Genomic DNA, 136,948 nt, shown 5'->3' with positions numbered 1-136,948 from the left:
ATCTCTCTTTCTAGTTTCTGTCAGCACTCTTACTTACATTTGAAACCAGCTGGATGATTGTTGTTGGGACCTCACAGTAATAAGAAATTACAATAATCCAGCCTGGAGGAAATGTGGGTTTTTCAGCATCACTCTGAGACAGGATGCTCATAACTTTGACAATATTGTACAGAAGAAAGAAGACAGTCCCAGTACACCACCACCACCGTCTGCTGCCTCATAATAAACGCCAAGAAGAATTATCAGCTTTTCAACATTTTGTTTGAAAACTGAAAATAGAGAACATATAAATAGAATTAATAGCAGAAATGCTGCATTAGATTTCAGTGCCCGGTGAATATACGTGATGCGACACAACTCACATGCTAATAATCAACATTTTGATTTTGACTGTGTGGAAATGATGTGAGAATTATCATTATCTTCAATTTATTTAAAATAAATTTATATCACAATAAAGTGCAAAAAGCAAATGTTTCTCATAACCTTCTGAAGTATGTCAGTGGTCCAAAGCTTACGGAATAAAATTCTTACATGACAGAAGTTCAGGTCATAACAACTTGAGATGCTTTCTTAGCAATTGAGACTGAGGATCAGTCACAGAAGACAAAAGTACCATGAAATAAAGCACAGATGTGTTTGATAAAGACATCATCATCACCATCAGTAAACCCTTTGATATTACATCAGAAAATGTGACACACAAGGAGAACTTAAATGAAATATCAATGACACTAACAGTAAATCTATATAAAAAAAAGAACAAGAAGAATCAGCAGAACTAAAAAGACATCTGGAAATGTACGTTTCTTTTGAAAGGTTTTAAAAGTTTTCCCTGGTAGTTTGTTTTGACATGAATATGACCCGATCAGCAAGTTCTTTAAAATCATCTTTCCAACCAATCGCCGTTTGTCAACAAGTTGCTTCTTGTTGCATTTTTTTCCCCTTCATTTCAACTTAATCATCATCCAAATGTTACACATCTGTTCCAAAGTTTACACAGCAATTTCCTCCCCTCCCCACCAACCAGTCCTGCAGGTGGCTGCCCTTCCCTGAGCCTGGTTCTGCTTTTTCTTCTCACAGTCACCAAGTACTTGCTCAGAGGGGGTCGTCTGATTGTTGGGGTTTTCTCTCTGTTATTGTAGGGTCTTTACCTTACTGTATAAAGCACCTCGAGGCGGCTGTTGTTGTGTTTTGGCGCTATATAAGTAAAACTGAATTGAATTGAACTGATTACATTTGGCCATACTCAAATCAGCACTTGAGATGAATATGGAAATTATATTAAAATTACTTTTTGGACAGTGACTATGCGAGATGACTGCAGTCATGGGAATGGATGAGAAGTGTGTAAGAGTGCTGCACCCTAGTGTCTGCAAAGAGCTCATACAGCTGAAGAGGTTAAAAAGGAAGCCTCTCTTATTAGTCAGTAGATGGCACTCCTATGCCAATTATACCATAAAATGGCCCTGCTCTGTTCAGCATACTTTATCACTACTACACTGTTTTCATGTACTTAATGGCTCTTTTGCTGCTCTATTGGGATTTCTTTCGCTGACAGGTTTGATTGCACTGACGTAAACTACAGCAAATAAATTCCTCATAGTGGTCGTTACAGCTTTAACACTTTAGTGTTCAGGAAAAACATGAATACTTCTTTCATTCTCAGCATATAAACTGATGCCACACGTGCCATAAAATGTCCAGCTTCACTGCTCCCCCTTTGTTTAATTGGAATCCTCCCTGTTTGCATTTCCTCCCAAATCCACATTCATTCGAGAGTCGTTACCAATCATAATGTAGTTAGCATTTTCAATATGAATGTTTGGCTGTGGGTGCCACGCAGCCGTCGGGGGCCCTGGTCGAAGGTTTGGTTCTACCGAGATTGTCAGATTGCTTATTTTATTTAAATGCTTCATTGTCTGTTTCTGAGCTTTCTCCTGTTTCCAGATCCATCTCTGTTTTTTAATTTTTGCAGGCAACAATGACTTTTGGATCTTTTTCTCAAAGTTCTTTCTCTCTTCAAGTGGATTCACTCCCTGCAGCACCATAGGCATATCCTGTTTGGGCATGCAGTTCTCTCGTGGCAGCAGAGGGATCACAGTGTTGCACTTATGTGCCTTGTTTATAGAGTTGACGAGGGCAGCGTTCGCCTTTAGATCCAGCATGGAAGTGTTGAAGTTGCGGGTAAGCAGCAGCAGGGTGAAGGCTGAGTTGTTGATGGCGTCCTCCATGCTCTTTATAGTGGTCTTTCCGGCGATGGAAAAGTCAGAGAAAGTCGCACCTTCAAATTCACCACCAATGACTGCTTCTATTTTCTCCTTTATGCTTTCGGCCATATCTGAATCTTCCGGTGCATGCAAGATAACAAATGCATAAAATATTTCTTCTTCCTCTTCTTCCACAGCTTTGCTTTCATGTATTTCTCCAGGAACACTCGTCTTCGGTAGTTTAGGACTTGGCGTTTTTGTTTGATTGTCTGATTTCGTGTCACTCTCATTGCTCACTAGTGATGCTGCTGCTGCTGCGCCATACTTACTTGAGTCTTGTTTTGGGTCAAATGGAGGAGATCCAGTGGTCTTAGGCTGAGCTTCAGATGACTGAGGTGGCTCGGTCACATTTTGTGCTCTGTTTTCTTTAACGCTGAGGACGGGAGGATTCGATTTGGGGTTTCCTGGGTTCCCTGGAGAGGTTCTGTGTGCTTGAAACAAGATTGTTGAGGGCATACTTATCTCCAGATGAGTAGGGTAAGAGGGCATTGAGGGGAGATTTGCACTGAGGGGGCTGGGAAGAGATGAAGCTGATGAAACCTGAGATTTTTCCACGCTACTGAGAAGATTGGAGTCAGGCTCTGCCTTCTGATCACTGGAGGGGGACATCCACTCTGCACACTCAGGCCCACAGACATTTTTAGCTTCCTCCAGGAATTTATAGTTGTATAGTTCCAGGTCATTACCATTTCTTGTTTTTACGCAGTCACTAGAAAGAGCTCGCTTGTATGCCAGATTTCTCAGCAGTGGATCACACAGCCTCTGCTCTGTCAAAACTTTAAAAACATGAGCCAGCTCTGCCAACGATTCTCCCGTTAAAGCTTCAAAGAGACCGCAATGAGATCCAAAATCTTCTAAATTGCCTCCTCTCATCTGACACTTCTCGGCCACATGCTTAGCGAGGGAGCTGTCCGTCAACATCTGGAGTTTGTCGAGAGCTTCCACCTCCTTGTGGAGGACGATGAGACACAAGGCGTGTATGATTTTATCTTCAGGAGAGTCACCCAACTGGAATGTCAGACTAAGGAGTCGTTCTGAAGGTGTCTTAACAAGAAGGTCAAAGACATCCCTCAGTCCTGTCCCATGGTTGGCTCGGCTCTCGAGACTCATTTTCAACTTCACCTGTGAGCCAGCGTGTAACAAAGTCGATAGGATCACATGTGACTGTCGAGCATAACCATTCTCAGTTCTTCAGGGACTTGAGTTGCTGAAGAAGTACCGTTTCCTGTATGTTCCTCTTTCTTTAGGCATAAAAAAAGAAAACCTGTCAGAAATCACAGAGCTAACACGTGGTCACAACATGTTGTGCTTCAACTGTATTCAAAAAGTAACTTCAATGAATTTTAATACATCAAGCTTAGCATTTTGTCTCCCTCTTGTGATCTTTCATTATTCGTCTTTGGATTATGTTCTGTAGAGGTAAAATAAACTTTCATCTGATCATTTTGGACTAAAACAACGGAAATCAGGACCAGCATCATGTTCCAAAAGCTATGACTGAGCTATGTGTGTGTTTCTAGCTCAGAATAAGGAAGTCCCAAAGAGTGCTTTTCTGCTTCAGTTAAGTTTTCAGATAGAAACTTTTTTATCTTAAAATCCAAAAACAAGGCTCCGAGAGACCGATGATTCCTCAGAATAACCCTAGCCTCAATAAGTCTCATCAAACTTCTACACTAAACTTTTCCAGTGAACGTACCTGCTGAAGTTGTAGGCCTCTGCCAGCCTGAAGTAATTTTGGAGGACATACTGATGATGTCACAGCTTGCGAAGTACAGGAGCTCAAGAGGGACAAAAGACTGAAGCAGGAAGAAGCCTCAATCCCAACTGAGACTACGGCTCTCCCGTGGGTTCTCCATATTACAGAGCTGTACCATCCTTAAGAGACTCTATTTATAATGTAAACATTTAACACTTTAACATGTATTTTCATATAGTATGGTAACTTTTTCATACAGTTTGAATCTGCCAAGAAGACAAAGAAAAAAAGATCTCTTCTTGCGGGGAAGTGTGGAAGTCTTGAGCACAATGGGCGTGCAAGAGAGGAGGAATTCTGGCATTTTCCCCTCTCGGCTGAGAGGCAAGTGTATTTTTATCCTCAGAGGAAACCTCCAACCCTGTATTTACCAGGGGTGGGGTCACACCAGGCACACTGAAAACCAAGATCAAGTCCTTCAATGCAGCGCAGACACAGAGCCTCTCTGTTCTGAGTGCAGAGAGCGGTATGTGATATGTTTACTGCACGTAACCATTTCTGAAGGATTAATGTGACTCTATAGGAAGTGTGGTTTTTATGCCTTCCTTAAATATCTCAAGACTGGAATTTCAGTTTCTTTATGGAATAAGACACATAGCACACACACGCACACGCACGCGCACGCACACGCGCGCACACACACACACACACACACACACACACCCTCCTCTGTAACTGACAGCAAGCCAAGAAAACCAAAATCAAGAAACCATATGAATGATACATTTAATCTACACTCACTGGCCACTTTATTAGGTACACTTTGCTAGTACTGGGTTGGGCCCTCTTTTGCCTTAAGAACAACCTTTATTCTTCATGATACAGGTTCAACAATGTCCTCGAAATAGTCCTCAGAGATCCACCGCAGGACTGAAGTGTGGTTACTGTGGAGGCCTTTTGAGTACAGTGAACTCGCTGAAACCAGTTTGAGAAGAAGCCATCGGAAAATGGGTACACTGCAGTCATAAAAGGATGGCCATGGTTAGCAAGAACAGTCAGACTGTGGTGTTTAAAAGATGCTCCCACACCATTACACCGTCACCACATTAATCAAGACAGGATGGATCCATGTTTTCATGTTGTTTACAGCAAGTTCAGAACCTACCATCTAAATGTTGAAGTCGAGACCCATCAGACCAGGAAATGGTTTTCCAGTTTTCTAGTGTCCAACTTTGCTGAGCCCATGTGAAGCGTGACCTCAGTTTCCTGTTCTCAGTGTGGTCTCCTGCTGCTGTGGCCCAGTCTGCTTCAAGGTTTCACCTGTTGTGTGTTCATCTGCATACCTTGGCTGTAACAAATTTGCGTTCCTGCTGCTTTCCTCTCAGCTTAAAATAGTTTTTCCTTTCTCCTGTGATCTTTGCCATCAACAAGACATTTTCACACAGAGAATTTCACTGGATATCTTCTCTTGTTTGGACCATTCTCTGCAAACCATAGAGATGGTTGTGTGGGACAGTCTCATTACATCAGTGATTTCAGAAATACTCACAGCAGCCAATCTAGTACCAATATCCATGCTACTGTCAAAGTCACTCAAATCACATCTCTGCCTCATTCTGATGCTCACTTTGAACTTTACAACGTTGTCTTGAACATGTCTACATGAAAAAGCCCAAAGATACTAATAAATGACAAAAGAATCAGTGAGACTCAGTTGTATTGATTATGTAACACAAGATGGGTTCTGTAACATTTTCCTGATTCTGAATCATGTTTAGAATCAAAACTGAGCCATTTTAAAGTTTTAATCAGGCTACATTTAATCAGAGCTTTATAAAGAAAATGCCCCAAAGTTCTTACTTAAACATGAAGGAGAGCAGATAAACATTTAAGCAACCCGCGTATTGTGCGTACCGTGATGCAAATACAGCATCAGAAAGTGGTTTAGTTGACTAATGTCAATCCGTCAGACTTGTTAACAGCTTTGTTGCTTCTGTGTACATTACCAGCTTTGCCATGAAGAGACAAAAGAGACTCTGTAATAGAGTTAATAAATGAAAGATTCAGTGAGGGATTTGTTGTCCACAGAGCTCATGAATATGATGATTTTAGCTGGAAGTGCGCACAACTGAGACTGCCTTTCAGAACCTATCTTTATACGTCAGAGACAAGTCAGTGTACACTGTACGTGCTAGAAAATCATCTAGTGTATAGTTAGCAGCATACGTGACTCTTGGAGTTGTGACTTGATTTAAGGTTAACAATAACAATTAACAAATATGTGTTCTTTATGCTGAAATTTAGAAAAGGTGAAATATGGAACATTTTGTGACACTTAAACAAACCTTTTCTGGTTTCAGGTGCAATTGAGGTTTTAACTGAGGTATGTAATTAATAGAAAATGTAAAACCTTGAATTAAATACTGTTAATTCACATTTTTTAGGATACTGAGGGGAAAAAAGGTAGCCATAGTGTTTTTAATGTCACAGAAAGAATCTGAAGAAAGTATTAAAAAAAGCTGGACGCCCTTAGGATCCTTTTCACACATATGTTATATATATATTTTCTTATGAACTCTCACACACCATTAAATGCCCTTGTATAAGATTTGCACGCAAGGTTTGCTCCACACACACACACACACACACACACACACACACACACACACACACACACACACACACACACAGCCTCGGGATCATCCTCAGTCTGTTACGTAACACACTGCCAAACGTCCATCTTTATTGAGGACAATTCTTCTAACGAGAGACACGCTCTCCCAGCAGCTGTGTTAGTCAGCCTGCCAGTAAATTTGCCTTCACCTGCAGGCAAAATCATGTAGTAAGAGGCTGTGTCAGTTCTGCAAATCCCGACATCGCACAGGAAACATGACGTGGTTTGCCACACATGCAACTCTCCCTTTATCAAAGCTGAAATGCAAACATGTGTATGTCTACGTGTTTGTGAGCGTGTTTTCTGGCCGTGGGAGAGAGAGAGGCCCCGGGGGACACACAGAGGGGTCACATATAAGAGGCTTTAGGGCAGACAAGTGAAAAGGGGGCCCTTCCTTGGACAGAGACTAAAGATTAGGATGAAAGACATATGAGTGTGTATGGAGCAAGTTGGAGGGGTTGGTGGGGGTGCCTCTATTTTTTATGTCTCACCCACTGCTGCATCTCTCACACGGGCCATTCAAAATGAGCAGGAAGTAGACGACAGATAAGATAGCGAGATAGGTGCCTCGCGAAAGACAAAGTGAGACCCTGACTGATCGATAGGCTCTTTAGAATTCAGTTTGTGAGAGACAGAGGAGAGGCCGCGCAATGCACGGCTCTTTTTCCCAGCCACCTGATTCGTCACACATGCTAAGAGAATTTAACACACTTGCTCCTGGCGAGCAAATATATTCTCCGCACACATGTACATCAGAAGACGTGCGCATACAAAGCCATGCACTCATTCAAACAAGCACCCCACAACTGCCCACCCACTGTTTTTGGCCTCCACTGGAACACTGAAAGAAACACCTGCGTTACGGCCAGTGCTCCACTCTGAGGGAAAGTTTTGCATTTTTCTGCAATTTTTGTTTAAAGCAGCATACAGCTTTAAAAGCTTACGCAACAGTTTATTTTGTTCAGATTAAGATAAAGGTTATGGATGGATGGGTGCAGCTTTAGGTAGCCTACACACATTCAGGCGTGTTCTGTGTATCAAGGCAAAAATAAACTATCACATACTGAGGCTAGTTTATGCTGTTGACAAAGCGAGCCAACAGATCTGAGCTAATGTGACAGTTAACTAGTATTAATTCAGGAGCAAAAGTAAATGAAGCGGGCCTGCGGACACGACAAGGGAGTGCAGCGGGGATGGGAAGATGTGTGTACTGTACCACACTGGACCATGCTTGGATGAGCATGTAGGCCATGCCAACAACAATGCATAATACAGCCTCTGGTGATGGGGGGATGGATACGAACACACAGAGCTCCCACCTTACCTCATGCGCACACAACACGCAGACATTCACTCGTGCAAGCGCACGCGCACAAACTCACACGCATGCACAGACATTGACGGTGATGCGGCATGGAGCAGTTTATGCTCATATCAAAAGAAAGTCTTTGATCAGTGTGACAGGAAGGGCACTCGCCCCAAAGGAATTAGCTAACTCTCCTGCCTTGCACAAAAAAAAGCACATCCACAATAAATCAGGCGTGCTTGCATTTGCAACAGAGGGGAGAGAACGTTTGATATTTAGCTTCATTAATATGCTAAATGTATGAATATGATTTGTTCCAGTTCACTGTCCAGACTAGCATGTCCATAGTGCCATGATAACCATAAAGAGCAGAATGTGCAGAAATTCAGGTTGCATGTATAATCCGCTCAGTTTAACAGCCTGTTACTCTGCACAAGCAATTTACATACAGCTTTTAAATTAGTACCACTTTTATTTCTCCTAAAAAAAAAAAGTCCTGACACGGAGAATACTTTTAAAAGAACCCCCGATTTTGTTTATTTTTGCTTGCTGGAGCGTTTCACCGATATAAGATACGGTTAAGGTGATGTAATATTTCCTCTTAGTATATAAAATTGAAGATAATTAATTAGGAACAGTTTGATACTTAGGTTTTATTGCTTAATGTTAATAGAAGATTAGAACATTCATGTTTGTCACTTAGATTTGAGGCCACAAACTGGAGCTGTTTAGCTTTGCTTAAGTTAGCAGATAACTTAACCCTTTAAGACCTACCATAGAACCAAGTCCACGGGAGCTTATCTTTATATTTTTACATGCTGTAGTGCCATTTTTGGGAGCATTTCAAGTTGTTATACATCAATACAACCGTTATAGCCCAAATGTTAATAATATGTATGAATTAAGTGCATAATAACTACATAAATTGCAAAAAAGTGCAATAAACTGTTGTTTTTTTTATATAAATTTCTAGTTAGAGAAATTTCAGAAGTTTATCCCTCAAAACTGTAAATACAAAAAAGTTGCACAAAATAGTTTCCCAACAACAGGAAATGTATTTTGAGTGTCTTCATAGTTTTATTTTTGCGATACACCAATTTTTATATACTGCAGGAAAAACAAAAATAAATATTGTAATGCAAATTTGAAAAGAAACTATTTCCAGCAGTGCAATTTGAGTTCTAAGCATCCCAGAAACTATTCAGAAAAGCATGAAGTCAAACATGACTTTTAAAAACACCAGTATAGGCTTATAAGGCCCCAAAGGTAAAAAACGATATTCTCCGCGAAATGACGTCACTTCCAGGTTTTAGGCAGGTAATGGCGGACATGCCATAGTTTGCGCTGAGGTCTGTTCCAACATAGGAAGTGTTATGGACAGCTGATCGGATCGGCAAAGCCTGGAATATTATGTTTTTGTTGCTGCAAGTGCTTTTTATGCAGTTTTTGCAAAGCCATATGTGGAAGGAAACCGTGACTTAGGATAAGCTGATGGCATAAGATGTAAGTACAACTCCTCCGCTTTCATATGCAAAAGAAATTATTGCACTAGTGTACATGGTCCCGGTGTTCTGGGAATCCATCCTATCTGAAAAAAAACATCCTACCCAATGGTTCTGCGCAGACTCGGTGCATGCGCACAACACCAACCACAAATTAACTTCTTTTTCTCTCACCTATCCGGAATATTTCTTAAGGTTATGGTTATGGTTAGGGGCAGGGTTAGGTTTAGTCGCAATTAACTGTCAAATTATAATAGGGGTAGGACGTTTTGTCAGAGTAGGGTGGTTTCTCAGAACACCGGTTCTACAGGGATTTAAAAATAGTTAGGCAAAACAGAGCGTGCTGCTCCAACAGGTTTTAAAGGGTTAAAGAAAGAAAATGATAGAACAACCTAATAACCATAACTTTTTGTTTTTTTCAGTTCATAAGTTATATATAAAATAAACAAGCATATATATTTATTTATGAATTACACACCTATGAGAATGAGCAAGTCTAAATATTTTCTCTACTCTCAGCTAAGCTAAGCTAGCTTCTGCCTGACTATAGCTTAGCTGTTTTCAATCTCTTAATCTAGTTATAGTAAACAAAGTAAATATATAATAATGTTATTATATGATAATGCAGCGGTAGAATCAGTCCATATTGTAATTCTACTGCTGTTCCTCAATAATTTTTAACTTTTTATAACTTAAAATTTCAAGATAACTACTGGAGTTATGTATCTAGCTTACATAATTTCAAACAAAAAAAAAAAAAACACAAAAAACAAAAAATAAAAAAAATTACATGTTGTTTCTAAATGAGTAAGACTTAGAGATACTAACTTGAAAATTTGATTTTTGTGGCGGGAACAAGCTTCCAAACTATACACCAAGAGGGCTGGCAGTCAGCCTTTTATTGATAAGTAGCTAACCTAGTGAGATTTAAACACTTACTTTTATATATAAATAAATAAACCAAAGCAAAAAACAAGAAAATGTTGCATTTTATTTTTTGCAATATAGTATTGTATTATACTTTTTTAATACAATTGGATTTCTAACAGGAAACATGTTAACACCTGGCTATTGTTTGGTTATGGATCTATGACAGGATGCTAACTACAGCAGATGATAATAGCATAGTTAAAACAAAAACTTTAAATAAACTTACAGAAATTTACACCAGAAGGTTGTGGTGGTTGGCAGTGACAATTAGCTACAAAGTAGCCGCTGCTTCAAATTCTCTGTTACTTCTTATTGGTGTAGGAAGTCAACATTTTTGTTTAATTGTACCACATGATTCATTAATACTTTCATGTTTGCGTTAAAAGAAATTTAAAAAGAACTAGCTATGAGCTCTAATTGGGGGATAAAGTAGGATTTGGCAGCTAGGATAACCCTGAAGGCCTTTACACAAAAAGCATGCTGTGAAAAAGCAACATGAAATCTGAACTTCCTGTGTAATGAAATGTGAAAAAACGAACTTAACATCAAATCATGACGAGCTAGTTTCTAAACAAGAAAAATACAAAACAGATTCATATAATTCAAAATAGAAGGCAGTTTCGTACATATTTTAGGATGTCAGTCCAGCAGTTTGAGCGCTTGTTGGCAGAGTTGGGACCACATCTGAGGAGGCAGAGAAATAATTTCAGACAGCCGATTGACACCAAGCAGTGTCTAGCTGTATGTCAGAGGTAAGTATCATTGTATATTCAGTACCAGTGTATGTTTTGCACTAGTAGGTCACTTGCTGCCAAATACAGTGATCTGACAGGTCAGCTCTATTTATTTGGATCCGATAAATCGAGCTAAATGCCACAAAAAAATCATCCAGCAAAATCAGGCTGTATTATGAATAGGTGAGTCCAAAACACATTTTTATGCATCAGTTGTGTAAAGGCCTTATGACAGGGTCACTTAGAAATATGTCACAATAATTTTTTATATTGAGCTGCAGTGAAGTTACATTTCTATTCAAGCTGTGCGAAATTATATTACATCCTTATATGTGACCTGTGCTGCTGCAGCTGCTCTGAGAGTCACTGTTGTTTAACCAAAGAAATTCAACCCGATATAAGCAGAGGTTACATAATCATGCTGGTTTTCCAACCCTGTACAGTTTAAAGCTTGTACAAAGGATGAATTCGGTGAGTGAATCTAATCAGCATCATCATCTTAAATTTAAATTGCTGTCTGCTGCCCTTGATTTAATCTAGTATTGAGCATGAACAACACAATCTGCTCTGCACCAGTTCAACACAGTACATTACCATAAATGTAACCAGTTTAGCCTGCACTAACTACCTCATATTTTCATGTAACCTTTGAGCAACACAAAATTAGTATGGTTCAGTTTGTTTTGCAAGATATTCACAGAATGGACCCCCCCCCCCCGACCTATAGCAACACATTCAACAGCCAATTAAAACTGTAAAGAAATATAGAATTAAACCAGAATTAGTTTACCACACGTCAGTGCTTACCTTTGGAAATCATTTGTTCTGTCTTCTTTCTTAGTCTGGCACATAGTCCATTTAGCTAGCAGACTCACTGTGCTCTGAACAGAAACAGGATGCAGTATGTGTTTGTTAAGCTGTTCGAAAAGTCGCATCTAAAGAAATTGCTCTTAAAAAAACTATAGATGCTGAAGTACAGCATGTGGGAACTTAATGACAGCTGTACTGTCAGAAGAAGGAACGGGTGGAGGGATCCAGATTCATATTCAGATGACTTTATTAATCCCAAAAAAGGGAAATTTGTACCTGCTCACATAGTCAAACTCACACAACCCCGAGAGTGTGTGAGGTCGTTACATTCTTATTACAGAACAAGTATCTCCATGCCGTCAGCTGAAAGCATCACCAAGCTGCAGCGCACGAAAATGTGCTCACTCCACAGTATTAAGTATTAATCTGCCTTTCTGCTTTAAATGCTCATTAGCCGAAGATGCCAGCACATTCGGGACTATTTTAGCCCCTAAATTTAACCCCTTCTATTCTTTTCTACTTCGCTATAACCTCTAAATGAAACAGGAAGCTCCGCTGAGGGGATTCCCCCATTTATATAATCTGTGATATAGCCTATATGAGAGCTAATTTCTTCCCTCCTCTATTTCTCCTCTTTCCCCCCCTTCGTTCAGCCTCTTTTTAGTGTGAGAATCCCCCCGTCCCCCAGTTTATAGTGATGGTCAAATTGATGGCTCTAATTCTATCCAATGAAAAAAGGTTGTTAAATGTTATTAAAGTCACCCACCCAAAGCAGGGGAGAAAGGAAGTGAAAGAATAAGAACATGGTGAAGAGGAGAGGAATTAAAACTTGCTTTGTATCGGCAATGAAGAAAACTAAAAGAATAAATGGACCCAATCTGGCTGCACTTGGTGCTAGAATGGCTGCCCATCCAAAAGCCCATGCCCAATCCACCATGTCACTTTTGTCCGTCTCCAAACCCTGCGGATGCTCTGCTTTTATAGCAGATGCACAGAACCAAAGGATGTGAGGCGTGAAAGCAATGGGAAATTCATTACATATTCCTACCCCCCTCCGTTCACCATAATCACCACAATTAGCAGACATCTGCAGTGACTCCAAAGCTGGGAGTGTATTCAGGCAATCAGAGCAGCTTCACCGACAGCACTGACTGCAGCCCCCTCTGTGATGGGCCTCATCCTGAAGGGAAGCATTCCATTAGAAACTCAGTGATTAATTGAGACGCCGAATTCGCTTCTGGCATCGAGCACGAATGAAACCCAACAGGAGGCATCCATGATGGCAGAGCCGCGCACGGGATTGCGGTCCAGAGTTGGCGGGGACTTTAACATAGTGTCGATGGTGTTAGATGAGGCGCTCACGCTGTTGGTTCGCAATTATCAGTATGAGAAGAGTTACTAGAAAACAGCTATGTGAAGATTTTCTGACCCATCAAGTAAACAAAACCTGTGTGTGTCTAACGATAACCGGATTTTATAGGTACTTACGGATATTGGTATTATCCCCCGTGCTCTGAGAAACCTGGAATCCAGATTCCTGAAATCCACTAAAGCCTTTTATGTTGTTTAGCTGTAGATGTATCTTGTATGTAAAGGACATTTTAAAGGAACTGTTTAACTTAAATGTGAAGCACCGGCTGTCAGACATTTGCTTAGCATAAGATAAAAGCAGGAATCTAAAATAACTTTTCCAACCAAATGATGCTGATCTGTACTACTGTGTGTTATTTCTACCCTTCACTTGTAAATCTCTAGAGATGTTGGTACATTTAGACTCCCTGTGTTTATACTTCTTGACCTAAGCAAAGTTAACACTCTCAGTTTACAGATATGAAGCGTCAAGCTTTTCAAATCTCTGCGAGAAAACGGGCACATTCTTCAAAATGTCAAACTATTCCTTTAAGACGTCTCTGATTGGATGATTATCAAAAGTGTTGGGTGGCCCACTGTATGTTCTCCATCTGTAGTGGATGACAGCATGTTAGACAGCTCATTACTGAAGCAGTTGGAGATGTCACTCTTACTAGGCACAGTATGGAACATCCACGGCTTTAAGCCTCAGCTTGTCATGAAAATTAACAGTAACACATTGGACTCTTATCATCTTGCCTTGAGTCCGGCGCCGGCTCGTTTCCCGGATTGCGCGGCACGTGGAAGTAAGTGTAAATACGTACATCAGTCGAGCTTACGCGGACGCAGCTGCAATTGAGCCTCATTGTCCTCGGAAAAAAGGGGGGAAAAAGCCAGCTTTTTATAAACTCAGCAGACAGGCATGTTGTCACACAGACGAAAACACATTTGGAGTTTATTAGATTCATCTGCAGGAGATGAAATCATCCAGAACAGTTGAATGATTATGTGTATCACTTTATAAATGGTTTTTAGTAACGACTGATGCATTATTTAGAGAAACACCACACTATAACAAATACTCCAAACAATCCAAAGGAATCCTTTTAATTTTCCGGTTTTATTTCTTTACAGTGAGTGTTTTTCTCCAAATGCACAGAGTACACGCTTGATATTTGCCAAACTTAGCTTTTCCTCCTCATATGCAAAGCTGACGTACTTTGTATTCTGCAGATTTTAAAATGTGCATTATTTACATCAGATGTGATTATGCGTCCGCAATGGATTTCAGTGCTTCTTGGCACATCACTACGTATCAGTAGAATAACATGAAAGCCAGCCACCGCAAAATGTACGGCAGTCGTCCCGCTGCTTGCGTGTATGTGTCCTAATGAGATGCAAACAAAACATAAGACCACTCATCAAAGCACCGTTCAGTGAACTCATGCTCAAAATATCCACATGGTGACGTAAAATTATAGGATTTTGTACAGCATCGAGCGTTGTTTTGTTTGAGGAAGTTGGAGCTAACCTATAACACAGAGTGGTGCAGTGGTTAGCGCCGTCATCTCACAGCAATGAGATGACAGGTTTGAATCCACCAGCTCGTTGGGGTTTTTCTGTGAGCTTACTTTACTCTGGCCTTCCTCTCCCTCCACAGTTAGAAGACACGTTCGTAGTTATGTTGTGATTCTAAATTAGTCATCTAGATTTGTCAACCTAGGCTAGCTTTTAAGAAACTTAAATGTGCTTAACTAGAACTACAAAGCAGAATAAAATGGAAGGGCTCAATGAAAGTACAAATACCTTAAAAAATCGACTGATTTTAAAACTGCTCTCGCATTAGTGTGCACTTTCTACCAGTGTAAAAACACAAGCAAACGAAGAAGCCTTAAGTTTGGAGTTATTATGTGATGTATGTAATGAGTAAATGTGGGGTGTTTTTTCTTCTTTTAAATGAGGCTTTAAATTTGTATCTGTAGTTATAAATGTTAACACGCTATTAAGAACATTTCAACCCAGTGGAGAGCTCTGTGATAAACGGATCGTTTTGTTCCAGGAGTGGTTCATCGAATTAAGCGCCGACAAAAAGGATCTTTTCAGTTTGTCTTTTACAGCAAGGCCGTTTTCAGCTACTATCACTGTGCAAGTTTATCATGTTACACCTGCATTTATTAATCACCGAAAAGACTCTTTCCTGGTGAAGTCAGCAGAACTGAAAAGGACTTTCATGCAAAAAAAAAACTAACCCACCCCGAAACCCCGGGATTTCACACATATACTACCCCTCTCACAGAACAGAGCTGACCCTAACCAAAGCAGAAAGACAAGTGGGGGGCCCCAGTGCAAAACTGATGAAGAGGACAAGCACATCAGATGCCGCACAGGTCTTCAGGGGGAAGTTTCATTAAATAGCAGTGCTGTTGTATGATATCTTGTCTTGTTTGGTGTTGTGTTTGGTTTAGCTCACACAATGTGTTTGTAGAACACAGGAGTGGTGTTCGCTAAAAATGGACCACTGAAACAATCGTAAACAACTAATGACATGTAATTCTGTGAATTCAGTGTCTTTTGCATTTCTGATGAATTCCATGTCATATCAGATCAAATACAAAAGGAAGGTCAGCTAAAAGGTAACCCTGAACTTTAGATTTCACTATACCTTGTCAAAAAGGGGCACCCAGATTCTTTAAAGTCACCGAGAACCATGTGATGCTTTGGTTTAAAAGGAAAGATGAATTGCACCGACTAAGGAATTATAAGGTTTTCACACCATAGCAGCCGCACGCATAAACACCCACGTGGTTAGATTTGTGAAAGAGCTGTGATTGAAGCTGGGGCTAAATTAAGAGGAAAGACAGATTAGAAGCTTAACGGAAATCAAGCCAAGGCTGTTGCTCTCATTTGGATGTTGGAAATTAGACCGAATAGTGAATAAATCTAGGTGCTTTACTTTCGAGAGCACCGTTCCCACCAGTTATGCAAATTAGCCTTCAAAATGCACACAATAATCGAATGATGTGGCGCTTTGTTTGGAGCTTTGAGCGTGCTTATTTTATAGGTTTAACAGGGACGAGAGCGGCGCCTCCTCGTTTTGCGGCTTCTTCGTGGCTGTCGTAAAATCGTAGAGCTACAATGAAACGGGGTGTGATCCTCAACTTGGTGTTTCCTTCCTTCTAGCATGGGTTTGGGCCTTATAAAGGCCTGTGTGGTGTGCCACAGACACGCCGCCTTTCTGCTGTGTGGAGAAATGTGTTCAATCACCATGGCTACTGGACAGACCCCTGCTGTGGTTATTAGGATTTCTCTGTCTGCTCGCACAGGTTAACCACTCACTGTCTGTGTTACGGATGCGAATGTGAGTGAGTGTGTTCAGGAGGGTTACAGGTCAAGAGGTGATTTAATATTATAATTATAGAGCCAGAGTGGTGGGTTTTTTTAAAAGCAGGATCTCACCTAGAATGGATCAGCTCGGACCGCGCTGCCTCTCAACAGTATGTGAGAAGGGGGAACATGAGAAAGCTTTAAGCTGTATTGATTCAGCCGACTACTCTCGGAGTGAGTACCAGAGGATCTGAAGACAGAATTATCCATGCACCATTTCCTCCCCTGCTCCTGTGTGGAAAATTCTGCAGTTCCAGCTTTGTCGTAGCCTACATACAGCAGAAACACACACACTCAGGGCCCCATAAACATTGTGCTTAGGGACACACACAGCAAGAGAGAGAGAGACACACACACAGCGTTGAGGTTTGATGTTGCAGAATAATAGTTGTTTGATTTATTTATAGTCATTCCCTTCCATCTGAATGGCTCTGCATATTTTTTTGTTAAATTAATCTTAAAATAGGACAAGCAGACGGATTAAAAAAAACCCTGCAGAAGCACGCTGCTGTAATGCTGTAAAATTTAGGATTTTCTCTATAGGCTGCTACATCATTTTTCCCATATTAAGTTATGCCGTAATGTGGGTTATTATAGCGGTCTCTGAGCCTACATAAAGTGCGCTGAGGTCTTTATAAACACTAATAACACGCACTTGGGTGTTCCAGTTTCACTCTGAGTCCATATGAAGAGATTATGGGAAGCCATAAAACTGTGGAGGATAAGTCCCACCAATGAAATATGAATTTCTGAGACACGGGGCATTGTCTGCATATGCCTCTTTGCCCTGAGTATCCTCCTCCTCTACTCCCCACCCGGTTTCTCCTGAATAATGCACGATGGACACCCCCTCCCGCGCTTCCTCCCTTCAGCCCCCTCCTCCGCGCCGGCCCTGTGTCCAATAGCCGACGCGCATTTTATCAAGCTATCTCCTCTGAGCCAATCCCAGTCCACTCAGTGATCCCTGTAAACCGGATGCCCTCCCTTCTGCCCCTCAAACAGACGTAATCTGTGGATCAGAGAGGCAGGCGCCCAGTCAGTGCGTGGACTTGGTGTCGGATGAAGAAGATGGGAGTAAAAATAAAAATTAAAAAAATTAAAAAAGAAAAGAAATACTCCCCGCTGCAGAATCAGAAGAAACTGCGATCAGCGCCCCCGCGACAGGAGAATGAGTCCTGCTGCTTCACCAGCAGGGTGAAGGGAAATCTTGTGAGTATGCCATCATGTCAAATGCATAACCTAAAACGGGGATGTGGTGTTTTTTTGGTTAATCCGGTGCAGTCGGCGCAAAACCGGCGGTTTAGTTAAAAAGAGATGATGCATCTTTTTTTTATATATGTGCGTTTTTGTAATAAAGTATGAATGAGCTGATTAATACGTGGCTGGATGTGAAACTCTGTGGCGGTGTGTGATGTACTCCAGGTTGTCGCTCGGTACTATCGAGGCGGTTTTAGCTCTCAATGCCACTCATTTCTTCTTCTGGGCATCCGTGTGACTAAAGGAAGAGAAGGGGGAAAAGGGCGATTTCCGATTGCTTTGGCATGTATGAATCCTTTAAAAGCGCACTTCAGTTTAAAAAAAAAACGCTCTCGCAGACGCGTCGATTGCACACGGTGGGCAGACAAACGCTGCCCTCCCTTCTCGGAAAGTTTTAACGGTGTGTTTAAAAGAGCTCAAAAGAATCACGCCGAGAGGCTTCAGTGCAGCATAACTTTGACTGCTTTCACTCAGCAGACAGTCTTTCGTTCACACTGAGGCCTGAAAGTCGGCTGATAAATGGTGTCTATTATTTTTCCCAGCCGAACAATGCGTACCGGCTTTGTTTGGACCATCTGTCATTGTATCGACATTACAGCCAGCCCTCCTGCCCCACAAAGAATCCCGAGTGGGAGACACCTGAAGCGCAGACAGCAGACAGCGATCGTTCAGAGCCGCCACCCGTCTCTCGCCAAGCCGTGACTCATGGTGTGGTCCGTCTGAGTGGATGGGTGCGTAACGCGGCCACAAAATAAACAGGCGCTGGAACAAAGTGTTGCAACTGAAACATGATTTGTTTTTGGGGAAGGGATTCCACATAATGCACGCGTGTCTGCTGATGTGTTGTTTATCCTCAGATGTACGCTGGGACTGGAATGGTGCAAGTAGAGAAAAGCGTTTGCTCTATTTGCGCATCCTGAATTCTCGGAAACAGCTTGTTGCGCATCTGACTTCCTCCCGGAATTTTTGGGCCTTCGGCACATGGCGAAAAAAACAAAACAGCCAGACTGCCATTTTCAGGGTGGGCACACACACACACAGATACAAATAAACACACTCCATCACAAGCACTGCACACTCAGTTTGGGGCATAGAGGCCTGATAAGCAGCACAGCTTTGACCCTCCAGTTAGTTGAATGCAGCTGAGGCCAGGAGACTTCAGAAACTGCACTGCTTAGCTTATAGACACGTGGTACCAAGCACTAATATGCCTTAAGGTTAATGAGGCAGTCTCCATAAATTCTTTTGCCATCTGGATATAGTAGGTCTAGACGCTTAGTGCAGCACTACATTTTACCCACTATAGATTACTCACAGAGTGATTTGATGAAAAAAAAAAAAATCAATGGAATTGAAGAAAAAACATTTACCTACTGCCGAGAGCCATTTAACTGCGTGTACTTTAATTTCTTTTACATAAATTAGTGGGAAAATCTGCCTCAGTAAGCCGTGTGGTGGAAGAACACTCCTGATAGGCACTGATGTGATCAGCTGTGATGGCCTCGCTTCCATCCCTGTCAGGACTGAGTTACATTTAATTCACTTTAGCCGTGTCCCCTGTGAAGTAGAAAAAGCTGCTCCCTCACATTACAGAGCAACCAATGTCCGGGTGCATAGCTGTTTAATTCGGTTTCAGAGAGTTATCGGGGTGGGATAAGTGAACGGAGCAAAGCCAGCGTCTTCTTGCCGCTGTAATGTGGACGCAGGGGCGGTTTGGATGTTGGCTTATCTTATCTCCTGCTTGGATCTATGATCATCATTCCTGCATAGCTCATTATCACATATGATGAGTTTCATCAGCTGCACCCTGCAATTATGTCGAGAAGCAACCTGCTATCACAGCGGAGAGGCTCTCAGCCGCAGATCACTGTTGTTCCTCCATTACACGGCATCTATTTCTCAACAGAGTCCGCAGAACAGTTCCAATTAAACATTATTGTTGCTTTAGTTTGTCTCTGTCGGTGGAAATGCAGCGATGGCACAGGGGATCATCATCAGCAACAGCAGCTGGGGTTCGCCGATTCGTTCATTCTGGTTCAAATTCAACTCCTGGATGACGAAAATGTTGAGGATAGCACAGCTCAGTTCAGCTGCACTCATTCAGCACGACTGCCTTTTTTTAAATAGCAAAAAACTAGTTACATCTTGTATATTTTTATAAATCCGTCTCTGTCTAAGGATCCAAAACAGCCAATACAATACAATCTCACAACTCCTGTGAAGAAACCTTGCGGTATGTCCATGCATCTCAGCTAAATGGAAGTTTAGGCCTGAATGCGTTCATATCAACAGGATCCTGTGTGTGTTTGTTCTTCCCCTGTGTGTGTGTGTCTGATTGGGTAATGGGTAAATGGAAAGGCTAGGTAATGGAGACCCCTGCACCCTGCCTTAGGCATTGTGACATACTGCGTGTCTAGATGAGTGTATGACCTCTAACCTCTTGTCTAGCCAACGGCTCAGGTCCGCTTGGGTCAAGCCAGGTGGCTTTCAAAAGCCTACTGGCCCGTTCACAAGCAGATGACATTTAAACTCTTTGCACGTCGGCTGATCAGCAGCAACATTAAAGCCACCTACCATAACATTGTGAACGCCCACCTTGTCTTGCACCAATATTGCACCTCTTGATGGGTGGGCCTCCAGGATTGTTGGACCTTTGTCGTGTTTCTCAAGCTGTTCCTGAGGAGTTTTTGCCGCATTGTGGTGGACGCCGCTGCTTTCAGGGAATACCCTCGCTGTGGTAGGTACACTTGATCTACGACCATATTCGGAGGGGTTTGATATGCAGATCAACGCACATCTCAGAGGAACGAAACAGTCCAAAATAAGATCTACTTAATTCAGCCTTTTCCTTACTTCTTAAATTCAGCTCCCGAGAAATGGCCTTTCTCTCGCAGCAGCTCAAAATCCCAAATTAAGATCTTAAAATGCTCTTTTTCTTCTCTCTGCGCTGGCTGTTTGTTTATTTGAAATGACTAACCCAAGAAAAGAGTAAGAAACAATCACATATATATGATTGGACTGCACAATATCAGAAATCAGTCTCAGTGATCGAAATCATGCCTTTGAGTCTCTGTGCATTTTATCTCCTGCTTTTCTTGTGTTTCTCCTGCTATTATCCAACTGGGCAGAATAATTGGTCTTAGCTTGATTTATTATTTTGCTCTTCTTATGGTTCTGAGAGGAGACAAAGACGAGAGGAGACAAAGAAAATGGTTGTCTGGCTTTGTGTTACAGGTAAATTTATAGAGTGGTAGTCGTGGGAAATGCTGATTATGGGGCTAAGAAAACAAGTTAAACATCTCTGGAATAATCAGATTTTACCCATCCCTCTCATGCCTACATATTTTTTTCCCCCCAAACAGCCTGATTCTTCTTCTGCTTTTATCTTAAAGGGTCAAAGTGTAGTTGACCAATAAAGATATGAGAAACAACAGATTTAAAAATCCAGACGCAGATCGGCTAATCTGCTCGTTTTTCCCACGTTGTGGTTGCGGTGTTTAATCTCAAACTACCGTAAGACACAAACTAGCCTTGAACCTGTCGCTGCTGAGAGAAACAGCCCGTCTCCATTCTGTCACTACATGCTCTCTATTGTATCTCTGCACAAGAAACTCCCCATTGGAAATTTTGGAATCTTTCCCATTGTTCCTAAAGGAAAGGGGGCTTTCATATGGAAGTGGGGAATGCCAGGAAATGACTGGCATTCTTTGTGGACAATTTGAAAATAAACTTGTGGGTCCTCACTTCTCTCTCAACAGCCAAGCACAAAACTAGAAATTAGAAGTGAGGGTCATGGTGTTAACAATTCCCTCTTTCTTGTGTTTCCTGCTGTAATTTGTCCCCAAATGTATATTTTCTTGTACTGGAGACGCGCCACCGCAGTTTCCGCTTTTTGTCGAGAGTTTTGCACTCTCTTCTCGACAGTTTCTTGAATGGATGCATTCTCTCTGTCTTTTTTTACTTTTCCTTTTCCCTCAGTATTTGTCCTTATTTTGCCTTATATTCCCCCCGCCTGTCTTTAAACACAACCCCGCTGCTTGGGCTCTGCTTTATGAGGTGTGACAGTTGAAGTCTGGTTGCCGAGGCAGGCCGCGTGGACTGGAACGTAAAGCTTTGCATTCAGCCGGCTGCAGCCGGGTTTGTGGAGGACTTAAACTCACTTCACCCCTATACAGTACCTCGTATGCAGGAACTGCCTTCATTATGCTGAGCTGGCATGAAAGTGCAGAACTGGAAGGAGGGGAGAGCGGGGAGAGGGAAAAAATAACACTTTAACCTCGGAGCTCGTAGTTGAACACATGCAGTTGCTACCTTTGAAGGGAAAAACTGAAAGAAGATTAAAAGCAGATGTTAATTGAATTAATTCATCACTTCAGCTGCACAAAGTTTAGCCTCTTTTTTTTCTTGTGTATTTTGGCTAAAAGTGTTCATAGCTCTCTCTCACTGCTTTGATTTAATACTAAACAGGCTGTTTTTCCCAGACGATCAGCCTCTCCACCCCACAGATTGACACTCACACCTTACCCTCCTCCTCAAACTCCTCTTGTTGTTTTTCCCACCGGGCCAGGGGTAGTTCCCAGGTATTTGACCAGTCTAGCGTAGCAGGGAGGCTGGTTGTTGTGTCCTCTGTGAGACAAAGGCAGCGTGCCTCAAGTATAGGGATGAAAGGAAACGGGGCTGTGCAGCCACTCATTTTTACAATGGGAAACCTCCTTAGCGAGGCTGTAGGGCAAATGACCACCTTCTCTCTTCCTTTTCTTTAACAAGCACCGAGGCTGAGAGCGTGTCTCTATCTTTTTTCTTTTTGTAGTAGGAGGAGCAGCGCCGCGTATATACCTATAGATGTGAGTTTGTGTGCGCGTGTAAAGGAGGAAGGGATATCCTTTGTCTCTGCACAGACTGCTTTTTGAGCTTTCGCTTCCTTACACCTGCTCAGCTGACAGATGGTGCTTCGCTGTTAAAAGATGAACCAGCAACCGAGGTTGAAATTGGTAAAAGATGGGTGGGGGAAATTTAAGGGAGATATCAGAAAAATAAATACGTATGCCATTTAAAAATGTTGCTGGATCCTCTCTTCAGTAAAAGGGGACACGGACATTGGGTGTTTTGCTTTCTTCAAAATTGAAGGAATTACCTTCAATTACCAGTAAGAAAAAAAAGAAAGAAATAAAAGCCACTTTTAAGATATTAAAAGCAACAAAATCTGTTCAACTTCACAGTGTTACATTTAAGGCTCGATAAGTGCTGTAGGACATTTTGGCGTCGGTGAGTCTAAAAACCTAAAAACATACAATATGATGTGAAAATGGCTTTAATTTTATGAGCAAATGATATATTTTTTCATTAAATCTTCTATATTGGTCCTCAGTGTAGTGTTTTCAGGAGGGGCAGGGGGTGGGAGCGGAAGCCGCAGGAGTCTTTTATGGCTCCAGGTCCAGAGACAACCTGTTCTCAGGCACTTCTCTCCTGGCACTTTTTTATGACATCATAAATTCCTCCATTTCCTCTGACCAGCCCTAGGTGGGTATAAAGGACGTACCTGGCCAGTAATTGTCTGTCTGGCCCTCTCATCTGTCGGATTCCTAATGCTGCTGGTGACCTCCTCCAGAGCCAGACTCTCAGACTGCCTCAGGATACAGAGATCTCTTAGATCTGCACCGTGGACCAATAAAAACTGTAGTTTATTTGTTGAGTGATCAAAAAAAAAGAGTGAAAGAGAAGAAGAAACAAAAAAGCTTGTTTCTAGTTCATTTAGATTAGCAACGAGAGTCAGCCTGGCACCCACATTATAGAGGCCTCTCTGCGTGCATGTGCTCTTCAGACCGTCAACATCAACCCACTCCCACTCTCAGACCTGTTGATACCTTTTGTTTGTTGAAATCTGAGGACGAACAGCAGAAAAGAAGGGATTAGGGGAAGAAAGACAAAGTTTTTTTTTTTCTTTTTTTTGGAGGGAAGGGGGCCCAGAAACACTCAGCGCTCACATTAATCTGACGCTCAACTCGGCTGGCCTCAGGGAGGCTCGAACAATACACACACCAGCATGACAACATTCCTGGAGGTTAAAAAGGTCAGGGGTCACCCAGTGACCCCACCCTGCCAATCAGTTCCAGGGCACTAACTCGGGGCCTTTGTTTTTGCTTTATGTCTTCGCACTTGTTGAACAGACTCTGAGCCTTATGTTACAATGTGCCCTTTGCTCTCTAATAGACTGGATTGGCACGGAGCACTTTTACGTTTGTTAAGTCAGTTTTGGCTTAGATAATAATCGTTTTTTTAAAAACAGGGAGGGGGCTGCGAAGAAGGAGAGCGTAGCAGTGTTTCATTGCTGCAGCTTCGGGGTTCAGAGGCTTAAATGCAAAACAGAACATGGAGAAAGAAAACACATTAGCCCGAGGCTGCAAAATGTGCACATTGACTTTAAAAAGCTTTGGCCAGGTTTGCTTGGCAGTATACTTTTTAATATTATGTCTGTAGCCTATGGTGCATACTATAACCCAGCCAGATGTTTGGCAAGCCCACATCTATATATGGGAGCAAAAGGAACCACGGCAGAGCAGCCAAGCTGTAATTATTGTCCATATTTTCAATTGATTTATGCCCATTTTATATAATCAGCCCACCCGGGTCACTTATTAGTCCAACATAGGCAACGTCGATGCTCAAAGTTGTATTTTTCCTTCCTCATGGAAAATCCAGCTTCGTTTTTTTTCTTCTTCTTCTTCTTCTTCTTTTTTTTTTGCAAACAGCACGGCAGACTTCAAATAAAGTCTGCGAGCCGTCATTAAAGTGGAGCGTATGCATGTGTAGGCATGGAGTGGCATGTGAGGCCCCTACGGGGAGACTGCAGGTCTGTTAGTCATTATGACTGAATGTACAGTATACACTGGAGTGGACACGCAGCTACATTAAAGCCTCACCCACGGCCACATTGGACCACCCCAGAGACACACCGCTGGCACTTCCTCTGCCCGCTTCCATCGCTCAGCCTCAAGGGAAGTGCGTTTAGGGATTTCCTGAGCAAACTCGGGGCAATTAATCGTGGGTTGATTAGGAAACTTTCTAGTGAAAATCCAATTAATTGTAAGAAAACATTGTATTCTTTTCCTTCTTTTTTTGTGTTTGTTGTTCTGTGCATTGAAATAAACACCCTCCTGTGTTTTCTTGTCTTCTAGGTTTTCCCACCCGGCTCCGTGAAGATGATTTCAGTCAGGTATACTTCACCACAGCATTCAAATACTCACTTTCTTGCAAAAATATTCACAGTGCGTCACAGAAAGATGGCTATAAACCTCTTGAATTTTATCCTGCATGCCAAATCCGCTTATACAGTGGAGGAAGGAGACACCGCTCTCTATTAGTCTGCAGTTAGAAATGAAAGCCTATCTTGGCTGCAGCTGTGGAGGAGCTCCAAAGATGGGGACGTTTATTGTCAGGAACAAATAGAGGCCTTTTTATTTTGTCTAGCAGCTGACGCCTCTCCCCACCCACTCCTCCATAACCGCTTTTGTCAGTAATGTAGAGTGGCCTGCTCGGGCAAGAGCGAGAGACCATGAGAGTTTCAGAGTGGAAAGGGAAAAAAAAGAAAAAGAAGTGGAGTTAGCTGTTGATAGGCTCGGGGAGGAAAGGCACGGCTGTTTGCCATATGGCGCAATTATCAGCTATTTGAAATGATTATCACTCTCCATCAATACAGTGTTTAAATGTATATATCTGAGTGTGTGTGTGTGTGTGTGTGTGAGATTTGATCTCTGGTTTGTGCCCCCGGTGTAATGTTGAGATTCTGTGACCTGCAGCTTGGCCCCCCATTTAAGCTGGGATAGCTATGATCTACCCACCTCTAACCCCAATCCCTCCTCCCTCTGTCACCCCCTCCTTCCCTAACACACACACACACACACACGCAAAGTCTACCAGCACAAAAGAAATATTCAGCTGTAGAGAGGGGGTCTCTCAGAGGGCGCGACATTGAACTGGGGGTGGGTGGGGGGGGGGGGGATTAAGTAGAAATGGCTGGCTGACACTGGGGTTGCCATGGCAAAGCCCCCTTTTTCTCCTCTCCCTTCGACCCTCCGCCTATTTTTCATTTTAGGTCTCATTGTGGGGGCGAGGTGTAAGTGTGTGTGTGACTGTGATGGAATAGGGACGATCTAATTCGACATATGAATTTAGGCTCTTATCAGAAGCTGCCCTGCTTCACCCCGGGAGAAAAAGAGACCTCTGCTTCAGTCAGAAAGAAGAGAAACATCCGAACACGTGATTTTATTTATTTATTTTACAGGCGGGCAGGTTACATATTTGTTACAGACCTGCTATCTGCTGAGTATCATTAAATATTATGGTGCATTTTATTTAGCAGTTAATGTATTCCTGTCATTTAAAAAAATAAAAATAAAAAATGACTTGAACATCTTTGCATGTACACAGAGGAAAGCATGCCACGCCAGAATGCAGAGGCAGTAATTCAAAGACGCGGCGTACGCACGGGACAAAAAACCAAAAAACAAATTGTCTGTTTTATGACTGAATTACAGCGGCAGTAATATGGCGCATTACTCATCCGCTGCAGCCGGGGCGTTATCACGCTAGCCTCATGCTGGCCTCCCAGCAGCCCCAGCAGAGTAATGGATGCAGGTCGAGCTCGCGCGATGACATCAGCACCCTAAGCCGATGAAATGGGGCGATGAATGACCATAGATCAGCGTTTACCACCCTGACGTCAGCCCCTGCTCTGTGCAGCAGTGCACTGACACCGCCGGCAGTTGTTCCCCCAGATACTGGTCCGCTTCGGACAAAGGGAGCTCACAGCAGGACGTCAGTATTGTTCTCCGGACTCGGTGTCCATAAGACCTGTGCCAGGATTGAAGATGGTTAAGCAGAACTGCTCACAGGGTCTTTAAAGAGTAGAAATACAAGCATATGCTTATTATATTTTAGTAGAATTCAGCCAAATTACAGAAATCCATTTTCTCCCCAGTGCCCAGATATTTGTCTCTGAGATTTTATTTTATGCTTCCACCACAAAAAGACTGAAGATGAATGGAAGCACTACTTTGTAGTGAAGAAATGGCTCTAATGAACACCGCTGACAGAATGATATGTGGGTTATTTATAGAAGCTGGGACTTTGTTTCTGGAAAGATGGTTTCGGTATGATAACGTTTTAAATGTTTTTTTTCTCAATGCTGTGATCAAGAAAAACAAAAAAAGAAAACGGCATAAATCAAAGAGCTCAGACAGATCTCACAAAATCTACGCAAAAGAAGCCAAATTTATCCTCATGGCTACACACCACAGGAGGAAATGGAGAAAATGTTTGTCTAGTGTGTGTGTTTTTCTTCTTCTTTTTTCATGTGTGTGAAATCAGTCTTTAAAGAGAAGACAGTGGGATATCAGCGCTAACAACTTTTTCTTCATCTGTGTTTCAGATGCTGTTACGAGCAATTTTCATCTGAAGATGAAAGACTTCGTGTTCCTCTGATTAATGAGGTGGTAGTAAAGCTCTAAAGCAGAGCCTCTCAGCTTATGCTCGAGCTTAAGTATGCTTCGTGATGCTTTTGTGTGTGTGTGTGTGTGCGGGGAACATAACCAGAACTGTCATTGCCCTGAGGACAGCGGACTCATTCTGCCACTGTCTTGTGTCGTTATGTCCTCTCGTTACGCAACCTGACCTCTGTGGTTCTGAGCATCGTCCCCGTCCCCCTGTCCCATGCCTGTCTGACTGGCTCTCCTCCCTCCTCTTCCTCCACACCCTGCCTCCCGTGTCAGCTCGGCTCACGGTCACAGCTGCCGTCCTTCCTCGCCTTGCTTGCCTCGGTGAACATTCAACGCTGTCGGTGAGTTTGGTATGGACACAAAAAACCATCGACCGTTGACTGTGCCCCGTGGTTTGCTCCGACGACGTCAGGAACGAGCGAAGGAAGAAGAAAAAAAAACGAACAAAGGGGCAAAGTGGCTGCATGCAAATCCGGTGACGAGAACAGACGCACACAGCCGCGCCGCACACAAAAGTGACACTCTGTTTCCACTGTACCCGAAGACCTAAGGTCACAATCAACATTCATTGCTGTCGCTGGGTTGGACTGTGTAGAAAAGCTCACTGAACAATGAGTGCAACTGTGGCCCAGATCTGCCTGACTCGCGTCTCAGCCAATCAGTCGGCCGGATGTGAGGCACTCTGATTATTTTATTTATATACTTCTTGTTTTTCACTTCTATTTTCTCCCTCCTTCCTCCCTCCCTGGTGCTGGGAGTCTTAAGGGGAAAGAGAAAGAGAGATAGAGACACAAATAGACTCCTGGCTGCTTGCTTGTCCTCATCCTCCTCTCCTCTAATTGATGGTTATGTGTGCAGCAAGGGGGAAGGAAGCGGAGTGAATGTGTAATCATTTGGAGTCTCTTCTCCTTTAGATGTTTCATCCCTCTCTTTTTTGTTTGTCTAATTATACACTGAGCTGAGTTAACTCTGCGTTAACTGTGCGCCTGTGTTGGCAAGAGAGACGGGCCGATGGAGAGGGAGGACAGGGAGAACAAAAACTCCAGAAAGCTTACAGCAGTAGATAAACGATTATCTAGTTTTCACTAGATTTTGCTCGATGTTCCCCCTCATGCAAACGTGCTGGGAGAAGGAAGGAAATTCCGGCTGTATAAAGTCGATTGTTTCCACCTTTCTCACCGAGGATGCCTCATTATCTGTGTTTGAGTTTCATGAGAGGTTTCCTGCCTGCCCCTGTTTGTTTGTGTGTGTGTGTGCGCTGGCTAAGATAGAGGACCTGTCTGGTGATCTCACGGTGCAATATGTCATTTTCCTTCTATGCTAAAGCCTGCTGTCTCATGGGGAGGAAAAAAAAGCAGTCTATAACCTTGTCTTCCTTCGCAGTCTGGGACCGGCCACACTGCTGCCATTTCTCATTGTAGCCGCCTGCAATGACTTCTGTAATTCAAGTAAGGTGAACCCAAAGCTTACACATGTGATGTATGGGTGTAAGAATATGTTTGTGTCACTGATTTGTCAATTAAACTAATAAAGTTGAATCAGTTCATTAGGCTGATGTGATTATTTACTCTTCGGATTAACTCGTGTTTCACGTAAGAACGATCTTTGTCATCTGTGTCATTTAGTCACCAAGTCCCATGTCCGTGTACCCCCGCCTCCCAAGTCTCTCTATATTATTCATAGAAAAGCACTCTGTGCAGTGGTGCAGAAGAGTGGAGGTGATGTAATAGTGGCCTTGAGCGTGGCTTCGGACTGTCATTTGGGATGGATTCATGCGACAGGAGAAAACGCTCGGTTTGTTCACCCTTGTTGGCGTCGCCAAAAGGCGCAGCTGATGGCAAGAGACGATAAATAAAAGTGTCATCACAGTTTTGTTGAAATTAAACTCGGAAAGTTTTCCAAACCATAAAATGTATAAAGGGAACAGTGTGAAAGCCCACATCGTGTGAACCAGTGTGTAAGAAGCTGGGATGCTGAGAGACACGAGAAGAAACCTCGGGAACAGACTTGAACTGGAAACAAATCCAAGTGTTATTGAAACGTTGTTTCACAGCACCTCAAAGTGACACTACCCCCATCTAGTGCTGAGCTGTACACACAGCCTCCCTCTGTAACGATGTGGAAATCATGTATCATTTATTTAGCATAGAGTAGCTGAGGGAAACGGACCAACCACAGCCGAGTATTTTGGTTGGCTTTAATTTTTAATTGATCTTGGGTTTTTTTTTTGTTTGTTTTTTACAGAAGTGCATTCCTTGTCATTAATCTTTAAAATTTTAAAATGCTTTGGAGCATTACAGAAAAAAACAACAACATTAGAGTGTTACAGTTAAATCATTTCCAACCCTGGCTTTGGTTTGGTGTAATTAAAAGTGCTACATAAATTGGGAATTATCAATTTGTTGAGATAAATAATTTCTACATCACATTAGTATTGAGAAATTAATAATGTGCTCAAAAGCAGACAGCATATGTGTAATTTCAGTGGGCTAAACAAGCATACTTTGGATTGATTGTCAGGTAAATATGTTGTTATTTTCATTCTTCTTCTTCTTCTTCTTCTTCTTATTATTATTGTCATTATTATAGTACTGTATAAAAGCCTTGAGCCAGCCGTCATGTTTTTACAGTTCTCTTTCATGGAGCTAGACTAAAGTGGTCTCGCACTGTAGTTTTTTTTCTTTGGACATCGGTTGCTTTTTCACTTCTGACCTTGTTCTATGAAGGATTCAAGCATAAAAAGGGCAGCGAACTCCAGGGATGAACCAATGTTGTGTCGACAAATAACGGACAACTTGTTAAAGAACAAATGTTAAAAATGATCTTTACCCACTTTGTTATAAGCTGCTTTCTTTAAAAGACTCTATGATAATGATGATAGTAAGTAGGGACGGGTACCGGTTCTGACATAAACGGTAGTAATCAGACCGAAAAGCAGCGCACATTTCGGTGCTTTTTTTCGGTGCTTTTTTTTCCTGAGATGTCACTTTGGATTCTATAGCCAATCATTTTACGTTCCCGAGGATAGTAGGCGGGCCCAGGTACGTACGTTCTTTTAGAGCAGAACTACAGATTAAAAACGCCCAAGGCGAAGCGGTCAAAGTCTGGCTGTACTTCACAGCAAAAGATGCAAACTCAGCAGCCTGCAACAAGTGCTTTAAGGTGATACTGTGATACTGTCAAAGGAGGTAACTCCTCGAATCTGATGAAACACCTGGTGACGTATAGCATTTTGTTATACGCCGAGAAATGCTGCGAGACCTCACACCGGGCACATCTACTGCGGGTGTGGTGCCTGTTATTGGACCCAGAGTTAGCAACATCCCCCAAAAACCCGAAGAGGAGAGTCCTGGCCCCTAGCCCTGCCAGTGTAGCAGAAATGATGACGGATGATGATGGCAGCAGCAGCCGTTCTTCTCTGGGTCAGTAGCTTAATGTTGTTCGTGTGTAATTTACATTGAGTACACTAACCACGTTATTACATTAATGCACGTAAGGTGAACTAGCAAACACCGTCGTAGTTACATGCAGCTGTCGTCTTGTTTGATGGCAGATACTCCCTTCACCCTGGCCAAGAAGGCTAAAATGACGAAAGAAAAAGAGGAAAACAGTTAAACATGAGAGGTTTTTGGATAAAGTTTGTGTTTTTTCCATTGTTTAAGCACTGCTTCCAGCCAAGAGTGATGCCATAAATCCCCTATAGCTGCAGAAAAGGCTAACATTGTTATCGTTTTACAAAAAACCAGCTGAACATGAGAGGTTTTTGGACCAATGTTGTGTTCTCCATTCTTTAAGCACCGGTTTGAGCACCGTTTAAGCACCGGCACCGTTTCAAAAGTACCGGTTTGGTACTGGTATCGGATAAAACCTAAACGATACCCATCCCTAATAGTAAGTGGTGTTGGGAATTATGATCACAGATAAGTACTGTCAGATTTTGGCCTCCTCAGAGCCCCGACCTCATCGTGATAGAGAACCGAATAAAAGACGGCCAACATCGAAAGAAGAGCTTTGAATGTCCTTCAAGCCTGGAGAATTATTCCTGCAGACTACTTAGAGATTAAGAGAAAGCTCCATGAAGAGAGTTCAGCCTGTGTTGAAGAATAATGCCGGTCACACCAAATACTGACTTTCAAGCTCTTTAGAATTGTACGTGTTGTAAAGACCCACCTTTTAGCACATCCCAGCACACCCACTCACTTCACCAGATACACCTTGTTTAGTTCTCTCACCTTTGATTGGGTGTGGTGCTTGTCCTTAATTGCACTCACCTGTCACACATAATATAAGGACTGCATTCACTTTTGGCTCACTCCTTCTTCACTCCCACACGGGGCGGCAGCAGAGGTGAGGTTCTGTTTGGGGTTTTTATTTTATGTATTGTTTAAGGTAATGAGTAACTTAAATCTGTTTTCTTTCAGCATTGGCAGTCCATGTGTGTCTTTCCTTCCTTCCTTGCTTTATTGATTTGAGAATAAAAGGAGCACCCTGTGAATGATTAGATGACTGCTTATTCTTATTCTAATCGGATGAGCCCATGATGCTGATTACTTAAACCCTGAGCCTTCCTTTCCTTCATAACAGTACATACTCTGTTTTTGATTTATATACTTTATATAGACTCTATTTCTATTTATGTCTGTACATGTTTCAATAAATCGTTGCATACATCTCTCACTTTTCTAGCTAATTTTAAAGAAATTAGGGTTGGCTCAAGACCTTTGCAGAGTATTGAAAATGTGTTCCTGACAGCACTTTGCAGCTGTACAGTCCTTTTGTATTTCTTATTTTGTCTACTTAAAAATCTTTCCCTCATTGCCATATTACATTATTACCATTAAAAAGATAAATTGCCGTTCTTTAATATTTACTCAATGTCTTGCCCACAGATGCTTACCACTGCAGCCAAGTTTATCGTAGTGAGTAAAACTTAACACTAAAACCAATCAAATTTTTAAAAAAAATCTAATTTTGATAACTCTGCTGCCTACAGGCTGTTTCTGAATGAGCCTCGGTTCCTTGCATACACAGAATCTAGCAAAATATAATTAAGATAAGACGAGAAATACTTTATTTATGCCAACAGCTGGGAAATGACTGTGTTTAAGCAGAAAATTAAATGGAAAATACAAAAAAATGAAGATCTTCATAAATCAGAATATAATACAATAAGATTAAATACAAAATGAATGCAGGTAATGTGTAACGAGGTATTATACTAAGTCAAAGGTCAAACTAGCTTAACCACAGAAAAGCTACAGATTAAAATCAGGGCAGATTGCTCATCTAACTGTCAACAAAGAAATACCTGCTCTGCAACGTTCTTTAAAGAAACAGGTCCCACATTGTCTTTCTGCTTATGTTACTGGAAATTCACCTATTAATGTTTAATGACTTCCTGGTTTTTTTTTTTTTTTTATCACGTGGCACAGAACTTCCAGAAAACTTCTCACAGTGAGAACTTTCAGAGCTGGAATCTTTCAGCGTGAGAAGATAAACAAAGAACTAAGATAAAAGGAGGCATGCAGTGTCACGTGTTAATGTGGACAAATTCAACAGCACACAAGCAGAAGTGGTTTTAGACCTGAACAGGTCCTCAATGTTTCTCTGAAACCACACAACCACTCATGGAACTGGCTACTCTTTCTCACCACAGCTTAATTCATGGACAACTCTTATATTTACAACGAATACAAACATTTAATATTACACAAGCTCTTAAAACTGAGTTGATATCTGCAGCATATTTGTCATTTGCAGCAGGCTCCATAAGACGCCGTTCACTATAAAACCGTGAGGAATCACAGGCTGCTGAGCTGGTGGATCCTCTGCGCTCTATTCCTAAAATGATGATAGATGGAGTTACTTCTCCTGCTGTTTATTAGAAAATCACAGTGTTTGCTATGTATTCTGTTTCTAAAAAATCTCACCTTATGCGATCGACACAGTTCATCACCCACTTCAGAGCTGGATTGGCGCATGCTTTCCCCTTCTTTATGTAGAAACTACATTAAAATAAAGCAATATGTTAATATTTGTACACCCACAGTAAACACTAGTTTCTTTCAAGCAGTTTGTTAAAGTAATTGTAATGATGCTCACATGATGGCATTGATGGGACACATCTCTGTGACAGTCTGGACTGAGTACCCCTTGATGGCTGAACATGGTAATCTGCCTGTCATGTACCTTCGACAGCAGTAACGATAAGCTGTGAAAGAAGGAAAGAAAATGTGTTAAATTAAAATATGTGTCTACCACATCCAGGTAGTGGAGATGCTTATGTGTAAATGTGATTAAACAGACAAAAAATCAAAGAAAATAAGGCAAGAAGGAAACAAATACGAACCTGCTGATGTGTTTGCAGTCAGACAAACAGTAAGTGCGATCACCACCACAGCTCGGATTGGCAGCATGTCTTCTTCGTTTGTGTTGGCAGCAGTGACTCTGATGATGAAACTGTCTCGCCTTTTCAGGTGGAGTCAGAGAGGCTGTGCTGGTAACCTGCTAATCACAGCAGCCTCATGTATACCTCAGCTCTAAACGCATCAAGACATGTGACATCATCACAAAAAGTCCCAGCATTTTCCCGAGTTCAAGATAAAAAAAGAGGAAGCGGTGGAACAGGTGGAGCGGGTGGGAGTGGCTATAAATACAAACTACACTGTGTTAGTGTCTGCATACCTTTGTATTGACTTTAGTAAACATGCAAATATGTGTGCACATGTTTATTTCACAGATGATATCAGTAAAAAACAAACATTCATGATGACATATTTCCAAGCAGGTGAGGAAAAGATGGTGTTCTTGTTCCAGCAAAATTATTAAATGTTAAAAATTTAATATCAGTGCAAAAAAAGTGTTCTGTCTAACGGTTCTATATGCATGTATATCTACGATCATTTTTAGTTTTTTTCATTTCTTCAAACGTCTGTCCAGAAAAAGAATCCAAACTTTAAAATGATGAATGAATAAACAAAGCAACATATTATAAAGCTTAACACGCAGTATTTGGGAGGATGATGACTGGCATACCACTGGGACCACTGTCACCTTCACCCTCCACATCCTCTCGAGCTCTTCTCTGAGCCCTTGGCATTTCTCCAGCTTCTCGTGTTCCTTCTTCCTGATATTGCTGTCATTCGGAACCGCTACATCGATCACCGATCACTACGGCCGACTTCTTCTGTTTGTCACCACCACTATGTCCGGTTGGTTAGCCACCACCATTTTGTCCGTCTGTATCTGGAAGTCCTGCAGGATCTTAGCTCGGTCATTGTCTACCACCCTTGGGGGCATCTCCCATTTTGACCTTGGGACTTCCAGGTTCTATCTATCTATCTATACATACACACAATTATAAATTTATATAAATTTTAAAGATATATATATATATGCATACAAATATTGGATCACATGTTAGGTTAACACTCCCTGACAAGACAAAAACTCCTGCAAAGCCAGCTCCTGCAACATGGGAAGTTTTATAAGGAGTGTCTTTGTGACTCAACAAGGCAGTTAAAACAATTAAAACATAAAAGATGCAAAAATAAAACTAATACAGTGTGAGACATTCAGAAGCACATGGGGATAAAGTGTTTAAAGAGGATAAATTATCAACTAATGCAAAATTACAAATAAAAATGAAAATCTGTGGATTTGGAGAGCTGGAATCAGAATCAGAATCAGAATACTTTATTGATCCCTGGGGGAAATTATTTTTTGTTACAGTGCTCCATTATAAACCAACATTAAGACAAGACAGACAATACGCTAACTAAGAATAGTACAATATATACATATATATACATACATACATAAGTCACTCATAAATAAATAGCTGGAAAAGAAACATGTGTAGTTGTAGCAGTAACCAGTGTGTTAAGTGGATGTCAAGGTCATGATGAACATGTAGCCAGTGTATCAGAGAAACTCAGGAGAGTTTTCGCCAAGCACAACATCCCAGTGTATTTCAGACCCAGCAACACACTCAGACAGAAACTGGTTCACCCGAAAGACAAAACTCCAAAACACAGACTTAACAATGTGGTGTATGCTGTACAGTGCAGCGAGGAATGCCCAGACCTCTACATTGGAGAGACCAAACAGCCACTTCACAAGCGCATGGCACAACATAGAAGAGCCACCTCCACAGGACAAGACTCAGCAGTCCATCTGCATCTTAAGGATAAAGGTACACTATTTCGAGGATGCCAATGTTCACATTTTGGACAGAGAGGACAGATGGTTTGAAAGAGGAGTGAAAGAAGCATCTATGTCCACTGTGAGCGACCATCTTTGAACAGAGGCGGGGGTTTACGACACCAACTGTCTGCCATCTATAATCCAGTTGTGAGATCCCTTCCCAGACGCCTTAACGCCCACTCACATCCTGGGCCATCTGACCTCAGGAAATCACATGATAGGGTGGGGTTAGGTTTCACAATGAGCTCACCCAAAACCCTGGCTGATTGTGACCCACACCCATTTTCACACCTTGGCTCATGTGATTAGTTAGAGGATAATCAGGGGGTCCCTTTGTCCCTGTTTGGGGGGAAACTCCCACTGGGTTTAAATCTGGGACTCTCCACCATTTGACCTTAGAACTGAAGAAGCTTCTCGGATGAGAGGTGAAACGTCTTCAAGCAACTCAAAGAAGTCCAGACGCTTTCTTTGCAAGCTCCTTAGACTAGAGGTAGTAAACTATATTGCAGTTAATATATCTGATCAAACAAATACATAAATACATACAATGAAAAACTACTAGGAAAAAAAAGATAAGCATTTAAAACTATTACAAAGAAGTATAAAGCTAGAAGGCAACAAACAAAATGCCAAAACAGTTAAAGGAATAAAGAGACATAGAAAAATCAAGGAGCCAAAGATTCAGGGACCACAATGAGATTTAAAAATAAAATTAATCAAGTCAATTATACACAAAATGACCAGAAAAGACAACAAACTGCCATAAGAAACCATAAATTGGGTGATAAGAAGCCAGAAAATTGGAATAATAATATAGAAACAACATTTCCCAATAAAGCAATTATGAAACTGTAAATAATGATCGAGCAAAATGTGAAGTGACCATAAGAGCATAAGACATGCTGAACAGCCACGGTGTGTAGTGCAGAGTACCCGCAGTGGGTGGCAGTGCACAGCAGCACATGAAGGACTCGCCACATGACCGCTGTGTATCCATGCCATCTAAAAATCACTTTCACTCGCGTACTGATGTGGCCTAAAGCTACATTTGATTATCAAAGTGTTGTATAGCTGCTCAGAAAGTATCTCAGATGTTTCCAGGTAACAGGCCACATATAATAATGTTTCCGCTGCAGATGTAAGGTAAGATTCATATTAGCATCATAATATGGTAATACTATCCTAATATGTTAAAACATTAACCCATATTACCTTATTGTTATGAGGTTACAACCACTTTAAAGTCAGTATATAAAAATTCAAATGCACAGTTCTTACAATTTTATTGCTAGCAGTTTATCATATTGTCCTCGATATACTGCTGTACTAACTGGCATTGTTTTATTGGCATATGTTGTTTCTACATTTCCCACTATTCCCATTTTCTGGCCTCTTATCACCCAATTAGTCTAATATTGGTTTTTGTCAAACAATTGTGATTCATGATATGACCTTGATATTACTTTAGTAATTAGTAATAACGTCCTCTTTCTGTGTTATTACTGGGCTCCTTCCACCTCATTACCCCCACTATTGCATCATTATTACCAGCCTGTAGTAAAAAGTGCAACTAAACACCATCATCAGAGCTGATGACATCTTGTCTGCACAGAAATACCTGTTCTGATACATGCTTTAAATAAACAGCCTGTGACTTCCTCCTGCTGATGTCACAGGACTTTCATCTGCTATTGTTTAACAATTAGATTGCAGCACAGAACTTCCAAGCTGGAATTTTTCACTGTTACAAACTAGGAAACAAAATAAAAGGAGGAATGCAGCGCCACGTGTTAAATGTGAAAAAAAACTCAACAGCACATAACTGGTAATAGTTTAGACCTGCAACAGGTACTCATTTTATTTAAATGTATGTATAAAATCACAAAAACATATTCATAAATTACGCTTTTTTTGCCACAACACTAGATGCAAAAACCAAAATCTGATATTTACAAAGTATAAATTAATATTATACAAGCTCTTAGTTTGTTTTCTGTAGCTGGCGTCAGTGGTCTGTTTAAAAACCTCAGATGATCTTCTATTTCTGCAGCTGTGAGCTGTGCTGGTGGATCCTCTGCGCTTTTTTCCTAAAATGATGATAAATGGAGTTACTTCTCTCGCTGTTTATTAGAAAATCAGAACATTTGCTCTTTATTCTGTTTCTAAAAATCTCACCTTATACGATTGATAGCGTCAATCACCCACTTCAGAGCTGGATTGGCGCATGCTTTCCCCTTCTTTGTGTGGAAACTACATTAAAATAAAGCAATATGTTGATATTTGCACACCCACAGTAAACACTAATTTCTTTCAAGCAGTTTGTTAAAGTAATTGTAATGATGCTCACATGATGGCATTGATGGGACACATCTCTGTATCAGTCTGGACTGAGTACCCCTTGATGGCTGAATATGGTAATTTGCCTGTAATGTACCCTCGACAGCAGTGAGGATAAGCTGTGAAAGAAGGAAAGACAATTTGTTCATATAACAGAGGACAAAAAATAATGCTTATGTGTAAATGTGATTAAACAGACAAAAAATTAAAGAAAATAAGACAAGAAGGAAAGAAATACAAACCTGCTGATGTGTTTGCAGTCAGACAAACAGTAAGTGCGATCACCACCACAGCTCGGATTGGCAGCATGTCTTCTTCGTTTGTGTTGGCAGCAGTGACTCTGATGATGAAACTGTCTCGCCTTTTCAGGTGGAGTCAGAGAGGCTGTGCTGGTGATGTGCTGATCACAGCAGCCTCATTTATACCTCAGCTCTTAGCGAACTAGAAAAATCCCAGCATTGAAAGTTAAAAATAAAAACAAAACAAAACAGGTGGAACATGTGGGAGGGACCTATAAATACACATGGATCTGCAGGCTTCTGAAATTGCACTGATCATGGAATGTTGTGATATTTATAGACCAAATATGTGCAGATGCTTACTATTTCACTGATAATATTAGTTTGAAAAAATCCCAGGTATGATTAAATGTCTGTTTCAAAACTATTTAAAGATAAAGTAGGCGAGATCACATTTTCCTTCTTATTCCAGGAAAATGACCGCAGATCCAGCAGCAACAAGCCATACAGCACCTGATGTAAAGTACTCAATAAAAGACAAGCTTATGAAAAACTCAAGTATGCCTGGGTAAATATACACTAATTTAAAGTTTTTGACATAAAAGTAACAAACTATATTAAACTCAGTATATCTGATTTCATTTTTAGTCTTGCTGAAAACTTTTTAGTTGCATTTTTAAGAATAACACTAAACTACTGAGTTTTAAATCAGCAAAGACAAAATTCTGATAAGTAAATGAGACTAAAGGACACAGTTTCTTAATAGTAAAAGTAATACTGACCCTCCAACCATCCAACCCATCATCAAACCAAACATCTAACAATCCAGCCAGCCAAGCATGTGATAATTCATTCATAGAATGATTGGGATGCATTTCCAGTTCACTTTTTACCTGCAAAGATTATGGCTTTAACCAAACTAGTGTGGTTTACCTATTCAGAAGAAACAGTGTTTCAGCTAACCTTCTGCTGTGTCCTCTTCATTTTATTTATTCTACATTAAACAAATGTAGTTTTATCAGCTAAATGTTTGTAAAGGAAGGGTCCATGTGTTGCCACGGTGCAGTGGTTAGTACAGCAGCCAAACAGATGAAAAGTACACGTTTATTTTCAACCACACAGGAATATTGGAATTAGATGAACAAGAAAGTCCAGGTTGCTAGAATTCTTGACTAAATGAGGAGCTCTTTTTAAAGTCAGCAACAAAAGTCAAAAGCTGAGAATTTCCAAAAAGGCATTGCATCATGTTGTTCTGATATATCTTAAGGTTTACCAATGTTTTCTTTTTTAGAGTGAAAAGCAAATCTTTTAATTTTGTGCATAAAGTTGACCTAGTAAATCTTTAGAAAAATGTTTGCACTGCCACAGTTTTTTCATTACTTTATTTTTGAGCCGGGTGTGTGTAATAGTGAACTTATAATGCATAGAAACCCTGCAGTGTGTCCCCTCAGTGTACCAGCAGCCCCGCTTGATCATATCCACGTCATTGTGTTGTGTTAAGTGAGTAATTGTTAAAAATTTAAACAGGATATCAGATGAAGCATGATTACCTTCTAAAAACGAATTTTATTCACATAATTTTGTGGTGTAATGTAAAAAAATATTATTAAAGTTTAAAGCAACAATGTTAAAGTACTTGAGGGAGGAAATTTGCCCAAATTGAAACCGAGCTCCCTCTGCACACAGCTGCAGCAGCTTTCCTTTCTCCAAGTTTCATGAGTACATAATGTAGCTAGTCTGTGTTTTTAAATATAATGCAAAAGTGAAATGTACAGGAATACAGCAAAGATGGTCACAGGAAGCTGAACCAGCCAAGCAGAGTGTGTAGGTGCAGCTCTGTTTGAGGACCTGGACTTCCCCTATTGTAGACTCCACCCTGTTCTCTGGCAGCTCTGTGGTTCTGGCAGGGCCGCCGGAAAATTTCACCTGTCTTTGCCCGCAGGTAGGACTGTGGAAATGTCTCAGCAACTTCCTTGTTGGTTATCTGCCATTAATCAGGTGTTGTTGTCAAGGTCATGTGAATATTTTAACATTTTCTGTTCGAAAGTACAGACAAGTTTTTTTTTAATGGTTTTTAATTGTAGAAAATTGACAGTCAATAAATCAGTGCATTCTTGAATGAGTGAGCAAAGAGTCTGTTACCATCAGCTCAACTGCCACCTGCTACCTGGCTAGACTTCCTTGGCTTCACTCCAGAATCATGTGACTGACAAAGACAAACTGAGGCGGATTATCACACCAGTTAATCATCACATTACTTCAAGTTTAAAGTTGAATGGGGTAAAGTTGAATGGCTTATATTGTTAAGCACTTTGTGCAGCATCGGCTGTTTGAAATGTGCTATATAAATAAATTTGACCTTGACCTTGACCTATTAACACTAAAGTGGATAGAAAACAGGCAGTTATGCATTTTGCAGCTCTTATTTAAGCCTTCTAAGCCTTCCACTTCATCATAGCTGATGAAATACCTGCTCTACTACATGCTTTACATAAACAGCTCCCACAACTTCCTCCTTTGAGAAGTTTCGTCAGTTATTGTTTAGCTGTTTTCTAGGTTTCATGTTATGACACAAATGTCTAGAGCTGGAACTCTGGAAAGATTAAAGGAGGAATGCAGTGTCACGTGTTTAGTGTGAAAAAATTCAACAGCGCATACGTGCTAATAGTTTTAGACCCACAAGAGGTACTCATTTTATTTCAATATGTATAAAACCACAAAAACAATTGCATAAATTACTCTTTTTTTAACACAACAGTACATGCACAAAACCAAAATATTACAATTACAAAGTATAAATTAATATTATAGACCTCTTAAAACTGAGCTAATATGTCCATTGTTTGACAACATCTTTCTTATTTACAGCAGGCTCCACATGATGGAGTTCACTGGACTATAAAACAGTTGCTGGATGCAAAGATCTCATAAAAAACTTGGTTTTCTGTAGCTGGCGTCAGTGATCTCTTTAAAAAGCTCCAATGATCTTCTATTTCTGCAGCTGTGAACTGCGCTGGTGGATCTTCTGCGCTTTTTTCCTAAAATGATGATAGATGGAGTTACTTCTCTTGCTGTTTATTAGAAAATCAAAACATTTGCTCTTTATTCTGTTTCTAAAAATCTCACCTTATGCGATCAATAGCGTCAATCACCCACTTCAGAGCTGGATTGGCGCATGCTTTCCCCTTCTTTGTGTGGAAACTACATTAAAATAAAGCAATATGTTGATATTTGCACACCCACAGTAAACACTAATTTCTTTCAAGCAGTTTGTTAAAGTAATTGTAATGATGCTCACATGATGGCATTGATGGGACACATCTCTGTGTCAGTCTGGACTGAGTACCCCTTGATGGCTGAATATGGTAATCTGCCTGTCATGTACCTTCGACAGCAGTCAGGATAAGCTGTGAAAGAAGGAAAGACAATTTGTGACTAAACAAGAAACAAATCATAGAAAGGCAAGAAAGGACAAGAAAGCAACAAATACGAACCTGCTGATGTGTTTGCAGTCAGACAAACAGTAAGTGCGATCACCACCACAGCTCGGATTGGCAGCATGTCTTCTTCGTTTGTGTTGGCAGCAGTGACTGTGATGATGAAACTGTCTCGCCTTTTCAGGTGGAGTCAGAGAGGCTGTGCTGGTAAAACTACTAATCAAAGCAGCCTCATTTATACCTCAGCTCTAAACGCATCAAGACATGTGACATCATCACAAAAAGTCCCAGCAGAGGCACAAGTAGGAGGGGCGTATGAATCCACATGGATCCACACAACGGCAGTGTTTGGAAACATTTGTTTTGATTATGGAAATTTATGGAACAACTTTTATTTAACACTTTTCCAGTCTTACAGTGTTTATGCACATGCACACACCTGTCACAAAAAGGTAGTGTGGTTACTCATTAACTGTGTAAAAACATGTAACTTTTGGGAGGAATTGATTTCAAACCAGCTCAGTAGGAAGCAAGGAATTATAATTATGGGCAATTTAAAAGAAAAACATTGCATCATACATGTTAATTGTTGCATTAACACACCCTGACCTGACAAAGACTCCTGTAGAGGCAGCAGTGCAATGTGGGAAATTTTATAAGGCGTTGCTCCTTTTTGTGACTCTCAGCATTGACATCACAAAAGCGTCATTCTTAAATTAGGGAAATGTCACTGGTTTAAACATAGCTACAACCATTGATTTTTACTGGTCATAATCCAAAAGGCTGAGACAAAAATTCAATTATAAACCTGTCACTATTTTATTACCCAAGTGTGATATTTTATATATGGTATTTGTATTCAAATACAAGGACACATAAGTGTCTGTTTTAATAAAACAAACAATGTGGTGTAAGATGTATCAGTGTTTCGCGTATTTGTTCATAAAAAGAACATCTTTGTTTCTCCTTTGTGGTGTTTCCATCTTTATCTTTTGTTAGGAAAAAGAAGAAGGAAGACGCTTGGGTTGCTCAGCCTCTGCTAAATACAACTGGAGAGCAAACAGAAGTATAGCCGAACTGTTTCATTCAAAGACACTGGAAGTATAAACTATTACACTACCCACTGTTGCATATGTATTTTATTTATTCCCACTTAGATGGGAATGTGATTTGTGAGCCTTAACTGTGTTTAATGTTAAATTAAACAGTTACATTGTGTGGGAGTATATGCTTAAGTTTCCTTTCAGCATATTTTTGAGCATTCAGTACCTTTGAGGTTTTACTGAAGAATATTCTGGACTTGACATTGTATTTTTCGCTGTTTTGGGTTGTTGCAAAAAAAATGTACATTGATCAAGTAAAAGGATGTAACTAATCATTAGTAAGTCATCAGTAACTCACCCCCGACCCAGAGTGGTAATTCCACCCTTTTCTGGCTGATGACTATGACCTCAGACTTGGAGGTGCTGATGAACCACATCATCTGCAAAAAGCAGATACGAGATTCTGAGAGCAAAGTGGAAGCCTTTTGCCACTTGACTACTGCTATAAATTCTGTCCATAAAATTTATGATCAGAATCAGCCCTGGTGGAGTCCAACACCCACCAGCAAACTTATTTGCCGGCTATGCAGACCAAGGTCTTGCAATAGAAGTATAAGGACTGATCGGCTCTTAGATGCCCCATACTCCCAGAGCAACTCCCACAGGACACTCTGTGGACACGGTCAAATGTGCTTTTGAGACTGAGATCACTACAATCACTCTAGATCTCTAATATTTATTCTATTCTTTATCATTGTATCATCATAAATACAAAAGATAACAAAAACTAAACTGAAACTAGCAAACCCACTCTGTCTGTGTGAGTGGGTTTGCTTCAGGCCTATCTTTTCCTGTGTTATGACAGATTTTTCTTACCATTGTGTAATTAACTGTTATTTCATATCTGCTACAGGTAGATTTTCTGAATGAGCCTTGCTTTCAAGGAAGGTAATATTTTTCATTGGTGGAGATTTGATAGACCAGTGTCCATAAAATTTTATGCTTTTTCCACATCAATGATGTCATCCTGGGCTATGGAACATATGTGTTTTCTATGTGCAGCCAAAAAAAAGAAGAAGAAGAAATAACTGTCTTATAGCAGCCGATTAAACAGAAAATACAAAAAGGTTTACACCGTAGTAATTCAAAATCTGGCACAACTAGGGGATTAAATATAAAATGAATGCCGGTATTGTAACCCACACGGGAACAAAAGTATAGATGCACGCCTATTAAATGTTTTGGTAGCCTACACCAGGGGTGTCCAACTCCAGGCCTCAAGAGCCGGTGTCCTGCAGGTTTCAGATGTGTCCTTGATCCAACACGGTAGATTTAAATGGCTAAATTACCTCCTCAACGTGTCTTGCAGTTCTCCAGCGGCCTGGTAATGAACTAATCCTTTGATTCTGGTGTGTTGACCCAGGGTAGTATCTAAAACCTGCAGGACACCAGCCCTTGAGGCCTGGAGTTGGACACCAATGGCCTACACTTGTAATCAAAAAATTTGTGGCAGAGTCAGTGCCAAGAAATTTCCAGCCAGAATGCCCGAAGCTCGTTAAAGGTGACCAAAAATGTCTGGTTAAGCTGCAGCTTACAGCAAGACTTATGCAAAGGCCGTATTTTTGATCCTGCATTGATTAGAAAAAATCCAAAATAATTTCAAACTTGGGAACCCAAGTCTTGTTTTTTAAAGTTAACAAAAATGTGTGCTGTACAATCCTTCCAGTAGAATTCAAATTGTGACTGTAATACCTGTTAAATAGAGAATTAAGAGTAAAGGAGGAATGATGCATCATTCAAACAGCACAACACAAAATGCATTTATAAAGATTTTCTCTTACACGCGCGCTGATACTGCATTGTTTACACCAGCAAACCAAAAGAGTCGCTGGCTGCTGGCGGCAAAGCTCACACAGAAAACAACATGACCCACAACACGATAACCAATATGTGTGCAACAGGTTGTATAAAAATGTAAGAGCACGTGTCAGCTGACATTCTAGAAACTAAACGATCATCTACAATTATTCCAACTCACTTGTCTTCATGGTGGGACTGTTTAACCTTTAAGAAAACATCATATCATGTTAACTGTAAACACAGAGAAAAATTTGCAAAGTAGAAAGTAATTTACGCTGTCACAATAAAAAAGTGTGGTTTAAAAAACCACAACGAAACCTCCACAGTGAAAACCCAGCAAAAAAAGCATTTCCTTCTGAATTATAATGGACTAAACTGCAGTAAAATACAGGAACTTTAAATGTGTACATGAGCTTAGTATTTGGGTATTTTTTTGAAAGAACTTTAAAAAGACACATGTTAGCACAAGGTTTTTAAGGTGTTGTTCCTCTTTGTGAATCTCAACATGCACTTAAAATGTAAGATACCTAAAAATAACTAATACAGTGTGTGACATTTAGAAGCATGTGGGGATAAGTGTTTGAAGAGGATCAGGCATTTCACCGAAGACCTTCATGCTCTTGCTGAATGTGGGCGCTACACGTGGGTTGCTTTGAGGTTATACGAAGGTTTTAGGTCAAAGGGGCTTATTTTATACCGAAGACCGATGCAACAAAGGAAAAGCTGTGCATTTGAACCACTGAAATAGGTCACGATCCACGGACTATAAATGCAATTGCTTACTATAAACTTTCCACCAAAACCATCTCATGTCTTGGTTACATATTTCTCATTTCTCATTTCTGGTTATTACACATAAACTACCACAAGTGGCAAGCGGCTCTAGCTTGATACAGAAGAGGAAGTCCACACAAGTGTATTAGGTGTTGACTGACAAAAGACAAAGACAGAAAAGTCAGTAAATCAGTGCATTTCTGCGTGAGTGAGCAAAGAGTCTGTATCCATCAGGTCAGGCGTCTACCCATTATAACAGCCAAGGCTGTCATGGTCCTCCCGTGCATCGCTGCCATTCTCTCTCTCCTTCTTTATCACTATGAGTGTGTGGATGTGTTTGTGCGTGTGTGCCTAACCATGCTTTGTCTTGCAAGGGTTTGATCCTTCCAGAATTCCCACCTTCCACTCGGGGACACCTGACACAATCAAGCTCACCTGTTTGTCATGTGCTGATCAACCTGCCACTACTTATACTGGGAGAGATCCTTTAGTCTGCGTCTGAGTGTTGAATTAACCATGTTATTGAAACCTTCTCGAGTCTGCAACTCTGCCGCTTGTGTTCCTCTACGATTATTCACCTGTCCCTCTCTTCTGTGGAGAAGTTACCCCGCTGAGAGAAATCTGTGCGAGAGCGAGGGGTGGAGAAAAATTTGTTCCTCTTCACGTGCGATTGGAGCTCAGACCTCATTAATGGATTTTCCTCTACAAAGGGCCTTGTAAATCGAGACTGTATGATTCGCGTTCATGAGCACTGCAAATAAACTCATTCAATTATGACAAAGTAATGTGATGGTTACACAAAGTAATACATTACTTGAGTTTGCTTTCATAGGTTATTAACATGGAGAGAAAACAGGGAGTTATGCATTCTGCAGCCCGGATTCCTGGTTATTGCATAGAAACTATCTCAGGTGTTTCCAGGTTTTAAAAGACAGCAATTGACAGAATATTTACACAGTTACCTTCAAAGACATGCTGGGGATGTAAGGTAAGTTTAATTTCATCGTCATAATATAATAAAACTTTTCTAATATATTAAAGCATCAACCAGTATTACCTTATTATTATGAGGTTACTACCACTTTAAAGTTAGTATATAAAAATGCACATGCATAGATATCACTATTTTATTCCTAGCAGTTATATATTCTTATTAATATATTACACTATATATTATAATATTTCTGATTTGCATTGCTTCACAGACATTATTACATCCAGTTTATGACCCCATATCACCCAATTAAATAAACTGCAATTTAATATTATGCAGTTCAAACCATTATTGCTGTATTACTTTATTATTACATGAATGTTACTTTAATAATTAAGTGGTAGCTAATGACACCATGTCAACAGAAATACCGGTTCCTTCTTCAGCTCCCATGACTTCCTCCTGCTCATGTCACAGGACTCTCACCTGTCATTGTTTAACTATTAGCAGCACAGAGCTTCCAAAGCTGGATGTTTTCACCACAGAAAACAACAGCACACAAGCAGATCTGGCACATGTGCTCATTTTATTTCAGCATTTATATGAAACTACAAAATCCTATCTTACATTTACAAAGAATATAAAATTAAAATATTATACAAGCTTTTAAAACTGAGCTGATATTGCTGTTGTTTAACAACATATTTGTCATTTGCAGCAGGTTCCACGAGACGGACGTCAGTGGAAGATAAAAGAGTGAAGTGTTTCTTTAGCTGGCATCCACCGTGTGCGTAAAAAGCTCAGATGGTCTTCTTTTTCCGCCCCTGTGAGCTGTGCTGGTGGATTTTCAGTGCTTTATTCCTAAAATGATGATAGATGGAGTTACTTCTCTTGCTGTTTATTAGAAAATCAGAACACTTGCTCTTTTATTCTGTTTCTAAAAATCTCACCTTATATGATCGACAGCATCAATCACCCACTTCAGAGCTGGATTGGCGCATGCTTTCCCCTTCTTTGTGTGGAAACTACATTAAAATAAAGCAATATGTAAATATTTTTACACCCACAGTAAACACTAATTTCGTCTCAAGTATTTTTTGATCTTTAAAGCAGTTTGTTAAAATAATTTTAAAGATGCTCACATGATGGCATTGATGGGACACATCTCTGTGTCAGTCTGGACTGAGTACCCCTTGATGATGGAGTCCTGTAACCTGCCTATCATGTACCTTCGACAGCAGTGACGATAAGCTGGGAAGAGTAAAATATAATATCTGTATCTGCCAGATCCCAGTAGTGGAAACGCTGATGTGTAAGCGTATGTGATTAAGAGAGAAAAGACAAAGAAACAAAAGAAACAAACACAAGTACATACCAGCAAATGTGCTTGCAGGCAGACAAACAGTAAGTGCGATCACCACCACAGCTTTAATTGGCAGCATGTCTTCTGTGTTTGTGGTGGCAGCAGTGATGATGAAGCTATCTCACTGTATCTGGTGGCTCTTCAGGTTGAGTCAGTGAGGCTGTGCTGGTAATGTGCTGATCAAGCAGCTTCATAAATACTTCAGCTCAGCCCAGAGCAGAAGAAGCTACATCATGAAAAAACCCTGCCACTTTCCCCAGTGAAACAAAGAGGAACTGCTTGGATCATTGTTGGATCAAAACAATGGTAGCGTTTGCAATCATTGGTATGATTATGGAATGACAGCATTGTTCAAATTTTACAGTAAAGTTCAGAAAATCTCCTGTGTAACTGTTTTTAACTGTTTTTCTATTTCTGTGTTCTGTATATCATCATATTGGTGTGTTTGTACTGTACAGCACTGATGTTATTATGTTTGAGCAATTCAGTTTAAGTGAATAGTCCATTTTTTTCAAGGCTATTTCTACTCAACGTTCATCCTATGAAGCATTCCTCATGTTCTAAAAGATCAAATCCAGAGTACTTGTTGGTCTGACCCGAGTCAAACTTAAGTTGGCATAAAAAAATCCTCTGTTTATGGCCTCTCTCGACATAAACAGATGTGTCCAAATTTTAATTATGGCTTCAAAACATGCCATGTTTCTGTGATAACAGGCCATCAGGAGACATAAAATGATAAAAAAAGAATGTGGGATTATAGATGTGAGCAGATTCTTCAGTGGGGAGAAAAGCAAAGCGGAGAAAATGAGAGATACCGATTTAATTGTACCGCTTCCTCTGACTGATAGGGGACTGCGGCAGGTGTTTTTAACGGGTCTTTTTGTTTTGATCTGTGATACTAACGACATTAACGGTGTCTGCTTTCGACTCAGTCTGCTCTTTTACTTGTTGGATGAATGTGTAAAACGCTTGACTATGGCATCATAAGACTTTAAAAAATACAGAAATAACAGAAATAACATTGTCTGCATATCAATAAGAGAGAGTTTGGGGTTTTGTTTGTTTGGGTTGGGGATTTTTTGGCACTTTGTTTCCATTTTTTGAGACTGTGCGACTGTCAGTCCATGTATTTCTTATTATATCTATCTTATTTTATCATGATAAATAGAGAGCATAATAAAATATATCATCTGTAATATGCCCTTATCTCATATCTGCTACATGTAGATTGCTTTTTTCTGAGTGAACCTTGCTTCCAAGCAAGGAAAGTTTTTTATTTTTATTTGGCGGAGACGTGATGGATGAATGCCCATCGAATTCTGTGCTTTTATATCGACTTAGACTATGGGAAATTTGTGTAAATTACTTTAAAAATGTCCATTTGTGGTGCCGTGTGGCCAAAAAAATGTGGATGCCTTGTTTAAACATTTAAATCACCGCATTTACAATAAGTTAGAATTCTGCATTCTCAGTTTGTGATAATGTAATTAGAATATGATGAGAAATACTTTCTTTATCACAAAAGTTGGGAAGCTACTGTGTTACAGCAGCTGATTAAATAGAAAAATACAAAAAAGTGATGCAATCAAAGTGTGATGGAAAAAGGAGATTGAATAAATATATATACATATAGTCAAAGTTAAAATTATTTCTGGTGTACACAGCCTAACGATAAAAAATTAAACAGCACACAAGAACAAGTTGTTTTAGACTTGGAACAGGTACTCATTTTATTTGAATGATCAGATGAAACTACAAAACCATTAATAAAACAAATGACTCTTTTTATAAATTATTTTATAAACATATAAAAGCAAAAAATAAGATTTACAAAGACGATAAAGACATAATATGATACAAGCTCTTACAACTGAGCTGAGATATGCATTGCTGAACACCACATTTGCCATTTACAGCAGGCTCTTCAAGCTGGAGTTAACTGGATTTAAAAACAGTGATGCATTGCTGGTTGCTGGCTGCAGGCTGCAGGCTGCAGAGCTCACATAGAAAACAGTCTGCTGTAGCTGGCATCCTTAAAAAGCTCAGACGATCCTCTATTTCTGCTACAGTGAGTTGTTCTGGTGGATCTTCTGCGCTTTATTCCTAAAATGATGATAGATCGAGTTACTTCTCTTGCTGTTTGTTTCAAATCAGAACATTTGTTCATTATTTTCTTTCTAAAAATCTCACCTTAAACGATCAACAGCGTCCATCACCCACTTCAGAGCTGGATTGGCGCATGCTTTCCCCTTCTTTGTGTGGAAACTGCATTAAAAGAAAGCAATATGTAAATATTTATACACCCACGGTAATCATTGAAGCTGTCTTTAACCTTTAAAATGATTTTAGTGACGCTCACATGATGGCATCAATGGAACACATCTCCTTAATAGTCTGGACTGAGTACCCCTTAATATCAACATCTCGTAATCGGCCTGTCATATATCTTCGACAGCAGTAACGATAGCCTGTGAAAAAGGAAAGAAAATATATAATAATAAATAATAGTAATAAATAATTAAAATTAAAGATGAAAAACAGAAAGGCAGCAAGTACATACCGTCAGAACTGTTCGCAGTCAGACAAATAGTGAGTGCGATCACCATCGCCATGGCTTTGATTGTCACCATGTCTTTGTTTCAGTTGACAACAGTGATTCTGATGATAAAGTTGTCTCGCCTATCTTCAAGTGGAGTGAAAGGGGGTGCACTGTTGAGGAGCTTCATTTATACCTCAGCTCTGACCACATCAGTGGTGCTAGACTGTCACGAAAACCCCCCTAATTTTTTTTATTCATAGAACCCAAAATTCTGTCCAACCAAGAGTGGAAACGTTTAAATGGTAAAACTTTACATAAAACCACTACAAGGAAAAAAAAAACCCTTCTAATTAAAAAGTACTTTCTATAAAATAAGTGATCAATTAAACTTGTTACAACTTTGCTTGTATTTAGGGTAGGGCACAATAATTATGCATCATATTATATATTGTATTTATACAAAGAAATTCGTAAAGTACAAAATTATTAAAACTGTCACATAAAAAAAGAGTGTGGTTAAAAAGTATTGCTCGCTGAACTGAATTGAAATAAAAGCAAAATACAGAAGCTTTTTGAAAAAGCTTTTTATATTATTCAGTGCTCATTGTGTCATATGTTGGCCAAATATAAACTAGAAGTTGTAATTATAGGAAAACTGAAAAGAGACATATTAGGTCACACATGTTAGACATGTGACCAGTGTGACCTGCATCAACACACCCTGATAAGACAGAGCCAGCCGTGTAACATGGGACGTTTTATAAAGCGTCATTCCTCTTTGTGACTCTTGACATAAACTTAAAAGAGACATAAAAATAATTATATATATATATTTATAGATAGATATAAAGTATGTGACATTTAGATACAAGTGGAGATAAGAGTTTAAAGAGGATGAAAGCTTCACTGAAGACCTCTGACTTCATGTGGGCCGCTACAAGTGGGTTGCTTTGAGGTTGGATGTTCTTTTCTAGGTCAGAGGAACTTATTTTATACCCAAGACCCATGCAACAACGGTAAAGCTGTGCATCTGGAGCACTGAAATAGGTCATGATGCACTTATTGTAAGTGTAATTGCTTATCATGAAGTTTCCAACAAAACCACATCACCGAGTTCCTGCAGTTCGCAATCTCATAGTCAAACATCATTGAAAACTATATACTGTATCTATCTTTCTAATGCTTTTACTTTACTTATAATATTCTCAATAATGATATCTTTAGATAAGATATATTCATCACCCCCAAAAGGGGAGATTACTGCGTTACTTACAGAAGCCAAAACATTAAAAATAATATTATTAAAATTCAATAAAATAAATGTGATATCACAATAGAAAATGGATGGGGAAACTGAAATAAAAATCAATAAAACAAACTCATTTAAACAGAAAATACAGAAAAGTGAATATATTTTTGATTTTTCAAGACCATCTTAATTCAACAAAATTCTGTGAGAGAGTTTGCTGTCAGTGTAAATGTCCCTCCTGTTCCCCAGATGAAAGAGTCCCTCAAATAAGATAAGATGAGCTGAGATGAGATAACATAAGATAAGAAGAGATGAGACTGAGATGAGAAGAGATAACATAACATAACATTACATAAGATAAGATAAGATACGACAAGATGACATAACATAACATAACATAACATAAGAAGAGATGAGACTGAGATGAGAAGAGATAACATAACATAACATTACATAAGATGAGATGAGATAAGATAAACTGTTTAATTAAACAGAAAATACAGAAATGTGACAGCCATACAAAATTATACAGAATGGGACTTTGCTTTGTTATTAAACTGTACAGCTAGCACTGTATCTTGTTGAATCCATTCCATGACAAATTAAGGCACTTCTGAATGCAAAAGCGGGTCCAAACCGGTACTACAAAAGAGAACAGTGCGATGTCTGTCACAGCAGGAGATGATCAAGTGTAACTAATGACATTGTTTGCTTTCTAACCATATTCGAGTAAGACATGGCAATACATCAACAGTAAAGACTTTGAAATTAGAAAACAAGCACTGAGAACTTTCAGTGAAGGTCAACAGCTAAGATGAAAACAGCTTGCGGTTATACTTACAGATAGAAGCCCATGTCTTGTGCACATGGGCTTCTGATGTTATCTGTCTAGCAGTAACATCAACAGGATGTTTAGTACATCATGTTCCATCTTCTCGATTAGATTTAACTTATTTACAGTGATGACCTAGCTGGATATTGTACAGTAGACTAGCAAAATTACTTTAGAAATATTATGACAGAACATCTTCTAAAATTTGCAGCATTATTATTATTTTTTTGGGTGGGGGGGGGGGGGGGGGGGGGGGTTGTATTGCATTGTTACATTACAAAGCCAACCGAATCACATCCTCTGCAAAAAAAAAAAAAAAGAGATCAGGAATGAGACCCACTTATTACCGGCAATGCGGTCCAAGCCTCTTCAACAGTTGCATAGGGAGCGAATGGTTTGTAGCAAAGGGCCACACACCACATACCACCGAAGCACACACAAACCGAACCACATGTAGACTGGTTGGACAAAACTCCCACGCACCCTCAAATATCTTTGGTAGGATAAAGAGTTAGTCCACTGTTGCACGACCAGGACGAAACCTGAATTGTTCCTCCTGTATCTGAGGTTCAACCACAGAGTCACTTTCTTTTTCAGTACCCTGGCATAGACCTTCCCAGGGAGACCGTGGAGTGTGACCCCTCTGTATTTTGAGCATACCTTCTAGTCCCCCTTCTTAAAGATGAGAACCAATCCAGTCTGCCAATCCAGAGGCACCGCCCCAGATCTCTATGCGATGTTGCAGAGGTGTATCAACTAACGGCCCTACAGTATCCAGAGCCTTCAGGAACTCAAGGCAAACCATGTCCACCCCAGGGGTCCTGCTACCAAAGAGTTGTCTAACTGCCTCAGTGGCCTCGCCAAACTCCAAGAAAATGGGGATGGAGGAGGGGACTTTTGTACCATGCAGTAGTGGAGTACAACATACAGTTCTGGCTACGTGATTAAATGTTTTAACACAAGTTGAATAACAAACATACAGGGCTGGACTGGGACAAAAAATCGGTATTATAGGAAAAACCATAAAGCCTTTGAATGAAAACAAACGCTGTTGTCACAGTGATGTACACTGTCTTGTTGGTATATATGCATCAGTCTAATAAACTTAAACCTACACCATCCTCCCTATTCTGGTATTCTAAAAAGTACCCGAAAGTAGACTGCTTGGTCGAGTTAACCTCCTGAACTATCTACAACACATGGTGAAAACCTGAAATTAAGACAGAGAAGACTAGAGGTGAGACATGATCATTACTGATTACTGATGACAGATTTAGATATATTTTCATAAACCATTCATTTGCCACATCAAAACAGCATGGCAGGGCAAAATATTTTTTCTAACATGGCAACCTTTAAAAAGTGAAAGGAGATAAAAAGACAGGTGAGAAAGAATAAAACTTAATTGACTTTTTGATGGCATTTTACACACAGTACTGGTACAGAATCTAGAAAATGTGGGAAAATACTGGCATCATATACAGTACTTAGCTACTTCTGAAGAAATTATGATGGGACCCTAAAAAAAAATGCTATGTACAATAATGGATTTCTATACATTTTACATCAGATGAAAACGTTTGTTGTAAGATTCAGATAATTATTTGGTAAGAGCGAGACATTTTAAATGAGAAAAAGAAAGAAAAGTATTTCCTTGTGCCCACCTCTCCCTGTTAATGCCCTACCTGGGCCCCTGGCAAAACTTTGCTAGATCCACCCCTGTACAGTTACCAGTTGTCAGCTACATAAAAAGATGATACAGCCATCATTGGATGCGTATCAGACGGGAATGATCAGGAATACAGAGGGGTCATCAGTGACTTTGTTGGCTGGTGTGAGACCAACGTACTCCAAATCAACGCCAGAAAGACAAAGGAGATGATCATAGACTTCAGGAGGAAGTCACCCCCTACAACACCGGTGAACATCCAAGGGAAAGACATTGAGATAGTGGACTCTTATAAGTACCTGGGTGTTCACCTCAACAATAAACTGAACTGGACTACAAATACAGACGTCCTGTATAGGAAGGGCCAGAGTCGACTCCACCTGCTGAGGAGACTGAGGTCCTTCGGAGTCTGCAGGACTCTGTTAAGGACATTCTATGACACTGTGGTAGCATCTGCCCTTTTCTATGCAGTGGCCTGCTGGGGGAGTGGATGCACGGACAGGGACAGGAGCAGGATTGACAAACTGGTGCGGAGGTCTAGCTCCGTGCTGGGATGTCCCCTGGAGTCTGTGGAAGTGGTTGGTGAGGGGAAGATGTTAGTAAAGCTGACATCCATCATGAACAACCCACATCACCCACTGCATGAGTATGTGAGTGGGCTGAGCAGCTCCTTTAGTCAGAGACTGAAACACCCTCGCTGCAGGAAGGAGCGCTTTCTCAGATCATTCATCCCAACAGCAGTTAGACTCTATAACTCCTCAATCACGATGTCATAAGTCACTGGACACTGTGACCATCCACGGTCACCACTTCATGCATAATGGACCTTCCATGTGTATGGACATGTGCAGGTATATATGTATGTATATGTATACATATGTATATTTAGTGTGTACATGTGTGTGTGTACATGTCTACAAATAGGAATAGTAGTGGTACAATAGCTATATCAAGCTATATAGTTTATGTCTTCCATATTTCCAACCATATCCATAATCGCATACTGTGTGTGCTACCATTGTATATAGTGTATTATCTTACTTTTTTTCATCGATTGTACTTATTTGTATTTTTGTATTTCCTTCTGATATCTGTACCTGAGCTGAGGTGACGCAAACATTTCCCCGTTGTGGGATCAATAAAGTCTTATCTTATCTTAGAAAAGGATCCTGGGGTTATTTGTCTCTCGGAAACAGTTCATAACTTCCCTTCAACTCATTCATGTCACCTAAAAGGTAAACCTGTTTCTCCATCACCTGTTCAGCTCTGATGATTCAGTAAGGACATCTCCTGGTTTCATCTTCATGTTTCCCTCTCACCAGATAACCAAACCAGCTTTTGCAGCTGTGGCTCCAGCAAACATCAGCTGATACTAGAAATTAATATTAAATAAATTCTAACAACAGCTGATCAAGCTTAAACGTGCTGCTGTTGTTTAGCGTCTGCTGGTTTCCTCTTTCTGGCGCAAAGTGGGCGATAAACAAACAAGAGAGAAAAGCCGATCAGCTGATCATTGATCAGTTTCATGATTGAAGTAGAAACAGGAGAGAGAGGGGGGAGAATGAGAGGAGAAGAGGCAGCTGTGCAGCAAAGACAGAATAAATCCAGCTTTGTGTCTTTTTCATTGTAGCTGAAGTCCGGGACAAACTGCGCTCCTTTTCAGCTCAACACCAAACGCGTAATATTTTCTCTGAATACCAGAGGATTCCGTTTTTTACGGGACGGTTGGCAACTCTAATAACTAACCTTTATAAATAAAATAAGATAAAACAAGTTCAACATCATTAACATCACAGCACCCGCCCAGCTGTATATAAACTCCGCCATGCTAGCTAGTAGGCAGTACTACTTATTGTAACTGACTGTAAAAAGTCAGCATAACGAAAATAAACTCCACCTAAACTTGGTTTATATCTGAGCCAGATAGACTGCAGTCATAACTTCTTACCTGAAGTTCAGTTCACCGCCTCGGGTCTCTGCTCCTCCTGCCTTTCCCTCATCCACCTGCCAGCGTGTTGCACCTGCTGGCCTCCACCACTTGCTAATGTTACTGAATCTGTGGAAGCTCCGCAATAGCCACCACCAAACAACTGAGTTATTTTTACACATCTCCCAGCATCTGGCCAATCCACCACCTTTCAGTGTTTATACCGTTACGGGAAAAAAACGAAAAAAACAAAACAAACCATTGGCCCATAAAAATGAAAAATCACCAGTCCAGCTATGCAAATATATGCTAATTATTATTACATGGCATCTTTTAAAAGATGTTACATGTTCATATTATTATTTTTAAACTTTTACTATCATGAAAGTAAACAATTTTGCATAATGTACACAGAGGAGGGGGTTTCGGTGGTTGAAAAAAAGACGAGTCACATTTCCCGTTTGACTCAGACAGGGTTTTCCACCTCCCTGACCTCTCGTGGGACATTTCCCTTCCATCTCACACAGTATTTAAACTTCTCTGCCACAGCCGGTTACAATCATTTCATCACTGACTCCCTGGGAATCCTGATCAGAAAACTGATTCACTGCTGATTTACTGAGGATGGCAAAGTTCGCCGTGCGTGTCTCCGTACTGCTGGTGTTGCTGCTGGTGGCACTGGCTGAAAGCAGTGAGTATGGCTTCAGCGATTATTCACTGAGACGTTATTATAATGTTTTTTGTCATATTGTCATGTAAAATGCTGTTTTCACTGATATGTCTCATTCTTTCCTTCAAAGGTTCCAATAAATATTGCTGCACACGGTACCAGCAAAAACCTGTCCAAGTAAAATGGCTGAAAAGCTACACAGTCCAAGATGACAACTGCAAACTCAGGGCAATAATGTAAGTGGGGAAAATATCGTAACTGCATCTAAAACACATAATCCACACTGACTGCCAGCTCTGCTGTGATACTAATGTCTGAACTTTTTTTAAACATCAGTTTCAAGACTGTGAAAAACAGACATATCTGTGCCAATCCTGAAGACGAGTGGGTGAAAATTGCTATTCAGTTACTGCCACGGTAAGATCAATTCCTTACCCTATCAGTAGCTATCAAACACCAGAAGAAGAAAAAAACACTGTTTCAAGATTATTCTTGTGTTTCTGATTTCTAATCCTTTCCTTTTTTTTCTTTTTAAACAGAAAACCCTGAGGACAACATTCACGGAGCTCACTTGAGTGCATCAGTTTACAGACTAGTTCTGTAAAAGTTAAATAGTATTGTATTTTATATTTTATGTTCTGTTTTTTATATTGTTTATACTTCATTTGTATAACATGATTCAAAGCTAATAAATACAGTATATTTTTTTAAAAATATATTAATAACTGCATCCGTTGCTTTTTATTGACCTCATGAAAAAAACATCACTATTCTGCATCACTATTTAGCAGTAAAGCTGACTGAGACAGCATGAGTACGCGTTTACAGAAAAGAAAAGAAATCCATTTTACAAACAGAAGGGAGTATCAGAAAACAGTAAAAGGTTAAAAGTGAGAAACTAACTTTTTAAAAAAGCACTTGAGTACAGTAATGGAGTAAACATAAACAAGAATTTCAATTTATGAGATAGAAGTAAGACAGAGACTTAAAACAATAAAAATGTGGAAGTAGGACGATACTAAAAGCAACAATAGATATAAATACAGCAAAAACTAATTACAAGAGACACAATAAAGATGCATAATACAACCAAAGTGTAAAGTACAAAAGGACCGCATTTCAAACAAATGTTAAAGAAAGCCAAAGGTTTGGTCACAAAGGGGTGCAGGATGACTAGTATAGACAAAAATGATGCCAGATGTCCTCATGAACTGTGTATGAAGGTAAAACAAAAATGTAAAATGACTAATGAGTGACGTGAGACAGACAGACAACCACAAGTAGATGTCTTTCTCCTTCCTAGGAGTGTGGCACGTCCTGCATGCCCACAGCCAGGCACTCAAACTAAAAAAAGAAATGAAGAAATTTATTACAGCACCCACACAGTCCACACACTGCAGATCCCCATCAGATTAAAAAAAAAGGCAAATTAATAACCTACAGATTTCTACAAAATTATCAATTTACACAGAGAAGGTGGTATTCTGCATTTACTACTTCTACATTTACAGTGAGGGAAATAATTATTTGAGCTCCTGCTGATTTTGTAAGTTTGAGCACTTACAGAAAACGAACAGTGTAATTTTAATGGTAGTTTCAGTTTAACAGAGTGCGACAGAATATCAACCAAAAATCGAAAAACAACCAAACAAATAAAAGTTATAAAAATATTTGTACGCTGCTGAGTCAAAGAAGTATTTGATCCCTAAGCAAAACACGATTTAGTATTTGGTGGAGAAACCCTTGTTGGCAAGACGTTTCTCTCGTAGTCAGTCACCAGGTTTGCACACATCTCAGGAGGGATTTTGGCTCACTCCTCCTTACATAAACCCTTTAGATTTCTTGGTTGTCTCACAAAACTTCAGCACCCTGCACAGATTTTCTGCAGGACTGAGATCTGGAGAGTTGCCAGCCCAGTCCATGACCTCCATGTGCTTTTTTCCTTTGTTTCCTTGGTGGTATGTTTGGGTTGCTGTCATGCTGGAATGACCCATCTTCAGTGTTGTGGCTGAGGAAAGGAGGTTTGAGACTGACTGAATGTCACATAGCACACAGTCAGTCACTGGGAGCCACAATTCTGGCTGCTTTGCAGAGAATAAACTATTATTTACATTATTTCCCTCAATGACAGCAAAAAATAATTATATATTTTTTTCTGTAATCACTTGGTAAAACCTTTACCTAATTCATAATGTATTTTAGTAAATCTCAACAAAAACATTCTACACTTTTAGATTTTCCCCCCCCCGCTTTAAGCTGGATGTATCCATGGAATCTGAAACACGGTGTTCCTGCAGTTCAGAGATCCCAGCAGTGGGCGGCAGTGCCCGCAGCACAGGAAGGATTCACTGCATCACCGGAAGACCCCGTGTCTGTTTTATTTTCACCATCACGCTATGTCTGCTGTCGATATAACTTTTACTCATCGCTAAATATGTCACACTGAGAGAAAACCGCTGTGGTTATGGATTTGAAACCACGATAAGATGAAGCGATATGGAGATGCTAGCGTACCTGCTGTGTGTGTCTGTGCTGTGCAAGCTAGCTCGAGCTAACGATGCTATTATACACAATGACAGCTACGTGGCGAAATGAGCTTAAAAGAGGAGCAAGGTAAGATAAATACACACATGCTGTTTCTGACATTATGTTTCCAACATCTCTTTGTATATTCATGTTAGTATGTCATTGGTATTGAGTGAGTGAAAGCTAAAACGTGAAGGTGAATATGCCGTAAAAGTCAGTGATGCTCTGTAACGGCAGCTTCCTCTCAGATCCGTGCAGACTTCACGAATGCATAATGTAGTTAAGGTGTAATGAAAGTGTTATATTTAGGTACATGCAGTGAAGGTGGCCTTTGGTCCAGCAGGAGCCATGAAAGAAGAGGGCAGGGACGAGTGCGGAGGTCCAGCTCTGTATGAGGACCCGGACTTCCGCTGTGTGGACGCCTCCCTGTTCTCTGGCAGCTCCACGCCTCTGGCCAGACTGCAGGGAGACATCACCTGGCTACGGCCCCAAGTAAGCCTGTCTAGTGGAAATGCCCAGAAAATTCCTTATTGGTTATCTTTCCATTGATCGGGTGTTGTTATTGTTAAGATCCTGCCACATAGGGCTTGACATTTGTGGCCTATTAGCTTGTGCCGCCTCACAAGATGAGGGGATTTCCCTTTTCTGGTGGTTGACCTGATTATGAAGGACTCTCAAAGTTACTGCTCTGTATCTCACAAAAATAAATATGTGCAATTAAATTAACCTGCTCTGCTGTTTCCAGCCATATCACTGTCTCAGTCCCAATTATTATTTCCATTTCACATGTCAAGGAGATCTGCCCGTCACCAGCTCTCTTCCCAAGCAAGATCAGCCTGGGGCATGCAAAGCAAGGCCTGTTAGGAGACTGCTGGTTCCTCTGTGCGTGCACCTTCCTGCTCAAGAACAAACAGCTTTTAAACAAGGTAACACAGGCTGGTTGTCTCATCAGTTTGATTTTGTGAGCCCCAGCACTGGTTTTGTTCTAAATGTGGAGAATGTTCATCGTGTGTTTCCTGTTGTCACTCGCATTGTCGTTGGATCCTGTGTAGGTTCTGCCTGAAGATCAGCCACAGTGGGGTGACAGCAGGTACAGAGGCTGCTTTCATTTTTGCTTTTGGCAGCAGGGACACTGGACAGAGGTGACCATTGACGACCGCCTGCCCTGCATTAATTCATCTCTTTGCTTCTCACGCTGCCACTCCCCCACTGCCTTTTGGGTTGCCCTGTTGGAGAAGGCCTATGCCAAGTCAGTTGATTCCTTGAGATTAACATGTATTTTTCAAACAAGACCTAATCATGAGGAAAAGTTTGAAACCCCCCTTTCCTTTCCCTTTCATCTTCTGCAGGCTTCGTGGTTCATACGAGCGACTGTGGGCAGGTCAGGTGTCCGAGGCCCTGGTGGACTTGACAGGTGGTCTAGCCGAGCGATGGAGCCTGGGTGACTTTGGCTCGGAGGAGGAGCAGCAAACAGCACAGGACAGTGACCAAGTCAGAAGGAGAAGGCTGGACCTGAACCTTCTGGACCCTGTGAAGGATGACTGCGCGCTCAGCTGCTCCACTCACAGCACGCCCGGAGGTCAGAAAAGTGTCTGCTCACAGATAATACAGTAAGTGATGCTGTGCCACATCACTTGCTGGCCTTCTCTGTTTCAGGACTCACTGAGCTGGATCAGTACCACGCTCTGACTGTCATGGAGTGGCTGGATGTGAAGAAGGTGTCAGGGGGTGAAGTACGGCTGCTAAGGATCAGAAATCCTTGGGGAAGACGCTACTGGGGAGGAGCCTGGGTATGGAGGTGTGTGTCAGACTTGTCTATTGTGGAGTATATCTGACACCCAGATGTGTGGAGTTGTTACAAATGTTCTTAAGATTAAAGCTTTTTGAGTGCTCAGAAAAGTACTATACAAGAACCAGTCCATTTACCTTTTATTTACCTAATATTCTCAATAGCAGTACCTTGGCCTCCAGTAACACTGTGATGAATCTCATGGTCATTTTTGATCAGGAAATGTCCTGTAGTGTCCATATTAAACAAATGAAGGAGCACTATCTTGAATTTGTGTGATATCTCTAGTTCACACATTCAGTACTTCTAGGCTGGACTACTGTAATTGATTATTGTCAGATTGTTCCAAAAACTGTGTATTTGGACATTGATTTAAATTTTTAAAGTTAAATCATTCACAAAAAAAAAGCAAAAAAGAAAGCAAAACAAGACAGCTGATCTGTTAGCTACTAGTTGATGCCATCACTCTACAGATCCACAGCCACACAGGAGCATATTCACATAGTTAGGTTCTGGTGACAGCTCTTAAAGGTAGAGTTCTGCTGATATTTGGTGATTTAAAAGTCAGATATTCCAATATATAAACCAATGTTTTTAGTTTAGTTAGTTTAGTTATTTCTTTACTCATTTATGTCCAACTCTGCTTGGATCAGCTGCTTTATTGTGTTTGGAGTGTTAGTGTTCCCAACAGGGAAGTTGCAGAGTGCCATCTGGTGGACAAACTGTGCAACATCAACACAGCAGCGCGTCTTCTATATCTTTTAGTTTTGGTTGATAGATTGGCAACTAGCTCATATCAACCTGTCAATAAATAAAATGGCCGGGCTCTACATAAAGGTTACTCAACTTTATAAAGTGATTCATTAGATTTGACAGCACTGGCTTTAAGATTTCAGACTTTAGTCGCAGCCATTAGGTATAACTGATGTCTGTCTGAAGTTGTGATTTTATCTCACTAAAGTCACAGTTATTATACGGAATTTGGAGTGCATTTCTGGAATTCACACCTACATCAACAAATTTGTAAATGTGGGAAAATCCAGATGATGTTTCTTTGCCTCTCTCTCTGCAGAGGTGCAGGTTGGGATTCTGTTGCCCCTGATTGTGCTTCGGAGCTACAAGCCAGGGTGGCAGAGGGTGAATTCTGGTTGGACGAGGCTGAATTTATGTCCCAGTTTGATGACGTCACAGTGGGCTATCCCATCAGTGAGGAAGGACACTTGAAGAGCATTTATACTGGTGTTGCCTTATTTTGTTAAAGAGGTTTTTGTTGTTTCAGATGTTACTTTCTTGGTGCCCTTGTTTTAACCTGATGCCTCTCTGCTCCGGCAGGAAACCTGCTGACACACAGTCATCAGCTGGCTGGTCGCTGGGCAAAAGGGCACTCTGCTGGCGGTAGCCGAAACTGCGGCAGCTACGGCAGCAACCCCAAGTTTTGGCTTAAAGTGTGCGAAAGAGGAGAGGTGGTGGTGTCTCTGTTGCAGTGCCGGAAATGGAGAAACACAGAGAAATATGCACAAACCCCAGTCGAGGACAGCAACAATACAAAGCACCAGCATTACCAGGCCATCGCGCTGCACTTGTGGAAGGTTTGTTCTCTCATTTAGTGTTGACATGCGCTCGTGTGGCTTTCCATCGCTTTACTGAAAGTATGTTTGCACTAGGTGGAAAAGAAGCGTTTCAATCTGAGCCGGATGTTGAACAGACCTCCTCGCGCTTCTACTCACTGCCATGCCTACGAGAGAGAGGTGGTTCTCCACGGGCAGCTGGAGCCCGGATTCTACCTTCTCATCCCCAGCACCTACCAGCCAGGAGCCGAGGCCCGCTTTCTCATCAGGGTCTTTTCCTCCTCTTCCATCTCCCTCAGGTAAAATTATTAAGTTTTTCACGAAGTTATTTAATGTTTCTGATTTTTATTTGCGCCATTAAAACAATTAATCTCATCCTCAGTGCCATGAAAAGCCCAGCACCCCCACTGCCTTTAACAGCAGACAGTGAGTGGGAGACCAGCTACTTCCACGGCTCGTGGGTTGAGGGAAAGACAGCCGGAGGAAGCAGGAACTTCCTGTCTCACTGGCAGAACCCCTGCTTCCCTTTTACAGTTTCTGATGATCCAGCAGTGACATCAGGAGTTAACGTCAGGGTTACCCTGCACCAGAGCCGGCCTGATACGGATCTGCACCCTATTGGCTTCCACATTTATAAGGTCAGTAAAATACAAAGTCAGAGCATTAGTGTTAGCTTAGATTATGTGACATCCGTCCTTCTGCAGTTCAGTCTATACACTAGGATAGATTTCACATCGCCTCTGAATAGCTTAACATTATTTTGCTTCTCTTTATCCGGTATTGCTTTAAGTCGAAATATCTGCTTTTAACAACATAACTAGGTAGTAGAAGGACAATCTGAGCAGATGATATCCAGGGATGAGGATCCTGTGGCCAGCTGTGTCCCTCACTGTTACACGCAGGACGTCAGTCTGGCCTGTTCACTTCCTCCGGGGGCTTACTCCATAGTGCCGTCCACTTATCAGCCCGACTGCTCTGCAGGCTTCACTCTGAGCCTCGCTCGCAGAATACAAAGGTTAGCTCTGTCATCAAGCAGATGTTTTTTTTAATAGGTAACAAGTTCTTGTCGCTAATGATGGTGGATCTGTGTGTGTCTTTCAGGAAAGTAGTGAAAAGCCAGGAAAGGCTCGGGAAAGCCGTTCAGGAGGTTAGTGAATTTGAATTATGCATTGTATTATGTAACACGAGGAATTCATTAGGTGGAACCAAAGGATTTAGTGTCTGGGTGAATGTGCAATATTGTCCCAATCCTCTCCATCCTTTCCTGTGTTATGAACTTGAATAATGGCCAGAAATGTAGTTACCGACGAACATTATGACATCACAGCGATGTTGACCTTTGACTATTTTAATTGTTTGATGTCATTACTTCTCCATTTTTTTCCTAGTAGACTTGTGATAATTTTCTTAGAATTGACATGAATTCTTGCAATGTAAGCTTTTTGTAAAATAAGGGTGACCTTTAACCACCAAATTCTAATCATTTGTCCCGAGGTTCAGGTAAGTGTTTGTGCCAATTATGAAGGCCTGACAACTCGCACTGGAACACACGCTAGTACAATTACGACTTGTTAGCATGCCGCATATTTGCGTGACTTAATGCGTAGTTAACTGTTTAATGATTGTGGTCAGAAGATGGCAGCACTCAATAATCCCTCTGTCTTGTCTGCCTCTGTCTGGACGGCAGGTTTCTCACGTCTCTGTGATGCAGAGCTAGATCTCTGGGACCGTTGCTGCTCCACTAACATCGACTTACCTCCATTTGCCTCTTGGCCCGTGATGAAAGAACCAGCCAGGCCACAGATATCGCGTGTGTGTTTGTGTGAGCATACATGTACACGCTCCCTGTGGATGAGAAGGCAAGCAGGCTTAGTGGGAATCCCAAAAAAAAGCCTTTATCCTGAACCGCCAAGGCTCTGGGTTGATGGGCAGCTACATGCTTGTCGGCGATTAGGACATCAGAGGTTGTCGGTGGGCTGGGCTGCTAATGAAGTATGACGGGACTGGCTGGTGTAAACAAACAGCCGCCACTGAAGAAGGCCGCCGCTGCTCTTGCTCATTCACTCACTGGTGCGCCTGCCGGCCCAGAACAAAGGGCCCTCTCATGAAGGTCCTCGTGGAGGCACAGGGGGCGAGGGGATGGTCTGCAGAAGCAGCGCCAACCGAACCACACCACACCATACCGTGATATACCACCCCGGAGCTTTCCTGCTGTCCCTCACCCCCAAACACTCTGCTTTTTATCTGGCTTTAATTGTTTGTTTCCAATACACAAACACAGGGGTTTTCATGGTCTTGTAGCCACTAAGCTCCCATAATAGTGCCTGAACCGATTTGGACCAAAAGAAGTCCCAACTCCATCCTCACCCTCCAGCTCCCTTTGTTTTTGATTTTTTTTGCCCCCCCCTCCCCTCTTCAAAACTTGGTCCACAGCTCTGCTTGGACCTGAGCACAGCTACTGTTTGAAGGCGCCGCGAGAACAGATTACAAGCAGAGGAATGGAAAGCGATGAAACGAGGGTTGCAGTGTATCAGAGGAATCCGATTGCCGTGATTAAGCCACCCGTGTTGTTCTTGAGGCTGTTCTTGTGTGACAGTGTGTGTCGGCCTGCACATACATCTGCGCTGAAGACACAGGGTTTCTGTTTATTCAACAGAGTCATCAGACTTTGAAAAACTACAATTAACAGATCACAGTGGTACTAATGTGCATTTATTATATCTTAAAGTTCTGAAATGTGGAGAATAAAATAAAATTATTGGGACTTTTGCTTCATGTATGCATATTTCTTAATTACTTATTTATTTTAATGCACATTTCAATTAAGTATAAATGAGCACATGCTTGATAGTAAAGAAGTGGCTCACCTTTGACCTTTTCGTGCTCATCACCAAGATCGATACATGGCATGCGCGTCCACTAAACCGCTGCTGTGCGCGTCGCCGTCACTTGCTGCGGGATTCAGGAGGCTGTGGTCGGACTCCGAAAAGAGTCCTATCTACAAAATAATGAACAACAAATTTGACGCGTGAGTATTTAAAACATTTCGCTGAATACCCAGAGAGCGGTCTCGTCGGTCGCTGCTGTGAATTCACTGGGGAGGGTAACGTAAGCTGACCGTGGTTTGCGTGTGTGAGAGGTGTGTCAGCTTTATTATATGTTTTTGCATGAATTCTGTGAGTTAATAAAAGAACAGGAGTGCGAGGGCAACACCTACACGCGCTTTTAAAAAGAAAGGGAGCAATACCTGTGAGTAAACGGTGTTTTTTGATGAAGAATTTCAGTGTTGTTAGCTGTTAGCTTGGCCTGGAGGAAGGCGGATAGGCCTCGAATCCTCGGTGTGGTAGTTAACTGAGAGGCGGGGAGAGGCGCGTAGAGGTCGGTCACAAATTAGACTCGCGTGGCCAATAAATACGGGAAGCTGGAGAGACACTGTTACACGCAGAGAGCTCTTATTAATAGTGACCGTAGTTTAAGATTAGCACAGAGCGCATGTTTGCAGGCCACAACTTTAAAATGCATCAGTTGCAGGTTTATTGGGTTAAGTTGCCTTAAATGAATACAGCAGCCATGCTGCAAATCTTCTATTCGTCGAGGATATAGTTTGTGTTCATTTTTTTCTTGTATTTCTGATGTGTTGACCAGGATGAGGGCACAACTTAAATAATTTAGATACTGGTTGCTGTAAGACGGTATAACGCCAACAGACTGGGTAACAAAATGACAAACGATTTGATTTAAAACACTCTGTAAAAAGAGTTAAAATGAAAAGGGCTGTTACCTGACAACAGGTGTAAAGTCCCTTTTGATTTCAAATATTGATTGCATGATACAAATGTATTCTGCATTTCCCTCGATTGTAGTCTGAAAGACGATGACAGCGGAGACCACGACCAGGATCAAGGCTCACCGAAAGACGGTGAGAAGGAAAAAAACGAAGATGAAGAGAAGGAGCAGAACACTTCCAAGAAAAAAGTGAGGCCGCTAAAGTCTTACACAGATGTATGTGCAGATTGTGCTACTATTTGTTGAACAAAGGTACAGTTTCTTTAGTTTTGGCTTGTTTGTTAAACTATAAAATTTTGACCCTCTGGAAATGAATTAAACAGTAAATATAATTTTTGAAGAACCTCTTAAATTAAAGCAAAAAGTCTGCGCTTTAATCACATGTTAATTATTAGATTTAAAATCCACTTTGGTGGTGTACAGAGGCAAAATGACAAATTATAGCTCTGAGTCTGTATAAAGTTAATATGTCAATGAGCTGTACAAGTTACTCTCTCATTTCCGGCAGATGGTGGTGCCAGGAGCAGGAGAACACCCTCTCCAGTACAATTACACCTTTTGGTACTCCAGACGCACCCCAGGGAGACCAGCCAGCACTCAGAGCTACGAACAGAACATCAAACAAATTGGCAGCTTTGCTTCGGTCCGTCGCTCCTCATCACATCTTTATATGGCTTAAAACAGGAGCCAGTGCACTTTTCCTTTTGTTTATGTGCCCATGCAGAACTGCACACTCCACATATTGACTTGTTTTCCACTAATTATTACAATTGTCCATCCCAGGTGGAGCAATTTTGGCGTTTCTATAGTCACATGATCCGACCTGGCGATCTGACAGGTCATAGTGACTTCCACCTCTTCAAAGAAGGCATTAAACCCATGTGGGAGGTAAACACACTGGCTGATATCCTCTATTTGCTCTGGTTGTTTGGTTATGCGTGAAAGGCCTGATCTGAAATTGTGTATGTTTAGGATGATGCTAATAAGATGGGTGGGAAGTGGATCATTCGTCTGAGAAAAGGCCTGGCGTCTCGATGCTGGGAGAACCTGATCCTGGCTATGCTCGGAGAACAGTTCATGGTAGGAGAGGAGATCTGTGGGGCTGTGGTGTCAGTACGTTTCCAGGTAAAGCCAAAAGCAGACACACTCGGTTGCACATGGTCACTAACTGCCTGACCTAATGCTCACACATGCCTCCTCTTCATGCTGCTTCTCGCCAGGAGGACATCATCTCCATCTGGAACAAAACAGCCAGTGACCAGGGGACCACCGCCCGCATCAGAGACACCCTGCGCAGAGTCCTCAACCTGCCCCCCAACACCATCATGGAGTACAAGACACACACAGACAGCATTAAGTATGTATGTCTTCTCCTTTTTTTATTTTCTTCTCCAGCTTTTCTTTCTCTTCAGCTCATTCCATAAACCTGCATGCTCACACACATTTTCCAACCAAAGAGGCAACGAGAGAATACACTTACATGTTGCCTTTTTAATGGCTTGTTTTTAACATGCTCAGGTGACAAGATGATGGTTTTCTGTAAGTTAGATTTTTATTTTGACAGTATGTTTGGATTTTAAGGGAGAAATAACAAACACAATTATCAAAATGTTTTATTTTATTGTTTGAAGTATTATTCCAAATTGAAATGTATAACTGTACAGACAACCACATATCTTGTGCACGTCTATATACTAATATAATTTTACAAACTCCCATATTTTTCTATTAGTTCATTATTAAAAAGAGAATGAAACAAATGCCCATTTAACTGATTATAATGGTTTTCCATTGCAGTCTTAACCTTGAGTCAGTATTTCTTCAGTATACAAGAACTCAGTTCTGCCTTTTGTTCCCATTTTCATGCTTTTCAAAATCCAAGTGGGGAAAAAAAACAACTAGTTCTGTGTCCATGTTTGTCCTTTGTAGCTTTGAATGTGAATGCCTAGTATGATGGCTTTCAAGTCCTTTTACACAATCTCTATATCCTCATGTAGATGTTGTTGCTCCATTTTTTTTTCGCTTGGCGCTTGATATTAATGAGATGGGATGTTCTTGACACACGTTGTTAAAAACTTCTGTTTATAATGGCCAGCCTGTCCAAAGAAAGGATAAAAAGCTAAAAGACCAACTTCTTCTGCACGAAGGCACAGAAAAGATGCACAGGGATTATTTTGAGCTCTGAATCGTGCAAAGCTTCTCTAGTAAAGTCTAGAAATACCAGTATGGAGCTAAGAATAAGTAGTCCCATTCATTCTAACATGGCCTGTATAAATCTTTATAATACTGAAATGACCTCTGTCAGTATATTTCTTTATTTTGGCAGCTTTAGCTCATAAAGCTAAGCCTAAAATTTTTTATTTTCATCATTAGTTTTTGGTAACTGTGAATACAACTATTTTTTTTTTTTTCCCCATCTAAAACTCTCATTCAGTTAACTGATGGGCTTATGATTCTTCCAGGAAAATAATTATTTCTTTATGCTTTTTACTGCGAATTATAATTTACTGCATCCTCCTCTGTTTGCAGAGCATGGGAAGACTTCCATGGTCTGGTGAATGCTAGCGGAGGACGTTAGCCCCCCCCCTCACCGAGATGCTCAGAGAAGAGTAAGAACTCCTGCTGTGGGATTTCACATGAACAACAACACAACCTGTGTGATGTAGTTAGACTCTACTGATGTGGTCTCTGTTTGCGGTGTGCAGGTGTGTGCATACGGGATGTGTTGGGGGAAGCCGAGTCCAGAGAAGGGCAGCTCTGCGTGGATTGGCACTGCGTAATGCGAAGACAGAGCAAAAGTCGGGGACCGAGGCCAGGAGACCGTTGGGTCTTTGTGTCAAATTGGAAATGAACAGAAAAGCCTTTCAACAGAACACTGAAACAGGTCTATGAAAGAGGTGATTTTAATCAACTGGAAGAGGAAATTACAGTTTTGTTTCTTTTTTTTAGTAATGCAAGTTGTAACATCTTTTAACCAGTGAGTGACTGGTGTGGGCTGTTCGGTCATGAATGCTCGACAAAGTGTGCTTTAAATACAACAGAATCAGTTGTACTCTATATGATTTTATTGCTTAACGTGACATTTCACCTGCTGTTAAAATAGGTGTGCTAATCAGTTTTATTGGGACTCAAACAGGGTTATTATAACACAGTGCTGTATTTTAACTACAGTTCCTCTGGTCATTTTGGACTAGAACAAATATTAATGTTGTTTAAATGCAATCCACATCAAAGATCACTTAATACGATTTTTAAAAAGTTGTATCCCAAAGGATGAGGATCCTGTGTTGGGCAGGTTTCTATAACCGGCATCTTTAGAATGAACTGCCAAGCTGCCTAAATCACTGTGCCTGGCCTCAAGCCCGACCTGAACCAGGTTTCCCTTCCCTGCCTTCTCCTTTCTTTACCCCACCTTTTAAAGGAAGGGCTCTGCTTTAATGTTAAAGGTGTATAGGAGTCCTGAAACACTGATATTCACTCCTTTTCCATTTTGTAGTCCACGAAAGAAAACGGGGCCCAGGGTCTGTTACAGTTTTTATCCTGGGTAGCTTTTTTGTTTTGTTTTGTTTTTTTGGTTTTTTTTTTAATATGTTAAGAAAGAGCCTACAGTTTGTTGAAAAACTGTAATGCTGCCCTTATTTGTTATTGTGATGATGGATGCAGGTGTGTGTGAGTGTGTGGAAAGCGAGGAAACACTGTTGGATGTACACCTGATGGATTATAGCAATAAATGGTAAATATGCATCTGCTGCTAAAGATGGTTTAGTGCCATTTTTCTTTTATAAACGCTGGAACTGAAGCTGTGGAGTTTGCAAGAAGCCGAGATTCCTCTTTATCCGCTCTTCTTTCTTCCCAGACCGGGAAGCTTGGGTGCCCGTTGGTCTGTAAATCATGTGATGATGCTGGTCAGCTCATTTCAAAAAACATATGATTCTGCAGAGAAATCATTCAGACAGGTTAGAAACAGTGTTAGTTTTTCCATCCATCTATTCGCTTCCGCTTATCCTTTTCAGGGTCGCGGGGGGCGCTGGAGCCTATCCCAGCTGTCATAGGGCGAGAGGCGGGGTACACCCTGGACAGGTCGCCAGTCTGTCGCAGGGCCAACACACAGGGACAGACAACCATTCGCACTCACACCTAGTGACAATTTGAATTATCCAATTAACCTATCCCCACAAGCTGCGTGTCTTTGGATGGTGGGAGGAAGCCGGAGTACCTGGAGGGAACCCACGCAAACATGGGGAGAACATGCAAACTCCACACAGAAAGACCCCGGCCTGATGGTGGAATTGAACTCAGGACCTTCTTGCTGTGCGCCCACAGTGCTAACCACCGTGCTACGTGTTAGTTTTTCTTTGTATTAAAATGTCTTCTTTATGTATGCTTTTTATGTTTTTTTTTTTTTTTTTTTTTTTTTTTTAGAGAAAGAAAGCAATGTGCAACGGGGGGGGAGAAGAACGGTCTGAACACTTTTTGGCTCAAAGTAATAATTTACTCCTTAAAGAATCTTTACATAAGCAGATTTTTGATGCTTGCGATTGATACCCGAGGAAGATCCCACACATCAAAATGTTGCTTTTGTTACATGCAAACATGTTGGTTGTTTGCATGTAACATCAATATAAATTATGACCTCCAGTTGTAATGCAAGTTCCAATTAAACCAAATCGTGAAATGCTCCTTACGAGCCAATACATCAAATATTATATTCTAATATTACAGTGCACCCATCTGGGATCATCTTAATATAGTGTCCTGATTTTTATACTGAACCGCTGATTTCCAGTTAGTATACAATGATCCCAAGGCAGGGATGTCAAACATACAACCTGGGGGCCAGATTGGCCCTACCAAAGGATCCAATCCCGACCAAAAGCATTTAGGAAAATTAAAAAGAAAAAAACATCAAATAAGGAGGGCATGAACTTAAAATATGTTTAATAATTGCTCAGTCAAACTAGAGTGAAAATAGGAGAAGCCTCCTTGCAACTTAAAAAACAAGAAACAAAAACCTTTATCAAAGTATTTTAAAAAAAAAAAAAAAAAAAAAAAAAAAAAAAAAAGATTAAAGGTATTTGTAATGACCAGCTGCTTACCAAGAGATGGAGCGTGTCAGTGATCATGAGACGATTGCAAAGATTGCTGGGTGGGAAGGAACTTGTCTTCTAGAAATATTGCATCTTATTGCCAATTTGACCTCCATTCAGTCACAGAGTATGCAGATTCTGTCTTATTGTGGTTTTATTGATGTATTAATGCACAAAAGTCATTTTGAAGACAGCAGCTGACTGCAAGTGGTTGCAGACCTGGTCCTTGTCTTCAAAGCAACCACCAGTACAGATGGACTATTGATACTGTTAAATGTACTTTTATATTAATATGATTAACAGTTGAAATCATTACCTAAAATTACAAATATATAATTTATTCACTAAAATTATAGAATGAAATTGAAATTGTTAGCTGCTGTTTGAAATGATTATGAAAAGTATGAATGAACAGATAAAACTGTTGCTGAATGTTTATTCATTAGTAAGCTAATTTATTCATAACACATACTTGCAACTAAGTCTTCAAAGTCTAATGTACTGAGGTAGAAACTTTGGGAAAGGTATAATTATATTGTGTATGACAGAACATCTTCCCACCGATGGACACACGTGCTTACCAACAGGAAAGTGGCTGCCAGGAGAAGGAGTTTGGTGTGTGACTCCATACTGAGTGGAACTAGAAGATGAAAAAAGAATACAGACAGTTGTACTAAAGCCGTGATTAAATAATAAACTATGTTTGTGACTTTGGTATACTTAGAAATGTTAAAGAAGTCTGATACTAGCCAGAGAGATGCAGTTAATGTTTGGCAATTATCTTTTTCTTTTTAAAAAAAAAACAATCTAGTGGTGTTAGTTGATGTCCCTGTAAATATCATGGAACAGTCTCTTTTTTTCATTTATTTTTTATAAATTAAAAGCATTCACCGGTGACTTTATTAGGTACACCTGTTTGGCTGCTTGTTAACACAAATCTGACCAGCTAATCACATGCCAGCAGCTCGAAGCTTTTAGGCATGTGGTTGTGATGAAGACGACCCACTGAAGTTAAAGTTAAAAGTGCCTTGTTGATGCAAGATGTCAGAGGAGAATGAGCAGATTGCTTCAAGCTGACAGGAAGGCAACACCAAGTCAAATAATACTAACTTAATTATTAAAGTTATATAGCACTTTTCTAAACAGAGTTGCAGGTATGCAGAAGACAGTGTCTGAATGCACAATACATCAGGCATGCTCTTGCATACCTAGCAGAGCTACAGCAGACCACACTGGGTGCCACTCCTGTCAGCTATGAACAAGAAGTGCGTTGAGGTAACTGTTGTTGAGGTTTGGTGCTATGAATAAAACTGAATGTTGTTGATTTCTGCTGCAACATTCAGTTGTTTCAGAATTTAAAATGAACAGTGTAGAGTCATCGATCCATCTTGCCTTGTATAAATGGTTCAGGCTCCTGGTGGTGTAATGGTGTGCCAAATATTTTCTTGGCACTCTTTGGACGTAGGTAGGCTGTGGTGCTGTTTATACTGAGTATTGTTTCTGACTGCGTCCATGCCTTTATAACCACAGTGTACACATCTTCTGATGGCACCATGTCTGAAACCTCAAACTGTTTGTTTTTTGTTTTGTTTTGTTTGTTTGTTTGTTTGTTTTTAATGTGACAGTGAGCTCACTGTGCTCCAGTGGCCTCCAGTCCCCAGGCCTCAATGTAATAGAGTAACTTTGGGATGTGATGGAGAAGGAGATTCACATCATGAATGTGCAGCCAAAACTTCTGTTGCAACTGTGTGATACTGTCATGTCATGATAGACCAAAGTCTCTGAGGGGTGTTTGCAGCAACTTGTCGAGTCTCTGGCACAAAGACTTAAAGCAGCTCTGAAGGCAAAATATACTGCAGTTTAGTACTAGTGAGGTGTACCTAATAAGGTATCCGGTGAGTGTGCTTTATTATATTGGTCTGTTGTTTTTCTTTCAGTCACGTTTCTTATCTGTTCAGTAAATAAAAGTATCAGATCTGAAGAGGTCGATTAAAGTAAACTTGGTCCGAAACTAAACTTTGGGAAAGGTAAATGTTCTCTGGCATCCTGTCAAAGAGAAATTAGGAATGTAATTTACTGAGGTAGAACTCACCCTCCAGCCCAAAGTATTCATGGTCCATGTTGTGTTCTTCGTTGAAGCCAGGCCATTTCTTCCATATCGTGCCGATTTCCTCACCAATGTTGGAGACAATCTAGTGTATAATTTAAAACTGCATGAACGCACTACTGCAATGTTACACTTTTCAGTCACACATATACTTTTATGAGTTATAAATATTCCTACCTGGAATTGTTGGTTGGAGAAGCAACGGCATGGACAGCAGGAGCCCTGGATTCTGATGGTAGACGCCCCTGCTGAAGCGCAGACCTCCAGGAGGGGCGTAAACATGCTCCACCTGAAAACATGGTCACCAACACACAGCAACTCAGTAACCGTGCACTAAGCCTCCTGGCAAAGAGACTGGCCAGTGCTTCACACAGAGGCGCAGCCCAGTCTTGATGGTTGGATGATTGCATTTTCAGCTGTCATGATTCTGCAGCACCAAAGCAATTGTTTGCTCGGTGTCAGAAGAGTTCAATTTGGGGCATGCTTTATTAGAGCACAACTGAGAGAATATTTATACCAAGTCGAACTCTGGTCACTGAAACCTCTGCCAGGCCAGTCCTAATTGGGCACAACTTCACCGACTGTTGCTTCTGGAAAACTCTAAATTCGACACACAAAGACACCCCCGCTAACCCTGGAGTCAGATTTAGGCCAGATGAAGAAGGAAGTATTTTGGGTTGACGACAGAAGAGCCGTGAGCCTGCCATGCCATTGGCCAACATTCCCATTAGGAAGGATGTCGCATTCCTTCCCCTACGAGCCCATGCCAGCTCTGTTGGTGTGTTTTTGGTGTGCAGACAGCTGTGCTGTGCATTAACCATCCCAGGTTTATATTACACTCAGGCTGTTCAGAACAGTAAAGGCCCCGACTGCTATTTACAGACAGGCCTGAGCATCTAGGGTAGGCCAGTGTGGTCCCAGGCCTTGAATGACATGGAAAAAGGCTCACATGCAAAGTGTTTAGTCTGACAGTATAAAATGCTACTGGTGTTTGTTCACCCAAATTAAAAATGTAAAATGATAGTAATAATAATAAGAAAAAAAAATACTATGTGAATGTTATTCTTCAAACTCAAATGATCCACAAAACAACCATTTTATCCAGACTAGTTCCTTACTTCTAGGCTGGACTGCTGTAACCCATTATTATCAGATTCTTCTAAAAGTTCCCTGAAAAGCCTTCAGTTGATCCAAAATGATGACAGGACCTAGGTACTGACAGGGACTAGAAAGAGAAAGCATATTTCTCCCATACTGGTTTCTCTTCATTGGCTCCCTGTTAAATTCTGAATCAAATTTAAAATCTTTCTGATCACATACAAGATCTTGAATAATCAGGCCCCCTTTTATCTGAAAGACATCATAGTACCATATAACCCCAATAGAGCAGATTGAGGTTTAAAATGTTCCTTTCTAATCAACTTATAGTTAGGGCTGGACTCTGAGCCAGGTTCTCCCAGAGGTTTCTTCCTTTTAAGAGAGAGCTTTTCCTTCCCTGTGTCGCCAACTGCTTGCTCACAAGGGGGTCATCTGCTCGTTAGGGTTTCTTTCTAATATTGTTGGGTCTTTACCCTACAATGTAAAGTGCTTTGAGGTGACTGTTGTTGTAAATTGGCACTATATAAATAAAACTGAAATGAATGAGTGCAGACTAAAGACTTCTGTGGTCTCCTTCAGACATAATTATATTTATGTTTATAATTTTTGTTAACCCATTAACCAAAGGCCAGTAGTTTGTAAAATTCAGTTCATTAGATTTCTCAGAGAAGCTAAAAAGGCTCATGTATGAAGTATATCTCCTTAATATAAATCTTCACCACTAACTTTACATACTTTATATATTCACTCTCATTATAACAACAGAAGTGAGCTATATAAGCTTCAGTGTGGCTTGATCACATGTAATTTAGAACTACTGAGCAACATAAGGAAACAAACTCATCAGCGTTTAGTAGGAACATATATACACCAAGGAATGAACAAGTTTCCTACCTCTGATGTACGGTGCCAATGAGATGGTTTTGAGGTGTGTACGCTCTCATCTCCATCAGGCAGCAGCCGAGGCAACAGGCGTCCACCCTAAGGGGCCTTTCAAAATAAAATACCTGACTGCCCTCACTGTCAAAGCCTTTCAGGGTGTAGGCCCGAGCTGGACCACAGCACTGCAGACACACACAGGAGCTCTCTAAGAGGAGGGAGAAGCGAACAAATGCTGAGAATATGCTGAAAAACATCAGTAGTTATAAGAGTAAGACACGTGGTGGAACGGGACAAATACCTTCCACAGCCACAAATGACTGTGACCTGTTGCCTTCTGTAGTGATGTTATAGATCCTCCTAGAAACACACTGAGGACCTGCAGTCAGGATGTGGTATTTTCTTAATGCACACACATCTAAACAAGAGTCCTGTTTTATGTAAAAGAAAAAAGTAGTCCTCCTCACCTTGCAGCTCTGGCTTGGCAGTGATATGAATCTCACTAGCAGTTTCCAGCACAGACATAAAGCATGATCTCACTGCATTACCAGTCTTCTTCACCGGTGGCTGAATCAAGCCATTCTCAGCAGTCTGGCCCAAAAGCTGCTCTTCAGATTCCAGGTCAGGAGGCATTTGGTGGGATTTGGGTGGAGTGCTTTGAGTCTGGCACTCACAAGAGGGTCCACAGCGGTTGTGAAAAGCCCTGAAGACCATGTGAATGTGCTTCTCTCGCTCAAGTCGTCCAAAGGGAAGAGGCTGATTGATCACGGCTGACATGGTCTCAAACTGAAAAATGAATCATACCTTAAAGAAAACATTTGAAGGATGGATGCTTTAACTCATACCCAGTCTATAGGCTGCAAGCAAGTTACTTAAATAAAGTATAGTAGGTGCTTAAAGAAGAAAATCCACACACATCTTTCATTATTTACAAACCAAATTCCCCCAAAAGTTGTGAAAGTGTGTAAAATGTAAATAAAAACAGAACATGGCAGCCACATGTATTAAAAAAGCTGTGAGCAGGGCCATGTTTACCCTGTGTAGCATCCCCCCTTCTTTTAATAACAGCCGGTAGACATCTGGGTACTGAGAAGACCACCTGCTGCACTTTTAGAAAAGCTACGATCATATCTGCTCAGCACTGCTGGATCTTTGTCATATTTTTGTTTAATGGTGCAATTAACCTAATTAGTTGTAAAATGTTCCTCCAGCTGTTTCCTTTGAGTACCACTTACTTTCCCAGCCTTTTGCCCACCCCAATTTTCGGAGCCATTTTCTCAGTTTAAACGTTTGATATGTTTTCATTGTTCTATTGTTAAGAAAATGTAGGTTTATCAGATTTTCAAACAATTGCATCACAACTTTTTGGAGCTGGTGTTGTGCCTTAAATACTAAATATTAATCTGACAAAATGATAAAACATCCACTAAAACGGTCTCAAAATCATAGCAAATAGATCTTTATCATGTAAGCTAATTTAAAATTTAATTAACTTTTATGTTGTGATCAAAAGTTTGATAGGGGAAAAAAGGAGCTTTCCTTCTCCTGTACTGTGTTTCTTGGCAGTTCCCTGGTATCAATATTAACATCCTCTTTGCAATAGCTTAATACTTTTTCACATTCAGATCACATGCTAATATTCCTGTCTCACCCAGCCTGCAGCTGCAAGTAGCAGCTCACAGCATCAAACCGAAGCTCCCTTGTATAAACATTGATAGCTCAAGAGTTTCTATACTGGCTAAGATCTTCCTGGAGCCTTTACTTATCATGTATTTCCAATAAGAGATTAGAAACAAAGAAAACAGCACAAAAGAGCATCACAGGCCTGCTTACCATCAGTGTTCACCGTCTGCAGACTCGGATCATCTAAGTGTTATGAGCAAGAAACCAGGCGAGCCTTCATGAGTTATCATTATCTGGAGGGACTAAGCCTTCTTACCCCCCGTGTGTTTGTGTGGCTATTCACATAGCAGTGTTTGGCTTTGTGAGTGTTTTCGGACTTCAGCTCCATCTCAAAACGACTCTGTTTCCATCCCAACCAGCCGGATCTGCCTTTTGTTGGGGTAGAAAGGCACCACTCAGTCATGTAATTGAAATGCTTCCAGAGGAGGGGGGCTGTGCAGGATATTTGTGCTTCAGTGGCAGGTTTGGGAGTGGAGGGGTGGGGGCCGAAACTTTCCACTGGCCTCAAAAAGGACTCAGTCACAAAAATCATACAATTAAAATGCTTTTATTGATAAAAAGAAAGATTCTCGTACAACGAATGAAATCTGTGGTCGACACCATGTCTCGTGGCTTGTGCCCATAGTTTTGTTAAAAATGAACAGCACTTAGAGCAAACACTGAGATGTAAGTAAGGAGACCATCTTCTACAGCATTAAATGCAACACAAACAATCTCAACAGCCAGGACAGCTAATACAGTATGCATTCACACAATGGTGCAGTGGATTGTACTTGCTTCTGTGATCGTCCGCAGCCCCACAGCAGGCACCTGTGCAGAAAACACATACAGCTGCATCTTCTCCATTCTTTGTATCATAGTCATTAGTGAAAGATCACTAATGAAGGCTGTCAGATTCTCACTCTGGCTAAAGTGATAACATCAAACATTTTCTCCCTGGTTCACCCTAAGGCGTTTGTTTCCATTCCTGCTACAGCAGTAATGTTGTGTAGTGGAGGGAGATACTTCTTTGGATCCCCAGGAAAAGGTGTAGAGGGCGGCTGGTTGAAGTGGCCCATCAAGAAGATGCCAATAGTGCCGATAAAAAACACCAACACCATGACAATAAAGCAGACCCTGTCGATGACACGGGCAACCAGGAACCATTCTTCATTTTCCTGAGGTTGAGTGAGATGATACATTGCTATTAGCTCTGGCATTCCCAACTAAGACCTCATCTAAATGTCCATTGCAAATGTGCAAAGAGTAAAATGGTTAAGCATACACTCTGGAAGTCATTCTGCTGTCTTGCAGTCTCAGCGATGTGTTTGCAGGAAGCCACACACTGCTTCAGCTCTGGACTGGCCTTTGCTAGACTATTAACAAGGTGCTGTGCTGTACCCCCCTCCAGCCCATCATCTGGAGTCATATATTCACAAAAAGCCATATATTTATGTGTTATATTTATGCATTTCAAAGGATAACCTAAACTGTCAAAAGTTTTACAAATAATTTAAAAAGAATGTGTAACAAACTCTTTCAAATACTTACGTAGCTTCTCCAGCACTGATTTCATCAATCCATTTCTCCCTCTGAGTTTGTCAAACATGAGCTCAGACCGAGCTGTTTTCATTACGTATTCCTCCGCCTTAGTGATGACAGTGATAGAGCTGCGGCGACGGCAGGGAACCAGGTGGACACCATTCCTGCCTGCAGACACAGTTCCACCATTTCTCATTTCTGATGCATGGCCGGCGTTTGGTGTCCAGGGTTGCATCTGCATCCTAAGTAGGCGAGGCAGGATGTTTAGGAAGATCTGAGGGTGACACGGTGTTTAAGATGAAATCACAGCTAAATAGACGTGTTCCCTTCATTGAGCAGCTTTAAAAGATATTCAAATGATTCAGACACAGCCTCACCTTCCGGACTTTGTCTGCCATTTTGTGAGTGTTTGGGGTTCTCAAGGATACGTTGAGGACTACGACACTGTTTATCACTACCATGGTGGTCACCGACATCACAAACATCAGATACCTGCGGTCAAATGTTCGTATCATTTTCAACACAAACCTAAAACTCTGAGCTGAAATCTGGAAGTCAGCCGCTTACTTTCCAATAAGAGGCACCGCTTGAGAAGTCTCTGGAACCTTCTTAGCAATGAGGAAGAGGAACACAGTCTGGCCCAGAAGAGTCACAATAGACATGGTGCACTTCTGACCACCAGCTGTAAAACCAAAACCAGTACTCAGTCAGGGTGGTGCAGTTTTGACCTAATGTATGCATCAACGGCTAGATCGTCACTGTATTTCTATGATCATAGGTCAAAGTATGAATAAAATCCTGACTCACTGTCTACGTACATCAACAGGCACAACATTATTACAGGTAAAGTGAATAACACTGATTATGTCTTCATCATGGCACCTGTTAGTGGAAGGGCTATATTAGGGACCAAGTAAACTTTTTGTCTTCAAAGTTGAGGTTAGAAGCAGGAAAAATGTGCAAGCATGAGGATTTGAGCAAGTTTGACAAGGGCCAAATTGTGATGGCTAAACGACTGGGTCAGAGCATCTCATATTTTGCAGCTCTTATGAGTTGTTACTGGTCTGCAGACCAAATGTGGTCCAGGGAAGAAACGGTGGTGAACCAGCAACAAGGTCATAGGCAGCCAAGGCTCACTGACACATGGGCAGCAAAGGCTGGCTCGTGGGGTCCAATCCAGCAGACGAGCTCCTGTAGTTCAAATTGCAGAAGAAGTTCATGCTGGTTCTGATAGAAAAGTGTTAGAATGCACAGTCCATCGTAGCTTGTTGCATATGGGACTTCAGACCTACATATTCACTCCAAAATTCCTTACAGTTCAATTCAAATACATTTTATTTATATTGCAATTACAACAACAGTCGCCTCAATGTGCTTTAATTGTAAAGACCCTGCAATTATACAAAGAAAACCCCAACAATCAAACAACGCCCTATGAGCAAGCACTTGGTGCCAGTGGGAAGGCAAAACTCCCTTTTAAAAGGAAGAAGCATTGCATAGCTGCATGATGCCCCCAGTCTAATGGGCATGTGCACGTCAGAACTGGATCACAGAGCAATAGAAAAAGGTGGCCATGTGTGATGAATCACTTTTTCTTTTACATCACGTGGATGGCCGGGTGTGTGTGCATCACTTACCTGGGAAACACCTGGCACCAAGATGCACTATGGGAAGAAGGTGAGCTGGTGGAGGCAGTGTTATGCTTTGAGCAATGTTCTGCTGGGAAACCTTGGGTCCTGCCATCCATGTGGATGTTACTTTGACATATACCACCTATGTAAAGATTGTTGCAGACCATGAAAAAGCTTTCATGGAAACAGTATCCCCTGATGGCTGTGGCCTCGTTCAGCAGGATAGTGCTTCCTGACACAAAGCAAAAATGTTTCAGGAATACTTGGCCTCCAAATTCCCTAGATTTCAGTCCAGTCGAGGATCTGCAGGATGTACTGGACAAACAAGTCCAATTCATGGAGGCCCTGCCATGAAACATTTTAGGACTAAAGGATCTGTTGCTAACATCTTGGTGCCAGATACCAGAGCACACCTTCAGGGCTCTAGTGGAGTCCAGCAAAAGATGGACCACTACAGTACTAGGCAGATAGTCATGATGTTATGCCTGATGGGTTTATGATCACACTTTACACAAAGTAAGAAGAAGAACCTTTGGCAGGTAAGTAGTAGACTAGCAGGCCGAGGGAGGAGAAGAGGACACAGGGAGCAATAATGTTAATGATGTAGAAGACAGGCTTCCTCTGAATGATAAGAAAGAAGACCAGCTCCTGATACTCCAGGTCATCTTTGGTGTACTGAGTGTTGATCACCTTCTTGGCTGGTCTGTGTCTGATAATCCACTCTCCATTCTCTAAAAAACACAAAATAAAAGTCTTTAATAGTCTTTTATCACAAGAAAAAAAGTTTCTTCTTCTTTATATGAACCAATGGATGTCTTTATTGTGTTCACTAATTTCAAATCTATTCTTCAAATACCTGTAAAGGCCTCTGGGTCAATATCCACCCACTCTAATGTGACGTCATCTTCTTTTGTGAGAACCAGCTCGATCTCATTGGCGCTGTAAGTCTGCGAGCTGAACACATGGCACAGAACATGCGGTCAGAGTCGACCAGTCAACACCTTCATCGGAAGAGCAAGAAGGTGACATGACTGAAGGAAGCTGATTGCTGTTGATTTAGACACTCTGGATTCTTTTTACATGTCATGCATTGGCCTTTAGTTCAATTTTATTTATATAAGAAGAAATTACATAAAGGGTTGAGCCTATAATAATACAGAGAAAACCCCAGCAATGAGAAAACCCCCGATGAGCAAGCACTTGGTGACAGTTCGAAGGCAAAACTCCCTTTTAACAAAATACCTCCAGCAGCACCAGGCTGAGGGAGGGACAACCATCTCCCTTGACCGGTTGGGGGTGACAGACTTGTGATTGCTTGCGTTTTGTACAGATCAAGTCCCATCTGATCTCTTACCGGAAGACCATGGTGCAGTTCTGCCAGTCGAAGGGAAAATAGTTCACAGTGATGGCACAGGCGCTGTGGTAAATAGCAGGAGGCAGCCAGTTCACGCAGCCATCAGGAGACACCAGTGCATTGCAGTAAAGAGCTACCTCAAAATGTCCATCAATGCTACGGACCAGAAGGAAGATGAGAAAGATGGTGTATGGTTTATCTGCAGTTTATTGCATACATTCGTGCACGCATGCACACATCGGGCCTCATTCGTGTAAATTTCACACGTTCAGGCTTGTAGATTTAGCTTAGATAAGAGAAACTTTACCTGGAAACAAATACATCTGTCATCATAATGTGATAATATGTGTTTTTAAATGGTTGCAATAGTATTAAAAACTAAATCTGCCTCTAACAGTGTGAGAGTGCAGAACCTGAAAGCGCTATCTGAAATTCACTCATGACTTCTTTTACCTAAACTCTGCCCTTTGCTTCCATTTTTGCGGCGAGCACAGAGGAAAGGAGATTTTAGAAACACGATGTAATGTTTACCTTTCACTAGGGTTGGTGCAGCTCAAAGAAAACAGAACCGAAGTTTTTTTTAAAAAAGCCTGCTACATCTTTGGTGAATGCTTTCTTCGCCTCCCACATGTTGTTTGGTTTACTTTCAAAGTACTTTAGGTGCATTTACAACGCTTTAAGCAGACTAGTTAGTCCAGAGAAACCTGATTTAACCCACAGGTCTTCTGAATAAACAAATATCAGAATCAACTATGATTTGATGGGTGATTGTATAAATGCATTTTTAATGTTCCCATTTATCCTGAAAATGAATTTATTGTTAATTAATATTTTAGAATGCTTCAACTAACAGCCCAAAAAAGTCCTCAGAGACGTATCATGATGGCTGCCTAACCATTAAAACTCATATCTCAATGGAAAATTCATATCTGAAGGTGGATTCACTCACTTGTTCTCCAGTACAATGTCAGGCAACCAGATGCTTTTGGAGGGGACACGCAGACTAGAGGTGATGTTCCCATACAGAGCTGACCTGGGTGGCTGGTCCCATCTCAGCCTGTAGTCGCACCATTGCTACACACAGAAACACTGCAGGTTTGACTTCTTTTTGAATGCATAAACTGGGTATTTTTGAAAGAAGCTAAAAAAGGACCTCCAAAAGTTACCATTTCTATCCAGACGTTGGTGGTCAGGGCCTCCTCCTTTTCATTCTGAGGACACAGTTTGGTAAACATTGCAACCATAGACAATAACCCTCTGAGGTCATTATAGATGATAACCCAACTCTAACCCTAGCCTGTCCTACGTTTTGAAGACGAAAATATTACATTTTTGATGTGTGTCAGTTAGACTTTGCTCATGGCTTGGGAGAATAATTTAATAAAAATAAAAATGATGTATTCTGATTGTCTAATGTGAGAATTATGGTTTTGGTGAGGGTAATCACTGGCTAATCATACGCACCAGGACAAGCTCTACTCACCAGAGAGATGAGGTTGGTGAGCGTCATCTTGATGGAGACTTTAGTGATGTCTCCACTCTTCTCCATGGGCCGAACGTTCTTGTTGTAGCCCTTCATCAAATCCTTAAACAGCTCCCTTTCAAGGTTGGCTGCCGAGGCTGCGCACAAGAACATGAACAGCCACGACAAAGCAGGTTGATTTAAAGGGTCGATCTGTGCATTTTTATAGCAGGTAAAATAGCCAGACAATCCAAAAAGCTGTGGGAATCAGCAAATAAAGATAGTAAGTTGTAAAAGATTTGAATTCGACTGATCTTCTGGTCAAGATCTTCTCAGGCACGTCCAGATGTCTTCCAGTACATCTGATTTTATTTTTTTTAACTTGTTAGAGACACAGATGCAAGGGGACACAATGGAACTTCTATGAAGTGAAGCAGATGTAGCATCCGTGCTGAAATAAGTCCAGAAGTCTTGTGTAGAGATTTTTATGTTTATGTGATGATGCCCGCAGCTTTTCGATCGTATCTCTTGCATTGTCTGCTCGTCATAAGGAATATTTGCTCCATAGTTGCATCAGCTCTACTGTGACGTTTGAGATTACAACATGGTTACCGCGGTTTCGATTTGTGGCAAAATTATTAACAAATAGCCTGCTTTAAAAACTGGATGAAAGAAGTTAGTATATAGGAGGTATGGGCATTTGATTAAAAATGCTATTGAGCTGCATGATGGGAAATGTAGGCTTCAGAACTTATTAAGCCAGAAGATTAGGTATCTCTACTTACTTCTTTTATCTCCCCAACGTTATGGAAGCCTAACAAAAAAACTGCTGAAGTGCACGGGTAAAAACAGTCTCTCGTGAATGTTTTGAAAAAGTTTAATTTCCCAGAGAAACTTTGTCGTAATAATCAAATGATCGATGAAGAGACAACTACATTATAAAAATATTTGTTTTGTAAAAACCACCAGCGCACAAAAGATTATTTCAGTTTACTAACAAACTGGGAAAATAACAAAAAACAAAAAAAAAGTTATTAAAAACAATTTCAAACTGTCGTATGGAGGAAAGCTTTTAATTGTCCTATGGTGCCTGAGAAAACAAAGTAGTAATGACTATTAAAATGTATATTTCAAATATTCAATAATTTTTTAAAAATGTAGTTACCAGACTAATAGTCGACTGTGAAGGAGAACACATGTATAGTATCAGCATAACAAATTGAGTGGGACTGTGTGCACTGACAAATGTATATTAGATCTTTTAGATAGAACAGATGTTTTGAGATTTACCAGTGAAAATGCCAACAACACATGGTCTGTACAGTCTGGTGATCAGTGCTTTTCAGTGTACTGCACTTTGTTTGAATGCAAACACAGTGAGAATTAGTGAAAATAATAGACTGCTAAAAAAAAAAAAGCATATTGTTTCTAAGCAACACTCAGCAGCATCTTTGGTCTTCAAAAACAACAGCATGCAAATCACAGCAACAAGAAACCCAAACTGCTTCACTCAAACTGTGCAGTAGCTCCTTAGTGTTCCTACCTGTGGCACAAAACACCAACACTCCAATAAAGAGTGGCAGAGTGCACGGAGCTCCAAAGTCCATCAGCGTGTCTTTGTGCAGTGCTGTCCCAGACAAACCCTCAACCACTAATGTGACACGCACGGACTCGGGCACCCGTGTGTGCTTCCCACCAGAGGTCGAAGCTCGGGTTGACGGGAAGGCTGAAGGTTGGGGGTTGGTGACTGGGTGATTGTTAGGGTAAAATCCAAAAGTGGATTTCCAGCACGGCATAGCCAGCTGTCACACAGACACACACCCATAGTTTGAGCATTGTACTCTGTCCATGGCTGCCCTCCAGTGTTAAACATGTCCCATTATAATTCTGTTCGGTGCACCTGTCTATTGTTGCTCAGTTACATGAACGTAATTCTCTGTAATGAACTCAGAACACACTCGGCCCAGCACTGATATCTAAAACTCTCAGTTTTATAGTCTCAGTTAAATCTATTCTTTACAACAGAGGGATTAGACAGATCTGGTGTTAAAGAGAGAAAGAGCACAACAAGCCAGAAACTAAAAAAAACTGACAAACAGCAGAGAAGACAACAGGTGGGAAGTCTTGTCCATTTACAGCACAGCGTCTGTGATGAGTGGCCAGGCCCTGGATGCCAGCACATTTGTGTCCTGTCATTACTTGTGTGTGTGTGTGTGTGTACGTGCATGTTTGTCACAAAAATACACACACTTAAGCACGCAAGTCAAAAGCAGGAGTTAATGTGATGTAACAGAGGTATGTATCTGTGTTTACTCAGCTGTCTTGCCCCTGTATGTTCCTTTTCTGGGAAATTACCTGTCTGTGATCACAACGTTAAGTACTGGCTTAATTCAGCCGATTGTTTAAAGACTCAAATACAGGATTAGAGAAGCAAAAGTCAACACAAAGCAATAATGGGGGCCTGTTTGCTGCTCAAAGAGTGCCACTTCCTTTAAACTTGCCAGTTGTGGATAATGACAGACAATAAGAGACTCTAGAGGGTGGTGTATTTCTGGATCCTGTTATAATTACCCATCTTAAGAAGAGAAATCACGGAGGTTCTTGTCATCACAGTAACAGCTGCTGCACTGACCGTAAAGCTCTGCTCAAAGGGTGAAACCAATGAATGTGGGGTCACAAAGACGGGAAGATCAGAAGCTGCATTACTGCTAACTCAATCTTTCCTTACAATAAACACAGCATCCCATAACATTAATAACTTTTTTATTTATAGACCTTCATTTTTGTTTTGTTTTTTTTACAAAAATACAAATACTTTTCTCTATACAAATAAATATTACAAGAATAAACATTACATAATATATATAGCACGTATGTGCTTTACAAGAGGCTCAACCTTTGTAAAAGACAATATGAATAACTTATCATTTTTGTTCGGGTTCATACGTTAGACAAGGCTGCGTCTACAACCACATACAAAAGCTTGTGGTGTGACTGGTGGTCAGTAAGTGGGTTGATACATTCATGTTTTTCGTTTAGAGTCAGGAAACAGCAGAGGCAAGAAGTAAAGTCTGTGCGCGCTTTCAACGCATCTGTCTGTTAAAAGCTTCTCAGTTGACTTGGAGAGGCTTTCTGCCATCATCTCTCCTTTTTAGCGTTGGCAGCAGTTACGACTTGAGAGCCTCCAGTGCCAAAGCGATGATCCTCGGCACGCTGCGGTAGAAAGAATCGTTTTCTAGGCCCACAAGACTGTAGAAGGTCAAAGGTCGTCCTCCAACTACAGCTCTGACCCGCGCTTGGTAAAGTCCTCGGTCATTCTTGGAGCCCAGATCAACTAACACCTGAAGAAAGGAGAGAGCTCATTAAAAGGCTGTTTCAAAAAGAATATTGCATGCATCTTACTGGGACTTACCTCCTGGAAGTTCATGTGGAGATTCTTGCTCGGGATGTTTAACACCCAGCTGTAAGAGTCTCTGACTTGGCTGACTTTCTGTGAAGACTCTCTCACTCCAGGACAAACTACAGGGGGGGAAACAAACACACTTGAGCACATGCATTTTGGAATATATGTAATGAAACTTGTCTGAATAAAGATGTGGCACACACTTTTCATGTTGGCGCCGGTCGTTTGCCTCCTGTGAACAAGGCTCCTGTATTTTCTGTGAAGAATTAAAGGCTTGACAGCAGCCTGTCTGAGGTCAGCGGTCTCTGTGGGCGCGCTCTCAGTGACTGGCTGGAGAACAGTTGTTGACTCTGTGCCGTCTCCATTCTCAGAAAATGTCAAATCCTCTGACGCGCCTCTCCGTTTTTCATTAGCAGTAGCTTCTTCACTAAATGAGCTTTCACTCTGCGATCCTGCTTCTGTGGCAATCCTACTTTGTGCCTTTAAATTCTTAACATCATTTATGAACGCTGTCAGAAGTGACCAAGGCTTCTGTGATACCCAGGAAGAGGAGGGTGGGTGGGTGTGGTCCGGCGCTCCAGTGGATGGAGTAAAGACAGACGGAGACTCCTCCTGAAGGTAGACTGTGTCCAAGTGCAGGATGGGAGGAGCAGCTCTGGAGTCCAGTTTGGAACGCAGAGCTGAGATGATGGATTGATATTCTCCCTCGAGCTGCTGCAGAAAGGAGTCCTGTGTCTGGAGACATTAAAAATAGATTTTGATGTTCAGATCAAGCTGAAATTAAAACATATGGAAACAAAGTGAAGCCGTAGCTGAAAGAAACTCACATTAACCCTCCCTAGGTTTGATTTTCATTGTTTTATCTTACTGGGATTTGTTTTGTGCTGTAATTAACCACCTGTGTAAGATAAACCATGCATCACTTTATTCTTGAGCATTAAACAGCGCACCTGCAAGAAAAGGTTGTCCTCCTGCCTCCTGATTTTGGAGGAGATATCTGTGTCAGGGTTTTGTTCATCCACATCATCGGCCATGCTTCTCAGATATTTCTCCCAGTCATCCACCAACGCCCCGACGTCTGTGAATAAGGCTGGGGGAACTGGAGAAGGGCCTTCCTCTGCTGGCACCACAGCACCACCTAGCTGTTCTGCAAGTAATAAAACACCTGTTACAGCAGCAAGCAGCAAAACATGACAGGCATCCTCTGTCAGTCATGTACCTTCAATCTGTTTAAGACTGTGGCTCAGGCCTAGGTCCCGCCTCTCTCTGGTGTGAGTGAAAGCTGTGCTGTAGATATGCTCCACAAGCTGAGGCAGAGTCTGGGTGAAGAAAGTCAAGTCCACTTTGTCCCTGATGTAGTCCTCGGCCCTCTGGAGCAAGTCCAGCAGGGTCTGCAAGAATGAGTGCAACTCTAGATGAATGGAGAGAGAACAAAAGATCAGAAAACTCAGCGCAAACAGTATATCAGGTATTTGTTGTACATTCATGGAGCCAGGCATTTCAAATAAAAGTACTCACGGCATTTCTTGAAGCGGGTGAGGCATTTCTCCTCGGCCAGTCGGCTGCAAGCGCTGGCAGACTGACCAGAAGGACAGGTCAGTTTATAGAAGCGACACAGAGAGCTGAACTCTGACCTCTGTTCTTCTTCTGTCATTTCAGTTGTCTTTAGAAGCTCTGGACATGTAGGCTCACGGCTCCCAAATGACTCTAAAAAGAAGAAGTAGAAGTGATGATTTCATGATGAAGTGCAGTATGTCAGTATTACGGAGTAGCCACTGATAATACTTTTCAAATTACTCAGATGAGTTTACTTTTACGGTAAAGCGAGGTTATGTCAGATTACTTTATATCGATATAAATACACAACTTACTTTGTATCTCTGCCTGAATCCAGTCAGAGAAGGCAGACACCCGCGTATAAACGCCAGGCTTGCCTTTCTCTCCACAGCCGTCTCCCCAGGATGTGATGCCATGGAGCTGAAATCGACCAGATATTCGGTCCTGGTAGATCAGGGGGCCGCCAGAATCTCCCTGCAGGTGATAGTTTATGGTTTGCAATGAATTAAAGTGGTGCCACTTCAGTAACTGATAAAGATAATTCAAAAAGAAAACCCAGAAATTCTAATATGCCCACCTGACAAGAGTCTATGCCTCCAGAAAGATAACCAGCACAAAGCATAGTGTTGGTGACCAGTTCTTTGCCAAGAGCACTCTTACAGGTGCTTTGAGGCAGCAGGGGCACCTTGGCCTCCATCACCACATCAGCAGATGGGCCATCTGTGGACAAAAATACACCATTATTGATTTGGTAGGATACAAAAATAAGTTGAGGCTAGCATGACACAGTGTGTCTATAGGATACTGAACTCACCTTCATAGAGGGAGCCCCAGCCTGCCACCAGACACGGGCTGCCAGTGGGGGGCTCCATACCAGAAGGAAGACACACTGGGGTGACGTGTTGAGACAGGACCACTGGAGAAGTCAGCTCCACCAGTGCTATATCATTGTTAAATGTCTTTGGGTTGAACTGCAGAGACGTGACAGACCTGTTATTGCCCCTGATCAATAAATCGGTGATTAATTAAAATACTAAAAGCTATGATCCCGCACGTTGGATTTTTACCTTTGGATGGGGGATGACGCGATTCACTTTGAGAACCTGTTCATCAGGGTCAGTCTTGGTGATGTCGAACTCACCTACGACAGCTGTCCAGTAGCTCTCGCTACGGCTTCTGCAGAGGTCAAAAGACAGTTTTAACAAATGCTAAATGCTGTGAATTTGACTACTATCTCATCTGTCTTTGCAAAGAAAATAGTCACACATGCACACTAACCCAGCAAAACAATGTGCAGCAGTGACCACCCAGGAGCTGTCCACCAGAACCCCTCCACACATCAAGGCACCATCCAGCTGCAGGTTAACCAGCCAGGGCCAGCTGCCTGGAGGTGCAGGAGAGCCGCCCACAATCCTGGAGCGAGGCTGCGTAACATTTTGCACTGTGGCTGACCTCTGACCGCACACTGCTGCTGGGACAGAGAACAGGCATCGCTGGTGAAAAACGATGCAAAGCAATTAAATCTAATGCCTCTGCGTGTGTAAAAAGATGTCTCCCCTCACCCTGTGCGTGCGTCTGCATAGCCGGTTCCAGGTTCTGCATTGTGTTGAGCAGGCTGCACTGGAGGACGCGAGCGCTGCAGCTCTCCCCCATGACCCTGATGCAGCTCTCCGTGTCCACCTCACCAGGTGGGCAGCGATGCTGATAGTATGCACAGGCCTGACTCAGAGCCCAGCTCCTCTCCACCTCACCTTGAAGCTTCTGGGCCTTACTGATGACCTCACAGCTGGGCTCTGATAGAGCATTGGAAGAAGACGCTGTTGACAAGAAGGGGACATCTAAGACACACCAAGATGTAGCGGTGGTGGAGCGGTGACTCGATGTGACTAAAAGGTGATCAGGATTGAACAGGCAAGTAAGCATGATGTTGCACTCACAGCAGGACCCTGACAGCTGTCCGCAGTTCTGAAACAGACAGGGAACACAACCCCGGCAGCTGGCTTCAGCCCGGCTTCTCTCAGACGTTGCACGCTCAAGAGTGGATAGAGCACTGGCCATGGCTGCTTCCAGCACAACAGTGCCTCGATCAGACAGAGCTGCAGGAAGGACAGGAAGGAAAAGAAAAGAAGAGAAAGGAAAGATGTAAGAAAAGAGAAGAAAACACAGATGAGCAACATAAATCAGCCAAGCCGATGTGCAATGACATACGCTGATATTTGCCTCCAAGCTCCAGAACTGCACTGGGATGAATTCCAAACTCAATCAGTTCTACTGTGAGATTTTATTTCCTGAACACATATGCAGAGACTTGTTTGCATTATTATCAATAAAATGTCCCAATTTTTGTTTTGAGGAGAAATTTGTGGCAGTGATTTTATAAAGAAGGACATCTAGGTCATCCTAAGGAAGACAGTCATTTGCTGTGGGAACACAGTGTATGTAAGCATTAACATGAATTGGTGCAGCTTTCTGGTATGTGTGTGAGTAGCCCCCTTTTTTCTCATGCTGCTCTTTGAGCTCATTGGCAGCATTTTGGGGAAGCTAGCTCACGCTCAGCGCCCTGGTGAGTCTTCTACAGACATACTTCAATCGGGCCGCCGACCCTGCTGCCCCCCTCTGTGCCGCAAAACATCACAGGATACGCCAGTAACAACAACAATACTGATTGAAGATTTAATTAGAAGGCCAAGGCTGAGCGGGCAGAGGCTGGTGGGCAGGGACAGGCCCTAAGGGCACAGGCTGGCAGCCCCCGGGGCCGCTGGGACCCATAGTCCCTTGTTCCAAACACACTGCCATCACCAGTCACTTGCATGAAGGCTCTGCTGTACTCAGCACCTCAACCAGAGAAGGCCAGAGGCCCCTCAACACTGTGCTCTACTGTAGGATTTAAAGGTCACACAGCACTAAATGAAATTAATTTAAACAACTGTTTGCTGCTTCAAACAGGTCCTGAAGAGTAGTGCTGAAATTGGTCAGCACTCATTATTTACATTTGTGTTTTGGCTCTTTACAATGTGTTGTTTTCAAGCATTAAAGTTACAAATCCATGAAAGCAAAACTTTCGATTTTTTTTATTAGATGTGTACATGTGCCAAACTGAAGGTGAATCTCACTCAGACTAGCAATATCACCAGATGTTTCTTCTTGTGTTTGACTCACTGAGAGGTATTAATGCTTTAAGCATTACTATTTGTTTGCTGCAAGAGACTCATTTGCTACTGAAGACATCTGACATAAGCTCTCCTAAATATAGTCACAGATAGCTACAGCTGTGACCACTCTTAACATAAACTGCCATAAATGAGAAATGATGGGTCAGTTTTACCTTTAAGAGCACTCTGGGGCATCCTGTAGACCTCTCTTCCTGTTGGGGCTCCCAGCAAGCAGTCCAGCCCCATAAGCAGCAGTGACACCAGCAGCGGCATGCTGTCAGAGCATCAGACCTCCACTCCACAGTGGCAAGAAGCAGGCAGGCAAGAGACACACAGAACGACTGAAGAGGATGCAGATGAGCTGGAGATGAGTCTGCAGTGTTTCCAGGTCCTTGTTGTCTGGCAGCTCTATGCATTCACTAACTGTCTCCCTCCTCCTGACTCTCTGGGCTCTTTCCCAAACTGTGGTGCAGGGCATCTGTCTGTAAGTTTACTTAGAGGAACAATAGATGCCTGGAGTGGTCCCTGGTATATATAGAGCCCTCAGGGGACCACAAGCAAGAGGGAGGGGGTAGAGGATAGGAAAGAGAGGGAGAGGGAGGGAGAAATGCTCCCATGGCCAATACACAAACAGATGAATTCATTAAGACTGTGACAGCAAATCGGGCGCAACTTGCCAAGGCTGGACATTACAAAGAGGCTTGGTTCTATGAAAGAAGACCGAGTGAGGGAGCGAGAGAGATACAGAGGAGGGGGGGAAGAAGAGCGATTGGCTGGGCTTTGAGGAAGGGGGTGTTGTCTGAATTGTCTGAATACGATAGAAAGAGGGAGAAAGTTATACAGTTAAGGATAGTAAATGATGCAGAGTATAAGCATCTAAACCAAAGAGTCATAGTATTGCAGGAGGAAGCAGGAAACAGAGGGAGGCTGAGTGTGAGAGAGCAGGAGCGAGGGAGAGGGAAGTGTCTGCCATTGCCCATGCCCCTCAAAGAGGGCATTGTCCCAGGCGTCCCTCTGAGGATGGCCACATCAAAGCCGTCCTCCGGGCATCACTTGGATGCCGCCTCCATTGATCACTTACAGTCTTTTATCCCCCCCATTAAAATATTGTCAGTTCACATCACTTTTGTCTTTCTCTGCTGAACTTTGCTTTTGTTACATAAAGATACAGTAAAAGACTGCTCAGGAACATGATGTATTTTTTAAAGAAAAAGAGAAATCCTTGATTAAGACCACAACTTGAATTATGTTGTAGATTATGGTGATATTCTCACCTGCCAAAACAATAGGGGCATGTTAAAAGTCAGAACAATTTCCTACTACATAGACATGTTACATTATAAACTTTTTTAAAATGAATATTTATAGGTTTTTGAGAAAATGCCACACAGGGCAAGCAATAAGATTTTGTGAAATGTAAGGGATAAAACTACGGAAGAGGAATAGGGCCACTGGAAAAAAATCTGAGAAAAAAGTCAGAATTCTGACTTTAATCTCAGAATTCTGACTTTTTTCTCAGAATTCAGGAAAAGAAAAAAAAAAGACGTGCCCACTTTTTTTTTCCTAATCCTCTTCAGTATAAAACTGTTATGTAAAAATATTAGATGAATAAATCAACAAGACTATGCCCCCTATTAAAAAAAACAAGGTTAATGCAGCATAAAGGCAGTGGTTAAGTGACGTCATTAGTTGCAGTTGTACAGTGTAGACTCAGGAGCATAAACAATAAATGCTAAGTGTCGCTAAGTGATATCTAAAGATGTGAACAATCATTTTAAGGCTATTCCAGCTGTTAAAATCTGGAAAAAGCAGCTATACTGTTTCATCTGATGTAGGCATAGTCCCAAATCCCTGTAGTGGAGCTAACATGCTCACTAATTTAATCTATTTTTAAGCTGGATCTGTTCTACTTTTAACTTACACTTTATGTTTAGAAATAAATAATCAGCTTACCATCTATCAGTTGTGGTTAGAAAACTGCTTCAACCATTTATCCATAACTACTGGCTTGATTTAAACCATTTGTCTACTAATTGTTGTTACTACGCTAATCAATTTAACAGCTAGCTGTTAAGCTAGTTTAAACACTTGTAGCAGTTTCCATCCCATCAACAATTTCAACTGATTGCCACACTTTAAGTGGGCTGTTTCAGCTGTTTCTATAACTTCTTTGGACCATTACCGATCATTTTAAATCAGATATGTATTTATTTTCGTGGTCAGTGTTTTCTTTTTGTCATTTATTTATTTATTAACCTTTTAGCTCAAATCTGTTAAGGTCCACTGATTGAGCTCATTTCTCACCCAACCCCAGCTACTGCACATGTACCACCTGAGTTGCCTGCTTTAACTTCTGGTTGTGAATGAGGCTTTTCCAGCCTTAGGTGCCACCAGTGACTATACAGCTGACTACCCAGCCATTAGGCCAGAGTACTTAAGGCCACAGAGAGGCAAGCTCCAGTACTAGAGCGCCTTTGTGTTGCAGCTTGTGAGCTGTGTGTGTGTTTTGGCAAGGAGGGTGTTTTGGCAATTTTCAACTGTTTTGACTTACTCTTTTGATCAGCTTCTAGGTTTTGTTGGGCTTTTCTTCTTTTGATCGTGATAGCAGCTTTTGTTTGATTACTTAGTAAGAAAAATGTATTTAATTGGCTAATTTACCCTCATGTCTCCTTTTTCAAACTGAACAAGTTGTGTTGCTTTCCCCCCATTACCTTAGCTTCCTGGGGTATAACAACCAACTTTAGTAGTTTTTAAGAGTGATTATATTGAATAAAACCAAAATTCAACATGTTCTGACAACATGGAGCCACAGTCTAGATGGACGGACAAAGTGGTCTCTGCTGACAAACCCAAAGGAGGAGTACAAATTGGAGTCAACTCTGAGCCAACTAACCGGCTGAATGATAAAAAGAGCGGCTGCCCAATCTAGCAGAGCATTATCAAAGAGGGCCGTCCACTGCTGCCACAACCCAGCCCTGACAGTTCACACTAACAGCATCATATAGAATGTGTTAGTGTGTGACTGTGTGTTTATGTTTCAAAGCTTCTGCTTACGTAAGTTCAAACACTTTGATACTGGAAAACCGCAAACAGTCAAATATGAAAACACGAGACTTTAAAAACCACTCTGAGTTAAACAAACTGCGCTAATTGCACTTCTTCTTTTTCAAGCTTTGCTTAGACATTTGTTAATGTGCATATGTTTTGTGGTACTCATTGTGCTCCAGCCCCCTGTATGCACTCGTGCGGCATGATGAGATCAGAGAGCAGGTTCGGGAGGAGCAGAGCGGGAGTGAACAAACGGGCGGCACTCTTTCATCCCTTCCCCATTTGCTGTTGATGTCCTTTGATTAATTTGCCTTTTGATGAATCTTCCTTCATCTATCTACCAAACATGGAGCGCTCTCTTTTTTTCCCCCTGCCAACTTCTACATCTGTGATGTTCTGTTCTCCAACGGTTCCTTTGACACATTTCAGGATCTTCAGTTTAAGGCAAAGGTTTTGTCATTCTGCTTGTTGTTATTGGGATCTATGAGTGTGAAAGAAGAAAGAAAGAAAGAAGCTTTGCAGGACTCTGTGTAGTCATGTGAGAAACTAAGCACACCCCAGCTTCATGAGCAACTTGAAGCAATCATTCACTGTGTGTCTATCAGTCTCTCACATGGTTGTGTAGAAATTTTTCCCACTGTGCCTTTCAGTGTTGCTTCTTTTCATTGAGCTTTACAGACATTCTCCTATGTACAGATCTCCAGTATTTCAATCAGGCTGAGGCCTGATTTGCTGCTGTGCATGGGATCATTGTCCTTTGTATTTTAATTTGGGCCAACCTTTAGCTCTCAGACAGAACACCTCACATTTGACTCTAGAATCTTTTAGTTTAACACTGTAAAGTGCTGTGGCTGCAAAATAAGCCCAAATCAACATCCCTCCACTACTGTGCTTGACAGCTGGTGTGATTTGTGCTGGTACGCCGTATTTGATTTCTTTTCCAAATGTGGCACTGTGCACCATGACCAAACATCTTCACTTTGATCTCATCTATCCATAAGACATTTTTTTCTCTTTAGGAGGCTTTCTGCTGACAATCCTTCCAAACAAGCTATTTCAGTCTTTTTCTATAACTGCTGTCATGAACTTTAACATTTAACGTGTTAACTGAGGCATGTAGAGTATGAGATACGGCTCATGTTTTGCAGTTTCTCTGAACACTGCATGGGTGAAAGTGAGATATCCCCTCCTGGAAAAACTGGCGACTCTCTTGAATGTTTTCCTCAACCAGACAGTGGACGGAAATTTCACTTTTCTGTGACACAATAAAGACAGGATTTAAACAGTATTTTTAAAACTGTTTTTTTTTTTTTTATCACAATACAAGCAAAATTAAGATCAGATTGTGGTCTAGTGAATAAAAGACTACTTTAAGATTGTTAGCTTCCCCAGTTTTCAGGACAGATCAGTGTAGCTGGTACAGTTTTAGGACCTGTTGGTATCTAAGGTTATTCAGTGGTCTACATCTGTCTCAGGCCTTCAGTGAAGCACTGACTAAAATATATTTCTCTGCAATCGATACTAAAAGCACCACACTCCTCAGGAGAGTAATGTTTTATTGCGGAAATATGAGAGGTCTGTTAGAAGCAGCAAGAAATATACTAGCTTCTCTGCAGAAATTCACATGGATGCACATCATCTGCTGAACAGTTCACAAATGATTTACTGAGGGGTTCACAGGCTTTTCTGCGGTTGGCTGCTTGAGCAGGTTACATTGAGAAAACGCACAATGCACAGCACAAACTCACACTACAATGCGACATTAACAACAATCGTGTTGAAAAACACCCAGGTATTGTGTTCAGTTATGAAACCATTTCCCCCCCATTGTCTCGGGCCGAAAACAATTGAAATCTAGGTCAGTGGGGTACGCAAGGGAGAAGAGGTTCCCAACATTTCAGCACAGACAGACACTTGAACCTCATGACAATAGTCAAGCAGAAGCAGCTCGTCTGCACAGGCCTGTCATTGTTAGACATGTTGTTAATTAGATCTATTATGACCTCAACAATCACATTAACTGCCATTAAGTTCACATTAACCACCAACTGTTCGATAATGAAATCTCCAATTTACGTAAATGGAGTGAGAATGATGACATGGCTGATTAAGTTTATGTGGAAACATAGCTCAGATCATCTTTCCTGATAATAATTCAACCACGCACCCATGATCTTCTCATAAAATATTGCATTTTTAGGGAAATAGATGGAGTTGTTAAAAGAGTGGCACGGAGATATAAAACTGTGCTTAGCTATGGTTTGAAATTGGATACTCTGAATCTGTATCTTTGACCTTGGAGCCACATGTGAGGGGTGAAAAGCTTTTTCTTTCAGTCACCCTTTGCTAAATGCTTTGAAACTTAGCATCTTCTGGTTCATGTACCTGCAGGGAACGGGCAGTCTGTTTCTAAAATGTGTATTTCTCTGTGCTGCGTGCTTTGGGCTCCTGATCACTGAAATAAGGCCACACTTTGTTGCATCAAAAACGAAAAAAGACTAGCAGCCAGCTGAAAAAGGAGACAGGCTGCAAGAAGAGAATCCACAAGCAGCAGCTTTGTAAAGACTGACATCTAGTGTCACAGCAGTGAAACCTCCTGTTTTAATAGCTCTGCAGTTCAGTCTGGTAGAGTATTTACCCTCTGCTGAGATCCGGTTCAATTTATAATCTTCAGTTTTTATATAACAGAAACCGAAAAAACAAACCTACTTATATAAGATCATGTTAGATATTTAAAGCCTGTAAGTGACTGTGTTCCTTAGACTATATTGATAAAAAATAATAAAGTAAGAAACTGCTTTTGCTTTGAATTGTTAATACAAAGTTACTTTACTGGCCAATGTCATTATTCTTATTTTAAGCTTCTTCAAAGAAATCCATCTTTATTTCTACAGCTAACTAGCTTAAGCTGTTAGCTTGTATGCTTTCCTCCAGCTTCGGCATCTTTGGACTCTGCAAAGCTTTCAGCTTCTTCTGATCCAACACTTTAGGCTGGATTAATTTCTGTTGTTTTAGATCTGCTGTATTAATAAAATGGAGTTAGCTTGACAGTTAATGTGAAAGGGTTATTATATGCAGATATTTAATACTTCACGTTTTTCCATTTCAATAAAATAATTATTTTCAGTTTAGGTGTACTCAATATATTATTTGTATGGCTGAATATAGTCTATATCGGTCAGCTAAAGGAGCAACTAGAATCATCACAGCTAAGTAGCTAAGCTAGCCTAGCTAATAAGCTAGCTAGCTGTAGGAACATCATAGGGATTTTTTAATTACTGTTTGGTTGCTCAAGTGTAATCATTTATTTAAAATGCAACATATTAATAACATTTTTACATTTACATTTTCACACAATTACAGTTATACTGGATTTAAAGGCACAGGGAAGAAAGGTTAGCCAGATCACCCCATGCTCTCTCCCTATACCTGCCTTTGTGTTTCTGTTGTACAATTCACAAACAAAAAAATTAGTTTTAGTGATGTATGTATTCATCATAAATAAATCCAAATATGGCAGTTTAATATGTGCTTATTGGATGCACCATTTAATTAATTTAATGATAAAGAATGATGCAATATGAAAAACAGACAGTATTGTACAGTGTCTCATGTCTTCCCATGAACATCAAAAACAAACAGAGTGCTCTTCAGGTGAACTATCAGGAGATGGTACTCTACTATGCTGACCTTACCTGCTTCCTTTCTCTTTGTATGTATCTGCTTTTCTGTCTCATACACACAAACACACACACAAACACACACACACACACTTACACCTGTAGCACATTGAACTGCCAAAAAGTAGTGGATAAAACTAAGCAAATAAACAAATAATCAATAAAACGAATACAGTTACTTGTCTTGCAAAATGTTCTATCTATATATCTGCTTACATATGTGACATTAAGTTTAGCAGTGACAGAAATGTTTTCATTATTTAAGTTTCTTTAATCAGCATTTTTTTTGTGACGCTCTGCCAGGCCTTTTCTGCAGCTGTTTTTTGCTGCTTGTTAGTGAGTCTCTCTGCTTACAGTTTCGCAAACAGTAAAAGACGTCCAAGCTTTAAGATTGTTACATTTCTTTGCTTAAAGAAGCCCCTGGTTCAGTTTGTCACTATCCCCCTGTGTTGTGTGGCGCCACACTATCACTTTTGCAGCAGTTGACTGAATCTGATCAGCGATTAATGCCCTAAATTTAGTTTCATGAATATTAGAATTTGCATCATTAGTGAACATTAGTGACCCAGTTCCATTTGCAGTCATTCTTTCACTCTGCACACTCTTCCCATTATTTTTAGTTAAAGTTCATCCGTTTTCACCTGGCAGTTTAATCAGGCCTTTCTGTTCTTGAGTTACAGGTTTGCATCCTGAACTAAAACCTCTTTACATTCACGAAGGCGCCTCTCATACTTATATAACAATGAGCTTAATTTGCATAGCTAGAGTTTCTGTCAAATTCAAAACTCCAGAACTTTTACTGCTTTCACTGTCTAACTAGATATGAACCCAACTGTGATGCTGTTTTAACACATTTTTAATACTTTTTAAAATTCTGTAAAATTCATATTTCAAACCATGGTCTCAGATGACAGATTGAATTAATTTTTTAATTCTTTGCGGTGTTAGACCCACTGAAATGTAGACTGGAGGACAAAAACCTGTTCCTTCCTTGGTGTCACCTCCCCATGCCTACTGCTGCTGCTGCTTCTGACTGACCTGTTGGGAGAGGCAGAACACATCACCCCCCACCCCCCCTTTCCTCTCCCTAGCCAAACCATTAGCCATGAATTATGGTGCTGCTACCATCACGGCCAATTGTCTGGATGAAAAGCAGGCTCTGCCTCACTTACCGATCTGAGCTTTTGCCTCAACATCAGGTTCCCGATCATAGTTTCCGATCATCCCCTTGGCTCAGGTCAAAGCAGGTAAGCAGATGACATTTCACATAACAGGAAATGTGGGTTCGTGTGGAGATGCATGCTGGTGATTGATAGCAGCAGTGAGACCTGTTGTTAATCTGAAAGAGTCATTTTAATGCGTTGCCAGGCAATGAAAACACATTTGTACAGACTTTATGTAGCTACAGTAGATGCATGAATGGGCCAAATAATCACTTGTACATGAAGATGTTTTTATCAGCTATTAGCTTTGTACCATATTTGTTGTTCATTCATGCATATGCATTTATGACAGTGCTTTGTGACTTGACTTTCTTTATAGGGCAACTGCTGGATTTATGGACAGAGGCAAGGAGAGACAGAAGGAGGGAGCGAGAGAGACAGAGAGGGGGGGAGGGAGAGCAGAAAGCAGTATCTGTTAACAGGAAAACTCCTAACGTATCACTTGGGAAACCCGCAAGCAGATGTGGTGGCGGAGTGATGCAGGGACTGGACAGAGAGGCAAATTAGCAGACACAGCACAGTAAGTGTTCCTGGACGATTATTTTGCTTGTTATCTGGGGATTGTAACTGTCATGAGGAGACTGCAGTGTTGCCCAGAGCCAATTCGCAACCACCTCTGCTACTGCAAACACCGGACTGCTTGATTAAATCTTGGCAAACAAACACAGAATCATCACTTTCTAAGATTTCAGTCTACTTTTAATGCATACAGTTTGAATAGTGGGTGCCATGACGACTTTTTCATGCACCTGAATATGTTACAGGATATGTTGCAGTATTTGTTTTCATATTTCATATATATATAAATATATATATATACATACTTGTTTCAGGAACAACTCTTGAAGGTTAATATGTACATGCATACATAATTTTCATCTTTATTCTACAATATGTATTATATGCATGCACACACTTACTGTGTAAAGATGTCATTATCTGTGTCTTACTTTTTTTGTCAGCAATAAACCGAAACAGATCTTCTATCAAGATTATTCATTAGCTTTGTCAGAGATCTTGTTCTGAATAGCCCAAAGAGGGCCGCTGTTGTACTTTTCCTTTCACGTGTGTTCTAGCAGTATTACTTTGCCCTACTTTGACAAACCAGGCATTTATTTGCTTGTTATGCACTGAGAGCACAGTAGCCAGATGGAGGCTGTTGATCTTGTTAGAAAGGTAGATGTGAAAAGACCATTACCTTGATCACAGCAAACACACACACACACACACAGAGACGCACGCACACAAATGCACCCATGTGTGCATACTCAAACACACGTACATACACACACACAGAGTTTAGTTCACCCTACCACTCACTAAGTAAGCTACACATAGGTTTCAGCACCTGTTGCACTTACAGTTATTAAGTGATCAGTCACGAAGACTTATTGAGTACAGTTTTAATTACATACATGAAAATTAGGACATATCTTAACAAGTTTTAATACTGTATTATTTCTTCCTGCAGTTAGAAAAGACTGAAGTAAGTATGGCACTGCAGTTTTAAGAACATGTGGCTTTGCATAGAGATTAGCAGCTGATTGCAAATGCTAGGCATGATGCATAACGGAGCAAGTGCTGACCTGCAGTGTTAATGATTTACCAAGCCTGTTATACTCCAGCTATCACAGTTGGTTGCTACGAGCTTGAGGAGACATGATAGGATGTTAGACTGCCAATAACTGATATGCCTGCACATATAAACAAGAAATATATGGCCTGTGTTGTGTATACACATAAAATTGTGAACTTATCTGTTTTTGTTTAGTGTTAATTTGTGCAGCAAAAATCAGGTCTGATTTACAAGGATCATTGTAATTGTGCTCTGAATAGAAAATGAGAGAATTTAAATGCACACTCACATGTTCCCCTTCCTGTCTGTGCTGGCCATTTGTGTACCTGTGTTTTGATCCAACCAGCAAGGCAGAGGCTTAATTTTACAGAAAAGATGGTGGGGCTGAGAAACCGCTCTACATGGGAACCACTGCTACTCAAAGCCTCCTGCATCAAATCTTGTGCTAATGGTTGCTCCATGGGCATCACTGCGCACCTTACCTATGCCAACGCTGACATAGAGTCTGTAGAAGGTGAGTACTAACTGCCAAGTTTAGTGTAGCTAAACTGTGATATTATAATATACCATGAGACACAAGAAAAAGAGTTTTTGAGTGCAAAGGATAATGATAATCCCAGATTAAAAATGGGAGTGGGACAAGACTTGGCCCGTGAGGAACACCAGATACTTTGAAGTAAAGATGAAGAGTAAAAATCAACAAATCTCTTTCATGTTTATTTGTACTTTATCATTATCAAAGACATCTAAAACCAACATGACCAAAACTGGCCATTCGATGAAATAAACAAGCAAACATACAATAGTAGTATGACTATTAATTTTCTGTATATTCAGAATAACTGACAAGTTTTTTACTTCCTTTAATAATCAGGAGCCCCTGTATGAATGTTCCAGAAGACTAAACATAGTATTTGCTTTGCCCCTATTCAATTTGTTCAAAAAGCTGCCACTGTCTTACACATTATATGCCACGAAGGCAGCGCAGCAGGAGCTGATGGCACAAAACAACTTTAAGTCTTCTCCCTAAGTTTTCCTTGAAGTGTTTACTTTATTCAAGTAAGAGTTTCTGCTTATCTTCTACTTAATGAATACCTTACAGCCAGTCAAAGTGATGCACAAAAGACCTAACTTACCAAGTAAGAAGAAGAAAAGACCTCAGGTAGCCCTGACTCTAACTTAACAGTATAGCCAGATTTATTACAATAAGTGAGGAAATTAAAAAAAAACAAATGTGTTTGTTGGATTCATTCCTTTACGACAGAGTAAACTTAGCACAAAATGTAAGGTAAAAAGCAAAGGAATTGTTGTTTATTTTACTGCTGAAAAATATCTTTCAGTGAAAAAATATCTTGTTCTTTGAAGGAAATTTGGTTAAGGAAAGCTGGGAGAAAGACACACAGTGACCAATCTCAAGGGTAGATTTGAACCCAGGCTCTTCTATAAACCCTACAACAGCTCAGTCACCTATTCAACCCAGCGAGCTAAACTAGTATCCTGACAAAAGAAACGTATTAAGGTTTTCCATATTATGTCTTACCTAAGAAGAGAACTTAAGGTATGCAACTGGCTCCAGATCCCCCGATCTTAGAAATATCTACTGTACTTATTTTACTTATGAACATTTCTTTAGCAAAAGCCTGTTTCAGTTTTATGTGTCTTAGCAGCTTGTGTGTCTGTAACCTTCATCCAGGTGTGTTCATATACCCTCTCGGTGAAAAGGAGGTTGTGGTGGGCTTTGAAGCCGTGATCGCAGGCCGGTTGGTTGGGGTCCAGATCCAAAGCCGAGGAAAGTTAAAGGACTGCTGTTTGGATTGCTGCCCTGGAGTTGGTCTTGAAGGGAATGGCCTGGAGTGGGGCTGCTGTGGGAGCCCCAGTCTAGACATGCAATGCACCAACGGTGAGGCGGAGGATGGAAGAATGCCGTGAAGGCAAAAATATTATGTTGAAGTTGTTACATTTTTCTCTGATACAATTTCAGAATTGCAAGGAATTAAACATTAGAGTTATACCAGCTTGCATTTAAATATATATAATATTATAAATGATATATACTATTATTTATGGATACTGCTGCAGACATGATTCATTGCTTCTCTCCTTGCAGACAGTCTAGCGCAGACGTAGAGAGGGCTATCTGAAAAAGCCATCTTTGCACTTGTGAAATGCATATATTTAGTCTGAAAAGCCCTTGATGCTGATGCTGATGCTGCATGACACTAAAGCAATAAAATCGGCTTTTAGCTTATAATAAAAATGTTTTATATAACTGCAAAACATTTGTGTACTGATGCTGCAGTAATAATGTGGCTTCAGTACGGTAAGTCCGTTCTGTGTCAGATGAGGAAGGCCATCTGATCTGGATCCCTGCCTAATGTTGTAACGGCATTCACTTAGTAGAAACATATCTACTTAACTGCAGACCACAGAACAGTTTATTTAATTCAGCTGATGGTGATGGATTATTCTGAGTAAATACCAGCAATTAATGTGCGTTTGTGTGCTAGGTTTTTAATCATGTGCTCTTTTCACATTCATCTACATGTATTTTCATATTTATTAATGATGTCACAGACAGTCTTGAAAATTTAACATAAGGTTCTAACACAACATTGTATTTTGGGCTTTAGGACATCTGATCCTGGATGAGGACCTGGAGAGAACCACTTTCATCGTGGGCACCGGAGTCATTGGCCCCATGGATATAGTGTCGATCATCATAAGCACGACACTAGAACTTCCCACATTAGAAAACGGAGCCATTCGGATCGTCTACCCCACACTCCTTACCCCGCTTGTCACTGGGAAAATGACTCCAAGCAAGAGTGAAAGTGGAGGGAAGTCTGATGAAACTGGGTATTTATCAGACGTGGACTCCTGATTTCCCCCCCCACTTCTTTCATACTATTTTCCTAAAAAACTTCCCATTGTGCGCCTTTTTTTCTTGTTTTTGTAGGGCGACCAGTTGTTTTGGTGCCACCTCAGGAAAACAAGATCGGATCGTGCACTCTCAGCAGCAGTGTGCGCACGCCATCTTCACCAGCCCAGCTGTCAACCTGGCACCTTATGAGCTGAACTTCCAGCTGCTGGTCAGAGGGGCCTGTCTGCTGGCTGGTACTGCCTGTCTCCTCAAATAAGGCTGATTCAGTGGTTTTCATCTCAACCATTATGAAATATGAGAACAGCAGGCAATCTCATTACTGAATAAAATGAATAGCTTCATAGGCGATCTCAGTCCAAACACAGCCAGACGATGAAACAGATTTAATCTTCACTAGTGTGTGCTGTAAAGAAAAATTAACTCATTCAAAACATTGTAATATGTTTACTGATTTTCATTTTTTGCCTCTCTTTATTGATAGGACTGGAGAGCCCTACTCACGCTCTGAGGGCAGATGCAGATCCAAGTGCCCAAAGTGCCTCTGCCACCTACATCACCTTGGCACAGGAGCATCCCTATGACAGACACATAGAGATTATTTTGCACCTCAGCGGTGAGCAATGACAAAGTGGTTTGGGAAGGTCTGAACTTTTCATTGCTGTGATTTTCTTTTTATTCTGACTTTTAAACCCTTCCTCAGAACCTCACAGCCCCTTGGTCATCTTAGAGAGAGGCAGGCTCTCCTTCAGCCAATATGAACAGCAAATCTGCTCCCGTCGAGATTTCATCCGATGCACCCGCAAGGATTCAGAACCTGAAAGAAAGGTTTGTTCATTTTTTCCTGCTGTCAAGCATTTAAATACATCTTTCTCAAGACGTTAAGCTTTCATTGCTGATTTTCCTTCTTCGCCTGCAGCTGGAGTTTGTCAGGAAGCGATACCACAAAGACATTCTGTGCAGCCCCGTGTTGATGCTCAATTTCTGCCCCGACTTGCTGCGTGAACCTCTGGAAGTGCACAAAGCCACCAGGGAGCTGCTGTTTCTCATTGATCGCAGTGGCAGCATGAGTGGTGCCAACATCCAGCGTGTGAAAGTGAGCAGTAGTCAAAAGCATGCAAATAAAACATGAAGTTCAGATTTGAGAATGTATATATATGTATATGACTCTGGCTCCATCCTGTATATGCTTTCTTATTCTGACAGGAAGCCATGGTGGTGGCACTCAAGAGTCTACCTTCTGGCACAATGCTCAACATTGTGGGATTTGGTACCACCATCAAGCCCCTGTTCACCTCCAGCAAGCTTTGCACTGATGTCAGTATTACCTAGTGAGCTTTGCCCCTGAATTGGGTATTTTTAAAAGATTTTCAGTGTTTTTCATGATATCTGTGAATCCCTTCCAGTAAACGAGAACACACGGAGCATTTGGATGATGTTTTTCTGAACACAAAATGTCATTCAGTCGTTCAGGACTATCTGTTCTGTTTTCTACTCTCTAATCAGGCAATAGGTCAGTTCTTGGGTTGCCTTAGTAGCAGAGTATCGGGTTTTATCCAGACCCGGGGCTGCAAGCACAAACAGTCTTTCCACATTCTCCTCGCCATATGGTGGCCTTTCATGCATTTTCACTTAGGCAGGACGTGTCCCTCCATCTCCTGCTCTGACAGCTATGTTTATCCACCATGTGAACTGAGGTCATTTTAAGGCAGGTGCTAATGTGTGTTTGTTTGTGCTGTCTTTATTAGAGAAGGGTTGATTTAATTTGTTGCTTCCCTCACAGGCTAATTAGTGCATCTGATAACAAACAGTAAATTTATCCTGGCAACATGTTTGCACAGGCGCTGCGGTTCGACAGGAGTTGTTTGCTTCTCCCTCCTTTACTCAGGATCTGATTGCATCCCCACTTTAATCACTTGTGTGTTTGCGTGCAGGTCACACTAACTCGGGCCTACGAGTACGTCCAGAGGATGAGAGCTGACATGCGAGGCACCAACCTGCTGGGGGCGCTCTTCTGGGTCTATCAACAGCCCATGCAGCGCTCGTACCCTCGCCAGGTCTTTATTATTACAGATGGATCCATCAGCAATGTAGCTAGAGTGCTGGAGCTAGTACGCAGAAACGCGTGTGCTGGCAGGTATGGATATCATGTGCGAAGGAGGGTACAGAGGGAGCAGCTAGTTATCTATCATGACAAGAAACAGATAAAACTGACAATAGTTGCAACAGCTGGTTAATAAAAATGCATTATTAAATAAACCATTAAATCAGTGAGGTTAGGAAGCAGGAGATAAGTAAAGGAGAGTGAATGGAGGCAGAACCAGGTGAATAACATGACAGAGACAGTATATGTGGGAGGACAGCAAGAGAAACAGAGCGTGGACCCAAGCAAACAGTGATCATAAAGACCTGAGAGCAAAGCTCTGTGGAAGAAAGAAAAGAAAGGCTTGAAGTATTTTTCAGCCCCGCCCAGTAATCCCGTTAAGTGCTCTCCTCTGCAGTAAGAGTCACGCCCCTCTGGTTTTCCCCAGATGCAGAATGACTTCATTTATGCTTTATTAGTATTCGCCTGTCGGACTGACTTTCTCCACTGTAATTTTTCGCTGTCCTTTAGCAAACTATGAACACGTTTGTTCGTTTCTTTATTCTTATGGAAAACATCTAATTCTGCCCAGTGTTAATTAGATTGCCATCTCACTGCAGTCTGCAGCTGAGAAGGTGTTGTACATCATTTTGAGCTTCTGTTTCCATATTTAGCCGGCCAGACTGCTGCTCAAGAACGCAGCCTTTTTCAATTATTCCGTCCCCTGAGCCATTTAAACTCTTAGCTAGCCAAATGGCCGGTGATCTCCACCAGTGTTTGTTTGATGACTCTACATTTTCTATTTGTAAGCGACATAGAAGCAACATTTTAGGTTATTTTCAGGCTACTTCAATAGACATAAAAAATAAACTGTTATAACACAAACAGTGAAAGTCATCCACAATTTAATATCATAATTAAATTTTCTCTTGTGACGTGATAAAAATGTAATGTACACACTGTATCACCTTTGCAGATGCTTTGGCTTAGGCCTTGGTCCACGAGCCTGCAGGAGACTCCTGCAGGACGTTGCCAAACTGACAGGAGGGACTACAGAGTTCTTGGATGATGAGGAGAGACTCCAGCCAAAGGTCAGCAGCGCTGCAGCACTGCCACCTATTGGAGTGAAAAGAATTGCAAATTAATTAAAAGCAAAGTCTTGAAAGAATACATATGTAAACCTTGGGGCATTACATTAGCATTTCAGCATAGAGAAAAGCAACTAGCAGTCGTAAAGTGTAATAACTACTCAAGCATTTAAGTATAATGTAGAGTTATTTTACTTTAGTATTTTCATAGTATGGCTTTTATAGTTAGTTTAACAACTGTTAGCCATTGAAGATATACATGTATAAGTTTAAGTTTACCAATTTTTTAGCTTATGACAAATCTCGGGAAAAGTGTTTTTTTAATTAGTTTGATAAGTTTACTTCTTCTCCCCATTTCTGCAACAGTTAATCAAGTCCCTGAAGAAGGCCTTTGAACCTGTTCTGACTGACGTACGGATCGACTGGTATCTGCCAGAAAACATGGAAGCTCTTCTTACACCCAATGAAATCCCTCCACTCTACCCCGGGAATCGCCTCATAGGATACTGCACGCTTTACGACATGACCAGTTTCAAAGCAAAAAAGGCAGAGGTATTACTCTGTGTGCATTACCATGTAAAATATTAAGTCAGCACTTATTTGTTTATGTTGCTTCAAGTGAGTCAAATGTTATTGTATTTTTACAGTGTTCTTGAGCAAGAGTTCTCCAGGGTTTCTGAAACTCTTGCAGAGTTTATCTTTGGACATTTGCTGATTTTTCGCTCATTGTTAGTCCAGTCCTTGTAGCTGACCAACTTTAGAGCTATAACTGACCTATGAATCATTCAATCATAAATAACACACCAAACTAAATGGATGAACCAGTCTTGTGTCTCCACATAACAGACAACTTAGCAAAGAACAAATGTTAAATTGTATCTTTAGGCACTTTGTTCCCATTCCTTTAGTTGAATCTATGACAAATGTCAAAGATAACACAGTTTGGCAGGGATAAAGTATTATTTTTGCACCTGGAAACCTATTCCTGAAGATTACTTAGAGAACCTATGAGAACGCTGCCAAAGACAGTTCAGGCTATGTTGGAGAAAAAAAAGATCGTCATACCAAATATTGACTTTGTAGAATTCTAATGAGTTTCAAACTCTTTCTTTTTGCTTTATAAGCTGTATTTTTGTACATGTATATTTTAATACATTGCTGAAGCCATTTCCAGTTTTTCTACCAAAATATGCAGAAGTGAGGGTTGGCCCCATATTTTTGCACAGTACTGTACCATTTTTTTAAATGTAATCTTTGCATTTTATTTTTTTGCTTCAGGAACAGAGCTACAAAGATTTACTTCGTGGTTCTACGGGTTCAGTTTTTGGCCAGTCGAACGATGAGCTTTCACCTCCTCCTGCCTCTGAGCTCATGCCTGTGGTGACATGTGCAGATGGCACTGAGTTGGAGGAAGCACTGAGGGAAATTTCTAGAGAGATATCCTCTGAGTTCTCCTGTGCCAAAGACACAGACACAGGCACCAGTCCAGGTTGGTCACTCATCACGAACATCTACATTTGCCAGCACACTTTAAACCACAGTGGCTAACAACAGGCTTTTGTCCACTATAGGTGTGGAGTTGGACTGGTCCAGCGATGTGAGGAAGAGGATCCAGGAGAGCTCTTACATTCAGGAGCAGTACATCCTCACTCGCTGCTCACTCAGCAGTGAACGAAGTCTACAAACGCAGTCCCACTCTCACATACATGCCTCAAATTCTGACGGGGCCTTTCTCTCCAGCTGTCACTGCTCTGGTCCAGTGCTCGATACAGGGTCTCTGCCCCAAGGCCTCGAGAAGATGCCCCCTCCAGAACAGAGATCATCCCTGTCTCGCTGGGCAGACTCATCGTGGCAGCAAGACCTTTCAGTCAAATCCCCAGACAGCGGGACCAAAAAAGTAAGACTAAAGACTGACAGACTTTTTTTTGTGAATTTAGTAAGTAATTGGGAACACACAGACAAAACAAGACATGAAAATATAACAACTATATATAACTATAAACTTCTATCTTTCCTTTGGAAAAAAGATCATATCAATTAAAAAGACTGCTTATTTGAGTCATGCACAGCTGAAGCACACAGTCAGTATATCACAGGAGGTCGCTGCAAAGTTATTCTTGCAACATGGCAAATACATTTCAATCTAATGACCCTAACATACTGCAGAGAAAAACAAAATGATACCCAAACCTACTTCTCTTTGCTTGTCCCCCTTTTACAACCAGAACGGGTGTCTGGATGGAGCTGCGGAGTCTTGTAGGAGACAAAAAGCACTAGCACGTTCGACGATGGCAGCGCGAAGTTTTTCGTCCCCCCAGGGTGAATTAGAGATGCATCGGCTGAGAAGGGCTCTGGAGAGGGTCTCCTTTGACCAAACACTGGGAGGGAAGCTGGAAGAAAGTGACGGGGAGACAAAGCCAACACCACGAGGGACAGCGTCCCACAGAAGCCTCACCGACTCCAGTAAGTTTCACTGCAAAGAAAATAGGATCATATTTATTTATTCAGTCCCGTAAAATTTCTATCCTATTTTTCGCTCTGCCCCTTAGATGGACTCTTGTTTCCCGCCTCCCCTCTGGACTGGGACAGTTTCACAGATCCAGAGTATCTCTTCACTGCTGTCCCGCCTGACAGTCCTCCCCCAGGCCAGTGCCGTTCCCTTATTCATGGTGTCCTGAGTGGCAGGCCTGTGTCCTGGGAGGTCACTGTAGACCTGGGGCACCTCTGGACCCCTGAGAGTCAGGACATTGAAGTAAGTGGGGTATATGGAAGGGGAGGTGAAGAAGGAAGAGGAGGGAAATCGTGGCAGGAGATCATTCACCAACTGACCGCTCGCTCAGTTATAAGAGACTTTGAGAAAATGGCAGAGAAAGAGAGCGACATTGGACATGGTGGGCGGTTTACCGGTTGCTTTTTCCTACTGATTAATGTGCCGTTATCTCCAAACTACTGTGCATCTCTTACTATTCCTCTGTTTGATGGCTTCTTAGGCTCAGCGAAGCGATATCGTACAAAGGCTATCCAGACAAGTAAGCACTGTAACATCATCTGTATGTACACAGCCTTCACTACCACTGACAGCAATCCCAACAAAGGCTTGGCTGACATGGATGTGCAAACCACAGGTGTGCCACCCACCAACACACATACACAGAATAAACTCTCAGCTCAACTTTCATCCAGGAAGTTTTGTTTACTTGTCAATGATAATAAGATATCTGTAAAGAACAATCCTGATCTTCTCATTGGTGTTATGAGGAATCAAGCATTAGAATTTGTCTTCTCTTTGAAGCCTGTTTTTATGTGTATGCAAGTTTAGAGCATGCAGCTTGAAAGACTTTGGCAGTAACAGGTCTGTATAATTCTGTCTGATCCCCCTGACCTTGATTTGGATAATGGAGGGATGGACGGACAGACGGAAGGAAAATCAATAGCTCTTCTGAATTCTTTAACTTAAGGAAAACAGTGCTAAGTGAATTACAGAAGCACCATTTATATGTTATTTTTATTTATTGTTGGATTCAGTTGATATTTTTAAGGGTCCACATTGTGTTCTGTTTATTTGTGTGTGTCTGCAGGGCTACATTTGGGAAACAGGCAGGCTTTTCAGTCAGGCATTCGTAGGCAGAGGACTTATTCTGTAGGTCTGGGCAGACGGCACACCACTGGAGACAGTGCAGAGGTGGAAGACACCTGGAACTCTACAGGTAAGAACGACCGAATGATGCCAGCACCCATTTCTGTTATCAAGACTTTAGGTCATCAACAATCTTTGTATCTCTCAGACAGAGATGACACTCCTGCCTCACCCTGTAGTGTAACATCCTGGGACTCTAGTAAGTACTGCTGTCCGTTCGCTCAGGGAAAAATCTGGTGTAAGTAGTCTCAAGGATCGAGGCTTCTGAAGAGAAAGCTGTGGTGAGAAGGAGAAAAAGGAGGACCCCTCTCCCCCGACTCCATTACACACACAACTTGTGAAGAAGCTCTTAAAGGATCAGTCCATCTAAATAAATCTTCCTTAACTTTATTGGTATCCAATCGCACAGACATATTTGCTTTTATTCATTTAGTTCCAGATCCATGTAAAATACCTGTGATCAGTTTTGTTTAATCTGGATGAGCTGAGCCTTTAAGCACAATCAGAAAACACCACTTTTATCACTGAGCTGATAAAACAATACAATTTAATGTTTTAATGTCATCCCAGGTGTAGGGGGCAGCTCCTACTACACTACAGCCATGGCAACAGGCACCCCGAGCACTCGCTCACAGCGATCTATAGAGAGCAAGTCAATGGAGAGCTTCTTTGGCACCAGGTAAGACTTTCATATTAAACTCTTTTAACAGTTTGTGTGAGACTGACAAAGATGCAATAAAATAAACACATGAAAGGACTAAAAGGCGCTAAAAACCCCTAAGAAGTAAGACACGAAAACAAATACTGTAGTTTCTTGAAAAGCTCCTACTTTAAAGTTGTTCATGTATACACTCCTGTTTGTGCACATGTTACTTAAATGTAAGAAATGAGCCACAGCATCACCACTCTGTTTACCCACATCTGTAAATGTCCTGAGAGTGAATGATGGGCCATTTACTGAAGTTTAAGAGTTAATAAATATGTGAAAACAACTCGGCCCTGGAACTCATACAGCACAGGCCGTAGGTTCTAACCGTGATTGATGCAGTGAATGTTGTTCAGGTCAGGGTTCATCTTTTCACGCAGGCATATGGCTGTTCACTGCAGCTGCACGCTAATTCAAACCCAACAACCCTTACACGTGACATGTCTTTAGCGACTCCCATCACAACAAAGGTTTCTAACTGCAAATTGTCAAAAGTTGTTGCAAAACTCACCGTTGTAGTGAATTCTGATGTAGATGATAAGGAAGTATTCATAGGATTTCTTTTTTGCGAGGCTCCTGTTAAATCTGACACTCTGAATCCATGTAATTTGTCTTTTGTTTAGTTAGCCGTAGTGTTCACACTGAAACAACAGTGTTATAATGACATGCAAACCACAAGAGTGTACGCACAACTCCCACATCTCCACTGGCAAATTGCACTCTCTTTAAATGTTAGATTTTTTTTTTTTAGCGTACCTGTTTTGTTTTTTTTAATTCCAGGTTCCCGCTGGGCAGGCTCAGGTCCTCCATTTCATCAGGAAAGCAGGTGCCTGTCAAGTCCCACTGCTTATCTGCCGAGACTGAGAAACAACCTGAAAGTGAAGCTCCAGACTACCTGCCCCTGGTGAGCTGTGCCAACATGGAAAACAGTGAAGTGCTAAAGTTGTGTCCATTTTATTTGTTTACCCAGCACACAATACATACCATCAGCTCCCAAATTCATTCTGCAAACTCCTGGAGTCAGTCGACATTTAAAGGCAGAAGAACTTTGGAAAGTTAAACCACGTGCTATGACAAATAGTGTGCAAAAGAGAAACACTGCCACGTTAAAGGCAAAGTGCATTTCCAGCATCGTAATACTGTGCACTCATCTTCAAGTGTGCTCATTACCCATGTCTGTTATGACTCCTCAGGTTCGTCTGCAGCTGGCATCAGGAGCTTTTCTTCTGACTGAGATCTACTCTGACTGTGTCCAGATTCCTCTGGACCGCCTTAAAAGAGCATCGCCATACAGTCTCCACCGCCGTAGTCTCAGCCCAGCCTTACGCTGCACATCTCCCAGTGCTCCATCCTTGTCCACTAGTGCCAAACCTCCTGGTGCTCCCTCTGGTCACCACGTTACCTTCTCTCCTTCCGCTTGCTCCTTTGTCAGACCAGCCATTCCACCTTTCCACCACACTCCAGATGATACTCCCCTAATTTTGGAATCGAGGCTTCGCCGAAGATACCTCTCTGAACAAGACCCTGTCACCTCTCCCACTGACCTCCCCAGCTCTGAAGAGGGTTCTTTGGAGTTATTCATCAGCCCCTTTCAGAACCAGAACCTCGGCCAAGCAGACAGTGGCCGTGGGTCAGAGACAGATATATATGAAGGCTCTACACCTGAGCAAGCTTACCTCCAAGGGAGCAGCCAGTTGGCTCAAGAGGATCTGGAGGGCTCAACTTGGGCCACAGCTGTGGCCCTAGCGTGGCTAGAGCACCGGTGTGCCGGCTACTTTATGGAGTGGGAACTGGTAGCAGCAAAAGCAGACTCATGGCTGCGCTGTCAGAAGCTGCCCGAGGGACTGGACATGGCAGGCCTTAAGGGAGCAGCCAGACAGCTGTTCCTGCTGCTGCGCCACTGGGATGAGAACATTCAGCTGAACATGCTGTGTTATAACCCAAACAATATGTGAGACAATCGTCTCAGAGGAAACCAAGCCAACTCTGATTGTTAGCATTCTCACCATTTCCCAATGATAGTGACTCTAAATGCCTTTACATGGAAAAATCCTGCTTTATTAACTTAGGCAGTGCCAAGTTCATTCTAATACTACATGCCATAGACCAGGGGGCCTTTTATGATCAGTGTGCTTTATGCAATCACAAATATGCCTTTATCATCTAAATGGGCTTTTTGTAGTCTAGCTTTTAGTTTGCAGCCAGTATAATATACTACTATACCAAATATGTAATCACAGTTACTGTAAAATGAAGATTTTGATTATCAAGATGATTATTTGATAAATTAAACAAAGATGAGCTTTAAACAGTGTTGGTAAAAATAATAAAAAACACACTAAAATTCAACCATTTGTTGTATTGTGTAACAATGAAGACCACACAGGTTTAGTAGAATCCATTTGCCGTTTTTCAGTCTACTGCATGTTTCTCACATTAAATCCATCTATGAGTGCGGCCACTCACAACAGAGGATGACAAGTTACAGAAATCAGACAGACTGATTGTCCACAGCTGACTTTTACACATTTACATATACAAAAAAAATCCCCTTCGATAGAGAATACTTATGTTTCATAACTGTGGCAGAGGAAATGCCACAAGCTTACGCTTGCTATGCAGTTATTTTAAAGCTTGGCGTTCAAGTTCTTATGCACATTATTGACACTTTCAATATACGATCATCTGAGCACCAGTAAATAAAAACTTGAGATGATATCAGCCTACATGACTAGACCAGAGGAATTATGGACTGAGTGTAGTTGTACCACAGTAAGTGGGAATAGAGCCCATGTAATCAATTCTTTCCACACAGCATAACATCCATGACATTCTCATAGCCTCCACTCTTATTTTCTATCTAAAACTAAACCTGAGAATTCTTATTTTCTCTTCTTATCTCTGCAACTGCATATTATTCCATCGTGTGGGCATCAGTCTGCACACACATGACGCATCCTTCACTTTAAGCAGTGAGAAGCTTTAAATGGCTCCTTTAATTCACTTATAAACAGTCTACCACAGCGACCGCCCTTTGCACTGGTGCTGTCAGGATCAAAGACAGGAGGATGGAGCGGGCTTGTCGTCAGCTGATTCGGCCGAATAATACTTCTGGTCCGATCAGGCCGGGGCTCAGTGGCGTTTGTCCTTAACAGCTTTCTGCTCTTGTGTTTCTGCCGCAGCTGAAAGCAAAGGTGGAGCTAGCCAGAGACATAACAGGATGATGAGGTGACAGACGTGAAGGGCAGCTGAGCTGCTGTTAGTAGAGGGATAGGTGTTCCACGAAAGCTCGATCAGACCCAGGATCAGGACCCTGCATGCAAAAATAAAACAGTTTTTCATTAAGATATGGCAGAGTGTTCAGGGAGGTGCTATGCTTCAGGACTTATGATTCTGTCTCACCTGAGCAGATGGGCCAGCTTCTTGACACCTCCACTCCACAGCAGGTAAGGCAGCGAGTGGAAGTACCAGACGTAAAACTGGTAGTGCAATGAGCGACTGAAGCACATGCCAATGAAGTTAGAGGTGAACAGAATCAGCACAATCTGTGATTTTCAGATAAGGACAAAAAAAGGCATGTCTGGAAGATCATATGAAAAAAATCTGCTACGCATTGTTTTACCATGTCCTGTGTCCTGTAAAGAGAATGTTCAAAGCAAAGCTAATTTCAGGTGCCCACTTGTCACCAGGTTTCCCACAACAGGTAGCACCACAAGTTTTTTTGTTTTTGCAGAGTTTTGGAAGAGAAAACCTTCTTTTTCCTGTGACTCTATGTCTGTCTCCTCTTGAATACAGTGGAACTTTAAGCGCCAAGTTTTTGCTTCTCTGTCCAGAAATCTTGACCCAGTTACTCAAAATAATTAAGATCCACAAATCTTGCTGAGAGGAGTTTTCTGTATGATTTTTTTCATTCTGTCAACAAGGCCTGCAGATTCATATTAACATCTAACAACAGACTTACTTAAAAATATTTTTCACATTAAAGACAGGGGTAGATTGAAATGGAACAAAAGGATATGATCCACAGTGCTTTTCTGAGCTGGGATTTTCCTCTTGCCTGGTTCCTTTAGAAGTTCAAAGATGCTTTCTCCTGGTCTGGTGCCACAGACAGAATATGGTTATTTGCCATTTTAGAGATCTAGGAGGTACATGTGTATTAGTAAAACATAAAAAGGTTTCCGCTGCTGACTGATGAGAACCCTGAAATACCAACAACCATTTAGTGCTGTTACTAGAAATCAATTGCATTTCCTTGTGGCCTAAATGTCTCTGCAGAGTATAAAGTAGTGACAATCCTGCTGAAATCGCCTTCCATTTTTTCATGACACCTGTCATGCATTGTCATAATGATGTGGTTTTGATCAGTATGTTATCATGCAAAGCATTTATAAATGTAAAAAGAAAACAGTGTTCCCAGTGTATCCCTGGCACATTCAAAGTCTATCTCACCTCTTCCAGCGGCGGAAGGCAAAGAGCAGCAGGGTGAGCAGATGAGTGGCCAGCAGGAGTAAGTGGAAGTAGCGATTCAAAAAGAGCCATTCTGGCAGGAAGCGCCAGTTGACCGTCCACTTGAACATGAACTGGCGGCCAAGATCAAAGGCACGGCTCATGTAACCAACGGGATTCTCTAGGAGGAAAGGGAGCCCCAACACAACCTGCCATATAAGATAAAGAAAGAGATGATGTTAGCAAAATAGGGTAATTTGCTAAAATTTACTGTGGACAGAGTACTACAGTCAAGCTGTACCTGTTTTAATGTGTATATTTACCTGTATGCCTGCACACAGCGATAACTTGGGGATCGTCTTCATTAGACCAAACTCTGACAGGAGGAGGAAAAGTAATCCAGGGGCAAAGAGAAGCACGTTCATTTTCACAGATACTGCTAAACTGTCAGAAAGAGGAAAAGATTGAGTTGTAATTTCATCTTGCTACTCTCAGGAAAAATTAACAATGACAATGTAGAAGGTATGTAACACATTAAAGATGTACAGGTGCCACTTGTTGATTTAGGGGAAGCCAATAAATGAGTATCCGCTTTAAAGAAGAGTGCACACTTGCCTGTAGAGGCCACAGCCCAGAGTCCAGTATCCATCTATGAAGAGATTGACAGCTACAAACAGCAGCATCATGGCCACTGGGTCATTAAAGAGACGGAGCACAAAGATGGAGTGGATCCGATAGGATGCACAGCACACGAAGAAGAACACATAGGGAGGAACCTGGAGAAAAAAAAAGGAGATTTAATTATTTGTGAGATTAATTATTAGAAGAAACGCTAAAGAGATTAATTCTGCAAGTGGCTCAGAAAAAGAAGAGCTGCAAGCAGAGGAAAAGGGAGGTCTCAGTATTTTTGTGGTTCTGGCCCTGGAACCCAGAACCAGATGTGCAACAGAAAACTAATGAATTAATGTGTGAGAATATTCTGAAAATAACATTAAATTTTGTTTCTGTAGGGTATAAAAGTTGAATTGCACACAAGGACAAGCCCATGTTTCAATGAGCATTTTAGCAAAATGACATGCTGCTTAATATATAGGGTTCCTGGCACATTAGTATTAACATTAGGCTCACCTTTTTGGTGCGATAGTATATTCTGAAGACAAGCAGCAGTGTGAGGAGGTAGAAAAAAGCAAAAATGTACTGGCCCAGACGGATGTTCACCCCATGGCCGGTAATGTAGTAGAGAGCTGTGAAGATGTAGACGAACCCAGCTGGGTACCTACAACAACAGTGTTCCAAATTATCTAGGAGACCTGCACTGAAAAGCGTGGTATGGAGAGAACTACATCATTTTGAAACTCACACCAAAGGGCCTGTGTCCCCTTTCAGCTGGGTGTAGTCATAGGTGCCATTGATAACTCCTTCCACTTCATCCATGTATGCTTTCCAGTCGATCTCAGTGTCTGCAGTACATAATAATATTAATAATAATGATGATGTGGATGTGGATGTGAATATCTTGATGCATGCTCAATAGTCATGCTCAGTGATGACGATAGGTTCTGGAAAAGACAACTCAACCAGAACAAACAATCAATTTAAGAAGGAGAAAATATTATTGGTATTTTTCTGTTGCAGTTCCGTCTTGTATGTGGACGTGTAAAAAGTGAGCAGTTACTATGCCTTTAGAAGTTTACTTCTTGTATTTACTATTGAAACAGCTACCTTTGGTTATATATAGTCTTAAAAGTAATGGACGTTATTTGACGTTGGGAGAGAGTAAACCATTGTATTTGGTCATGCAGTGACAGTAAATTCCCTTTGACAGGTGGCAGGCTAAGCTAATACTTTTCTGACGCTAGCTACTTAGCCTTCAGCCGCGTTCAGATAAACGTCAAAATACAATAGCGTGCTAACTAGTCGACCAGCTACTTACATGCTACTTTCTGTATGACCCACACATTGATGCCGATCTCCAGGAACCACAAAACTGAAACCACCAGCAAGGTGTATTCCGTCTTGAACAAGAGCAAATACTTGTCCTGCCAAAGCGTATGGAGTTTCCCCCACAGCGGGGACGGGGAAACGGGAGACTTTCTCCGCACACCTCCAACTCCTGCCATGTTCGCGGCGTAGCGACGTGTACGTGGAGGCCGTAAATGACGCATGCGCCCAGACTTCGTCACGTGACAATTCTGTCACCGCACGTCAGATACACGGTGCTGCAGAGTGAATACTGGGAAGGTTTCGTTTCCTTTACAGGTATAAAAAACAAACTTATTATTAGTTTTAATTCTTGTTGAAATATATGTGTTTTATAAACTTCTAAGTGTTTCTTATATGACTGTTTAAAAAAAATCTTTAGAGGTCACTGGAGCCATTGCAACGTTAGCTGGCTAGCAGCTAACTTTGTTGTAGGGAAAACGATCAGGAGAATAACAGCATGTAAACATGTTTTAAAAGGCACAGCAAAGAAATGAAACTTCAGACAATGGAAATACATTTTATTCAAGCTTTCCATCAAATAACGCGTGACTGCAGCTTGTTGAAGTTTTGATTTTAATGTCAGAGTGATCAAGAACAGCTTAAGTGTCCAAAATCATTTTCCTTCATATTATGGAGTCACATTTGTTTGTTTGCTTTTCCCATTTTTATTTGTTCTCCAACTTTTTCTAACTCTTACCTTAATAAGCTGGTTTGTCTTTTCTGTCATATTCTATTATATTTTTGAGCTCCTGAGTCACTTTGCTGTACGCTGCATCTTGATGTTTTTGCTGCTGGACTCCGGAAATAAATTTCACAGAGAAATTGTTGGAATAAATATGTCCTGTGCCTTTGATCAGACCAGAGAGAAATTTAGCAGTCTCATTGGCATCATTTTAAAATTCAATCGAAGCAGTTATGCAGCTGTTAATAATTTGTTGTTTCTTATGTTATTTCAACATAACCTCGTTTGTGCGTGGTGGCATTTTGTTGTGTTTGATTTTTGTATTATAATGTGTGTATGTATGATATAGATTGTGTATGTAATTGGGATGGTCATTGCTAACCAGCTTGGGCTATGAATGTTGTGGTATATTGCCTGGTTTATGTAACACACTTCGTCCTATGTAAAAATATGTAGAGGAAGCACACAGTAAAGATGCACAGATGTAGTAAAGGAGGACATGCACAGGGCTCATGTAACAGATATGGATCTAGGGAGGTAGCTAATCTGCTGTGGTAACCCCTAAAGGGAGAAGCTGAAAAACGAGGAAGACTACCTATTGCTAGCTTTTTATCAACATTAATCCCATATTTTTATTTTGCAGTGTGAAAGCAAAAGACATGCTGGTAAGTCTGTATTAGAAGAAAAATAATGTTCCTCTTTATCAAAAAAGGCTGCAGTGCAAAATGTATGGCAGATAATTAACACTGTACATAGTTAAAGGCAATATTATCAGTTCCTTTGTTATGTCCCACACGTACCTCAAATCAGCCAGTAATCACTGCCACATAGTGTAGGCACATCAAAGCATGTCACAGCATAGCCATGAGCCCCGCAGCTGTAGGTTTACAGACAGGTGATTATTCTTCTTCTTCTTTTATGTTTGTGCAGGTGCTTTTGGAGCCGTTACAGGAGACACAGGGCCAATGGAAGGATTCTTCGTGACAATTTCAGAGGCAGCGTGTCTTGGAGTGAGCCTTGCTCTCTCAGGCTTCTCCTTCTACCTATATAAGAAGAGCCGAACAACAATAGACAAACTCAACGTGAGTTGTTAATTTTGTGTAATTAGCTTTATTGGAAGACTAAACCTCTAAGAAGCTTCTACTTCAAACCCCTCATTAGAGATTACAGCTCATATGTTTTTGATGGAAGAGTTAAGGTCCCTTCTCAGATGTTAGTAATTTTTTCAGAGATGTGAACAATTATTCTGGGTAGAGAAATAACACAACAGGATTTGGAGTAGTTTAAATGTATAAGGTGAGCCATATATCACAGTAACATTTAGTTTATCTTCACCATATTGCAATAGACACTGTAAAAACAAACTTGCATCGCTGTTATAAAGCTGTAGGTGAGAACAGTGAGCACATCTGTGGCTATATTGCACTAAAAAGTTAAGATGGAGAATTTGGACAAAAATGCAAAAAATTGGCATTCTGAGAATAAAAACAAAATGTCAAGAATAAAACTGAAATAGTATTTTGAAGGAAAAAAAATCAAACTTGGAAGTGTTGGCTCCATTTGTGCAAGAAGAAATAGTGGCAATGGACAGATGCAAGCGGGTGTTGTATCAGAAGATCAGGCTGCAACTGACATTTCACAGATGAAGGTGTAAGATATTTAAAGAATGACCATTTCGTGTAAAGTTTTATTCTGTACTTCTGAAACCCGTCGTCCTTTTTATTCAGTTTTTAGCTGTTTATGTTGTGCACTTTTAGTCTTTCTGTGTTTCTTGATTACATCCTGATTGTTCTTTTAGCTCATGCCATTTGCATCTGTCTTGATGTAAATCCATGAGGATCTTTTAGGGACATATCTTTTCTTTTTCTCAAACTAAACTGGTTCTTTTGAAAGATTTACTATTACAACCAGTCATTTATAGAATTAATAGCAACACTGTGATTGCTAGCACTGCACAGAAAAGTACCCATTTACAGCCAGCTGATTAACACACACCAAAGACAAAACCACTGGGAAAGCAAATGCATGACTTATTAATTAGTCAGTCTTATTTACTGTGTGTGCTCCATGTTTCCAGAATGCTCCACGGTTACCCATAGATAAAAAACTCAAGGACATCTTGAAAGTTACTCCAGGAGCGTGTCTACAGTATGTCGTCATTGAAGGTAATCAGTCTTTTATTTGTTTTTGATAAGGACTAGTACATTTATTTATTTTTTTAATCTGAAAACTTGTATACCGGCCTGCCTCTCATCCCTGTTACTGTATGTGTGCTCGTATACATTTTAGGTGGTGTAAAACCAGCTGGAAAGCCTCTCATTAGTTGGTACAACAAAGAAAATGTTGGTGTGCTGCGTAGATTCATGGTGAAAGAACACAGGCTGTTGTGGAACGGATTTTTACGTACATGGTGAGAACATCATCAGATCAAGCTGAAGTTCCAGTACATCTAACTTTTTCTCCTTATTATCAGATATGCAAACTGTTTCTCACGTTACCTTTGCAGGACAGATAATGAACGACTCTTGCACGAAAACATAGAGGCGGTGCCCTTTTTATTAGTGGGACTGGATAATACCGAAATCAGAGTCTTGTCGCCTTTACAGGCCGCTGGGCTGGACATGGAGGTCACATATGAGAAATTTCACCAGGTCAGTCACAGTTTGGGTGACCTCATGGGACAGTACTTTACTGGGGAGAAGCCAAAAGGTCAACTGGAGATCGAGGAAATGCTCAAAGTAAGTCATTCTATTCAAACTTGAATGAATTAGTGTTCACTTCATAAAGCCCAATTTGTTGTTAATATTAAAAATATATTCTTATTGATAAGTGCCACACCTTTTTTTTTCAAGGTGGGGACAAATCTTACAGGTGTAGGCGAGTTGAATCTGGACACAGATGGCACTCTGAGTCTCCGACCCCCTTCTAACGGTTCACAGTACTTCCTGACCCCAGCGGACTTCGACACCCTGCAAGGGGAGAATGAAGACATTGCTTTTTGGTGGAAAGTGTTGGCCATTACTTCTGCTTTGGCAGGGGCAGCAATCATTTTCTGGGCCGGGTTACGCTACTACCGCCACCTTAAGGCTCTCAGGGAGCAGGAACGGGAAAGAAGGGAATTTAACAGACTGCAAATTAATGTACCAGACCAGGACAACCTTCAAGACGTGGCCATGTGTGTTATTTGCCTCAGTCAGCCTCGTAACTGTGTCCTGTTGGACTGTGGACACGTGTGCTGCTGCCACACCTGCTACCAGGCTCTGCCACAGCAATATTGCCCTATTTGTAGACAGAGGATTGTAAGAGTGCTACCTCTATATCAAGTCTGACGTATTTGTGGAATCGGGTCACTTCAGTAGAAGCTTCACGTCTAAATTGCTTAACTTATTAAATTCAAAATTAAATGTGAGTCATGTTGTGAAAACATTTTGTCCATAATAGAGATTTGTTGTGGGAAATATGGGGATATAAAGCAAGTCGAAAAAATGTGTAAACTTGTGCAATACAGATGTTTGTTTTGCTCAGTGCTCATGTGCCTTATTTTACCATTTTCTGCCGAGTGATGGTACTTTAAAGTAAATAGAGTGATTATTTTATAGTGCTTTCCTACCCTACCTGAGCACTCAAAGCACTTTACACAACTTCTCTCATTCACTGGTTCAAGCACTTTTTTGCTGTGATTTTTCTACGTAGGTTCTTTCTCCCTAACAGTTACAGTGATTCGTACTCTGATGGATGAATCAGAGGAACTTGGGGTTAGTATCTTGCTCGGGGATATTTGGCATGCAGACTGGAGCAGAGTTCAGACAGTTTAATTTCCATTCTTGTTTGTATCGGAAATTTACTGAAACCCAAATAAATCTAATGTCGAGAAGTTTTACCCTTAGAGTGTATTTAAGTGTATTTAACACATATTTGAGAATCCGTAGTGTCACTTTTAATGTGTGCATGCACACTCACACCCAGTTTATTATGTATTATGTTTGTTTGACTTCTCCTTAATGCAAATATCTTATCAGCTGATCACATGACAGACACTCAATGCATTTAGATGTTCATACATGGCCGTACTGCTTGGACCTGATAGGAAGGCCAAAGTAACTAGTAAAACAACTCCTTAGAACCCAATTATACAGAAGCGCATCTGAATGGACACATCCAACCTTGAAGCAGATGGGCTACAGCAGCAGAAGACCACACTGGGTGCATATTCTATGAACAAATAACAAGGAAGCAGGAAACAACCAACGCAGGACAAGAGAAGGAAAAAGACTTAATCTGATGAGTTGTGATTTTTGCTGCGACATTCAGATGGTAGGGTCAGAATTTGGTGTAAACAACATGAAAGCGTGGATCCACCCTGCCTTGTATCAGCTACTCAGGCTCCTGCTGATGCTATAATTGTGTGGGGAATATAAATCTGCAGCACCTGCAGGATGCTCTCATATCATTAGACCAAAATCTCTAAGGAATGTTTCCAGCACCGTGTTGAATCTATGCCATGTAGAATTAAAGTAGCTCTGAAGGCTAAAGGGGATCCAAGTCAGTGCTCCAGGAAAACTAAGAGTTATTCCCCTGGAGGCTTCGGTCAACCACATGCTGAATTAAGCCTCCTATAGGAGTTTCCCATTACATATTTCCACTTGATCAAGTCGACTGATTCAAAGCTCTGGGACACACGGGATTAAGCTCAAGTATGTACAGATCGCATCATCTTATATAAGACTTGGTGACCACCTGCTCATCTTAAACATCAGGAAAGTAGTTTTGTCTTGGCCTGAACAGGCACACATTTCACAGAACTCTAAAGATGGTAGGGGTTCATGTTGGGTTTTCTAAAAACACAAATGCTTTTTTACAGCACCTGGTGTCTGAAAAGACTCGCATATAGTGAGTTATCAAGCACACTATTTCTGTCACCCCTAACCAGCAGTGTCTGTGACACGCCACCTCCAACCTTTTGCTTTTTTCCCCAAGCATTGCCACAGAAAGACAAATGTTAAGTAGTGTGTGTTTGAGGTGGAAGACGGCATGTGCAAGATGAAAAGTGTAGCATCAGGCTCAGGTCAAAGAAGAAACAGGGCAGGTGGATCCCATAAATCTTCTTCAGTGGTCATAAGCTGGACAAATACAAAGCTCTCTCAGCAGATGGCAGCTGTGGTTCAACAGGACCAGATTATTACTGCGATCTCTCAGGGCATGGGGGAAAAATGCTCTGTGTGTCTACTGCTCTGTGTGTTTACTTCAATGAAAACTTGTATGTTTTTGTTATAGAAGATTGTCCAAATATGTGAGAGTTTTCAAATTAGCACTGCATGAGATTAACTGGGGCACAGATCATAGATCAGATCATGTTGTTGCACAATAAAAATGATGGAGGTGTCAGAAACGGTCTGGCCCTGGTTATTGTCTCAGATAGATTACTAAGAAAATGTTTTATTTAAAAATGCAGAAGGAGCAGGAGCTCTCCTCTCTTCAGGAGCTCACTCTGCAGGCGGGGGAGATACAGGAGAGGTGGAGGAAGATCTCAGCCTGGGCGTCTATTGTCTCGTGTAGTCTGGAAGATGAGTGGATGACAGGGTGGGTGCTTTTTTCTGTGTGGTGGGGTCGGGTGGGCTGTCCCGGGCTCTGTGGGGCCAGGCAGTGCTGCTGTACTGGGCCCCGGTCTGGATGGGCCTGGGCCCCCTTTCCCTGGCGGGTTGCAGAGTATGGGGGTGCCTACTGGGGTCACTTGCCCCTCCCTTCCTTCCCTCCCCACCTCCAGCTGCCTCCCTCTTCCCGCTCCACCACAATCACCCACGCATGCAGGGCCTTGGGGTATCACCAGGGTGCAGGGGAGGCATCCCCCCCCCTCTGTCCCCTTCTGGCTGCCTGTGCCTCAATTTTATCTCACAACTTAGACATTCACATTACTTACACTCTCATAACACATACATATAGGATCTTGGGGGTGGGCAAGCTACACGGACTCCAAATTACCATCAGGGTGTACACCTCACCCCTGGCACCGTTGCCTACCTCTCAATTTTAAATACATGTAGACATTGAGGGCTATCAGGAGGGGCTATGCGCTTACCTGCTGCTCTGGCAGGTAGCTCCATGCCCTCCTAGGTTTTAAATGCACCTTAGAACACACATACACCAACACTACTAATGAGCGGCTGGAGGGAGGTTTGGAGTCTTCTCACACCCCCGTTCTCTGCGGCCTGCTGGAGCGGGGGTGCTAGGAGGAGGAGTTGGCCGTCCGACTGGGGTCTGGAATGTGGGGCCTCCCTGCTGCTGCGGAGTCGGGGCGGTCTGCTTCTCCCCACCCCAGGGAAAAGGGTAACACCACCTGGGTCTGGGTGCACGACTCTGGGTGCAGTTTCCCCCTCCAGGGGCAAGGGTACCTAGACCTGGGGTATGGAGTACGCTTGGGGAGTGTGATTGTGTGTACAGTGTCTCTTTATGTCTGTCTCCACGTTGGGTGAGTGTTAAGTAATTGCATATGAGAGCAGACGCCACCTCTCTGGGGACATCTCAGGCCCTCCAAGGTATGGAGGCCTATCTCCCCCCACCACTTCCCCTGCCAGTGGCAGACGCCCTCAGGCATCGGTGCGTTGGTGGTTCTTTGTGTCCGGGGATGGGCGTCCAGGTATACATCGGCCCACTCCTTGGTGGCTGCTTATCGGGGCCTGGAGCCTGGGGCTCGCTCGGGCCACTTCGGGGGTGGGGTGCCCTCGGCCTCGGATCCAAATTTTATTTTCTCATACCCTGTCCCACCTGCAAATTAGAGGCATAATACTATAAATAAGACTTTGCCAGTGTGGTTCTTTATCACAACTGATCAAGATGGCAAAAGATTATCTGCTGCAAGGGCCATCCAATTGATTTTGGAAGAGAGAGAGGCTTCGGATGATGATGTTGACAAAGAGGTTTCAGAATATTTCACATTTCTGAAAATTCAGAGTCTGACAGTGACTTTGAAGAAGAGGATGAGGTTGAGCATCATTTAGTAACAAAACGAAGACGAGTACCCCATCTGCAGCCAGCTCCAGGACCAGAACAAGCCCACCAGACAGCAGGTGAAGAAATATGGATGTCAATAAATGGTGAAATTGAATGGTCTTCTTGCCCAAGAAATGAGCCACCCTGCAGAGCTGTTACTGTGATAAGCCAGGGCCAACACAGCTGACAGTTACTCATTTGCAGGACATCAAGTCGTCATTTGAGCTTTTCATCCCAGATTCCATCCATCCATACATCCATACATATGCAATAATACTAAGTGCAATAATCCTTTCTGTCATCGTTGTATTTTTTACTCAGTTGTATATAGTATTTGTATTTGTATTCTATTTTTATCTTATTGTATATTTATTTTATTTTATTCTACTGTATATAGTATTTTATTCTATTCTGTACAGTTGTGTACTGTATTTATTCTTACTGTATTCTAATTTTTGCCTCATAACTTTTGCACTGTCCACTTCCTGCTGTGACAAAACAAATTTCCCACATGTGGGACTAATAAAGGTTATCTTATCTTATCTTATCTTATCCAGAAAATTATTCTGGATTGCAGTAATCTAGAAGGAAGGTGTGTTTTTGGAGAGAGGTGGAAGGAGATGGACCAAATTCCTCCAAGAACCCCAAAGGCCTACTTTGGGGTTCTTATCCTTGCAGGAGTTTTCAGGTCCAAAGGGGAATCCACAGAATCCCTGTGGGATGCAGAAACCGGCACGAACCTTTCCGTGCATCAATGTCTCTGGAAAACTTCCACAAAATTTCCAGGATTATCCGTTTTGATAACCGAGACGACAGACCAGCTCGATGGCAGAGAGACAAGCTAGCTGCCATCAGGACAGTGTGGGATAAGTGTGTGCACCACCTCCCCCTGTTTTACAAACCTGAGCCTAATGTCACCATTGATTAGCAGCTGATCACATTTAGTTGTGAAACATATTGCTTGATGTGAAAAATGTGATCTAACAAAGGTAAAGGGAAAAAAATAACTATGTTTGCTGTTCATATGGCTTGTAATTGGGATGAAGTAAACATCTGTTTAGTAATTTATGTTACACCCCGGCCTAGGCAACCGGCGTGCAACGTATGAAAAATAAAAATAAGAAAAAAAAAAAAAAAAAAAACACACGAGAAAAAAAACTAAAGCTCTCCACCAAAATCCCAAAACGAAGGTGTCTCAAACGAAAATATTAACAAACCCATTCACAGCTATTTACAACAGACTATTTATTTACAACAAAACACCAAACTATTTACAACACGGGGGAGATCACAACCATGACCAACTGACACACAGGGCTTAAATACATAGAAGGAGCAATCAGGGAATGGACCACAGGAGGGAAACACAGCTGGGGCAAATTAGACCTGACGAGACAAGGAAACTTAAACTGAACACACTAAGATATCAACAGACCTTCAAAGTAAAACAGGAAACACATGACAGTCACGCAAAAACAAAACACTGACAACACCGAAACGTAACATTTCCCCCCACCCAAAAATCAAACATGTAACCCCAAGTGAAATGTTTGATCAAAAGCGGATGAAGGCTGGTGGAGGCTGGAGCGGTCCCACGGACCCTCCAGCAGACGACGAAGGCTGGAGCGGTCCCCCGGACCCTCCAGCAGAGGCGGACGAAGGCTGGAGCGGTCCTCGGACCCTCCAGCGAAGACAAACGAAGGCTGGAGCGGTCCCACGGACCCTCCAGCGAAGGCAGACGAAGGCTGGAGCGGTGCCTCGGACCCTCCAGCGAAGACGGATGAAGTCTGGAGCGGTGCCTCGGACCCTCCAGCGAAGACAAACGAAGGCTGGAGCGGTCCCACGGACCCTCCAGCGAAGGCAGACGAAGCTGATGGAGGCTGGAGCGGTCCCACTGACCCTCCAGCAGACGACGAAGGCTGGAGCGGTCCCTCGGACCCTCTAGCGAAGGCGGATGAAGGCCGGAGCGGTCCCACGGACCCTCCAGCGACGACAAAGGCTGGGGCGGTCCCACGGACCCTCCCCCCAGCGAAGGCGGATGAAGGCAGACGAAGCTGATGGAGGCTGGAGCGGTCCCACTGACCCTCCAGCAGACGACGAAGGCTGGAGCGGTCCCTCGGACCCTCCAGCGAAGGCGGATGAAGGCCGGAGCGGTCCCACGGACCCTCCAGCGAAGACAGACACGCAGCCCACCAGCTGCAAACACGGACACGCAGCCCACCAGCTGCAGAAGGCTGGAGCGGTCCCACGGATCCTCCAGCGAAGACAAACGAAGGCTGGAGCGGTCCCTCCCTCGGACCCCCAGCAACGGCGGACGGCTTAAGCGGTCCTCGGACCCCCCAGCATCCCGGACGAGCCCCCATATGTTACACCCCGGCCTAGGCAACCGGCGTGCAACGTATGAAAAATAAAAATAAGAAAAAAAAAAAAACACACGAGAAAAAAACTAAAGCTCTCCACCAAAATCCCAAAACGAAGGTGTCTCAAACGAAAATATTAACAAACCCATTCACAGCTATTTACAACAGACTATTTATTTACAACAAAACACCAAACTATTTACAACACGGGGGAGATCGCGACCATGACCAACTGACACACAGGGCTTAAATACATAGAAGGAGCAATCAGGGAATGGACCACAGGAGGGAAACACAGCTGGGGCAAATTAGACCTGACGAGACAAGGAAACGTAAACTGAACACACTAAGATAACAACAGACCTTCAAAGTAAAACAGGAAACACATGACAGTCACGCAAAAACAAAACACTGACAACACCGAAACGTAACATTTCCCCCCACCCAAAAATCAAACATGTAACCCCAAGTGAAATGTTTGATCAAAAGCGGATGAAGGCTGGTGGAGGCTGGAGCGGTCCCACGGACCCTCCAGCAGACGACGAAGGCTGGAGCGGTCCCCCAGACCCTCCAGCAGAGGCGGACGAAGGCTGGAGCGGTCCTCGGACCCTCCAGCGAAGACAAACGAAGGCTGGAGCGGTCCCACGGACCCTCCAGCGAAGGCAGACGAAGGCTGGAGCGGTGCCTCGGACCCTCCAGCGAAGACGGATGAAGGCTGGAGCGGTGCCTCGGACCCTCCAGCGAAGGCAGACGAAGGCTGGAGCGGTGCCTCGGACCCTCCAGCGAAGACGGATGAAGTCTGGAGCGGTCCCACGGACCCTCCAGCGAAGACAAACGAAGGCTGGAGCGGTCCCACGGACCCTCCAGCGAAGGCAGACGAAGCTGATGGAGGCTGGAGCGGTCCCACTGACCCTCCAGCAGACGACGAAGGCTGGAGCGGTCCCTCGGACCCTCCAGCGAAGGCGGATGAAGGCCGGAGCGGTCCCACGGACCCTCCAGCGAAGACAGACACGCAGCCCACCAGCTGCAAACACGGACACGCAGCCCACCAGCTGCAGAAGGCTGGAGCGGTCCCACGGATCCTCCAGCGAAGACAAACGAAGGCTGGAGCGGTCCCTCCCTCGGACCCCCAGCAACGGCGGACGGCTTAAGCGGTCCTCGGACCCCCCAGCATCCCGGACGAGCCCCCATATGTTACACCCCGGCCTAGGCAACCGGCGTGCAACGTATGAAAAATAAAAATAAGAAAAAAAAAAACACACGAGAAAAAAACTAAAGCTCTCCACCAAAATCCCAAAACGAAGGTGTCTCAAACGAAAATATTAACAAACCCATTCACAGCTATTTACAACAGACTATTTATTTACAACAAAACACCAAACTATTTACAACACGGGGAAGATCACAACCATGACCAACTGACACACAGGGCTTAAATACATAGAAGGAGCAATCAGGGAATGGACCACAGGAGGGAAACACAGCTGGGGCAAATTAGACCTGACGAGACAAGGAAACGTAAACTGAACACACTAAGATATCAACAGACCTTCAAAGTAAAACAGGAAACACATGACAGTCACGCAAAAACAAAATACTGACAACACCGAAACGTAACATTTAACATAAATTGTTTGATAGTGCTAATTTGGAAAGCCAAAAATTCTAGCGGGTCCACCAGACCCATGAACACTGGCTGAGTAACAAAAATATGAACACCACACAACGGTTGAATATAGTTCTTTATACCCTTAAACGTACATTTCTGTGCAATTACAACCAGTACACCATGTGCTCAAAAATTCATAAATTAAAACTTTTTAAATTAATTTGTGCTTTGCACACAAAAGCATTGGTACAATTAATATTAAATATTCTTTTATTCTCCTCAACTCAAACACTATACTAAAATATAACGACAGCATCCATCTTGTCATAAAACTACTAAACAGCTGATACATGAACAAAATAACTCACAAGCTTTCGAATTTGAGCATTTTTATTTCCTTGAAATCAGGTTGCCCTCATGTAAATGTGTTTATTTACATTCATTCAATTGGCTCCCAAGTGTTTTCTTCAAACAGGACACCTGACAAATGAAAAATGTCATATTTAACGATATGTTCACATTTAATACTATCCGGAGTACCTTTAAGTTAAAATCACTGCCTTGTGGTAGTTTTGCCTCAGCCAAATGGTTAAGGTGTGGTTTACATCCATGTCTGTCCATGTCAGTTATAGCCAAACACCTTTGATTACTGAATTGCATTTACTTCATTAATGAAGTGAATATAATTCACATTTGTGTGAACATTTGTCCGAGATTAACTCTTTGGGGTCTTTATCTTACAGTATGACATACTTTGAGTCAAAATTTGTTGACTGTTTAAGTGGTGCTACATGAATAAAACTGAACAGATCTAAAGAAGGTGTTTCTGAACTTTATTTATTCGAACAGGACAGATAGATAACCACAGGACTTTTCCCCATATGATAACTAAAACACAAAATAAATTAAGACAGATTACTGTCCCAAACTTAAAGATAAACGTGTATTTACTGGACTTGTTTTGTCAGTGAGGAGCAAAGTACAATTAGAAGTGCTTGTTCTGATGAAAAGTTAAACTGTAAACAGCAGCGTGGTGAATAAGGATCTGTGTCCACGAATCCGCAGCAGTGACAACACTTAAAGATCATAGCTCAAAATCCTTAATGCACACCTTTCTCTCCACTGTGTTCAAATGCTCTTAGGTGTTTAAGTAGAGGAAAAAGTCTGACATATTTTACAGCCATTAAATGTTAGACAAGGCTCTGAAAACGAGGTCATGGTTTCTTCCCAAACAAAAACCTCTGCTTGTGCGCACAGACCCTAAATCACAAATAATTAGACAATAGTAAGACAAATGACTATGAAGTGACACCAGAGGCTGGAGAAGAGCAAGCATAAAGTGACACGTTGTGTGTGCACAATTTCTCTTGTTACCATTCTTCATATACCAGTGTGGCAAAGTCCTGAATGCAGCCTGCATGTTAGTCCATCAAGGTCCATCTGAGCTTTAAATAAAATACACTCAGCTTTTCCTTGGATTTTCAGAGTTGCTCAGGTCATACAGGAACTTCAGCAGTCAGGGTTAACGTGTCACTGTGTTGCTCCTCCGTCTCAGCCATTGAGACTAGACGCAATTTATTCTGAGGAACAAAAAAAACAACAAGACATTTTTATAAAGTCTGTATTTTTATAATGTTTTTAATCTTGAACATAAACAACAGAAACAAAAAAAGGATTAGGGCTGTGCGATATGACGATATATATCAGATGACGATATAAAATGTCTATCGTTTCATACTACGCTATCGTTTGTTTTGTGGTGTTGCAAAATAAACTGTTTACAGTTATACGTTATTCTCAAACATAAAACTTCTGAATATGCATCAAACAAATTACCTCAAATGAAAACATCAAGTAACTATAAATGGCGCTTACAGTCACCATGCGGATGAATGCACAGAGAATACCAGCATGGCCAGCAAGGATGAGGCAGAACCAGCTAGCTCCAAACAGAAGGACCAGTCATAACAAATCAAGGACCTTATTGCTAAACAAGGGGCTACCTCTGTAGCATGGACATGGTTTGGTTATGAAAAGTCTGACACAGCCCAGACAACTGTACTATGCAAATTATGCCACAAACTGGTCCCCACCACCACTCAAACACGACAAACCTCTTTAACCACCTACACAAGAATCACATCATCAGTTTATAGTCAAAGTAACATACATACCTTGAAAAACGAAATCAATCACAACGTTCAACTCACCTTGTTTTTGTAGAGAAGGTGATCAGGGTTTTCCTTCATTTCCTGAGACCAGCTGCTCTGGATCATCACCAGCTTGTATCTTCATCTTTTTTTCACTCGGGGAAGTCTTTCCTTTTCTTGGCCATTGCTCTGCACTGGAAAACCAAAGTGTGATCAAAGGTGAAACAAGGGATATTTTTCCACTGCAGGATTTAGAGGGCTTCAAGTAGTGAAGCAAGTAGCTGTTGACGCATTTCTCAAATAATCTCTAAGGATCTGAATTTTTAAGAAAGATACAAATATCTCTGCTTATATTTGGTTAAAAGCTTTATATAGACATAACAGTTTATAATATGTCAGCATCCCCCACAAGACATATAAAGCCCCTGCACACCAGCACTGCGCTTACATTATACTTCAATCAAGATATGGTTATTATTTATTTATTATTGATTTTTTTAGTAATAATTATTAGTATTTAATCACATTAGCGCAGTGGGGTGACAAAAATATCTCACATACTAGAAATGTTGCTCAGCATTTCATAAATTACATTTTCAACAAATGTTGGAGTAAAAACACAGTTACAGGGAAAATGTGTCTTTCTGCAAATATTAACTAAACATTTCTATGTGCTACAAAATAGACATAATTGTAAATGTGCTGAGGTGAAACTATACTTTCAATAATATTACCACTACAGTCTGTTAACCACCAAATTAATCTATGCTGGTCAGCAGCTAGAAGTCTTTACTTTAGCAGCCCAAATCAGAGGCTAACATTAGCATTTGTTAGCGTCAGCCAGTAAGGTCTGAGACTTTAAACTAGGGTTAGTGTAACTTTGCCTGAAACCCTTTAAAGTGTACAGTAGAGCCAACTGTAAATCACGGGTATTGATATAATACTTATTAGAGTCCTAAAATAATTTCTTCCTCTCTACATTAGTAGAACCATGAAGTTCTCACTTTTCCCAGTTATCTACATCGCTGACTTTCGCTAATTAGCTAGTTAGCAGTCACAGCTATGTAATACCCAGAGAGACACAGACAGCTAACTATAATATTTATGAAAACTGGTTCAGCCACTGAAGGGCAAAACTGGTGGTATCACAGTAAAAATAATTTTAACATTAACTAAAATGGAAATCTTAAGTCATGTTAAACCTAAATAACGATTATTTAAAAAATGAGTCAGCAAAATATTCCTGACTTGTCTGGAGACAGCCGAAACCAGTTAACAAATAAATTAACAATTCTTTCTAAATAAAAACGCAGAGTCTTTTGAAAAACGTTATTTTAATAAAAGAAAACATGAGTTTTAATATTTACCACAGAAATTTGAAGGCAATTTCTCCAACTCCAGAGTGTCCAAATTCATGGGCTGCATCCTCCTGAGGACCCGGCCTTCGCGGTCTACGTGGGCCGGGTCCTCAGAAGGTCGGGTAGGCCGGAAGTAAACGGCCGTGAAATTGGACGGTCTAGCCTTCTGATTAGCGTCACCGCTGTCTCAGTGGAGTTTAATAAACTCGGCCGTCTGCTCCTTGCTATCTAAAATATAATAGGACACTGGCTTAAATTCTCGACTGTCTCATACTTCTGTTTAATCAGTTTTCTGTTTGACGTTTAGTCAGCTGTGTAAAAACCAAGGAGGAACCCACCCAGGGGATTAATAAAGTTTTATTTTATCTAATCTAATAACTTTAATCTCAGCCAAACCGATTTACTCACGAACAAACAAAACACTGAAAAAAGCCCAACAATAACATTTTTAGGTTGTCTAAGTGACTTATATATTACGTTTAACCCGAGCAGCGAAAGTCCGCGGTGATCTGAAAATGATGTGCCTGGAGTTGTGCCGTTCTCGGCCGCATCAGTAACCCTCGAGCTCCCGGCTAGCTATCGAGCTGGTGGGTAGCAGACGTCTCCGAAAACGTCGAAGTACTTTTGCAAATATGCAATATCTTGATAAACCGAGCAGATATTTGATGTTTACACGGCTACTTTCTCGCCTGAAAATATGTTAAAAGTTTATTTTGTGACCCAGAAAGATTAGTATGAGTAATTTTAAAACTTAGTAGCGGCCGCCATTGTTGGAAACTGGAGTTTGGCTGGGCCGCGCTATGAATTCTGGGATATGATAGGCCACGAAGGACACACCCGACCCATCCTTCAAATTCGGGGAAAAGGAGGACGCATTTGTCGGCTGCATTCGGAGGAGCCTACGAATTTGGACAGCCTTCAGCGCATCGCTGTGACGTAATCGGTCTACAAATGCGGCCTCAGGAGGATGCAGCCCATGAATTTGGACACTCTTGCTCTTACCCACAATGCATTGCAGTAGTTGAGAAATACACAGAAAAATACCTGTAAATGACGAATACGGAAAATCCCTTCACGTTTAAACAGTAGATTGTGTAGCATTCCAGCTGGACTTTATTCAGACGATGCACTCGGATGGACCATGGTGGGGTATTCCAACCCATTTATTCACAAGTTACCATAGACACATCGTAAGAGCTGTAATCATAACATAAACAAAATAAACATTGACTTGATATTACTACGTTTCCCTTATGCTAATTAATTCACAGAAAAGGCACAAGAGGTGCTAGCATCAGCCTGCTAGATCACTCATAAACTTGTTAACAATCAAGTAATACATTTACAAATTGTCCGAAATGTAAACAACAAGTACAACACACAAACATACCTGTTCTCCTTCCAGCTAGATACTAATTTAAAGATGGATGGAAAACGATAACTTTCTCATTAACTTTTTTTTTTTTTTTTAACTTTATTTATCACATTTTAGACATACAGTCAAGTAAAACAGGGATCACATAAAAGATGACATTGTGGTAGTACAATGAAGAACAGAAAGAGTGACAAGGACAGTGAGACAAAAGTGAGTACAAAAAATAAAATAAATTAAGGGGAACATAAATAAACAAAAGTTTGCAAGAGCCAAAATCAAGTTAGCAGTTTCAATCGGTTATAGATGTTAACAGTCTCGAGAGCCTTAGTGTTTTTTGATGAGGAGATTGTCCTTATATATTGTGCAAGTTCCATTTTTAATACAAGAAGTTCAGGCTTTCTGCCGAGGACTTTGCTTTTGTGTATATGAAATTTTGTCAAAAATAAAACCAAATTTATAAAGAAGAAAGCATCATTGTCCTTGTCTTTAAAATTATAATAGCCAAAGATAACATCCTTATAGTATAGTTGAAGATTAGGGAGAACAAAGTCAGTAATAAACTTGTGGAAATCCTTCCAGAATTTACACGTAAATTTACATGACCAAAACAGATGAGAAATTGTTTCAGGTTGCTCTTGACAGAAGGTACAATTTACATTTATTTCAGCCATAAATTTGGACAAATATTGTTTGGTAGGGTAAAACCTATGAATCAACTTAAAGGAAATCTCTTTAATTTTGTTTGTCAAGAAAAACCTTTGTGGTAAAGTCCAAACTTTTTTCCATTCAATATCTGTTACAAAATTGGCCCAATAAAATATGGCTGATGGAACAGAGACCATTGCATCCTGAAAGAGAGATCTTATTTTGGTATTTATAGACTTATGAGAGGAAAAGCAAACATTGCCAAGAGAAGAATGTAACACATCCGGGGGAGTGACCTGTAGTGGAGCACTGTGGGAGCATCTGTGTAACATGGACAGACCAGATGGGATGGCATCGAACACTATTGAGAATTCTTTAGGCGTTATCGGTACATTGTATCTCCTGAGGAACTCAGAGTAATTATAAAAGAGTCCATCTTCTCTATATAACTGACTAACCAAGATTATTCCATTATTAAACCAGTTATTTTAAAAAAAAAAGAGTTTTATTTTTATAAATAATATTGCAGTTATTCCAAATAAAACAGTTTTGTGGAGAGAAATTGTGTTTGTAAATCAGCGCCCATGCCAAAAGAATTTGTTGATGAAAGTGAGAAAGCTTCAGTGGCATTTTTGGAATACTATAATTGCAGAGCAGTAGGAAGTTAAGGCCGCCTAAATTAGAGAACACATGATGTGAGATAAAGTTCCAGATAGAAGTGGGATTTTTTAAATACTTTTTAATCCAGTTTATTTTAAAGGTGTTGTTAAGAGCACCGAAATCAGTAAAATTTATACCTCCTTTATCATATGAATTTAAAGCTACTGATTTACGCAAGTAGTGAGTTTTATTTTTCCATAAAAAAATATATAATAATTTGTTAATTGACTTACAGGTTGTATTATCAACATGTAGTGACTGGGCAGCATAGGTTAGACGGGAGATACCTTCAGCCTTCGATAGCAGAACTCTACCCTTCAATGACAGGTCTCGCTGTAGCCAATGATTAAAGATTTTTTGGGATTTATCTATAATAGGAATGAAGTTTGTGGAGCATCTGGATTGCTCATTTTTTATTATTTGAATTCCAAGGTATCTTACAGAGTTTCTTACAGGTATTCCATGAATTGAAGTTGCTAAACAACTTTTAACTGGTAAAAGTTCACATTTATGCAGGTTGAGTGAAAGTCCGGAGGCTTTAGAGAATGGCTGTATATTGTTAATGGCCACTGAAACTTGCGAGGCGTCTCTGAGGAAGAGAGCTGTATCGTCTGCCAGCTGACTTATGAGTATTTCTCTGTTAGCAATGACCAGGCCTTTTAAAGAACTGAGTTTAATGTGCGAATTAAGGAGTAGGACTGAAAGAAGGAATAAATATACGGATAGGGGGCAACTCTGCCTCACTCCACGCTTTAGAGAGAATCTTGGGGAAATACCAGTGGCAAGCTTTATGGAGCTGTTACTATTGGAATACAGTGTCCGAACGGCATTACAGAAGGACTGACCAAACCCAAATTTATTTAAAGCAGTAAAAATAAACTCATGCTCTAAGGAGTCGAACGCCTTGTAGAAATCTAAAAAAAGAATAAGACTATCATCCTGTACAAGTTCTGGGTAATCTATTATGTCTAGAATTAATCTTATGTTGTTTGAGATATGACGATTCCGCATGAAACCAGACTGACTCTCATCAATAACTTTATCTAATACAGGTTTCATTCTATTAGCCAGAATTTGTGCCAATATCTTATAATCATTATTCAGTAAAGAGATTGGTCGCCAATTGTCTAAGAGCAAAGGATCCTTTCCTGGTTTTGGAATGAGGGTGATCAAACCTTGACATAAAGTGGGAGGGAGTGTACCTCTATCCATACTTTCCTTAAAAACTTCTAAAAGAAACGGGGCTAAACTGTCAGCGAACTGTTTGTAAAACTCGGCAGTAAGGCCGTCAGTTCCAGGTGATTTGTTAATCTTCAGATGTTTTATAGCATCTGCAACCTCAATCAAAGAAATCGATCTGTCGCAAAGCTGACTATCCTCCTCATTCAGCTGAGTAATTTTGTCTAAAGAATTTAAAAAAGTCAGACAAGCTTCAGGGCAATAACTAGAAGAATAAAGTTTGCAATAAAAGTTTGAACAATATTTTGCTATGGTATCCTTATCATTAGAAATTGTCCCATTAATATTTAGTTGTAGGATGGAGTTGGTGTTAGATTGATGCTTTTCAAGTCTGAAAAAATAGGCTGAATTCTGCTCTCCTTCTTCGAGCCATTTCCTGCGAGACCGAATAAATGCTCCGTCAGCTTTGCGTTTGTAAATCTCATCTAACTTATGCTGCAGGTCAACCAG

At 41.4% G+C, this 136,948-nt stretch overlaps 15 protein-coding genes and 3 long non-coding RNA genes across 26 annotated transcripts; 7 read left to right on the top strand and 11 right to left on the bottom strand.

Moving 5' to 3' along the window:
* Positions 1-412: 412 nt before the first annotated feature.
* ticam1 (toll-like receptor adaptor molecule 1) lies at positions 413-4,086 on the bottom strand. The gene is made up of 2 exons (XM_040021876.1): positions 3,967-4,086; positions 413-3,511 (listed from the first exon to the last, which is right to left on the bottom strand). Exon 2 carries the CDS (start codon positions 3,378-3,380, stop codon positions 1,728-1,730), a length of 1,653 nt encoding a protein of 550 aa, XP_039877810.1. The 5' UTR covers positions 3,381-3,511; positions 3,967-4,086; the 3' UTR covers positions 413-1,727.
* Positions 4,087-17,554: 13,468 nt separating this feature from the next.
* Positions 17,555-28,953, top strand: LOC120727544. Its single transcript, XR_005694553.1, has 2 exons — positions 17,555-25,123; positions 27,338-28,953. It is a non-coding gene; the product is annotated as an uncharacterized LOC120727544 (long non-coding RNA).
* Positions 28,954-32,806: 3,853 nt separating this feature from the next.
* LOC120727543 (C-C motif chemokine 20-like) lies at positions 32,807-34,006 on the bottom strand. Its single transcript, XM_040021863.1, has 4 exons — positions 33,754-34,006; positions 33,507-33,615; positions 33,335-33,409; positions 32,807-33,245 (listed from the first exon to the last, which is right to left on the bottom strand). Exons 1-4 carry the CDS (start codon positions 33,818-33,820, stop codon positions 33,206-33,208), a joined length of 291 nt encoding a protein of 96 aa, XP_039877797.1. The 5' UTR covers positions 33,821-34,006; the 3' UTR covers positions 32,807-33,205.
* Positions 34,007-37,462: 3,456 nt separating this feature from the next.
* LOC120727542 (C-C motif chemokine 20-like) lies at positions 37,463-38,460 on the bottom strand. The gene is made up of 4 exons (XM_040021862.1): positions 38,189-38,460; positions 37,957-38,065; positions 37,785-37,859; positions 37,463-37,696 (listed from the first exon to the last, which is right to left on the bottom strand). Exons 1-4 carry the CDS (start codon positions 38,253-38,255, stop codon positions 37,648-37,650), a joined length of 300 nt encoding a protein of 99 aa, XP_039877796.1. The 5' UTR covers positions 38,256-38,460; the 3' UTR covers positions 37,463-37,647.
* A 2,387-nt stretch (positions 38,461-40,847) lies between these two features.
* On the bottom strand, positions 40,848-41,888 carry LOC120727541 (C-C motif chemokine 20-like). The gene is made up of 4 exons (XM_040021860.1): positions 41,680-41,888; positions 41,484-41,592; positions 41,312-41,386; positions 40,848-41,223 (listed from the first exon to the last, which is right to left on the bottom strand). Exons 1-4 carry the CDS (start codon positions 41,744-41,746, stop codon positions 41,175-41,177), a joined length of 300 nt encoding a protein of 99 aa, XP_039877794.1. The 5' UTR covers positions 41,747-41,888; the 3' UTR covers positions 40,848-41,174.
* Positions 41,889-46,809: 4,921 nt separating this feature from the next.
* Positions 46,810-47,768, bottom strand: LOC120727539 (C-C motif chemokine 20-like). The gene is made up of 4 exons (XM_040021858.1): positions 47,609-47,768; positions 47,376-47,484; positions 47,184-47,258; positions 46,810-47,094 (listed from the first exon to the last, which is right to left on the bottom strand). Exons 1-4 carry the CDS (start codon positions 47,673-47,675, stop codon positions 47,034-47,036), a joined length of 312 nt encoding a protein of 103 aa, XP_039877792.1. The 5' UTR covers positions 47,676-47,768; the 3' UTR covers positions 46,810-47,033.
* A 1,529-nt stretch (positions 47,769-49,297) lies between these two features.
* LOC120727540 (C-C motif chemokine 20-like) lies at positions 49,298-50,314 on the bottom strand. The gene is made up of 4 exons (XM_040021859.1): positions 50,157-50,314; positions 49,956-50,064; positions 49,787-49,861; positions 49,298-49,699 (listed from the first exon to the last, which is right to left on the bottom strand). The coding sequence occupies exons 1-4, from the start codon at positions 50,224-50,226 to the stop codon at positions 49,660-49,662; spliced, it is 294 nt and encodes a 97-aa protein (XP_039877793.1). The 5' UTR covers positions 50,227-50,314; the 3' UTR covers positions 49,298-49,659.
* A 5,996-nt stretch (positions 50,315-56,310) lies between these two features.
* On the top strand, positions 56,311-57,198 carry ccl20a.4 (chemokine (C-C motif) ligand 20a, duplicate 4). The gene is made up of 4 exons (XM_040021857.1): positions 56,311-56,503; positions 56,613-56,718; positions 56,819-56,899; positions 57,022-57,198. Exons 1-4 carry the CDS (start codon positions 56,437-56,439, stop codon positions 57,029-57,031), a joined length of 264 nt encoding a protein of 87 aa, XP_039877791.1. The 5' UTR covers positions 56,311-56,436; the 3' UTR covers positions 57,032-57,198.
* A 1,595-nt stretch (positions 57,199-58,793) lies between these two features.
* Positions 58,794-65,134, top strand: capn10 (calpain 10). Of its 2 annotated transcripts, none has more exons than XM_040021848.1 (13): positions 58,794-59,095; positions 59,318-59,500; positions 59,803-59,934; positions 60,061-60,257; positions 60,358-60,587; positions 60,665-60,806; positions 61,870-62,036; positions 62,130-62,386; positions 62,462-62,664; positions 62,748-63,003; positions 63,187-63,380; positions 63,467-63,512; positions 64,053-65,134. In XM_040021848.1, the coding sequence occupies exons 2-13, from the start codon at positions 59,357-59,359 to the stop codon at positions 64,080-64,082; spliced, it is 1,998 nt and encodes a 665-aa protein (XP_039877782.1). In that variant the 5' UTR covers positions 58,794-59,095; positions 59,318-59,356; the 3' UTR covers positions 64,083-65,134. The 2 variants fall into 2 exon arrangements, with proteins under 2 accessions (XP_039877782.1, XP_039877781.1); XM_040021847.1 differs by having other exon boundaries at positions 58,794-59,100; positions 59,346-59,500.
* A 9-nt stretch (positions 65,135-65,143) lies between these two features.
* eif4e2 (eukaryotic translation initiation factor 4E family member 2) lies at positions 65,144-69,907 on the top strand. Of its 3 annotated transcripts, none has more exons than XM_040021855.1 (8): positions 65,144-65,393; positions 66,229-66,367; positions 66,660-66,794; positions 66,935-67,039; positions 67,124-67,276; positions 67,372-67,512; positions 68,681-68,760; positions 68,857-69,907. In XM_040021855.1, exons 1-7 carry the CDS (start codon positions 65,269-65,271, stop codon positions 68,714-68,716), a joined length of 834 nt encoding a protein of 277 aa, XP_039877789.1. In that variant the 5' UTR covers positions 65,144-65,268; the 3' UTR covers positions 68,717-68,760; positions 68,857-69,907. The 3 variants fall into 3 exon arrangements, with proteins under 3 accessions (XP_039877789.1, XP_039877788.1, XP_039877790.1); XM_040021854.1 differs by having other exon boundaries at positions 65,157-65,393; positions 67,372-67,508; XM_040021856.1 differs by having other exon boundaries at positions 65,192-65,393; positions 66,229-66,340; positions 67,372-67,508.
* LOC120727535 (phospholipid scramblase 1) lies at positions 69,432-77,344 on the bottom strand. Of its 3 annotated transcripts, none has more exons than XM_040021850.1 (8): positions 77,156-77,341; positions 75,790-76,108; positions 75,624-75,701; positions 75,338-75,530; positions 73,523-73,634; positions 73,331-73,430; positions 71,820-71,878; positions 69,432-70,033 (listed from the first exon to the last, which is right to left on the bottom strand). In XM_040021850.1, exons 1-8 carry the CDS (start codon positions 77,156-77,158, stop codon positions 69,914-69,916), a joined length of 984 nt encoding a protein of 327 aa, XP_039877784.1. In that variant the 5' UTR covers positions 77,159-77,341; the 3' UTR covers positions 69,432-69,913. The 3 variants fall into 3 exon arrangements, with proteins under 3 accessions (XP_039877784.1, XP_039877785.1, XP_039877787.1); XM_040021853.1 differs by having other exon boundaries at positions 69,916-70,084; positions 77,156-77,344; XM_040021851.1 differs by lacking the exon at positions 77,156-77,341 and having other exon boundaries at positions 75,790-76,881.
* A 192-nt stretch (positions 77,345-77,536) lies between these two features.
* chrng (cholinergic receptor, nicotinic, gamma) lies at positions 77,537-84,864 on the bottom strand. The gene is made up of 13 exons (XM_040021849.1): positions 84,517-84,864; positions 82,995-83,131; positions 82,678-82,722; positions 82,461-82,585; positions 81,512-81,667; positions 81,014-81,111; positions 80,688-80,888; positions 79,094-79,208; positions 78,904-79,018; positions 78,536-78,800; positions 78,270-78,403; positions 77,908-78,162; positions 77,537-77,815 (listed from the first exon to the last, which is right to left on the bottom strand). The coding sequence occupies exons 1-12, from the start codon at positions 84,767-84,769 to the stop codon at positions 77,947-77,949; spliced, it is 1,860 nt and encodes a 619-aa protein (XP_039877783.1). The 5' UTR covers positions 84,770-84,864; the 3' UTR covers positions 77,537-77,815; positions 77,908-77,946.
* Positions 84,865-85,760: 896 nt separating this feature from the next.
* Positions 85,761-92,228, bottom strand: prss56 (serine protease 56). The gene is made up of 14 exons (XM_040021846.1): positions 91,259-92,228; positions 89,871-90,029; positions 89,496-89,750; positions 89,212-89,401; positions 89,001-89,109; positions 88,748-88,904; positions 88,511-88,653; positions 88,248-88,407; positions 87,895-88,083; positions 87,596-87,787; positions 87,327-87,523; positions 86,580-87,111; positions 86,386-86,492; positions 85,761-86,314 (listed from the first exon to the last, which is right to left on the bottom strand). The coding sequence occupies exons 1-14, from the start codon at positions 91,356-91,358 to the stop codon at positions 86,141-86,143; spliced, it is 2,664 nt and encodes an 887-aa protein (XP_039877780.1). The 5' UTR covers positions 91,359-92,228; the 3' UTR covers positions 85,761-86,140.
* A 5,459-nt stretch (positions 92,229-97,687) lies between these two features.
* On the top strand, positions 97,688-101,750 carry LOC120727530. The gene is made up of 3 exons (XR_005694552.1): positions 97,688-99,060; positions 99,356-99,556; positions 100,959-101,750. It is a non-coding gene; the product is annotated as an uncharacterized LOC120727530 (long non-coding RNA).
* A 507-nt stretch (positions 101,751-102,257) lies between these two features.
* vwa5b2 (von Willebrand factor A domain containing 5B2) lies at positions 102,258-113,320 on the top strand. Of its 2 annotated transcripts, XM_040021842.1 has the most exons (20): positions 102,258-102,512; positions 103,243-103,468; positions 103,569-103,726; positions 103,975-104,106; positions 104,194-104,318; positions 104,410-104,586; positions 104,697-104,807; positions 105,425-105,627; positions 106,550-106,664; positions 107,028-107,213; positions 107,940-108,150; positions 108,233-108,558; positions 108,887-109,124; positions 109,211-109,552; positions 109,652-109,786; positions 110,240-110,368; positions 110,447-110,497; positions 110,869-110,977; positions 111,785-111,908; positions 112,198-113,320. In XM_040021842.1, the coding sequence occupies exons 1-20, from the start codon at positions 102,266-102,268 to the stop codon at positions 112,957-112,959; spliced, it is 4,107 nt and encodes a 1,368-aa protein (XP_039877776.1). In that variant the 5' UTR covers positions 102,258-102,265; the 3' UTR covers positions 112,960-113,320. The 2 variants fall into 2 exon arrangements, with proteins under 2 accessions (XP_039877776.1, XP_039877775.1); XM_040021841.1 differs by having other exon boundaries at positions 110,240-110,497.
* A 23-nt stretch (positions 113,321-113,343) lies between these two features.
* Positions 113,344-117,611, bottom strand: alg3 (ALG3 alpha-1,3- mannosyltransferase). The gene is made up of 9 exons (XM_040021843.1): positions 117,384-117,611; positions 116,811-116,910; positions 116,579-116,726; positions 116,066-116,226; positions 115,774-115,894; positions 115,454-115,659; positions 115,023-115,099; positions 114,407-114,551; positions 113,344-114,317 (listed from the first exon to the last, which is right to left on the bottom strand). The coding sequence occupies exons 1-9, from the start codon at positions 117,568-117,570 to the stop codon at positions 114,137-114,139; spliced, it is 1,326 nt and encodes a 441-aa protein (XP_039877777.1). The 5' UTR covers positions 117,571-117,611; the 3' UTR covers positions 113,344-114,136.
* Positions 117,584-122,001, top strand: mul1a (mitochondrial E3 ubiquitin protein ligase 1a). Of its 2 annotated transcripts, XM_040021845.1 has the most exons (7): positions 117,620-117,709; positions 118,759-118,780; positions 119,046-119,197; positions 120,193-120,280; positions 120,405-120,525; positions 120,622-120,853; positions 120,968-122,001. In XM_040021845.1, the coding sequence occupies exons 3-7, from the start codon at positions 119,081-119,083 to the stop codon at positions 121,442-121,444; spliced, it is 1,035 nt and encodes a 344-aa protein (XP_039877779.1). In that variant the 5' UTR covers positions 117,620-117,709; positions 118,759-118,780; positions 119,046-119,080; the 3' UTR covers positions 121,445-122,001. The 2 variants fall into 2 exon arrangements, with proteins under 2 accessions (XP_039877778.1, XP_039877779.1); XM_040021844.1 differs by lacking the exon at positions 118,759-118,780 and having other exon boundaries at positions 117,584-117,709.
* A 7,085-nt stretch (positions 122,002-129,086) lies between these two features.
* LOC120727526 lies at positions 129,087-133,749 on the bottom strand. Of its 2 annotated transcripts, none has more exons than XR_005694551.1 (3): positions 133,624-133,749; positions 131,282-131,415; positions 129,087-130,651 (listed from the first exon to the last, which is right to left on the bottom strand). It is a non-coding gene; the product is annotated as an uncharacterized LOC120727526 (long non-coding RNA). The 2 variants fall into 2 exon arrangements; XR_005694550.1 differs by lacking the exon at positions 133,624-133,749 and adding an exon at positions 132,589-132,713.
* Between the last annotated feature and the right edge of the window lie 3,199 nt (positions 133,750-136,948).

The sequence above is a fragment of the Simochromis diagramma genome, unplaced genomic scaffold, assembly GCF_900408965.1.
Source record: "Simochromis diagramma unplaced genomic scaffold, fSimDia1.1 OVJJ01000205.1, whole genome shotgun sequence".
Taxonomy (NCBI): domain Eukaryota; kingdom Metazoa; phylum Chordata; class Actinopteri; order Cichliformes; family Cichlidae; genus Simochromis; species Simochromis diagramma.
Note: the sequence above shows the minus strand (reverse complement) of the source record. Positions and strands in the feature narration are given on the sequence as shown.

What these genes read in the sequence shown, in the direction of transcription:
- LOC120727542 (XM_040021862.1), bottom strand. Translation starts at nt 38,255, where the DNA reads ATGCTGCCAATCCGAGCTGTGGTGGTGATCGCACTTACTGTTTGTCTG. An exon ending in TGTCCCATCAATGCCATCAT is followed by an intron (nt 37,860 to 37,956) that starts GTGAGCATCATT and finishes ATTTTAATGTAG; the next exon opens with TTTCCACACAAAGAAGGGGA. An exon ending in GACGCTATCAATCGTATAAG is followed by an intron (nt 37,697 to 37,784) that starts GTGAGATTTTTA and finishes TCATCATTTTAG; the next exon opens with GAAAAAAGCGCAGAGGATCC.
- LOC120727539 (XM_040021858.1), bottom strand. Translation starts at nt 47,675, where the DNA reads ATGCTGCCAATTAAAGCTGTGGTGGTGATCGCACTTACTGTTTGTCTG. An exon ending in TGTCCCATCAATGCCATCAT is followed by an intron (nt 47,259 to 47,375) that starts GTGAGCATCTTT and finishes ATTTTAATGTAG; the next exon opens with TTTCCACACAAAGAAGGGGA. An exon ending in GATGCTGTCGATCATATAAG is followed by an intron (nt 47,095 to 47,183) that starts GTGAGATTTTTA and finishes TCATCATTTTAG; the next exon opens with GAATAAAGCACTGAAAATCC.
- prss56 (XM_040021846.1), bottom strand. Translation starts at nt 91,358, where the DNA reads ATGCCGCTGCTGGTGTCACTGCTGCTTATGGGGCTGGACTGCTTGCTG. An exon ending in ACAGCTGTCAGGGTCCTGCT is followed by an intron (nt 89,751 to 89,870) that starts GTGAGTGCAACA and finishes TCTTGTCAACAG; the next exon opens with CGTCTTCTTCCAATGCTCTA. An exon ending in GCGTCATCCCCCATCCAAAG is followed by an intron (nt 88,905 to 89,000) that starts GTAAAAATCCAA and finishes ACGTCTCTGCAG; the next exon opens with TTCAACCCAAAGACATTTAA.
- capn10 (XM_040021848.1), top strand. Translation starts at nt 59,357, where the DNA reads ATGAAAGAAGAGGGCAGGGACGAGTGCGGAGGTCCAGCTCTGTATGAG. An exon ending in TCACCTGGCTACGGCCCCAA is followed by an intron (nt 59,501 to 59,802) that starts GTAAGCCTGTCT and finishes TCACATGTCAAG; the next exon opens with GAGATCTGCCCGTCACCAGC. An exon ending in GGAGGAGCCTGGGTATGGAG is followed by an intron (nt 60,807 to 61,869) that starts GTGTGTGTCAGA and finishes CTCTCTCTGCAG; the next exon opens with AGGTGCAGGTTGGGATTCTG.
- LOC120727540 (XM_040021859.1), bottom strand. Translation starts at nt 50,226, where the DNA reads ATGGTGACAATCAAAGCCATGGCGATGGTGATCGCACTCACTATTTGT. An exon ending in TGTTCCATTGATGCCATCAT is followed by an intron (nt 49,862 to 49,955) that starts GTGAGCGTCACT and finishes CTTTTAATGCAG; the next exon opens with TTTCCACACAAAGAAGGGGA. An exon ending in GACGCTGTTGATCGTTTAAG is followed by an intron (nt 49,700 to 49,786) that starts GTGAGATTTTTA and finishes TCATCATTTTAG; the next exon opens with GAATAAAGCGCAGAAGATCC.
- eif4e2 (XM_040021854.1), top strand. Translation starts at nt 65,269, where the DNA reads ATGGCATGCGCGTCCACTAAACCGCTGCTGTGCGCGTCGCCGTCACTT. An exon ending in GCATTAAACCCATGTGGGAG is followed by an intron (nt 67,040 to 67,123) that starts GTAAACACACTG and finishes GTGTATGTTTAG; the next exon opens with GATGATGCTAATAAGATGGG. An exon ending in ACACACACAGACAGCATTAA is followed by an intron (nt 67,509 to 68,680) that starts GTATGTATGTCT and finishes CTCTGTTTGCAG; the next exon opens with AGCATGGGAAGACTTCCATG.
- LOC120727541 (XM_040021860.1), bottom strand. Translation starts at nt 41,746, where the DNA reads ATGCTGCCAATCCGAGCTGTGGTGGTGATCGCACTTACTGTTTGTCTG. An exon ending in GACTGCAAACACATCAGCAG is followed by an intron (nt 41,593 to 41,679) that starts GTTCGTATTTGT and finishes CTTCTTTCACAG; the next exon opens with CTTATCCTGACTGCTGTCGA. An exon ending in GACGCTATTGATCGCATAAG is followed by an intron (nt 41,224 to 41,311) that starts GTGAGATTTTTA and finishes TCATCATTTTAG; the next exon opens with GAAAAAAGCGCAGAAGATCC.
- chrng (XM_040021849.1), bottom strand. Translation starts at nt 84,769, where the DNA reads ATGCCGTGCTGGAAATCCACTTTTGGATTTTACCCTAACAATCACCCA. An exon ending in GTTGGTGTTTTGTGCCACAG is followed by an intron (nt 83,132 to 84,516) that starts GTAGGAACACTA and finishes TCTTGTGCGCAG; the next exon opens with CCTCGGCAGCCAACCTTGAA. An exon ending in GACATTGTACTGGAGAACAA is followed by an intron (nt 81,668 to 82,460) that starts GTGAGTGAATCC and finishes TCTGGTCCGTAG; the next exon opens with CATTGATGGACATTTTGAGG.
- LOC120727535 (XM_040021850.1), bottom strand. An exon ending in TGCCAAGCCAGAGCTGCAAG is followed by an intron (nt 75,702 to 75,789) that starts GTGAGGAGGACT and finishes TCCTGACTGCAG; the next exon opens with GTCCTCAGTGTGTTTCTAGG. An exon ending in TGAATACTTTGGGCTGGAGG is followed by an intron (nt 71,879 to 73,330) that starts GTGAGTTCTACC and finishes TTCATCTTCTAG; the next exon opens with TTCCACTCAGTATGGAGTCA.
- vwa5b2 (XM_040021841.1), top strand. Translation starts at nt 102,266, where the DNA reads ATGTGTCTTAGCAGCTTGTGTGTCTGTAACCTTCATCCAGGTGTGTTC. An exon ending in GATTATTTTGCACCTCAGCG is followed by an intron (nt 104,107 to 104,193) that starts GTGAGCAATGAC and finishes ACCCTTCCTCAG; the next exon opens with AACCTCACAGCCCCTTGGTC. An exon ending in ATTCAGAACCTGAAAGAAAG is followed by an intron (nt 104,319 to 104,409) that starts GTTTGTTCATTT and finishes CTTCGCCTGCAG; the next exon opens with CTGGAGTTTGTCAGGAAGCG.
- alg3 (XM_040021843.1), bottom strand. Translation starts at nt 117,570, where the DNA reads ATGGCAGGAGTTGGAGGTGTGCGGAGAAAGTCTCCCGTTTCCCCGTCC. An exon ending in GGGGACACAGGCCCTTTGGT is followed by an intron (nt 116,727 to 116,810) that starts GTGAGTTTCAAA and finishes CTGTTGTTGTAG; the next exon opens with GTACCCAGCTGGGTTCGTCT. An exon ending in GCCTTCCGCCGCTGGAAGAG is followed by an intron (nt 115,100 to 115,453) that starts GTGAGATAGACT and finishes CTGTGGCACCAG; the next exon opens with ACCAGGAGAAAGCATCTTTG.
- ticam1 (XM_040021876.1), bottom strand. Translation starts at nt 3,380, where the DNA reads ATGAGTCTCGAGAGCCGAGCCAACCATGGGACAGGACTGAGGGATGTC.
- LOC120727543 (XM_040021863.1), bottom strand. Translation starts at nt 33,820, where the DNA reads ATGCTGCCAATCCGAGCTGTGGTGGTGATCGCACTTACTGTTTGTCTG. An exon ending in GACTGCAAACACATCAGCAG is followed by an intron (nt 33,616 to 33,753) that starts GTTCGTATTTGT and finishes CTTCTTTCACAG; the next exon opens with CTTATCGTTACTGCTGTCGA. An exon ending in TGTCCCATCAATGCCATCAT is followed by an intron (nt 33,410 to 33,506) that starts GTGAGCATCATT and finishes ATTTTAATGTAG; the next exon opens with TTTCTACATAAAGAAGGGGA.
- mul1a (XM_040021844.1), top strand. Translation starts at nt 117,607, where the DNA reads ATGACGCATGCGCCCAGACTTCGTCACGTGACAATTCTGTCACCGCAC. An exon ending in AGGTTTCGTTTCCTTTACAG is followed by an intron (nt 117,710 to 119,045) that starts GTATAAAAAACA and finishes ATGTTTGTGCAG; the next exon opens with GTGCTTTTGGAGCCGTTACA. An exon ending in AACGGATTTTTACGTACATG is followed by an intron (nt 120,526 to 120,621) that starts GTGAGAACATCA and finishes TTACCTTTGCAG; the next exon opens with GACAGATAATGAACGACTCT.
- ccl20a.4 (XM_040021857.1), top strand. Translation starts at nt 56,437, where the DNA reads ATGGCAAAGTTCGCCGTGCGTGTCTCCGTACTGCTGGTGTTGCTGCTG. An exon ending in GGTGGCACTGGCTGAAAGCA is followed by an intron (nt 56,504 to 56,612) that starts GTGAGTATGGCT and finishes TTTCCTTCAAAG; the next exon opens with GTTCCAATAAATATTGCTGC. An exon ending in TGCAAACTCAGGGCAATAAT is followed by an intron (nt 56,719 to 56,818) that starts GTAAGTGGGGAA and finishes TTTAAACATCAG; the next exon opens with TTTCAAGACTGTGAAAAACA.